The sequence below is a fragment of the Diceros bicornis genome, chromosome 29 (genome assembly GCF_020826845.1).
Source record: "Diceros bicornis minor isolate mBicDic1 chromosome 29, mDicBic1.mat.cur, whole genome shotgun sequence".
Classification (NCBI taxonomy): domain Eukaryota; kingdom Metazoa; phylum Chordata; class Mammalia; order Perissodactyla; family Rhinocerotidae; genus Diceros; species Diceros bicornis.
Genome location: NC_080768.1, coordinates 30,514,807 through 30,658,985, shown reverse-complemented (window position 1 = coordinate 30,658,985; position 144,179 = coordinate 30,514,807). Strand labels below are relative to the sequence as shown.

The 144,179-nt window shown below is 37.9% G+C and overlaps 1 long non-coding RNA gene across 3 annotated transcripts; it reads left to right on the top strand.

The window, feature by feature from the left end:
* Positions 1-50,117: 50,117 nt before the first annotated feature.
* Positions 50,118-134,226, top strand: LOC131394014 (uncharacterized). Of its 3 annotated transcripts, XR_009216035.1 has the most exons (4): positions 50,118-50,238; positions 105,877-105,928; positions 116,215-116,362; positions 133,275-134,226. It is a non-coding gene; the product is annotated as an uncharacterized LOC131394014 (long non-coding RNA). The 3 variants fall into 3 exon arrangements; XR_009216034.1 differs by lacking the exon at positions 133,275-134,226 and having other exon boundaries at positions 116,215-116,755; XR_009216036.1 differs by lacking the exons at positions 116,215-116,362; positions 133,275-134,226 and adding an exon at positions 111,904-112,069.
* Positions 134,227-144,179: the final 9,953 nt, after the last annotated feature.

Genomic DNA, 144,179 nt, shown 5'->3' with positions numbered 1-144,179 from the left:
AGTACAGAGGCAAAAGATGGAGGTGGCTTGAACAAAAGTATGGAAATTGCAGTGGAGAAAAGTGGATAGACGTTTATGGACTTTATTTATCTTATTTATTAATCATGATTTTTTAAATAGACTATTTTTTAGAGCAGTTTTAGGTTTACAGAAAAATTGTGCAGAGTTCCGTATACCCACTCCCCACCTCTTTTCATGTGCACAGTTTCTCCTATTATTAACATCTTGCCATCAGTATGGTACATTTTTTACAACTGATACACCATTTTTGATGAATGATTATCACCTAAAAGTCCATAGTTTGCATTAGGGTTCACTCTTTGTGTTGTACAGTTCTGTGGGTTCTGAGAAATGCATCAAGTCATGCATTTGCCGCTACAGTATCACACAGAATAGTGTCACTGCCCGAAAAATCCCCTCTGCTCCACCTATTCATTTCCTTCCCCTCTCCCTGAAACCCTGGCAACCAGTGATCTCTATATTGTCTTACAGTTTTGCCTTTCCAGAACATAATATAGCTGGAGTCATATAGTACACACAACTTTTTCAGCCGACTTCTTTCACTTAGCAACATGTACTTAAGATTCCCCCATGTCTCTTTGTGGCTTGATAGCTTTTGTTTTTTAATTGCTAAATAATATTGCATTGTATGGACGCAGCACAGTTTAATTATCTATTCACTACTGAAGAACATTGTGGTTTGTTCTATTTCAGCGATTAGACATAGAGCTAATATAAATATATGTGTGTAGGTATTTCTGCGACATAAATTTTCAATTCCTTTGGGTAAATACCAAGGAATGCAATTGCTGGATTGTATGGTTAGAGTATGTTCAGTTTAGCAAGAAGCTAGCAAACTGTCTTCCAAAGTGGTTGTACCATTTTGCATTACCTCCAGCAATGAAGGAGAGTTCTTGTTGCTCCTAATCCTTGTCAGCATTTGGTATATTCAATGTTTTGGATTTTAGCCATTCTAATAGGTGTGTAGTGGGATCTCATTGTATCAATCTGTAATTCCCTAATGACATACGATGTTGAACAGCTTTTCATATGCTTATTTGCCATCTGCACACCTTTTTTGGTGAAGTGTCTGTTCAGATATTTTGCCCATTTTAAAATTGGGTTGTTTCTTATTGTTGGGTTTTAAGAGTTCTTTTTATTTCGGATAGCAGTACTTCATCAGATACGTGTTTTACAAAGATTTTCTCCTGGAGTGGGGATTGTATTTTCATTCTTCTGACACTGTCTTTCCCAGAGCAGAAAATTTTAATTTTAATGAAGTCCAGCTTGTCAATTTTTTTAATGGATCATGCTTTTGGTGCTGTATCTAAAAGTCATCACCATACCCCAAGTCACCTAGATTTTCTCCTATGTTATCTTCTAGGAGTTTCAAAATTCTGTGTTTCACATTTGGGTCATTGATCCACATTGGGTTGATTTTTTGTGGAAGATATACAGTCTCGTCTAGATTAATTTTCCTGCATATGGATGTCTGGTTGTTCCAGCACTATTTGTTAAGAAAACAATCCTTTCTCCACTGAATTGCATTTGCTTGTTTGCCAAAGATCAATTGACTATATTTGTGTGGGCATATTTCTGGGCTCTCTCTTCTATTTCATTGATCTTTTCATCTATTCTTTCACCAAAATCATACTCTCTTGATTACTGGAGCTTTATAGTAAGTTGGGTAATGTCAGTCCTCTGATCTTGTTCTTTTCCTTCAATATTATGTTGGCTAGTCTCAGTCTTTTGCCTTTCCATACAAACTTTAGAGTTTGTTTGTCAATATCTCCAAAATAATTTCCTGGGATTTTGATTGAGATTGTATTGAATCTACGGATCAAGTTGGGAAGAACTGACATCTTAAGAATATGGAATTTTCCTATCCATGAACATGAAATATCTCTTTATTTATTTAGATCTCCTTTGAATTCTTCATCAGAGTTTTATAGTTTTCCTCATATAGATGTTATATATATTTTGTTATATTTATACATAATTATTTTATTTTGGGGGAATGCTAATATAAATGGTATTGTGGTTTTAATTTCAAACTCCAATTTTTCATTACTGTTATATAGAAAAGCAATTGACTTTTGTATATTAACCATTAAGTAGATGGTTTAGCTGTAGTAGATGGTAGCTATAAGGTTTTTGTAGATGTTGTTTATCAAGTCAAGGACACTCCCCTCTATCCATAGTTTGCTGAATGTTTTTTATCATGAATGGGTGTTGGATTTTATCAAATACTTTTTCTCAATCTATTGATACCATCATATAATATGATTTTTCTTCCTTAGCCTGTTGATATGATGGATTACATTTAATTGATTTTCAAATGCTGAATCAGTCTTGCATATCTGGGATAAATCCCACTTGGTCTAGGTGTATAATATTTTTACACAGTGTTGTATTCAATTTGCTAATATTTTCTTGAATATTTTTGCATCTATGTTCATGAGAGATATTGGTCTGTGATTTTCCTTTTTTTGTAATGTCTTTTTCTGGTTTGGCATTAGAGTAATGTTGGCCTCATAAAATGCGTTGGGAGGTATTATCTCTGCTTCTATCTTCTAGAACAAATTGCAAAGAATTGATATTAATTTCTCCTTTAAGTGTTTGGTAGAATTCAACAGTGAAATCATCTGGACCTGGTGCTTTCTGTTTTAGAAGGTTATTAATTATTGATTCAATTTCTCTAATAGATATAGGCCTATTCAGTTTATCTATTTCTCTTTGTGTGAGTTTTAGTAGACTGTATCTTTCAAGGACCTGGTCTGTTTCATCCAGGCTATTTGTGGGAATAGAATTGTACATAATATTCTTTTATTATCCTTTTAAAACCCATGGGCTCGGTAGTGATGGCCCCTCTTCCATTTCTGATAATAGTAATTTGTGTATTCTGCCTTTTATTCTTAGTTAACTTCGTTAGAAGTTTATCAATTTTATTGATCTTTTGAAAGAAATAGCTTTTGGTTTCATTGATTTTCTCTATTAATTTCCCGTTTTCAATTTTGTTGATTTCTGTTCTATTTTTTATTATTTCTTTTATTCTGTTTAATTTGGATTTAATTTGCTCTTCTTTTCCTAGTTTCCCATGGTGCAAGCTTAGATTATTGAGTTTAGATTTGTCTTCTTTTCTAATATATGTATTCAATGCTGTGTATTTCCCTCTAAGCACTGCTTTTGCTGCATTCCACAAATTTAAATGTTTTATTTTCATTTTCAGTTAGTACAAAATATTTAAAAATTTCTCTTGAGACTTTTATTTGACTCATGTATTATTTAAAAGTATGTTGTTTAATTTCCAAATATTGTGGGATTTTCCAGACATCTTTCTGTTATTGAGTTCTAGTTTAACTCCAGTGTTATCTGATAGCATAATTTGTACGATTTCTATTCTATTAAATTTGTTAAGGTGTGTTTTATGGCCCAAGATGTGGTCTACCTTGGTAAATGTTCCATGCATGCTTAAGAAGAATGTGTATTCTGCTATTGTTGGATGAAGTATTCTAAAATGTTCATTAGATTCAGTTGATCGATGGTGCTGTTCGGTTCAACTGTATCCTTATTGATTTTCTGTCTGTTAGATCTGTTAATTACTGGCAGAAAGGGGATAGGTTTTTTTAAAAAAAATATATAGTCCTTTGGATTTTAGCCATTGTAATAAGCATGTAGCAGCATCTCGTTGTTTTAATTTGTTGTTTTATTTTTATCTTGAAACAATCTCAAACTTACAGAAAAGTTCCAAATACAGACAAAGAATTTTTTTCTCTCCTGAACTATTTGAGAATAAGTTGCTTGTCTAACGTTCCACCATCCTTGAACACTTTAGGTGTATTTCCTACAAACAAGGACATTTTCCTACATTAACACAATACAACCATCTGCATCATGCTCCCAGATCCTCTCAGTCAACAGTGCCAAGGGGTACACATATACATAAGCCTATGTGTAAACACATTACATCAATATTTATTTCTTTATATATATATATGCTTACATATATATATAAAGAATATATATTTATTCTTTATATATAAAATTTTATATATACGTATATATTATTTATTGTGTGTGAGGAAGATTAGCCCCGAACTAACATCCATTGCCAATCCTCTTCTTTTTGTTAAGGAAGATTGGCCCTGGGCTAACATCTATGCCCATCTTCCTCTACTTCATATGGGACGCTGCCACAGCATGGCTTGACAAGAGATGTGAAGGTCAGCACCTGGAATCCCAACCCGCGAACCTGAAGCAGAGTGCACGAACTTAACTGTTACGCCACCAGGCCGGCCCCTCTTTATATATTTTTATATATTAAAATGCCTAAATTCACATTTGTACCTCCAATTCTTAATCCAATATGTCAGAGTTCAATCTAGTTTTCTCCCTTTCCATGCTGGTAACTCCTTTCTGTTCTCATCCCACTCTGGCTCTGACACCCTGGGCCACTGCAGCTCCCTGCCCCTCCCATACATTGATGTTGATGCCTACTTTCCTTGGTCCCACCTAATAGCTTTTGTACTGAATATTCAGGAAGGGAAGGAAAGAGAGAAGTAGGAGGAGATGCAGAAAAACAAATGAATAGATTTGGGAGAGATAGAATAAATAGAACTTGATGATTGATCACATGAGGCGGTGAAAGAGGAGCAGGAGTCAAAAATGATGCTCAGCATGATTCAAGCAGAGAATATAGAACAGGTACAAGCTGGGGTTATGTGTGGGCGTGGGGTGGAAATGGAGCTCAAGAGAGAAACTGGGTTTAGAGTATAGATTTGGTATTCATCAGGTTTATATAATATCTGAAGACAAGGAAGTGGATGGAACATACATGTAAATTAAAAGGGAAGAAATCCTAGAGAAGAAATCTGTTGAGCACTCTAATTTAAAAGATGGGCAGAGAGTAGGAGTCAGCTATGACAGGGAAGGAGTAGCTGGTATAGCATCAGGGAAGTCCAGGGAAGGAGGTCAACTGAGTCAAATACCGCCAACAGGTCAAGTAAGATGACAAAAACATACCTCCTGGATTCAGCAACGAGGTGATTAATGACTTTCAGAGTAGTTCATTCAAGCAGATGGGAGTGTTGATGGCAGAGGCAGTTGATTGAAAAGGGAATGTCAATTTAGAAACTGTAGAAAGGAAGCAAATGTTTCAAGAAATGTGTCTATGAAGCAGAAGAGAAAAATAAGAATCTAAGCAGGTGGGGAGCAGATAGTCAAGGTTGATGAGAGAATTATGCAAGCTTAAGTATTGATGGAAGATGTTGAAGACCCAGGGATGAGGGGAAATAAATGTGGTAGGTCTCTGAGGAGGCTAGAGGTCAGCCATTCTCATACTTGAGGAAGAACATATATCACCCGGAAAACTTAAAAGATGTACAATTCTTTGATGCCAAATCTGGAGATTGTAATTCTGAAAGTCTGGACAGAGACTTCTGTACCTTAGGAAGCTCACTACATGATAATGATGCTGGCATTTCACAGATGATACTTTGAGAAATAAGAGAAGGAAAAGAGATTCAGAGCACAATGGTGGGCTTCTCTGGGGACAGAAAAAGAGATATTTTATCCATTATAACAGAAGCAGGTGTAGGCACATGTGGTGTTTGGAGATAGAAAGTTTAGTGGTTCTTAACTGGTAAGTTCTATTTTCTCTATGAAATAGGATGTGAATCTTCCCCTGAGAGTGAGGGATCAAGAAGATTGAATAGAGTGGCAAAGATTGGAAATAGCTACGGTGGAGAATGGGAGACAGTGTGCACTAATAAAATAAAGAAGGATTTCTGAGAAGTTGGAAAACCCAGTTGAAGTTTATAAATCATGAATTTGTAATAACAACCATCTGCATGGTTTTTCAGGTGTCTCTAACTGAGCCCAATATCCTACTGTGAGCACTGAGAAAATGGCCAATTGGCTTGATCTAGGGTTTGCGTTTTTGAGGTATAAGAAAGATAGAAACATAGTGAAGAAAGGAGTTGCATATAGTGCCGAGAAAATTGTTGAGAAGATGGAATCCAAAATAAATGTGAACAGAAGTAAAGACAGGAGGACTCTAGTGAGGCAAAGGGAGATGAGCCGAGGAGCAGAGGTCTCAGCAACGCCCAGCGTGGAGGTGTCGACAGAGCTTAGTGGTCATTGACGGGAATATTTAATTGGAAGATTTCAGAGTTTCAACAGTTCCGGGTGAAGCTAAGCTGTAGGATGTGCTCATAAGAGTGCAATAATAAAGTAGAGCTGAGGTGAAGGTCACTAGAGATGAAACAGGTCAAGAAACATAGTAGCCAGGATCTCCAATAGCTTAAAATCTCTAGCTCACAAGAAATAGGAAGTGCCAAATTACGCATGCATGGGTATTTTCACGCTGACTGTGAATTTAAATCAATGCATTACTTCTACAGAGAAAGAGCCTATTCAGTGTGACCTCTAATTGCAGAATGACTTTGTCACTTCAAGGAACCCAGAGATCCAGAAATCAGATCATTTAGGTTACCTTACTCTGCCTACAGTAAGAGCAGCTTAGATAAAGGTACTAATTACAGTATCATTTTTTCCCTCATTGTGTGTAACTTAAAAATTGCTCTACAACAGTAGTTTTATAAGTATGGGCTTCAGACCACCTGCATAAAAATCACTTGGGGGTGATAGTTAAAATGGATACTCCTGGCGTCAACCATAGACCTACTAATAAAGTTGAGTAGAGTGGGGGCCTGAGTTGGGTCGAGCTAGAATCTGTATTTTAGCTAGATCTTCAAAAGATTCTTATGCACATACTATACATAGACATACACACATGTATGTATATGTGCTTTCTATGTGCAAGGATCATGTAAGTCTATGTTGCTTATGCATGAGATTCATGCACAGACTCTCATTCTCTGATATGTGCCCTCCTTGTGCTTCATTGAAGCACGTTTTCATTCTAGCAGCTCTAGCTCCATTCTTACATAAATGCTAGTGCAGATAATACAGACAGCAATAAAGTTAATTCCTGCTTATTACTCCGAGGGATACAGAATATTCTCCAGGGGGTTTTAAGCAAATATTTCTACAGATCTTACCTCTGGTTGAATTACAAACCTTGATTCCATGACACCTACTCCCAGCAAAGGCATACTCTTTGAACTCTAAAAAATAAATATTACCTTCACTGATTTTTTTTTTTTTAAACAAAAGAGTATATTAGTCAAGGGTGAACTGGTAGAGAAGAATTTCAGGTTTCCAAATGTCAAAAAAAAGGGACAACACTGCAGCTTACTTTAAGAAGAAACCAAATGTTCTAATTAACATTTTCATCTTTGACATTTCCAGGCTGCCTTTATATGTCCCTGGGCTATTACTGTAGTTTAACTTTTAAAAATAAAAATCTAGTATTCACTCTTATCCCTATTTTTATAGTTCAGTTAATCCCACATAGTTCATCTGCTTTTTTTATTTACATTGCTAATGCCACCTATGGAGGCAATCAAGGATACTTACAGCATTTGGTCTACTTAGTTTAATGCTAAACTCATCTGAGATAAAAGTACCAGTTATTCTGCTCCGATAGCAAACTCAATAACATACTTTCCTAGGGGTTAATGTGTTCTCTTATTTCAATTTTCCTTCCTCTTTATTTCCAAAAGGCATCACATTTATTCCTATGCTTCATTTCCTATTCAGCATTTGGATGTAGCCATTGATATCTATCAGGTTCTCAATAACTTATTTGAAAGTTCTCCAGCTCCCTCAGTCTCTGCTATTTTTAAAAGGATTAATAGAAAAACCTGAAAAAATGAAGTTATACCAAGTTCACATTTTGCAGCTGGTTTGACTTCATAGAGCAAGTAGAGGTATCATATTAAAAGAAAAAGGAGGTGGAAGAAATGGTCATTTATCAAACAATACTTTCTGCTGAAATATGTGTGAAATGTCCTATATTTTATGTCATTTAATCTTCACCAAAATTTTTGTAGTTGGGATTATATGTACTGTTTTTATAGATTAAGAAATAGATAGGGCTCCAAGAGATAAAGTAATTTACTTAAGTTTTCCTTTTTCATCAAGTATCACCCAAACCACTTACATTTTCAATATCTATACTTTTCCAGTTCCAAAATCTTAAAAATGTTAAATGTTAAAAATCACAGAACCTATGAAAACAAATCTTCCTTTGACTATAATTCTGTATCACTTGTTTTCTTTACAGCCAACATCTTGAAGGAGCAGTCCATATTCTTTGGTTCTGCTTCTTCACTTCTCCTAGTTCACTCTTAACCTATGGCAATCTGGGGTTCAACTGCACCCCTCTAATAACTAAGCATCTGCATTAGCACAAAACCATAGACTGCTCTGGTCCTCTTCTTGTGTGTAGCATTCAGTGCTGCTCATGCCCTCATTAAAGAGCTTGACTCACTACCAGGGTTGTTATCAAGATTAAAAGAGTTAAGTCAAGAAATTCAGAAGTGTTCATGACACATAAGAAATATATATACAGATAATATATATTTTTAATTTCTGCATATTATTCTGTTTTAACATCTTAAAAAAAAAAACTCTTTCTGGCTGTGGAGACCTGCCCCACTCTGGGTCAGCCAATTCTTAGAGGTACCTGAGGGCCCAGCTAAGAGCATGGCCTTGATATGTAAACTAACCAATCCAGAGCCACACTCCTCTATCTGGCCCCTGCACCCCAGAAAGCAATATTCCTCTGCCTTAATTATCCCAGGGCCTGGTACCAGGAAACTAGAGACCACCCCTATAGCCCAAGCCTGTCGAAATGATTCAAACCAGTGAAACCTAAACTGTTTACCTGGCTTTCTTTGCCTTTCCTGCAGAAACCCCAATAAAGGCCTTGGCTTAAGTGCTCCCCCTCCTGTCTTCTGCCTCCTGATTATTCTGGTGTTTTTCCATATGACACTGAGTGGTGTGCTACATTTCCTGTTTCTAGGACCTGTGAGTATAATAATTTTGTTTTCCTGAGTCTCTTCTCTGTCTTTTCTTGTGGTTGCACTTGACTGATCCTCTCAAAAAGGAATACAAAACAGGTGACATCAACATCATGGCAGAGTGAGCTCTTCCCTTAGACTCTCCCCCCTAAGATACAATGAAAAGGACATTCATAAACCAACAGAGGACATTCACACAACACAATAGACATCTGAGAGACCCATGCAGCCATACATCTGAAGGTGTAGATGCTGGATCCCCTGGGAGGAAGTGGAAGTAAGGGACTCTCCTCTCCCTCCCTGGCAGTGACCTAGAGTGTGGGACCATGTGTGGCTCTGAGAATAGAGGGAGAAGGGCAGCTCTCCATGGAACATCTTTGCTGTCCGAGTTGCCTCCCAGCCATGGGAAAGTTCCCCAAAGAGGAGGCTAAGCAATTGTGGGTGTGTCTTCATCAACCAGCATCCCAGGAGGGCAGATAATGAGGGCAGAGTGAGAACACCCCCAGGATCATGCACATGAAAGCAAGTGCCCCTCCTCTCGCCCAGCACACCAGCTTGGCCAGTTGGCCAGAGCAATGGAACCCCACCAGAGCACATGTGCATACATTTGTAAAGCAGTAGTGGTGAATGGGCAATCGCAGACAGGCCCTGTTGGCGTAGATTCCAAAGGACAGGCACAGACACCAGGGATTGTGGTAGGCTCAGAATACACAGCTCCTGCCTCCTAGTGGTGGCAGGTAGAATCTTTATCCAGATACTACCACTATTCGAAGGCACAAATCTACTCCATCAAATAGTATGAAGAAGTTTATTAATACTCCAGACCAGGAGGAAAATGACAAGCACCCAGAAATCAATCCTGAAGGCACAGAAATTTGCAATCTAAATGACAGAATCCAAAATAGCTATCATAAAAAAACTCAATGAGTTACAAGAAAATTCAGAAACATGGTTCAATGAAATCAGGAATAAAATTAATGAACAGAGAGAATTCTTCACAAAGGAGATTGAAACTATAAAGAAAAATCAATCATAAATGTTGGAGATGAAAAAAACAATGAATGAGATCAAGAAAAATCTGGAGTCCTTGAATAACACAGCTGGTATTATGGACGACAGAATCAGCAATTTGGAGGACAGAAATATAGAAATGCTTCAGATGGAGGAGGAGAAAGAACTAAGACTAAAAAGAAATGAAGAAATTCTCTGAGAAATATCCAACTCAATTAGGAAATGCAACCTAAGGATTATAGCTATTCCAGAGGGAGAAAAGAGCAGAGAGCTTGTCCAAAGAAATAATAGCTGAGATCTTCCCAAACCTGGGGAAGGAGTTGGAATTACAAGTAAAAGGAGCTAACAGAACTCCTAATTACATCAATGCAAACAGACCTTCTCCAAGGCATATGTTAGTAAAACTGGCAAAAGTTAATGACAAAGAAAAAATATTAAGGGCAGCAAGGCGGAAGAAAATAACGTACAAAGGAATCCCTATCAGGCTTTCAGCAGATTTCTCAGCAGAAACCTTACAGGCTAGGAGATAGTGGAATGATATATTCAAAATTCTGGAAGACAAAAACTTTCAGCCAAGAATACTCTATACAGTGAAAATATCCTTCAGATATGATGGAGAATTAAAACTTTCCCACATAAACAAAAGCTGAGGGAGTTCATCGACATAAGACCCCCCCCATAAGAAATGCTCAAGAAGGCCCTCATACCTGGACAAAAAGAGTTTACAAAGCATTGAGCAAAGAGATAAGTAGGCAGACAAAATCATAAAATGGCTCTCTATCCAAACAGGTAAGCACTTAATTATAACATTGAGGATAAAGGGAATGAAAATATAAAAAATAACTATAATCTTGTCATTTTAACCACAAACTCACATCACAAAGTGGAATAAATTGTGATAACAACTTAGAAGGGGTAGTGGAAAGGGATGGAACTTGCTTAGACTAAGGAAATAAGAGACTATCAGAAAATGGACTATCTCATCTACGATATTTTTTATGCAAACCTCATGGTAACCACTAAACAAATAATCGGAACAGAGATACAAATGATAAAGAGAAAATTGAGAAACCCATCATAGAGAACTATCAAACTGAATTGGCAGTCCAAAATACACAGGACAAGCAACAAGGGAAGTATAGAGCAACCAGAAAACAAGTGATAAAATGGCAGCTTTAAGCCCTCATATATCAATAATCACTCCAAATATAAATGGATTGAATTGTCCAATCAAAATACACAGAGTGACTGGATGGATTAAAAAACAAGACCCAACAATATGCTGCCTCCAGGAAACACATCTCAGCTCTAAACATAAAAACAGGCTCAGAGTGAAGGGTTGGAAGACTGTACTCCAAGCTAGTGACAAACAAAAGAAAGCAGATGTTGCCGTACTTATATCAGACAAAGTAGACTTCAAGATAAAAAGGCAATTAAATACAAAGAGGGGCAGTATATAATAATACAAGGGGCATTCCACTAAGAGGACATAACACTTATAAGTATATATGCACCCAATATATATATATATAAGTATATATGCACCAAAGTATATAAAGCAACTGTTAACAAACCTAAAAGGAGGTAGTAACAGCAGCACAACAATAGTAGGGGACCTTAACATCCCACTTACATCAATGGGTAGATCATCCAGACAGAAATGCATATTTCCCTCTTTGTATTTCCCTAAAAGGGAAATTCATAGCAATACAGGCCCACCTTAACAAACAAGAAAAATCCCAAATAAGCAATTTTAAACTACACCTAACAGAATTAGAAAAAGAAGAACAAACAAAGCCCTAAGTCAGCAGAAGGGGGGAAATAATAAAAATTAGAGCAGAAATAAGTGAAATTGAAACCAAAAAAACAGTAGACAGGATCAATGAAACTAAGAGCTGGTTCTTTGAGAAGATAAACAAAATTCACAAACCCTTAGCCAGACTCACCAAGAAAAAAAGAGAGAAGGCTCAAATAAATAAAATCAGAAATGAAAGAGGAGAAATTACAACAGAAAGCACAGAAATGCAAAGGATTATAAAAGAACAATATGAAAAACTATATGCCAACCAATTGGACAATCTAGAAGAAATGGATAAATTCTTACACTCATACAACCTCCCAAAACTGAATCAAGAAGAAATAGAGAATCTGAATAGACCAATCACAAGTAAAGAGATTGAAATAGTAATCAAAAACCTCCCAAAAAATAAAAGTCCAGGGCCAGATGGCTTCTCTGGAGAATTCTACCAAACATTCAAAGAAGATTTACTACCTATTCTTCTCAAACTATTCGAAAAAAATTGAAGAAGACAGAACACTTCCTAACACATTTTCTGAGGCTAACATCACCCTGATCCCAAAGCCAGACAAGGACACACAAAAAAGGAAAATTACAGGCCAATATCACTGAAGATAGATGCAAAAATCTTCAAGAAAATATTGGCAAATCAAATACAGCAATACATTAAAAGGATCATACACCATGATCAAGTGGGATTCATGCCAGGAAGACAGGGATGGTTCAACATCTGCAAATCAATCAACGTGATACCCCACTTTAACAAAACGAGCAATAAAAACCGCATGATCATCTCAATAGATACTGAGAAAGCATTTGACAAGATCTAACTTCCATTTATGATAAAAACTCTCAATAAAATGAGTATAGAGGGAAAGTACCTCAACACAATAAAGGCCATATATGACAAACCCACTGCCAAGATCATACTCAATGGGGAAAAACTGAAAGCCATCCCTTTGAGAACAGGCACAAGACAAGGGTACCCACTTTCATCACTCTTATTCAACATACTACTGGAGGTTTTGGCCAGAGCAATTAAGCAAGAAAATTAAATAAAGTGTATCCAAATAGGCAATGAAGAAGTGAAACTCTTGCTGTTTGCAGATGACATGATTTTATTTATAGAAAACCCTAAAGAATCCATTGGAAAACTATTAGAAATAATCAACAACTACAGCAAAGTTGCAGGGTACAAAATCAACTTGCAAAAATCAGTGGCATTTCTGTACTCTAATAATGAACTAAAGGAAAGAGAACTCAAGAATACAATCCCATTTACAATAGCAACAAAAAGAATAAACTATCTAGGAATAAATTTAACCAAGGAAGTGAAAGACCTATATAATGAAAAATATAAGACATTATTGAAAGAAACCGATGATGACACAAAAAACTGAAAAGATATTCCATGCACACGGATTGGAAGAATAAACATAGTTAAAATGTCCATACTACCTAAAGCTATCTACGGATTCAATGAAATCTCATTCAGAATCCCAATGACATTCTTCACGGAAATAGAACAAAGAATCTTAAAATTCATATGGGGCAACAAAAGACCCTGAATAGCTAAAGCAATCCTGAGAAAAAAGAACAAAACTGGAGGCATCACAATCTCTGACTTCAAAATATACTACAAAGCTATAGTAATTAACACAGCATGGTACTGGTACAAAAACAGACACACAGATCAATGGAACAGAATTGAAAGCCAAGAAATAAAAGTACAAATCTATGAACAGCTAATCTTTGACAAAGGAGCTAAGAACATACAATGGAGAAAAGAAAGTCTCTTCAATAAATGGTGTTGGGAAAACTGGACAGCCACATGCAAAAGAATGAAAATAGACCATTATCTTTTGCCATACACAAAAATTAACTCAAAATGGATTAAAGACTTGAAGGTAAGACGTGAAACCATAAAACTCCTGTAAGAAAATATAGGCAGTACACTCTTCGACATCACTCTTAGAAGGATCTTTTCAAATACCAGGTCTACTCGGATAAGGGAAACAAAAGAAAAAACAAACAAGTGGGACTTCATCAGGCTAAAGAACTTCTGCAAGGCAAAGGAAATCAGGAACAAAATGAAAAGACAGCCCAGCAACTGGGATAAAATATTTGCAAATCATATATCCAACAAGGGTTAATCTCCAAAATATATAAAGAACTCACACAACTCAACAACAAAAAAATAAACAACCCAATCAGAAAATGGGCAGAGGATATGAACAAATATTTTTCCAAAGAAGAGATACAGGTGGCCAATAGGCACATGAAAAGATGTTCAACATCACTAATCACCAGGGAAATGCAAATCAAAACTATGTTAAGATATCACCTTACACCCGTTAGAATGGCTATAATCACTAAGACAAAAAATAACAAATGTTGGGGAGAATGTGGAGAAAAGGGCACTCTCAGACGATTTCTCAGAAAATTAAAAATAGAAATACCATACTACTCAACTATCCCACTACTGGATATTTATACAAAGAACTTGAAATCAACAATTCACAAAGACTTATGCACCCCTATGCTCATTGCATCATTATTCACAATAGCCAAAACATGGAATCAACCCAAGTGCCCATTGACTGTTGAATGAATAAAGAAGATGTGGTATATACATACAATGGAATGCTACTTCGCCATAAAAAAAGACGAAATTGTCCCGTTTGCAACAACCTGGATGGACCTTGAAGGTATTATGTTAAGTGAAATAAGCCAGAGAAAGACAAACACTGTATGATTTCACTTATATGTGGAAGATAAGCTAACACATGGACAAAGAGAACAGATTAGTGGTTACCAGAGGAGAAGGGTGTCAGAGATGGGCATAAGTGGTCAAGGGGCACATTTATATGGTTACTGACAAATAATAATGTGCAACTGAAATTTCACAATATTATAAACTATTATGACCTCAATAAAACAAACAAAAAAAACCAAAAACAAAAACAAAAAAAGGTGAAAAAAAGGGAATGCAAAACAGAAATTTTCATTAAATGTTAGATGTTGTTGATGTGTATGGTGGTAATTATTCCTAGGCTTCTATTAACACAATGTTCAGGGTCTCTATTCACTTTACAAATTACATATTTTTAGTTTCCTTTACTAGTTTTTGTTTTCATTACTGCCCTTAGACTCAGGCAAGAAGGATCTTTGCTCTGGGCTTTACCTTTACATTAAAAAAAGTCAGTTATATTGATATACAATATAGATACATTAACATTTATTGATTATAAGAGTACAATTTGATAAGGTTTGACAGATATATAGAGTCGTGTAACCACCACCATAATCACGATATAGAGCATTTCCATCACGCCCAAAATGTCCTTGTGCCTCTGTGGAATCAATCTTCTACCTCTACTCTTGGTCCTTGGCAACCATTAATCTTCTTTATGTTTGTCTGTTTTAATTGCGTATACATGGAAACTATACACTATTTAGTCTTTTGTGTCTGGCTTCTTTCACTTAGCATAGTGGTTTTGAGATTCATCTTTGTTGTTTCATATCTGTAGTTTGTTCTTTTCTATGGCTTAATAGCATATGGTTATTACCCAAATATTAGGCAATGGACATTTGTCACATTTCCAGTTTTGAGCTATTTTGAATAAAACTGCTATAAACATTTGAATACAAGTCCTTCTGTGGACATTAGTTTTTGTTTCCCTGGTGTATATATCTAAAAGTGGGATATTTGGATCTTAGGGTGAGTGGATGTTTAAGAAACTGCTAAACTGCTTTCCAAAATGGTCATACCATTTTGCATTCCTAAGCAATCTATGAGAGTTCTCATATTTCCACTTTGTTGCCAGCACTTAGCACTCAGTCTTTTTGATTTTAGCCATTCTAGTGGCTATGTAGTGGTAACTCTGTGGTTTTAATTTGCACTTCCCTGATGACTAATGAAGTTGAGCACCCTTTCCTATGCACATTTATCCTTCTTCTTTGATGATGTGTCTGCTCAAATCTTTTGTCCATTTAAAAAATTGGGTTGTTTTCTTTGTTTTATTGATTTGTAAGAGTTCTTAAACATTCTAGATACAAGATTTTCTCCTATATTTTCTTCTAGAAGTTTTGTAGTGCTAGGTCTGACATTTAGATCTGTGATTCATTTCAGTAGGAGTTAAGGATCAATGTTAATTTTTTTTTTTTTGATATAGGGATATCCAGTTGTTCCAGCTGCATCTGGTGAAAAGTCTACCCTTTCTGAAGTAAATTACATTGGTACCTTTGTCAAAAATCACTTGACCAAAAATATGTGGGTTTATTTCTGACCTCTCTTCTATTTCATTGAGATATCTTTTCCTAGTTTTTTTAAGTGGAATCTTAGGTCATTGATTTGACACATATTTTTTCTTACATAAACATTCAAAGCTAAAAATTTTCTCTAGCTGCTGCTTTAGCTGTATCTCATAAATTTTCATACATTGTATTTGCATTTTCATTGAGCTTAACAATTTTCTAATTTCCCTTGGGATTTTTTCTTGACCCATGTGTTATTTAGAGATGTATTATTTAATTTCCATGCTATTTGAGGATTGTCCATTAACAGAAAGTGGTTTTTAGTTTAATTCTGTTATGGTCAGAGAACATACTTTGTATGATTTTAATCCTTTTAAATTTTTTGAGACTTGTTTTGTGACCTAGAATATAGTGTTGTTGTTTTTTTTTTTTCTTTTTGGTGAATGTTCCAGGTTTACTGGAAAAGAATGTGTATTCTGCTGCTATGTGGAATATTTTGTAAATATCAGTTAGGTCAAGTTGGTTGAAATGATTATTCGGGTATTTTATATTCTTGCTTATTTTCTATGTACCTGTCTATCAATTATTGATAAAAGAGTATTGCGGGATGTAATTAGTATTTTGGTGGTGAACATGATGTAATCTATGCAGAAATAGAAGTATAATGATGTACACCTGAAATTTTTACAATGTTATAAACTAATGTTACTGTAATAAACAAAAAGTTAAAAAAAAATAGACTAAAATAAAATGCCCACACTTTCCAAAAAAAAAAAAAAAAGAATATTGCGATCTACTACAACTGTGAATTTATTTCCCTTTTCAGTTCTATTATTGTGGATTTGTTTGTTTCCCCTTTTAGCTCTACGAATTTTCTTTTATGTATTTTGAAGCTCTGTTATTAGGTGCCTAAAGTTTAGGACTGTTATGTCCTACAGCTGAATTAGTGCCTTTATTATTATGAAATGTTTCTCTTTCTTCCTGACAATATTTTTTGTTCTGAAATCTTTGTCTGATATTTACATGGCTGCTCCAGCTTTTTGTAGATTAGTGTTTTCATGATATATCTTTTAATAGTCAATTATATTTCAAAGACATTAAAAATGAAAAAAATATGTTTTACATTTGTCAACATATTTACCATTTGTAACATTCTTCATTCCTTTGTGTAGTTCTAGATTTTCATCTGGTATCATTTTCCTATGCCTGAAGAACTTCTTTTAACATTATTTGTAATTCAAGTCTCCTGCCAGAGGCAGGAGAATAAATCCAACCCCTCTTGCTCCTTTATGGTCAGAGGGAAAATCAAGGCTTTCAGTCCAACTCTTCAGAGAGTCCTGCTCTGGCCCTCCTATGGCTGTGCCCTTCCCTAGAGTGTGAGGATTCAGAGGGGCCAAGGGGATGTACCCACCCAGAACCTACGTTCCTCCTCTACCAAGACCATATTCTAGATCCTTAGGACCCAAGAATTTCCTAATTAAACAGCACAGGCTGGCTTCTAGCCCAGACCTCTTCCCCTGGATCATCCTCTTGGTGGACACAGGGTGGCTATTTGCTGGAGTGGTGTGCACAAAGCTCAAATGTACACACTATGGTATCCACCTGTGTGCTTGAGAGGCTCCTTCTGGTATAGGATGGATCTGGAAGCGGGAAAAGAAGGAAGGCAGGGCATCAGGAGCCAGCTCCTCCCCAAGGCACCACATTCTGATATGGAATTTTGAGTCAAGAATTCCAAATTTAATCTGGCATTTCAGGATGTTATGATAATATATTTCTCAAGGTAGGAGGATGAAGTGTATTTTATTTAACATTGTGTTGGTTTAATTTATAACTTGTAAGTATTAGACATATGAAATGTGGGCCTTTGTTTGTACTCTTGCCCTAGGCCTGGCAAATGTTAGGTATGGGCTGTTTTTTTCTCCTTACTATCCTTTAAATGAATGTATTTCTTGTATTTGCCCTTTATCCTCTTCCCTTGTCACTCTACAGACCTGATGATAATCTCTATTCCCCAAATTTCCACCAGCATAGTTATAGGACAGCACAGGAATACGTTAAGAGGAAGCCCTAGAGAATCAGTGGGGACAAATGGACAGACAAGACTGAAACTGGCTCTCTGGGTGGTGGAGGGGAAGAAGGAATATGTCATTAGGCAATAGTGTATTAAACTAATTACCTGAGATGTTCACGAATAAATCAGAAAGGGCTGACGAGTATAATGGGTGAGGCTATGCTCTAGAACCAGGCTGCCTGGGAGCAAATTCTGCTCCTGCCACTTACTAGCTGTGAGATCTTGGGTAAATTTCCTAATTTATTTGTGCCCCAGTTTCCTCATCCATACCATGGGTATAATAATAGCAATCACCTCATAAGATTATTTTACTACCAATGATTTAATAACTAAAAAAATTGAAAGAATGCCTGGCAAATAGTAAATTCTTGATGCATTTCAGCTAATATATTAATGAGGTACATTTCCAGGGTTCAGGCTCTGTTTTCCATATGTCTCTGTTGCATATTTTAGAGTTGTATAATCTTCACTTGCCAATATTAGGATAATCTGTGGTTCTAATTGCATTTACCCCAAAGCTAGTTAAATGCTCACCAAACCTATTTCCTGTTCCTGGGCACATGGGAAGACTTTATTTCCCAGTTTTCTTTGCTGTTAAGTTGGGGCTATGTGATTGAGCTCTGGAAAAAGAAATGTGTACAGAATTTACTTATGTCACTTTTAGACATGGTCATAAACCCTCTGCATTATACTCCTCTCAACTCCTCCATCCACTGACTGGATTACTCCAGGATTACCTTGAGTTTGTAAAATGACAAAGCCATAAAATAGAAGCACTTGGGTTACTAAGTCACAGCTTGCAGGGGAACCACCCACGAGAACCACCAAACCAGTAATATTTGCATTGGACTTGAATTTTAAAAATATTCTTGTTGCATTAAGCCAATAAGACTTTGGATTGTTTGCTGCAGCAGTTAGCCTATTCCAGTACAGACATTTATATGGTGAAGTGGGGTTCTTTCATAACAAAAGTCTGAAATATATGTTATTGGCTTAGCAGTTGGCTATGGTCAGTAAGGAAACTGAAACTGGCAGCTGGAAAAATGGTAATCTTGTTACGCAGTGGCAAGACATTTGGTAAAACCTTTTCCTGTGAACACTTGGAAGATAGATCATGTGCCTATTGAAATTGAACTCTAGGAGAAGAAATCAGAAACACAACTCTAGTGGTGTGTGGTTTTTATGGGCTGTGTTTGGCCAAGAAAAAGCTCGAGAAAGGAATGGCAAGATTGCAAGCATAAATGAAAGGGAATAGAGAGAGTCTGGAGATTCAGTTTTGCAGAGTTGAAAAGTCACCTGTTTATAGAATCTAAACAGTGAGAAATAGAATTAAAAAAACAAATTTAAGCACTAACAGCCCAGTAAATCTTTTCAGGTGATTCACAAAAAAAGATCAGTTTAAGGACAGGGTGTTCCCCATTCAAAAGTTCTAGCCTCAAGGTAGCTATTATTAAATTGAGAGAGGTTAGGATGGCGGCAAAGAAGCAGAGAGATAAAACATATTTGAGAATTGTGTCCAGGAAATATTTTTAAATGTGGTTTCCGGCACATACAACTGCCGGGAAACAAATTGATCAGAAGTATTAAGTTTTTGAGGAATTTTTATTTCCAAATAAACCACAAACTAAACAAACAAACAAAAAAAACAGTTTTGACCACTTCAGACTTCAAACCACCACTGGAACTCCAAACTTGCATAAGTATGAGGCTGACTTCCAAGGCTCCCAAAGGGCATGCTCCCTCTCCCACATTTTACATGTGGCCAAAGAGAATAATGGAGAAGGTGGGGCACGTGAGGATGGAGCGGGGGCCACAGAGAAGAATGGACAGGGACGTTCTTCTTGGAGAACATAAGAAAAATCTTATCAAACAGCTTTTCCTACCACCATTTCGGGATCCTTCACATTTTCTACCAAAAAGGACTTCAGTATTGCTGTAGACCATTGACTTCCAGGCTTTTACCACTTGTTGCCTTTGCAAATGGCAGTATTTATTACTGTTATTGTGCCTCTGTTCCACCACTGCATATTGGCTGTGTGTAGGTGGTGGTAGTGGAAAGATAACTTACCTTTTAATTTATGGGTTACCAGAACACAAGAAGCCATAACTAGCGCTAATGGAAGGACTGTGCATCATCTGGAGATCCTGAGCTCTGAACTAGATGTAACGATTGGGTGTGACTTTGGGTTGTTCTTCTTAGTGAGAGGATGAGTGTGCTTTGCAAGCAGAAGAAAGAATGAGCTGAGAATTTGGTGGCCAGAAGGAAGTCTATGGCAGAGACTGACTAAATGCTCATCAATCAAATTTCCTCTTCCTGAGCACACAAGAAGAATGCATTTCTCCATTTCCCTTGAAGTTAGATTAAAATCACCCGACCAACATTTGGTCAGTGGTATGTTGTGGAAGTGATGCATGCTATTTCCAGGACTGACCAAAAACCCTTTGTGCAAACCACCATTCTCTCTTCCCTTTATCTGCTGGCTAAAGATTTCAGGGGTATCTTGAAGCCACAAGATGGAAGCCTGGGTTCCTGAGGTGCTGCTTGGAGGAAAGCTGCCCAGGAGAACCACCTGACCAGGAATGTCCACCTTGGAATTTATATCAGCAAGAAAATACTTGATAATGTTCAGTCACTGCAATTTTGGGGGTGAAAAATTAGCAGCAGTTAGCATATCCTGAATAATACACCATACCATATATTATGGAGAGTAATGACAGGGAGTATGTTGGAGAGTAATCACTTAAAATGGCATCTTTGTTGTTAGAGATGGAATGAAGATAGTTTCTCATTCTGACCTCCAGAATAACCTCAAATCCCGAATGGGTTCAAAATACTAAATCAGATGTTTAGAAGGAGGATTAATGCTGGTGGTGTTCTGGGAGTTTATCTTCGTGTTGGAGTCCTCTGGGATTTCAAGAGATATCTGAAGAAGGGTGAAAATGAAAATAAATCAACGAGTTTACCATCCCTAATTCTTACTTTTGAGAAAATAAATACAGTCTAGAGGAGGAAGGGAAGAGTATGATGTATCTGTCAGAATTATTAGGTGCAAGGATATCCCATCTTTTCCCAAGGTTCACAAGAGTTCTTTTTGTGTGAGCCTTACTCTGAAGTTTGTTTATGGAGAATATCATTTAAGGTGAAGTTTGTGTGTGCATGTTTCCTCAGAGTATGTTATTCTCATTGCAGGGATATCTTTGAATTCTGTCTGGAATAGTCCATGGAAATGTTGCAAGAATTGAGAAAGCAGAGGCAACTGTTGAAGAGCCTCATGGGGCAAGTATTTGTTTTAGTACATGTTCTAGAAGTTACTTTCTTCACATCACTGTACAATATTGCTTAAGGGCCCAGAAAATAGTTTGGGGAGTGTGGAGATCATGCAAAATCTTTATATCATACATACAATTATTAACTATTTTAGGGCAAAAAGGTCTTTAGCCATAAATAGATCCTGGAGATAACATTAAAAGAGGTATGCTTAAAGAATCAGTGACTTGAGAATACCTGAATCACGTCAATCTGTTCCAAGAAACCAGATGAATTTTAGATGAGATATTTTTCTGGAAACACCAATAAAAAAAAAGCAAGAATTAATTCCCTGATATAACTGACTTGGGATAAGAAAATAAATTCTTCTCCCATTTTATCTTGAACTCATTGCAATCAGACTTTTATTCCCACCTCTCCACTGAAATGACTCTTATAATGTCACCAATGACCTCATGTTGCTAACCCAAAGGTTACTTTTCAGTTGTCTTATTTGGTCTTTCAGTAGTATTTGACATACTGTTTATTATCCTTTCCTTGGAATAGCTTCTCCGTTTGGATTCCAGGACATCTCACTCATCATTTAATCTCTCTTGTTTTAAGTTTTTACTTTCCTTTGCTGGTCTCTTCTTATCTCCCCGACATCTACATAAATGTTAGTGTTCTCCAGACTTACTTTTCAGATCTTTTTTGTTTTCTATCTACACTCCTACATTTGGTGACCTCATCTACTCTCTTAGTTTTGAATGCCATCCATATGCTCATGATTTCCAAATTTATATCTCCAGACTGTACCTCTTCTCTGAACTCCAGTATCATACACCAAAATGCCTACTGGAATCTTATCATTATTTTTTTAGCAGCCATCTCAAAAATTTACTTCTGATAGTCCCCTGATGAGCCTTCTTCTCATGTGCTCTTTCTAGATCCATAAATTACAAGTCAGTCCTTCCAGTAGCTCAGGCCAAAGGCCTTAGTATATCCTTTAATTCATCTCTCATACCTCCCTTCATATGCAAGAGCAAGTCCTTTGTTTTTACCTTCAACATATATCCAGAATACAACTACATTTCACTGTCCTGGACTTCTGCTTCTAGTTATGATGAAATAGCTTATAGCCAAACAATGCTTCCTCAGAGAACAACTAGGAAACCTGGATAAAACACAGAAGAAAATCAATTTGAAGGCATCAGTAGCTATCAATGCATCCAGGATTTGAGTGGCTGAGATCTCACAGAGAAGAGAATTTACTGGGGCACCCCAAATTTTATGTCATTATTCCTCTTATTTGTTGATTCATAAACTACATGGTAAAAAAGCTAAGAAGCTCACCAGGGGGTGGTAGACAAAAGGCAAAGAAGCTGATTAGAACTTTCCTTGGTCTCATGGGGCAGGGACACATATGTTGGAGTTTATAGATTATAAGGGTTTGATGACCCAAGACTCCAGAGTGAAGAGAAACACAGAAGAGTGAGTTTGATATTCTGCACTGCTTTTTCCCACCAAAGCATTTTTCTTTTCATAAGAGGTCAATGGCTGAGAGGCCACGAAGCTAAGCAGATTATTTTTTTCAGTCTCATAGTGCTAGAGAGACAATATTTAGAGTTCAGAGCCCTTATACCAAGTTTTCAGTTGAAACTCCTGAAGGTCTACATCCTAGGAGTAATAGAGAATCTAAAATAGAAAAGACATTTCAAAGACTGAAATCAAGCCTTGCGTAAGTTCACTTGCTGATCAGATTAAGATGAGCTGTTCCCACTCTTTTGCCCAAAGTTAACATAAATCCTCTCTGGTAGAAGATAACATCCTCCACAATTTCTACATCTTTTCCTGATACAATGTCTTTCAATAAAATGCAGCCAATAATGCGCATTCAATAAAAAATTACTTAGCAAACCAAGAGATCACTAAATTCAAAACACATAATGTAAACAGACTTACAGTTGATCCAGTTATTAGAGTTATCAGATACAGATGCTAAAATAACTATGATTAATATGTTCAAGAATATAGATGACAAAATGAAGAATTTCAGGAAAGAACAGGAATCAACAAAAAAATTAAATAAACACATTATAAAATTGCAAAATACAACAATAGAAGCTTAGGAATGAATAGATGAGTTTAATATCAGATTAGATTTGGCTGAAGAGTGAGTCAATAAACTGGAAGAAAGGTCAGAAGGAAAATATACAGACTAAAGCATAGAGAAAAAGAAACATTGAAAATTCCAAAAAGTGCATAAGCAGTACGTGGGAGAGAACAGTCTGATATAAGTATAAGTAGAGTCACACGTGGGCAGGAGGAAAATAATAGGACAGCAGCAATATTTGAAGGGCTAATTGCTGATAATTTCCCAAAACTAATGGAAGAAATCAAGCCATAGATTCAAGAAGTGCTTTGAACTACAAGCAGTGTAAATACTAGGAAAACCAGGCAGAGGTACATCAGAATAAGGCTGAGGAAACAATGACAAAGAGAAAAACTTTAAGGTAGCTAGAGGAAAAAAAAAAGACACTTGAAAAGAATCAATAGCTCAAAAGAGTCAGCGCAATCAATAGATATCTGAAAAGAACCGGTGCAAATCAGATAAAAAATAAAAAAGGAATGCCATCTTTAAAATGCTAAAAGAAAATTACAGTCTATCACATAATAAACACCCAAGTAAAGATAAAGAAATTGGGAAGGTCAAATCATAATCTGTCCACTGTGTCCTAAAGACAAACAGTGTGGAGATAGTGTGATATGAGATTTTGGTGAATCTCTGACTATTGCGCCAAGTAATGCCAGAGAGAGTTCCAGTCTCCTTCTAAGCATAATTACAAGTGGAGACAGTTATTGAACTCTCCTTGTCTCATCTCAATCTCCTCTCCCATCCTTCAGGAACTGATTACAAAGTCTTCTTTGCCAGACTGCATAGTAGGAGAGAAATGAATGATGTGGAACATTCTCAGCAAAATAAAGATGCAAATGTGAATGAGACAGGTGAGAGGAATCCAGGAACTGTAAGCCTAGCTAGTAGCTAGGTGTCAGAATCCAACAATCCCGGAACTTGGGCCCTAAGTCAGTGGATCTAGAATGGCCACTTATGGGAATTCCTTTGATGGAGGTTGGAGAGGCCAAAGAGTTAAAGAGGAGCCAGATGTGACTGAATTGTGATACATGTGGACAATGATTAATGATTTTACCCAGCTGTTTGGGAGTGCCAGCTGGCACGGAGCGGAGTGCAGCAACCTAGGGAGGATTGTGAAGAACAGATGGGATGTTTGGGAAGAAATTACTTTATTTGAATGTGCTGAGCTTGACTTCTTTTTTTATTGTATTGTGTTTATTGCTAGGATGGAAAGTTTTTTGCTAGAGTAAGGACTCATTAGGGAGACTAGCCCAGAGGAAATTGTTAAGTGAATTTCTGAGGGACAAAAGGGAACTATGCGATGTGCTGGAGCCAGCTTCTACTGACTAGTGAGAGCCAATTGTGCACATCTCTTCCCAATCTCATGTTCAGTGATGTGTTTGGTAGCTTTAAATCTGCCATGGTGGCTGTATTTGCAACACAAAATTTGGCAAATGCTACAAATTAGAGCTCCCCACCCCCTAATCTCTGAGAGCCAGTTGATAAACATTTGCTGGTACACCATTGGAGATATGTCATATGGCAAAATTTTATAGCATGAATTATTAGTACAATCTGAACAGATTAAGACATTAGATCTTTTAAATGCTGATATCTCCCATTGTATAACTCAAGCTCAGACTTTTCTCTAAGACCCAATTCCATTTTTTTCTTCTTTCTGGACCTTTCTCCTGTTTTACAATAAGCGTTTCAAATTTAACTCGTCTAAAACTCATTATCTTCTCTTCCAAACCAGTTTTTTTTTTTTTTTCTGGCGTTCCTTACTGTGTTTCTTGACAACTTGACCAAGGGACCCAAATCAGAAACTTAGATGCCTCTCTGGTTATTACTCTCCAATGATCACTGGGACCTGACAGATCAACCTAATTAGCATATACTATATTCATTTTCTCATTTCCTCTATTAATCCTGTTGTGTTAGTCCAGGCCCTCAGACTCTTTTGCCTCACCCAATTTCCTCAATCACTTAATCGTTAGAATCACATGAATACTAGCTAAAATACAGAATTTGAGGCTCCTTTTCTAGAGATTTGGGCTCAGTCATGAGGACTGGAATCTATATTGTTAACAGGTGATCCAGAATTCAGATGAATCCAATTCTTAGCTAAGGTTGGAAAATACTCAGATACAGAACAAAAATCAAAATTTCCAAGCCTAGAATACAAACTCAACCTTAATCTGTCTTCTGTCTTTTTCCCTAGCTTCATCTCTCGCTACTTTTCAAAACATCTTTTACTTCTTATATTTTTTCTTCAAATATCCATTGTGTTCCAGCTACGTATCAGGTCCTGTCTTAGACGCTGGGAATTACAGTGGTGAAAACCGACAAGTTGTTTCTTCTCACAGAGGTTTGTGTATAAATAAGCCAAACCTCACTGTTTTGGGGCTGCAAAACATACCATTCCTAGGCTTGCCTTTACACTTTTGTTCTTTATGTTCCTTTGGCCTGGGGTGCCTTTTCATTTAGCTACCTTCTCTAATTACCTTCTTTTTTGTGCCATTATTGTCCCTAGTACAATTCTCTATTGTACAACGTTGAGTTCCTTGTCTCTCTCTCGTACTAGACTGCTGGCTCCTTATGGGAAGAGTTTTCAATCTCTAGTGTCTAGACCAATAATTGACATAAAATGTTTCCCAATCATTTATTGAATGAATATTACTCAACTAGTAAGTAGCACAGTAGGGATTTGAATTTAGGAATATCTGACTCCCAAGTCATGTCCTTTTAATTCTACTATGCTCTCTCAATAAAGTCTGGTTCACTTTGCCAAAGGAGCCATTCTTTAATCATTGAAGAAGAATGAAATAATACTTGAAGACAGAACTACTATCTCTCCAAAGGGAGATGTGCTAATTAACCACTTTAGTGGATCAATAACTAGTCCAGGTTAAAAAATTCATGCCAGAGAGTATTTTTTGAGATTTATTAAACTAACAAAAGAAGATGACAAATATTTCCCCTTATCGTGGCCTAGTATAGACATAACTTTATCATGCAGATACATTTATCCTAAGTAGCGAAGGTGAGAAGCTAAGACTAGGTGATGATATTTCCCAATATTAATCTAACCAGTTAGTCTTAAACTCATTTGTAGGTATAAGTCAAGCACTGTACTTGGCACACAAAATTCCCCAGAAGTATTTCAGAAATATTGGATTAGAAGAGAAGGCTGATATAGTTTGGCAAAAAATGTGCATAACTCTCAATCAATTTAAGCATCCACTTTATTGAGGAAATTAATGCAACTCATATGATTTTTATTCTTTAGCATAGAAAATTGGGGCAGCAAAAGCTAATGGATAAAATTTAGAGTGTCTATTCTGTCATCTGATTTGGGAAATGTGTGCTGACTCTGCTAGTTCTATTAAAAATGCTGTCCATAAAATATGCTTGGACTAGTTTGGCACAAGTTATTTTAGAACCGTGAGAAGGACCATTATTAATAAAAACTTCTCTTCCTCTTCTAATTGATTCACGGCATTGCCAACAGAGTGTTCTTCCTATATCATAAATTTGATTTTGCACCCCCTGCTGAAAAACTTGTGATGACTCCACATTTCCTATAAGAAAGTATGTAAATTGCTTAGCTTAACATGTGTTTTGTATAGTCTGGTCACCACCTACCTTTCTATTCACAATTCATTTTCCTCTTCTCTCTATTCAAAATACACATTACATTCTTTAATTACAGGAGATTGCTCACCCATAAATGCCTCTTGATTTCCCACCGCTGTGTCCTTACTAAGCTATTTTATGTGCCTTCATGCCTTTCTTCCTTGTTTCAAGGCAAACTCCTACTATCACTGTTGGTGTTGTTTCCATTCCTAACAGTCCCTCAAGAATTATTCATTGTTTTTTCATGTATGTTCACACATAATTTATACATATATGTATGCATCAAACCCTACACACATGGTCTGACAAGTGCAAGTATAATTAAAGGAACAGAGTAATCAAAGTGGTTCCAGAAAATTTGAGATATATGATTGCCATAATTATGAGATTTATCACTAGTTCCTTGAGTCAAGCATTATATTATATAAATCTATGAAAATTTCCTTGCCCACCATTCATTTATTTATTCAACAAATATTGTTGAGGGCCTACTCTGTCATAGGTGATAGAGACATGGAAGAGAAAAGGAGAAGTTTGTGCTTGCCAAGAACTTATATTCTGTTGAAAGAGACAGTGAAGAAACAAACAACCGACAAAATAATTTCAAATAGTGGTAATTACTATGAAGGAAATAGAAAAGATTAGTATGATAGAGAATGACTTGAGATGTGGGAGTGGGCAACGTCAGATGTGGGGCAATTTCTGTAATGTGTGGATTTTTTATAGAGTTACAAGAAAAAGGCAAACAATACAATAGAAAAATGCAGAGATCTGAATTAAAAAATTCATGGAAAAACAAACTCAACAGTTAACAAACATACGCAAAATACTCTAATTCACATGAAGTAAGAGAAATTCAAATAAAAAAAAATGATGATATATCACTTTACATCCATTAGAATGGCAACACTAAAAAACAGCTATAAACCCATGTCTGGTGGGGACATGGGGACAAGGGTTCTCTTGTACATTGTTTGTGGGATTGCAAATCTTTGAAGCCTTTCTAGAAGGCAATATAGCAACATCTATTGAAACCTAAAATGTACTTCCCCTTTAACTCTAAAATTCCACTCTTAGGACGCTATCTCATAGAAACAATAGTGCTCATTTGGAAGGTCATATGTCAGAAGATGTTTACTGTACCATTGTTTGTAGCAGCCAAGAACTGGAAACTAAGAGAAAGCTTATCAATGTGGCAATGGCTGACTAAATTGCAGTACATCCGTACTGTGGAATATTATGTCACCAACAAATGGAAGTTAGTACAGCCTTCCCGTATGATTTGGAGGGATTTCCAAATTTTGACATCCTTTATGGTAGGTTTCATACTTTTATGAATCCATTGATTGAGAAAATATATGATGACCAACAGACATTCTGGATTCCACTAGGTTTTAAACAAATTCATATTTTATTAATTCCAACATTATCTATAGATATTTGAAATATGGTAACACATAGATTTGTGAGACATACTATTTATTCAGTCTACATGCAACAGTTAGTGTACATACGGATTTATAGTGTGGGAGATCAAAATTGGCCACCCTGAAATATGTCTCTTTACCTTGATTATTTTCTCTGATGGACATTTGACATCTCTCAAACTGCCTAAAGAATTTAAGATAGAAGACCTGTTTCAGGAAGGAGCCACTACCATATGATGGCTGTAGTGTAATGTAAAATAGGTGTTGCAATAGGAAAGGCACCAAGCCCGTCTTATCAAAAATTCTGTCTCTCCCTGGCCACATTCTCTAGGTGGCCCCGAAAAGAGTTTCCAGACAAACATTTACATTTATAAGGGTAATCTTCATTTGTAAAGGTATCTCCCTCTCTGTACTGGGAAGAGGGGAAGATAATCTTATCTCTGGAAACTCTTTTTCAGTTCAGAAGGAAGAGGACTTAAATCTGCATACTCTTGTTTACTGTGCTTTTCTGGTAATCTCCCATAACTGACTCCCCCCACCCCCAACATCCTCCTTTGTCTTTAGCTGAAGATAGTATTTAAGATGAGAACCTCTGCCATTTTGTCGAGAAACTCAGTTTCCCTGGTTTCTCCCATGTGTACATATTATTAAATTTGGTATTATTTTCTCCTGCTAACCTATCTTGTAATTATTTGGCCAGCCGTAAGAACCTTAAGGGAAAGGGCAGAGGGGGATTCTTCTTCTTCCCCAACAATAGAAAATTGACTCTGTGGTTCCTAAAGAGTCAATAGTCCTCATGTTTGAAATGAATGAGCTGGATCATAGAAAGAACACGTCTTATTACGTAAAGAGTTGAGTGGCAGTCAATATCTTAACTCGTCAACACTGTTTGCATTTTAAGACATGACACTTGTTCATCTGATTACATCTTTGGTTTCTTTTCAGGCAGTATAACTAATACTGTGGGTGATGTGAGAGGAGGGAGAGAAAGAGACTCTTCCATGGTACTGTCAATCACAATGCACGTAACAGTCTGTCTGGACTTCCGGAGTACAAAACTGTGCTGATTATATTTATTGTTCTACTTCTCAAGCTACATGTAAAAGCAAATTCAGGGAAACCTTATATATTTTTATAATGAAATATTCAAACATAAAAGGAAAATGGAGGAAAATGTAACAAATACCTATATACCTGATACTGAGAACAAACAATGCTAAAGTTTCCTCTTACCAGACTTTTTAAAAGACAAAATGGTACAGAAACTGTTGAAGTCCTCCTCATATCTCTTCCCAGTCTCAGCTCTATTTCAATTGCTTGGATGGCATTCTAATGAATTCCGGCTGTAGTTTATCTCCCCGTAGTATGTAGGATCCATCACACATTCTCACAGGGACCTGAATAACAAGAGTGAAGCCATAATACTTCAAAGCAATGGTGGATCATTAGGATGCATTTTTCTTAGTCCCTCTTACAGAGAAGAAAGGACTTTCCCTGCTCAAATCAAAGGACAATGGTATGCATTCTCCACTGACTTTGTAATGTAGCACAAAGCAAGTAACTTCTGTGGTATGTAGATAATGCAGAGCTTCCATTAGCATTACACATCTGGGTCTTTTTGTTTTTATGCTCTTGGTAAATAAGGGAAAGAATAAATCAAATACCCTACTCAGACCAGGTCTACATTACGTCAACACAGCCACTTGAAATGCTGAATGTTTATTCAATCGTCTGGCTAGCAAATTATTCAGGTGTCTTTCAAAAACATTTTAACGTGAAAAATTTCAAATATATACAAAAATATAGGTAAATATAATAAACTCTCTTGTGCCATCATCTGACTTCAACATTACAGCCATCAAATCATGACTATAATGGAAAAACTCAGATTTTTCCTACCTGAATGGGAAAAACCCAGTTCTTCCCTACTGTGTTTCTCTCCTGAGTTTCTCCTCTACTGCTTACACAGAACACTTCACTTCCAACACTTCTGGTAACCAAGTATGTGGAGGTTTTTCCCCACACCAAGCAATTCTCTGTGACACCAGCTGGGTGTCTACAAGTTAACTCAGTGCTAACGCTATCTCCCTGGAGACAGTGTCAGATACCACAGGTTAAGGGCTCAGTCCCACAACATTGCTCCCACTTCTTCAGATGTCAGTGGCAAGCCCAAATTATCACCTGTGCTTCTGACAAACTGGCTGTAGATCGGAGGTTTCCATGACCCCCTCTTTGGGTTTGATTAATCTGCTAGAGCAGCTCACAGAACTCAGGGAAATACTCGTATTTACCAGTTTATTAAAGGATGTGATAAAGGATACAGATGAACAGCCAGATAAAGAGATATATAGGGCAAGGTCTGGGAGGGTCCTGAGTGCAGAAACTTCTGTCCCTGTGGAGTTGGGGTGCATCACCCTCCTAATACGGATGTATTTGCCAGTCTGGAAGCTCCTTGAACCACATACTATTGGGATTTTGTGGAAGCTTCTTCAGGTAGGCAAGATTGATTATTAGCTCCATTTCCAGCCCTTCTCCCCTCTCTGGAGGATAGGGGTTGGAGCTGAAAATTCCAAGCTTCTCATCATTGGTCTTTCTGGTGACCAGCCCCTATCCAGGAGCCCACCCAGAGGAGCCTCAATAAAACAAAAGATGCTCCTAGTGCTCTTATCACTTAGGAATTTACAAGAGTTTTAGGAGCCCTGTGCCAGGATCAGGGTCAAAGACAAATAATAGAACAAGAGATGCTCCTAGTAGTCTTATTACTTAGGAAATTACAAGGTTTTTAGGAGCTCTGTGCCAGAAACCAGGGACAGAGACCAATTTATATATTTTCTATTATCTTACAATGGCCAGTCTGGTTTTCTTTCTAACCCTACCACTTCGACCCTACCACTGTGTTAGTATGAAGCAAATATCAAACATTGTGTAATTCCACCCATACATAAAACACTATGAATCTTCAATGGATAAAGATGCTTTTAAAAAACATAATCACAAAATTATCACCCTTCAAATATTACTATTTTCTTAATATTATCAAATATCAAACAGTGTTCAAATTTCTCTGATTCTCTCACATTTTTTTAACAGTCTGTTTGAATCAGGATATAAATAAAGTCTGTACCTTGCAGTTGGTTGATACATCTCTTAAAATCTCTTTCACTCTATGGGTTCACCTCAATCTCTCCCTTTTTCTTTTTTTGTGAGGAACCTTGGCCATGAGCTAACATCCATTGCCAATCTTCCTCAAGATTGGCCCTAAGCTAACATCTATGCCCATCTTCCTCTATTTTGTATACGAGATGCCTCCACAGCATGATTTGATGAGTGGTGCATAAGTCTGCACCCGGGATCTGAACCTGTGAAACCTGGGCCTCCAAAGCAGAGCACATGAACCCAGCCACTATGCCACCAGGCTGGCCCCTCAATCTCTCACTTTTTATGCTTGCTATTTGTTGTTATTTAAGAAATCAGATCTTTTGTCCTGTGAATTTTCCCACTATTGGATATTGTTGATCACATCTCTATAGGTTCCTTTAACGTGTTCTTCAGTCCCCTGTATTTCCTGTAATTTGGAATTGAGATTTAGAGTCTTGATAAGATTCAGGTTCAACTCATTATTTTGTTTCTGGATGAGATTTTGCTGATTTTAAAAGCAGAATTGATGAAATCAGTGTATGTGTAAGTGAAGAGAGTTGAGAGGAGAGGGAAAGGGGAAGTTTATGAAGAAAAAAACCCCTTTTCTTCAAAATTATCGTTTTAGAATTGGGTCTGTAGGGGAAGAACACAATTCCTCTACCCTCTAGGTCCTTCTGGCTGGGCTATGAATTAAATGCACATGAGACAGAATAACAGGAGAAAATCAAACAAAGCTTTACAACATGTATACTTGGGAGAAACCCAAGAAAACTGAGCAACTCGCCAGAATGGCCAAGGTTGCCACCTTAAATACTATCTTCAGCTAAAGACAAAGGAGGATGTTGGGGGTGGGGAAGTCAGTTATGGGAGATTACCAGAAAAAGTACAGTAAACAAGAGTAAGGTTATTATGCAGATTTAAGTCCCTCCCTTCCACATTGATAAGAGTTTCTAGAGATAATGTCATCCCTTTCTTCCTGGTGCAAACAGTAACTTCTCCTTGGTTTTCAGAGCTTTTTCCATGTTTGCAGTTTTTAAAAAACTAACCAGCCGAAAATAATCCTCATGTCAAAGAAACACATCTTGAGGAGGCAGATTCTGATCCCCTACAGGTCTTATCTAACATCTTTCAAGTTGAACAGGTATTTTTATATTTAGGACACCACAGTGAGACATAATCAGGGACACAGTGGCCTCTGTGATGGATGTGAGAATGTGACTGACCTTGGGCCAGTCACAGTTTCTTGTCTTTAAACTCAGGCTCACACTGACAATTCAGTAGCAGAATTTGTGTGCTCATTTGGAAAGAAATGATGAATATAGAAGAGTATAAATCTGAATGTCATAGTGTTCAAGGTTTTATAGCCTCATCTAATGTAGGGGTAAATCAAGGATAGTCCTTTCCATCTGTGGTAGGATATTGGAATGAGACACCAATATGATAAAATCATGCAAAAAAGAACGAAATACAAATACACATGTGAAGTATTTAACAAAGGAAATTTCACATACCAGTTCTTCAACAGTTGAATCTCCTTCATTTCATTTGGGAATACAAAACAATGATGGACGATTTTTGAAGGAGAACAACTGTCAATAATAATATGCTGTAAAGCACATCTCTCACCTGGAAAAGGAGACTTGCAGGCAGCCATCCAGGGAGCTCAGGTGTGAATCCCCTCCCCTCTAATGGCTGAAAGGCTGAAAGGATTAGATCTAACTTCCAACTTAGGAAGTATAGAGGACAAGAGACAAGTGACAGAATTTCTCAGTGGTAGAACCTGGAGGAAGTTGTTACTTTGTGAAGGACTACTTCTTCCCAGAATTTGTCCAAACACCTAGAGGGACACCTACAGGGAGAGAAGTCCTCTGCGCCAAGAAGCCTGAGGTGAATGTGGGATTCTTAGGTGCAGCAGAAAACGTTTCAAATCAAGAGCTAGAACAAAAATGGATTTATACAGGTCAAGAAAGGAGCTATAAAGAGAGATTGCCAGAAAAGCAAACTTTTATGGAATTCAGGAAATAGTTTACTAGAGAAATAATTAGCATTAGGCACCTGTTATGCCCAGAGGTCACACCTGAATATCACCTGGAGAGCAGGTATGACGGGGGTTATTCATCTCTGAAGCTGAAAATGTTAAAGGAAGAATATCTTCAGTGTTCTCCTCATAGCATCCCCATTGTTATCATCCTTTACATTTTTGATGCTTTACAGTTTCTATGTATGCAAACACACACACATTCATTTCTCATCATTATCCTGGCAATAGACTAGAAAGAGTAGACATTGTTTTCTCCACTTTGATAAAAATGAGACTCAGAGGGATTAATTGCTACCCAAGGGCACATGGCTTTGAAATGGTAAAGCTGGAAACAGGAAACAGGTCTTCTCACTTCTGGTCTGATATTCCTTCTTCTGGATTTTGCCATTTCACTTGGTTTGGTTATTTAATTACAAAATCCTCACTCCATTTAGTGTTCTGATGTCTCTTGAGCACTACTTTCATAGAGGGTTACACTGAAGAAATGTTAGAAGTTAAAAAATCTGATTCAGACTGTGGCTCAGGGATTGCTGCCAAATTTTTGCAAAGTGCTTTTCAATAATTCATAATTCCTTAAACATGGAAACCCACTGCTTAAATATAGCATGAGAAAATGTGCTCCAGTGCTTAGTTAAGCCAAAAGTTGTATATTTAAATACATTAAATTTCTTCTTCTCCTCATACAAATACATCCAATGTCACCCATTTGTACAAAACACTTTAAAATAACCCTATTGAAATACGCAGGTACTTGATATGCCATTCTGTGGGTTTGTACTATTGGTGTTGCTTTAGAGTTTTGCAATTTCAGCACTTGGAGATTTATTTTCCTTTAGTCTGACAAGACTATAACAAGTGTGCTGTTGTCAAACCTCTGCCTAAGATGTCTTAGAGCCTCTGCCTTAGAGCCAAAGGAGAAAGTTAATGGTGGGCTCCAAAGAAAGATCAATGAGAAAGAGTCCATGGAACTGGAAGACCAGCTTTTCCCAGTCTACGGGGAACTTGAGTTTCCAAGTTGAGCTCCAAATCTGCAGAGAAGATGTAACACTCTTGGTCAGCTTGGGCAGGGATTTGTATAGGGGGTATGGAAGTGTTAATAGATTTGGTCTCTTTTGTCAAGGAGGGACTATCCTGGGAAGGTGTCTTTGGAGGAAGACCAAAGACTTGTCGTTGTTCCAAGTTTCTGATGAAGCAAAAGCTCACTGAATCTGAAACTGAGCTGGCCTCCCATCCTGCCTTAGAGCCTCTATGGCTTGATTTATGTTTGACAACCCAGCCCTGCACTGGTCTGGATTCCTGATCTCTATCTCAATCCCTGTTCATGATAAATCTCAAGACTACCTTCTCTGGGCCAGCCCCGTGGCTTAGTGGTTAAGTGCGTGTGCTCCGCTACTGGTGGCCTGGGTTCGGATCCTGGGTGCACCGACGCACCGCTCCTCCGGCCATGCTGAGGCCGCGTCCCACATACAGCAACCAGCAGGATGTGCAACTATGACATACAACTATCTACTGGGGCTTTGGGGGCAAAAAGGAGGAGGATTGGCAATAGATGTTAGCTCAGAGCCGGTCTTCCTCAGCAAAAAGAGGAGGATTAGCACGAATGTTAGCTCAGGGCTGATCTTCCTCACACACACAAAAAAAGACTACCTTCTCTGCTCGTCCTGCAGGGACAGGGTGACTGGCCACATTTCTACTCCCTAGAAGTAACCGTTCTTGCCCTATCTACATCTCTCCCACATGCTCCATTTCATTCTCAGGTCTTAGTTTAAGTGGTACTTCTGCAGAGCGTATTTTCTTGACCACTCAATCTAAACTAGCTGCCCCTCTTATTATCTCACAGATACCTGTTTTTTTCCTTCATTGTATTTGTCGCAGTTTGCATTTATTGATTTGTTTGTTGTTTTACTTGATTTCTGTCTCATTCTCCCCCCACTAAGCTGTAAACTCCATTAAAGCAGGGGTCAGGCTTACCTTATCCACTGCTGTATCCCTATTATTTAATACAATGCATGGCCTATGGTAGGTTCTCAGTACATATTTGTTGAATGAATGATTGAATGAATTAATTCTTGAATTGGGTCCCATCTAATTCTAGTTTTTTTGCCAATCTTCTATTGAATCCCATCTAACAAAACTTAAGGCAAAGTGTAGTAACTACTCATTTGAATTTATGTATGCTGGGTGTAAGGACATGGCTAATGGTGAATTCTCAATAAATATTGAGTGAATGAACAAGTAAACTAAATTTGAGCTGATTGAAATAGCAGAGTTTTATTCTATACACACAATCTGTTTTATTAAAGTAGTTAAATTTAACAACAGTAACCAGGTAGGCAGGTCATTATTTTTATGAACACACATTAGTTTTATTTGTCAGAAAACCAGTACAACTTGAAAATGGCTGAGGAAGTCTTGGAAGCATTTGAACCTGGAATAATCTCTCTGTTACTCTCCTTTACACCACGTAGCCACCTTATTTAAGCAGATAATTTTTTAGAGGCATTTCTAATAATGCAACTTTTCCCTATAAATTAGTTATAAATTATAGATTGGAATTAAAATATCTTCCTGCCTTGTCTTTAACCTTTGTATTTGCACAGCATCAAAGGATGCATAGTCTGAACATAATGTCTCCCTCTTCTGATACAGGAGATGTATTTACCTCACATGAGCTGAGCTGCTTAAAGGGAAGGATTTTATTTGATTTTCTAGATTTCTCAATGGGAAATGCTTATGTCATTTCGTTTGTGTCCTTGATCTAAGGGTTTCAAATTTATTAATTTATAAATGGCACAGGAGAAAGAGAGTTCCCAATACTGCATGCAAAATCTCCGTGAGTAATAATGACACAACTTCATTTATTCAACAAGGATTTATTAAGCTGGGAAACATTGTAGGTAGGCAAAGATATTAAAAAAATAAATAAGACAACAGTCTCCTGTTCAAGAAGGAAACTTTTAGTCTACAGCCGGTCCCCGACTTCCAATGGTTTTACATAATCATTTTTCGACTTTACAATGGTCTGTAAGCAATACACGTTCGGTAGAAACTGTACTTTAAATTTTGAATTTTGATCTTTTCCTGGGCTAGCGATATGCAATATGATGCTCTCTCCATGCTGAGCAGTGGCAGCAAGCCCAGCTCCCATCAGCTCTGTGTTCACAAGGGTGAACAACCGATACACTTAAAACCATTCTGCATCTATTCAACCATTCTGTTTTTCACTTTCAGTACAGTGTTCAGTAAATTACATGACATATTCAACACTTTATTATAAAATAGACTTTATGTTAGATTATGTTGTGTAACTGTAGGCTAATGTAAGTGTTCTGAGCATGTTTAAGGTAGGCTGAGCTAAGCCGTGATGTTCGGTAGATTAGGTATATTAAGTGCATTTTTGATGTATGATATTTTCAATTTATGATGGGTTTATCGGATTGTAACACCATCGTAAGTCAAGGAGGATTTGTAGTAAGAAAGACAGGCATGTAAACAATTAGGATACAACATGATGGGTCTCAGGGTAAACAAACAAACATGAGATGTGTTGGGAAGTGAGAGGAAGGAGGGACTAACTGTCTGGCGGTGTCTTCTGCTGGCATACTTGCACATGCTCTCGTGACAGCTGTATACAAAAGCAGCACACATAAATGCACTCCATCTTTGGAAATTCTCCAGGTCACATTGCTTTTGTCCACTCTGCTACACCTCACACTGGGCTTACTTTTTTCCAGATAGACTTGGCATTGATTCAGGAACAAGCACCTTGAATTGACCCCCAAACATAGACTTTGCTTTCTAGCCTTGACCTTCATGTCCCCTCCAGGTCACAACACTCTGCTTCACAGCTTCGTACACTAAATGGATAAGACAGTGGTCCTCAACCTTGGTTGCACAGTAGAATTACCTAGGGAGTTTTAAAACGTACTGATGCTTGGGTCCCTGGCGAGATTCCATTTCAATTGTTCTGAGTTGCAGGTTGAATGTTGGAATTCTTTACAGCAACCTAGTGATTCTAATATGTAGCTAAGATAGAAAATTACTTGGATGAGGGATGCCCTATCTCTGTGCTTGGCCACACCCTACATGGGTTCACTCTTCCTGTCACTCCCAAATCTGCCTCTCCTCTGGGAAACTGGACAAAATTTTGTAGATAGTCAGATTCCCACCCATCCTCAGCTTTTGATGTAAGTATACAAGCAATGCCACAGAAACCTCCTTCTCTTCTGTCAACACAAGGCACAGGTGATAGACATGAGTGCAGGGTCAAAATCTCTCAAATCCATAGCTATGACTGCTCATCCAAGAGATTGTTTTGCCTTCATTGACTACCCAGACCACTGGTCTCCATTAGTGGCACTAGTTTGGCTTTAGAGGGAATCATTTGAGGTTTTGCATGTCTGCACCCAATCAGTCAGGTTTATCAACACTGCAGATCAACCGCCTGGCAGTAGATTAACTTGAGGAAATCACAGGTGTTGGGAAAGTGAGAGGAGCCATTAGTGTGAGACATGGATTGAGCTGGAGGGCTGTGTCTTTTACATGCACTATTACTCATTGAGCTCTGGTTTGAACCGAAATGTCCTTCAGTTAACAATGATGGTTGTTCCTCAATCATGGACATTTTGATCCTTCCCCACTTTACTTAATGGGCGGAATTCTCCTGAGTTAATCCTGTGAGAGCAATGTTAGGTGATTCAACTTGTTTATATAGAGACAGATTCTCCAAAACCCCTCTACATTTTAGGTTAACATCATTGAAATCTAATCTTTCTAATTTACTAGCTTAAATTCATTTTTGCAAAGAACCTCTGTTTATCACCAAAACTCCACTGGCCACCTACTTCAACACCATAAGTTTTGCCTGTTACTGTTTACTGCATAAACACCCCCAGGGCAGCCCCACCCCTCCTGTTCACAGCAGCAACAGCCTCCTTCCAGCTAGTTCCCTATACCTGCTTGTATCTCTCATGCCACAGAAGTTAGCCAATACTGAGAAGAGGATTGTGGTCCAAGTATCTCTGGGGGAAACTCTAGAGTTCCAAAGATTGCTATAGGATTATGTTATCCTAATCGAGATCCTGGACGAAGGACATACAAAGGGCACATACCATTTTCTTTTCTAACTCAAGCACACTGTTCATAGTGAAAACCGAAGAACCATTTCCAGGGGCTCTTCAAGCTCTTACCTCGTGGTATTTACTATTTGCTCACTCTGATATTCCGCCTCTTGGGTTTACAGGTTTTTTATACCACTCACTTCTGCTCTGTTTCTTGGTTCCTCCTACCTGCCTGCTCCTCTGTAGTGATCACCTCGTTTTCTATTTATTTTGGTTTTACCTTTGGATTTACCTGTCAGACATGACCTCCTATCCTCTACCTCACCTATGGTGACAATGGTAAGAGGAAATCTGTCTCAGGGATTCTGGCCCTTATGTGACCTTCCAGACAGCTCTGTCTCCTGTCAGACGGAGTCTGACAGGGTAGGGGAATTGGGGAAGCGGGTAGGGTCTTAGGAAGGGTCTGCTGGAGGAAATAATGCTGAGAAAACAAAGAAGAATGTCATTCTAGACAGAAAGAACAGTAGGCACAAAAGCAAGAAAATGGGAAATAAATGAGATATTTGGGAATCTCAAGTTGTTTATTTATTTGGGGCTGAATGTAAAGAGAATATGATAGGGTTCTAAGACATGAAGTCAGAAAGGTAGGCAGGACCACAGCACCCATAAATGCATAACTACAATATCAGGCTTTACGTAATGAAGTGTCGTGTGTGTAGTGGGAATGCTCAATGCTCTAGAAGTTTCTAGAGGTTGCTTATGACTGAAACGATTAGGAAAAACACATAATGTAACTGATATTTGAACTGGGCCTTAATTTAAGAATACCCAAGGTTATCATATCAGAGATTGAAGGAAAAGGATGGAAGGAGAAGAATTTGCATTCATGGGTGAAAAGTGACCAATATTGGGCACAACTGGGCATTTCAGATAGGACATGCCTTTTCATATGTTAGCACATTTTTTGGCCTGAAACCAAAACAGTCTAAGTCTCATACTTTCTTTAACCTCCATAGTGCATCATCTTTATCTCTTTGACAGAAACTACCATTTTATTCTTTGCACTCCTTATTGACGTAAATGCATTATCTACTTTGGGCCTTAAATTCTTTAAGGGCAGGGAATTTGTTTCACTCACCTTTGTATTTCCCAACAAAGGCAGGCATGACCATAGCATGCACACAGTAGGGGCCCAATAGCTGGCTGTTGAATGTATAAATAAAGACTGAAGGTCTTCTTTATTTATTTTGTTGTTTAGACAGCCCCTTTTCAACTCCATGCAAATAGTGACTTTTGGTTGGAGGGAAAAGTGTTGGATCAGGAGACAGGAGATCCACGTCCCAATCCCAGGCTGGCCACTAACTCAGTGTGAGACATCAAGTGTAAATTTCCTCATCATAGAATTAGGTCAATGATCTAACTTGTTTTTCCCAACACTTTGCCATCAGGAACTAATTTTGAGTCATTTGTTCACCAATTTTTTATTTTTGTTTATAAAATAGTAACTATTTATTTTTGCGTTACCTACCAAACAGAGTGTCTGATTAAAGTGGGGTCACTGGTGCTAAGTGGATATACAGGTTCTGCTAAGACCATTGGGGGCAATCTAATGGCATATAAATATAAAATCTCCACTCTGCATTTTGAAACATTGAAAATAGCTGATAGGAATCTAAAAGTCTGAGGACCATAATTTGGGAAGCCTGAGCTAGATGGTCCCTCCTGACTCTAGTCACGAATTTTTTGCAGTGATTCCCCCCATCTTGAATAAGGAGGAATGTGTACCACAGAATGATTTCAGAATACTCGTTTCCTCTAAAATTATTGTAAGGCATATATTCAAGCACCATAAAATGAATCTGAAATAAACATAATCTGCTGTTAAGCATTTTGACAAACTAGGCACTACTGTTCAAAGTAATTACAGACTTTTCCGAATGGTCAGAAAGCCAAGGGTAAGAATCATTTTTCACAGCAGTTGTCCGAACTGTGTAAAGCCTGTCGAGGAAGATTGGATACAAGAGACATTTTTTTCAAGTTTCTTTTTTTGCTCTCTAAATGTTAAACAGGAAAGTCAGACTCATGATTGCTCTAGCTGGTTTAGGATTCCTTCTCAGTACTTTCCTCAGCTCTAGCCTTCTTTTTCACGTCAGTCACTGCCCTCTATGTTTGAATAACCCCTGAGAGGAAGTCAAATGTGCTTTTCTTTGCAGTACAAATTTCCACTTCTGTAGGAAAACGAGTAGAACAAATTGGGTTATGACTAAGAATGACATTAAGGTGTCAGTGGAATAAGTTCTTATTTAGTTTTATTAGCTACCTTAGAAAGTGCAAACTTTGACAGCCATATACATTCTCCTGGGCAGCACCGAATCTCTCTTGTGTTGTGCTTTTAGCCTTGACAAGGAAGCTCTGCCAATTTGTCTCAAAACAAGTGATGGATATAATACTTATCCTCAGAGATAGTAGCAGCAAGATAACGATAACCTACATTTATACAGGGCGTTTACCTATTTTATACTATTTAATCTTAGTAGCAATCTTGCAAGACAAATTGGCATTATTTCTTCTAAATGAGGAACATGAAGCTCATAGGGGTTGATTGTCTTGTTTAAGGTCATTCAGTGAGTCAATAGAGAAGCCAGGATTTGAATCCCTATCTCTCTGTCACCTTTACCCGGGATTTTCCTATCCAAGATATTGCTTTAAGCTCTGTGATCATTTACTCCAGTGAGGATCCCCTGCACAGTACACGGATTAGATACCCAGTATACACAATGCTCTGCATGAGCATTGAACAGAAAAGAACAAAAAGATGTGGTACTGCCTGAAAAGTGTCATCATTTTTGGGGGAGGCTGATGACGGGACAAATAAAATGATGAACTCAGTTTTTAAAGAGGCAATAAATAATATTAGCAAAGGCAGAAATGAGGCAAAATCATTGAATGGGTAGTGTTTATTTAGCAAATACAAATGACTCATATGAAAATTATTCAAGCTTAATAGCTTAGAAATGCAAATATAGAAAAAGGAGAGAAAATTAACCCCATCAAAATGGCAAAGATTCTTAAAAAGTGATAAGATGTAGTTTTGTTAAGAATGAAGAGAAATGAACCTCTCATAATTGCTTATGGGTTTATAAATTGGTACGACTGCCACAAGGGCAACTTGGCATATTTATAGAAAACCATAGAAGTATGCATTATCAGCTAACGTCTGTCTTCCTGTGCTAGGTACTATGCTAGGTGGTAGGAATATGACAGTAAGCAAGATATTGTCCCTGCCTTGCTGGCAGGGGAGACAACTAAATAAGCAATTACAATAATGTGATCACTGATGAAGAGTATATAATAGATATTCCCATTTTTGCAATAATAGTATATGTACATGTGTGTGTGTAGAATATTAAATATACTAAAAGAATATATACTATATATACCAAGTTTAATGGTGTTTGTCTCATATTTGTATTGTAGAATTATGAGATATTTATTTTCTTTTTAAAGCTTTTCTATATTTTTCAAATGCTCTTATAACTAATATGAATTACTAGAATAATAGTACTAGATCACGAATTCCTGTCTTTTTTACTAGCAATGAAAATCAGTCAGTTCATGAGTCATTAAGAACCAGCCCTTGTGGCATATTAAAATCTAGAGTTTCATGCCTGGCATACCTTAGGCAAGCATCTGTGTACCCATCTGAGGCCCAAATGATCTCTTTCTCACTCAATTCTGCTTTCCTTTACTGCATTTGTGTGTCTGGGCTGCTGGGTATTTGGACCCAATTATCATTATCAGATTCCAATACAATTCATCACTGGGACAGGAGTTCAACCTTGAACCTAAGCTTTATTGGCTAATGCTCTTGCCCTCCCTCTTATCTCTGCCCAAGAATGGAACTTGGTCCCCAGGACCCCAAACTGCTGGCTGAATATTCCCAGGTACATCTCTATGAATACCTGAGAAACTCTCCAGGGCTTAGGATCTAGATGTTTTTTAAAGCATCCTGTCGTCATGTCCTTTCACCTCCCGTGTTAGAGTCAAGTGAGTTCTTGTTTCTAGGCTTGGAGATTAGAGTTTTAGGTACCAGCCTCCCCTCCAGGGAAAGCAGCTTACTCACTGAATTAGCTCTTTAATTCCATCACCCAAAACTCTGGGTCATCCCTTCTCTTCTACTGGCTAGTTGGGAGACCCCAGAATGCCTTGCAGAGCATGGTTTACCACAGACTCCCATTCCAACTTCTTTCTTAGACTCCACCTGTCCTCTCTTTAGCCATGAGTTTTTCCTCAGCAACACCTCAAGCTTCTTATTAAAACCTTCTGATTTTGTACGCAGGCTGCACAGAAACTTAATATGTTTGACAATTGGCAAACATTTTTTTCCCAAAAGTGAAATTAAATAATCACAAAGTTGTGTGGCTCTAAATATTCTTTTTAGGAAGTGATGGAATATCCTCATTTAGGCCATTAAATAAAAAGTAATCAAAGTATCTTGCAAGTCAAAATTTATGTGTTGCCTGATAGTTCTATAATTTAAATAATGATTTATTTCTCTTTGGAATCCACTAACAATAACAGAACTCAATTTTAGAAGAATTTGAAGAAGCAAACCCCTATGGCAAATATTCTTGGGAAATTTTAAAATAAAAGACAAAATGTATCTAGATATTACTATAACATTAAATGAATTTGAAAATTGACTTATGTATTATTTAATTATGTTCTCAATATAGAAACACATTTGTCTTTAATATCAAAATTCTCCTTAGTTTCACAATGGGATGCTATCATTAGTCTCAGAAGGACAAGACAAACAGTGGCATAATATTAATTATTTGACAGTGCACGGCAGTAATGGTTTATCACCATTTTGGTGACTTTCACGTATTTGCGTAAAGTAATTAAGGCCAGAACTCTTCAAGATATTTATTTTAGAAAGATCAATGACAAAATATTGATTGTTGAATACTCCAGTATTAGAGGATTTGCACAAGCGAGGTTATATTTATATTAGGGATCAATGGTTGACTGAAAGCATGCATGATTCTCGTGAAACTCAGTGGGACTTGAACTTCTATATTTGCATTTCCATGCTATTAAGCCTGAATAATTTTCATATAGGCCATTTATATTTGCAAAACAAACACTATTTCTTCAATGATTTTACCTCAATTCTACCATTACAAATATTATTTATTGCCCCTTTAAGTCTTAGCCTCTTAGTTAAGCTGTTTCATCATCTTCTTTTTCTCCTTCACATTTTTTTTTTAAATTTTTTGTTTATTGCAATAACATTGGTTTATAACATTGTAAAAATTTCAGGTGTACATCATTATACTTCTGTTTCTGCATAGATTACATCATGTTCACCACCAAAATACTAATTACAACCCATCACCACACACATGTACCGAATTATCCCTTTCACCCTCCTCCCTCCCCCCTTCCCCTCTGGTAACCACCAATCCAATCTCTGTCTCTATGTGTTTGTTTATTGTTGTTATTATCTACTACTTAATGAAGGAAATCATACGGTATTAGACCTTCTCTTTCTGACTTATTTCACTTTGCATAATACCCTCAATGTCCATCCACGTTGTCACAAATGGCTGGATTTCATCGTTTCATATGGCTGAGTAGTATTCCATTGTATATATACCACAGCTTCTTTATCCATTCGTCCCTTGATGGGCACTTAGGTTGCTTCCAAGTCTTGGCTATTGTGAATAACACTGCAATGAACACAGGGGTGCATGTACCTTTACAAATTGGTGTTTTCAAGGTCTTTGGATAAATACCCAACAGTGGAATAGCTGGATCATATGGTAGTTTTATCCTTGATTTTTTGAGGAATCTCCATACTGTTTTCCATAGTGGCTGCACCAGTTTGCACTCCCACCAGCAGTGTATGAGAGTTCCCTTCTCTGCACATCCTCTCCAACACATGTTGCTTCCTGTCTGGTTAATTATAGCCATTCTGACGGGCGTGAGGTGATATCTCATTGTAGTTTTGATTTGCATTTCCCTGATAGTTAGTGATTTTGAACATCTTTTCATGTGCCTCTTGGCCATCTGTATATCTTCTTTGGAGAAATGTCTGTTCAGGTCCTTTGCCCATTTTTTAATTGGGTTGGTAGTTTTTTTGTTGTTGAGATGCATGAGTTCTTTATATATTTTGGAGATTAAGCCCTTATCAGATGTATGGTTTGCAAATATCTTCTCCCAATTGTTAGGTTGTCTTTTCGTTTTGTTGACGGTTTCCTTTGCTGTGCAGAAGCTTTTTAGTTTGATGTAGTCCCATTTGTTTATTTTTTCTATTGTTTCTCTTGCCTGGTCAGACATGGTGCTTCAAAATATGTTGCTAAGACCAATGTCTAAGAGCGTACTGCCTATGTTTTCTTCTAGAAGTTTCATAGTTTCAGGTCTTACATTCAAGTCTTTAATCCATTTGGAGTTAATTTTTGTGTATGGTGTAAGGTAAGGGTCTACTTTCACTTTTTTGCATGTGGCTATCCAGTTTTCCCAACACCATTTGTTGAAGAGACTTTCTTTTCTCCATTGTATGTTCTTGGCTCCTTTGTCAAAGATTAGCTGCCCATAGATGTGTGGGTTTATTTCTGGGCTTTCAATTCTATTCCATTGATCTGTGTGTGTGTTTTTGTGCCAGTATCATGCTGTTTTGGTTACTATAGCTTTGTAGTATATTTTGAAATCAGGGAGTGTGATACCTCCAGCTTTGTTCTTTTTTCTCAGGATTCCTTTAGCTATGCGGGGTCTTTTGTTGTTCCATATAAATTTTAGGATTCTTTGTTCTATTTCTGTGAAAAATGTTGTTGGAACTTTGATAGGGATTGCATTAAATCTATAGATGGCTTTAGGAAGTATGGACATCTTAACTATGTTAATTCTTCCAATCCAAGAGCACGGAATATCTTTCCATTTCTTTGTGTCTTCTTCAATTTCTTTCAGAAATGTGTTATAGTTTTCGGTGTACAGATGTTTCACCTCTTGGTTAAGTTTATTCCTAGATATTTTATTCTTTTTGTTGCAATTGTAAATGGGATGGTATTCTTAATTTCTCTTTCTGATACTTCATTGTTAGTGTACAGAAATGCAACTGATTTTTGTATGTTGATTTTGTATCCTGCCACTTTACCATATTCGTTTATTACTTCTAAAAGTTTTCTGGTGGGTTCTTTAGGGTTTTCTATATATAAAATCATGTCATCTGCAAATAGTGACAGTTTCACTTCTTCCTTTTCAATTTGGATCCCTTTTATTTCTTTCTCTTGCCTGATTGCTCTGGCTAGGACTTCCAGTACTATGTTAAATATGAGTGGTGAGAGTGGGCATCCTTGTCTGGTTCCTGTTCTTAGAGGGATAGCTTTCAGTTTTTCACCATTGAGGATGATATTCGCTGTGGGTTTGTCATATATGGTCTTTTTTATGTTGAGGTACTTTCCTTCTATACCCATTTTATTCAGAGTTTTTATCATAAATGGATGCTGTATCTTGTCAAATGCTTTCTCTGCATCTATTGAGATGATCATGTGATTTGTATTCTTCATTTTATTAATGTGGTGTATTACATTGATTGATTTGCGAATGTTAAACCATCCCTGCATCCCTGGAATAAATCCCACTTGATCATGGTGTATAATCTTTTTAACGTATTGTTGTAGGCGATTTGCTAGTATTTTGTTGAGGATTTTTGCATCGATGTTCATCAGTGATATTGGCCTGTAATTTTCTTTTTTTGTGTTGTCCTTGTCTGGTTTTAGTATCAGGGTAATGTCGGCTTCGTAGAATGAGTTAGGGAGCTTCCCCCCCCTCCTCTATTTTTCGGAAGAGTTTGAGAAGGATCGGTATTAAGTCTTCTTTGAATGTTTGGTAGAATTCACCAGGGAAGCCGTCTGGTCCTGGACTTTTATTTTTGGGGAGGTTTGTCATTACTGTTTCGATCTCCTTACTGGTGATTGGTCTATTCAAATTCTCTACTTCTTCTTGATCCAGTTTTGGAAGGTTGTATGATTCTAAGAATTTATCCATTTCTTCCAGATTGTCGAATTGGTTGGCATATAGCTTTTCATAGTATTCTCTTATAATCTTTTGCATTTCTGAGGTGTCTGTTGTAACCTCTCCTCTTTCATTTCTGATTTTACTTATTTGTGCCTTCTCTCTTTTTTTCTTGGTGAGTCTAGCTAAAGGTTTGTCAATTTTGTTGATCTTTTCAAAGAACCAGCTCTTGGTTTTATTAATTTTTTCTATTGTTTTTTTGGTCTCTATTTCATTTATTTCTGCTCTAATTTTTATTATTTCCCTTCTTCTACTGATTTTGGGCTTTGTTTGTTCTTCTTTTTCCAGTTCCTTTAGGTGCATTGTTAGATTGTTTATTTGAGATTTTTCTTGTTTGTTGAGATAGGCCTGTATCACTATAAACTTCCCTCTTAGAACCGCTTTTGCTGTATCCCATAAATTCTGGCATGTCGTATTTTCATTTGTCTACAGGTATTTTTGGATTTCTTCTTTGATTTCTTCGTTAACCCAGTCGTTGTTCAGTAGCGTTTTGTTTAATCTCCATGTATTTGTGGCTTTTCTGATTTTCTTCCTATAGTTGATTTCTAGTTTCATACCGTTGTGGTCAGAAAAGATGCTTGGTATTATTTCAATCTTCTTAAATTTATAGAGATTTGTTTTGTGGCCTAATATGTGATCAATCCTGGAGAATGTTCCATGTGCATTTGAAAAGAACGTGTATTCTTCGGTTTTTGGATGGAATGCTCTGTATATATCTACTAGGTCCATCTGTTCTAGTGTGTCGTTTAAGGCCATTGTTTCCTTATTGATCTTCTGTTTGGATGATCTATCCATTGGTGTAAGTGGAGTGTTCAAGTCCCCTACTATTATTGTGTTACTGTCTATTTCTGTTTTTATGTCTGTTAATAATTGCTTTATATATTTAGGTGCACCTACATTGGGTGCATAGATATTTACAAGTGTTATATCCTCTTGTTGGATTGTTCCCTTGATCATTATGTAATGCCCTTCTTTGTCTCTTTTTACAGTTTTTGTTTTAAAGTCTATTTTGTCTGATATGAGTACTGCTACCCCAGCTTTCTTTTCATTGCCATTTGCGTGGAGTATCTTTTTCCATCCCTTCACTTTCAGTTTGTGAGTGTCTTTAGGTCTGAAGTGTGTCTCTTGTATGCAGCACATATATGGGTCCTGTTTTTTTATCCAGTCAGCCACCCTATGCCTTTTAATTGGAGCATTTAGTCCACCGACATTTAAAGTAGCTATTGATAAGTATGTACTTACTGCCATTTTTTAACTTTTTTTTTTTTCTCAATGTTTTGGTAGTCCTTCTCTGTTCCTTTCTTCTTCTATACAGAATTGATGGTCACTTTAGTTTGACCTCTGTCTGAAAGCTTTACTCTTTCACTCCCCTCCTCCCTCCTTTTATGTTTTTGATGTCATATCTAACCTCTTTTTTGTGCATTTGTATCCATTACGTTCTTATCATGGAAATAGATAATTTTTCCTATTTTTGGTCTTCTCTTTTCCCCTTAAATCAGTCCCTTTAACATTTCTTGTAGCACTGGTTTCTTGGTGACAAACTCCTTTAATTTTTGCTTGTCTGGGAAAATTTTGATCTCTCCTTCCATTTTGAATGATAACCTTGCTGGGTAGAGTATTCTTGGCTGTAAGTTTTTTCCTTTTAGCACTTTAAATATATCATGCCATTCTCTTCTAGCCTGTAAGGTTTCTGCTGAGAAGTCAGCTGATAGCCTTATGGGGTTTCCTTTGTATGTAACCTGACATTCTCTTGCGGCTTTTAGGATTCTCTCTTTATCTTTAATTCTGGACATTTTGATTATGATGTGTCTTGGTGTGGGCCTCTTTGGGTTTATCTTGTTTGGGGCTCTCTGTGATTCCTGTATCTGGATGTCTGTTTCCTTCCTTAGGCTAGGGAAGTTTTCATCTATTATTTCTTGAGATAGATTCTCTGCCCCTTTGTCTCACTCTACTCCTTCCGGGACACCTATAACATGGATGTTAGTGTGCTTGATGTTGTCCCAGAGGTCCCTTAGACTGTCCTCACTCTTTTTAATTCTTTTCTCTTTTACCTGTTCACCTTGGGTAATTTCTTCTAGTCTTTTGTCCAGCTCACAGATCTGTTCTTCTGTATCCTCTACTCTGCTTTTGAGTCCCTCTAATGAATTTTTCATTTCCAGTATTGTATTCTTCATTTCTGATTGGTTCTTTTTTATATCTTCCATTTCCTTGTTGACATTCTCACTGAGTTCATCTATTCTTCTCCCCAGATCAGTGAGCATCCTTAACACTCTTAGTTTGAACTCTCTGTCGGGTAGGTTGCTCATTTCTGTTTCACTTAGTTTCTTTTCTGGGGTTTTGTCCTGTTCCCTTACTTGGAATGTATTCTTTTGCCTCCTCATTTTGCCTCTTTCCCTGTGCTTGTGTCTACGTATTAGGTAGGTCAGCTACGTCTCCTGCTCTTGGATAGATGACCTTATGTAAGTGATGCCTTAGGAGGCTTCCAGTGTGCTTCCCTCAGTTCTCAATGCTCCAGGGGTGACTCCTATGTGGGCTACGTGTGTCCTTCTGTTGTGGCCTGTTTTCTCTCCCTGTAGGCACCCAGGGAGGCCGAGTTATGCTCCTGGCCAGCTGTTGTAATGCTCAGCTGCTTGTAGTTGTTGTGGGCCCTTCAGTCTCTTTATCAGGTGTGGGGAGCCCCAGCACAGTTGGCTGCAAGTTCTAATACCACATTTGTGTTGCAGTCTTTCTTTTAAGTGAGTAGGCCCCCAGCGTGGCAGGTTGTTAGGCTCAGGGCCTTACAATTGCTGTAAGCCTCTAGCCTATTAGGTCTCTTGTCAGCTCTCTGAGGATTGCAGCTGGGTGGGGCTGGCCTCAGGCACAGGAGCACCCAATTGTTTCAGGCTTTGGAAGGTGGGGCAAACCCCCTATGTGGGTCTTTGAGAAGCACAAGTCTTGTGCAGCTGACAAGCCCTGCCGCCCACAGGTCCACACACACAGTCAACACAGTCCTGCCCCGTGTTCGCACCCCGACCTCCCCAAGCTGACCCAGTCTCTCCATGGCGGGAGCCCCACACACTCCGCCACTGCCCCACACTCTCCACCCGCTCCTTGTGCACACCCTGCCCCGCTAAAGCCGGCTCAGTTGCCAGGCTGCAGAGAATCCAGTCACCAATCTATGCAGGCCCACAAGTTGCCTGAGGGCTTGTTGTTGGGTGGGTCCGGTTTCTAGGGTGGGCTGCCTGCCCTGGCTGAGCTGGATTAAATCGGTGCTCTAGCGGGTGGAGCCGACCCTGGGCTAGCAGGCCCCAGGGAGAACTCCAATGGCATCTGTGTCAGCACCCCCACACCAGGCCACAACAATGGCCGCCGCCAATGTCCCAGTCCCTGGAGAGGTCTCACCTCTCACCGAGATGCACTCAGGGCCTATCAGGTGAGTCTCTTTTCACCCCAGCACTGTGCACCTTTCTTTCTGGTGATTTTAGGATGCTTTCTCAAACGGGTGAGTTTGCACGCGGGCCCTTTAAGAGCCGGTTTTAGTTTCTTTGTGAACCGGGTTTTCTGGGGGTGCTCCCCAATGTTTTAGCAGCAGGCAAAGTCAGATATTATGCCGCTGGTCTCGATTTTGCTGGGTCCACAAAATGCCCACAGCGGGGGGTGGGGTGGGGGGGCGCTCCCGGCTCAGGGCCCCGCGTCTCCAGGGAGGCTGCGTACCTGTGAGCTGCTCCCGGCGGCCGTGAAGCTGGCGGCTTGTGAAGGCGGTGTTTTTCTCTCCAGAAGGGAGTCTCTGCCTCTTCCACCTCAGTTAGGATTGTCCGTTGTTGCAGGAGTTCCTCTCATCCAGTTTTCAGTTCTGTCTCAGGGGTGATTTTTCCACGAGTAGTTGTAAATTGGCTGTGTCCACGGGAGGAGGTGAGTTCAGAGTCTGCCTACGCCGCCATCTTGACTCCTCTCCCTCTCCTTCACATTTTAATTTCTGGCCATCTCATTTCTTACCATTTCCTGAACATACCTGTTACCAATTATCCACTCAGCAAAAGAAAAAATGTTGAACTAAGTCTGACTTTCTGTGCTGGAGATCTGCAAATTCTATTTGTGTTTACCTAAGGGTGAGAAAATCACTTTCCTATTCAGCATCTCTGACACGCATTCATATACACACAAACCCAAAGATATTAGCTTCCTTCCCTCTAAGAATCAACTGCCTTCTCAAATATATTTGGGAAAGAAAAGAGATTTGTGCCACATCCAACCCTGAGTCATCCCTGTTGAGAGAGCCTGTGCTGTAGCCTGGGTTCCTGGCATCACTGGGTACCCTGAGCTCCAGGACCACCCTCTCAGTAGGGTTAAGAATTTGGCTCAGTTGGCCTTAGCAGGAGAATGATGTGAGAAAGGCCATGCTTCCATTTATTATTTGTAGATCTTTGTCATTCTTTTCAATGACCCGGTCTCGGAACCTCCATACTGTGTTTGGGGAATCACCCGCCTCTTGAGGCAGAGCCTGCTTTTCACTATGAAAGTATGCTATTTAATCATGTTTCCCTCATTCTTTCAGCTAGGGCTATAGCACATGCCTACGCACCATCCATCAGATACACAGACTGAGTCAGAAGCTGCTTCTGTGAAGAAGTAGGACTACTCAGAAGCTCTTCCGGGGATCTGTAGAGGTAGTTACAGATCTGTGGAGGCAGCTCCCAGGACAACCATGGCAGTGGTAGGTGTCCAGTGTCTGTGGTGCCCGTGTTGGAAGCTACAGTGTCGTGCACAGTGACAGCCACAGTGATGTCTTGGCCAGTTCTGTGGCATTATTTGGGCTTTATGCCTGGTTGCATGGCCCCAGAGCCTGGTTGTCTATAAGTAACTCAACATCCTTTATGTTAACTTTTAAATTTTGGTATGACATAAAATGACAGAAAATTTGCAAGAATATACAAGAAATTCCTATATACTTTTGGTTTAGGGTTTTTTTTTATCTTTCTTTAAAATTTTTTTTGGACATAGTTTCAGACTTACATAGAAGTTGCAAAGGCAGAAAGTAGAGTTTCTGTGTAGGCTTCACCCAACGTCTCCCATTGATAACAGCTTAGAAAACCATAGTATAATTTTTAAAACCAGGACACTGATACAAACTATTAGCTAAAGTACAGACCTTATTTGGATTTTACCAGTTCTTGTACGCACTTTTGTTATGTATAGTTCTACAAAATTTTATCTCTTGTATAGATTTGTGCAACCACCACCATAATCAGGTATGAAATTTCTATCGCCACAAAGAAACTCCCTTGTGCTCCCACTTTGCAGTCACACTTTCCTCTGAACCTAATCCTTGGCAACTGTTGATCCATTCTCCATCACAATTTTGTTATTTCGAGAATGTTATGTGAATGGAATCATGCAGTATGTAATCATACACATCTCCTAAATACAAACAAGAATTCTTAGAAACAGTGCAGCCTAACTCCATAAAAAGTTAAGAGAAACATTTTCAAAACACACTGTCTTCTGTATAGAATCCCCTATCCATTGTCTTCACTTTGGAAACAATGCTTTATATTATCATGCAAAAGAATCTCTGGTGCCCATCTAGTGTTTGCAGATGATGGCAAGATATGGGGCTTCAGAGTTTTGTTTCATTGATCTGCCAGACACAGACCCGTATAGACCTGTTGCCACCCTTAAGTAGCTAAATACCCAAAAGAGGCTTTGAAACGGACTCTATTTTTTTGTTGTTGTTGTTACTTTGACCCATATTAAATTCTTTGACATGACATCCTTCTCATTAATTCCCATTGACTAATATGTGGGAAAAAAGGTGGTGTCGAGATTTATTACCTTCCTGTCAATGGCAAACCTCAAAGGGTGACTGTATGTTTATGTGTGTTCCTTTAGTTGCATCCATAAAACACAACGAGCACTTTGGTAGTGATATTAGTTTACAACACAATGTACCACCACTCTCTTCATGTTGGTACCAGTACATGTCCTCTTTGGTAAGGGAATGCTGTCATCGTAGCTGACTCAATTTAGTAGAAACAGCAATTTCATATTATTCTCCTTGGGCTGACCCAGACCCACTCATCCACTACTAGAGTGTTGACTAGGGTTTGTGTGCTGGCAAGTGGTAATTTTTTCTTTACCTCATCTAGCCCTTTGGTATCTGTTGGCTTATGCCTGGTATTCAGGGTAGTGTCTAAGTGCTGGAGGTTGCAAACTCAATGCAGGTAGAGAATTCAGAAAGAGGAGAGATATATGAAAGATGCTTTATTATTTATCCACGTATGAGTACTGAAATGATTTTTATTTTTCAAAACAAATACTAGTTATACTAATTATATGGTGATTTTATTACATATGGGATTATCAATGTATGAGACTAATTCTCTATAAGCAAGTACAGAACTTTTCTTTTTTTTGCTTGAGGATGATTCGCCCTGAGCTAACATCCATTGCCAACGCTCCTCTTTTTTTTTTGGCTTTAGGAAAATTAGCCCTGGGCTAACATCTGTGCCAATCTTCCTCTATTTTGTATGTGGGACTTTGGCACATCACGACTGGTGAGTAGGGTAGGTCAGCTCCCGTGATTGGAATCGCAAACCCAGGCAGCGGCAGCAGAGAGCACGGAACTTTAACCACTCGGCCATGGGACCAGGCCCAAGCAAGTACAGAACTTTTATATGAGTACAGTAGTCGCTCGCATCTGCAGGAGATTGGTTCCAAGACCCCTACCTCCCAAACCAAAATCCACGGATGCTCAAGTCCCTTGTATAAAACAGCATAGAATTTGCATATAACCTATGCACATCCTCTCATATGCTTTAAATCATCTCTAGATTACGTATAATACCTAATACAGTGTAAATTCTATGTAAATAGTTGTCATACTATATTGTTTAGAGTTAGGGAATTTTTTTCCAAATGTTTCCCATCCGCATTTGGTTGAATCTGCGGATGCAGAACCAGCAGATAAGGAGGGCTGACTGTATGCTTAAAAAATGCTCCAGAGAAAAACTATCTAGAAATGATGAGATGGGTTAGAGCTTGCCAGAGTTTTGTTGTGAGCAACTTTGTAATAGACATTTTTAATGAAGATGGGTGTTTTTCCTCCCAGAGAGGCATATCAGACTTACTCGGATGAATTTTTGAAAATATACAACAGTTTTACTTACAAAGATTTTGGTGGTCCCACCTGTATGGGTTGAGAGTCATCTTTGCAAAGATTCTTTCTTACCATAGGGAGTGTGCTGTCCTTGGTTGGGCTAAAGCTGAAACAGGATTAAGAATCACTAGGCTAGAGCTTTAACAATCTCAGTCGATAAGATTCAGATAAAACTGGGGGTGAGGTCATGCAGTATAGATAGATAAACTTGAAACTGACTGGTAAGGTCCTTTTGTCAGTTGCCTGTGATATCTGAGGAAAAATGCAGAGGCCATAAGAAATTAAACTTTTTGTGCTTAGGTAGGAGTCAGAACAATAGTTTCGGTACAAATTAGTGCTGAGGGGCCCAGGAAGATGAGACTCACTCTTCAGGGTGAGAAAGGAAGCCAGGATCTGTGAAACTGTTCCAGTTTTTTCTCTTTACTTGGAATATCAGAAACCTCTACCTTGAACGTGGCTATCTTTATTCCTTTGTTCCTGTCTAGAATAATTTCTTTTTTTTTTTTTCTTAGTATTGAAGGATTCTCTTGTCTCTGCTAAATAAAAGTATTTTTGTCCATGTTTAGGCAATTGGTGAATTCATGGAAGCTGGCAATCAAATAAGAATTCTAGAACAGTGCTGTCCAACAGAACTTTCTCTGACAATGGAAATGTTCTAAATCTGTGCTGTCCAAAATGGTGGCCAGTAACCACTGGCTAACTGAGCATTTGAAATGTGGTTAGTGTGACTGAGGAACTAAATTCTAAATTTTATTTAATTTTAATTTAAATGAATACAGGTATCTAGTGGCCACACTATGAAACAGCACAGCTCAGGAGGGAAAATAAACTCAGGTGAGAGACTCAGGGCTTACTTAAATTGTAATTCCTCTCACCTAGACATCTTTCTAGAGCTCTTCCCTTCTAAAACCTTAAGCATTTTCTAATTTGTTTCATTGAGGGAGACCATTCCTTTATAGGCTCTCTCTCTCAATTATTTTGCTCAAAGTTTTAGAATTTAAATGTACAAGGCTCCTTTACAGGGTGTTGTTTCTTTCAGGCATGGCTATTCATTCCCTTCTTGCCCTGACCACACTGCATCCTTCCCCACATTCATGAGACACAGGGGCAAGCAATTAGAAAATATGTAAGGAGAGTTGTATGTATAGACACAGAACATCCTCAACTTGCAACAGGCTAACTTACAAAGGTTCATTTGTGAATTAGGGTTTTGAAACTTAGGATAGGTTTTCCCATTAACTCGGGGTACTGGGGGCAATCTACTAAACTCATTTAACCCAAAATGTAAGTGAAGTTATATTTGCTATACAAAATAATTAAAAACAATAAAGTTGCAATTTTAATATAAAAATAAAAATAAAAATAAAATAAATGTGACAGTTTTCATTTCTCTGTAGGATGAGAAACTAAATGAATAGAGAGGACACAAGATGTGCATAGTTTCCTTGAGAGTGGAAGGAAAAAAAAGGGGGTGAGTGAAGAAGATACTAGATGAGAGAGTTTAGCAAACCACCTCTGAAGCAGGACCCTCACCACTGCTCAGCCAGGAGTAAGAGCGGGTACTGGGCAACTGCCCAGTGATAAATATTGAACATTTCTAAGTTGACTGCTCAAAACTGGTTGGGAGGGGGTGGTGGGGGTGACAGTGTATGTTCGGTAGCTTTTTATTTTTTTTTTTAAGCAAGATTTTCAAAAAAAAAACCTGAATTACATAGAACTTAATTTCTTCTCAATAAACTCTAGGAATTAGTCTTATCAGGCAGGCTTGGCAGGTCCATCCTCCCCATGGGTTTGGGAAGAAGAGAAAAGTATGTGAGGAATGTCTTGGTTGTAATCGTATCTCCAGCCTGCAGCACAAGGTCTGATAGAGCAATTGTTGGTTACGTGATTGCAATAATAGTGGCTGAGTGAAGGCTATGGCTCTTGTGCAGAGCTGTTTGTCCAGGAAGGAAATGAAGCAATGGTCTGTGACCTGTGGACACTTGTTTGCACACTTCAAGGGGGTTGAGTATTACTAGTATTTTGCCACTAGAAACCAAATGTCGATAGAATTTCCTTAGGCTTTTCTGTGGAGATGAAGGTAGTCTAGATTTGTGTCTCTGAAGTTAATTACAGTTGAAGTTTATAGAAGCTTTTACCTGTATGGAATTCTCTCACTTCACTGAATGTCTTTGGATTATTAGTACGCTCTCCTTTCTATACTCTGGTCTAATCTACACATTTCACAGATGAAAGATTCTAAGAGGCCTGCCATCAAAGTGACACCTACAATTTATCCCTCTTGGGCCCTCGTGAGAGAGACCTGGAAAAATGCAGCATTCAGTCGACCGTGGGGATAGGCTGCTATTTTTCATGGTCTAACCGTAGTTCTAGTTAGCCCCTGACTGCTTCCTGGGATGCTACTATCATTTTCAGATAGAAAAATGATAGCTTAAATGAAAACTTAGAAGCACATTGTTTTGCCTTAAACCAATTTGTCTAACACCAATTTATCTAAAATTTAACCTCCTTTGAGAATTTCTATCTCCATGCAGGCATCCTCCTCCCCAACCCCTACTTTTGAGATTTTATATTTTCAAAACATTTTCATCAACTATACTGGGCTGACTTCTGCTTTTGGACAACATGGAGTAACAGGTACCAGATTTATCTTCTTGACTAAAACAACTTAAAAAAAAAAAAGGACAAAATATATGAAACAATAGTATTCAGACATTGGACATCAGGTAGCACAAGGCAGTGGTCCCCAAGAGAGGGCAAACCCATACGCTGACCCTCTGATTGCCCCAGCTGACTTCCTAGAGAGAGTTTTAGGCCACTGTGTGGGAAGAGGAAGCCCAAGTGAACAGATTATAGTCAATTCCTAGACACTGTGTAATCACATTTGTAAATTTTCCAGCTGGACTTTTGTACTAGAGATATTTCCATGAGGGTTTATGTTTCGGCCATGCCCACATCCTTCTTCTGGGGAAAGTAGCCCTCTCCCAGTCTTTCTGCCTAAAGTTGCCATGGCACAGTGTGTGTGATGATCAATCAGTGAACCTATCCCTCATCCTCTGGTTTTGACTGATTAGGCCAGGGATCAGTGTTCATGCTGAGGTGGAAAATAAAGGCATTGCTTGGCAAGAACTTTGCCCAAAAATCTTGCCCCATATTGGATAGTAACTAATTGAGCAGTTCAGATCTTCTCTCTTTAAAAGCATAAATGCCAATAAAAATGGATGGCCTGTAGAACCCAGGTTGTGTCTTAAAAAATTGAGCTATTATTTTGGTTTTACATGAGGCCTGATATCCCAATCTTAAATATATCACAGTCCAGAGTGACTTCATAGTTGCTGAGATGATTTTTCTATTTTCTCGCACAATAAATCCCTATCACCAAAAGTAATACCTTTGTGTTTTTTCTTACAAACTAAAATAGCTTCTTTATTCTTATTAATAATAATAGCTGTGGTTGAGTGCTTACTGAGAACTAACCCCACATACTATAGCATCTGCCCAATGGTCTTGTAGGAAAACATATTTTTATTATTACAATTTTACAGATTATGCCCCAAGGTCAAATGGTTAGTATTTATGAGAGGTGGGATTCAAATCCAAGTTCAACTTCGTCTGACTATTAGTTTATGCTCCTTTTCTTCCTCTGGTTACCTGCTACTGATCAATATTTCTTCCACCTAAGTTAATTAGAACACCTGACAAAAAGATGAAACTCAGGGTATATATTGGACTCAAAACCTGTTTCCAATGCTTCTTATTCTTGGATAATTATTACTAGAATTGGATCTGTTTTCCTTGGGTGAGTTGTCAGTTAACTGCTATTAAAATTCCAATTAGAATGTGTGTGAATAACCATTTTTCCAAGCAATTAAATGAGAGATTACCTTCTTTTTGAGAAAATGTTAGCTGCCAGCAAACATGCTCTTAGGTAATAGATTTTAAATTAAACTCATTGTAAGTAGTATTTTACTGCTATGTAGGAGAATTGAATTCTTATCAGAAAGATTAATATTTATAATCAAAGAAACACACATACAATTCTCACCTTCAGGTAAAAGTATCTTAGATAGAATTGTATGTTAAGGAAAGAGAATCCGTTGCAATCTATTTATAAAGTATGATTTGAAAAGGTGATTTTCAAAAAATTCAATCAGAAAACTTCAATGTAGAAAATATAATTTGTTTTAGGAATTATCAGCACTATTCAGTTTAGCAGACTTATGTCTTTTGGATCTATTAATTAGGTAAATATCTGGCTTGGTTTAGAATATAAGGAAAGCTGGAAGACGAGCTATTGGATGACTCAACAGAAGTGGCTTGAATTCATTGGTATCTTTGGCAAAAGAATAATAATTGCTGTCAGTTTTCCAAAGACTTATGGAGATTAGGCAATGAAATACCTTAAAAATTCTTAAACCTTGTCGTATTATAGCATCCATAAAATTTCACACAGTATCTCATATTATACTTTTTTTAAGATTAAAAGAAAAAAAAACCTATATGTTAGGTCTTGAGCATATTGGGGCTATTGAGCAGAGAATGTCTTAGAGTAGTCATTGTTAAAAAAAACTAAAAAACTAGGAGCTGGCCCGGTGGCATAGTGGTTAAGTTTGCACACTCCGCTTCGGCAGCCTGGGGTTCACGGCTTCAGATCGCAGGCACAGATCTACGCGTTGCTTATCAAGCCATGCTGTGGCGGCATCCCACATTTAAAGTAGAGGAAGATGGACACAGATGTTAGCCCAGGGCTCAGACTCCCAGTTCTGTCTCCTCAACTTGGGGAAACTCATACTTGACCCAGACTTACTTAAAACATTTCAGCAAAATAGTCAGTAAATTCTTTTTTGCTTAAACCAGATTGCATAAAGATTTTGTCACTTGCATTGAAAGAGTCCCACTTGTTTGTTGAGCTTCATGGAGCTACTTATAACAGGTTTTGACTTATATAGTAAGAATTCCAGAAAGCACAGAATGCCTCTGTAGGGATCCATTACAATAAATTATAGTTAGGAGGCTTTTTATCTGCCTAATTCAAGAATAAATTTAGACTACCAGAGGGATGAATAGACTAAATATCTTGATGGAATCCTCCACAAATATTGTTTCTCTCAAACTATTAAATATTATGCAAATATTTTATTTACTTAATCTTATTATGAATACTATACATGCTAAGTACAAAACACATACATGTGCATGTTCATATACACAGCACCATCACTTAAAAATTATAAATTAAAAAATAAAGATTATCCAAAATAACACATCCCAGCTATAGTATGGGTTATAACAATACCCATCTCTATTTCACAAGAAAATTCTTAATTTGGCAGATGTCCATAAACATTAGGTATACAAGGCAAGTTCTGGATTTTATTCTTTTCTTTCTTCACTTTATTGTTCTTCATAAGACTTAAATTTTTAATATGGTTAAGCCTCCATTATTTTCCTTCTAGTTGGTCTTTTTTGTGCGTCTTATCTGTTAAACCTTTTCCTACCCCAACATCATAACTATATTCTCATATATATTATTCTAAAATTTTTAAAATTTGCTTTTCACATTTAGGAGTTGAACCTACTTGGAACTGATCTTTGTATATGATGTGACGTAGAAATCTACTATAATTTTTTATACAGATAATCAGTTTTTTCAGCTGTTTATTAAGCAGTCTGTTTTTCTCCATAGATTTGTATTTCCCACCTCTGTCATATATACCTGGGTTTGTTTCTGGGCTCTCTGTTCTAATCCGTTAGTCACTTTGTCTATACTTGCCTCATGGTGTTCATTACCAAATATTGAAAGTAGTCATATCTGATAGGACAAGTCTCCCTATGACGTTCTTCATCAAAATTAACTTGACTATTCTTGGTCCTTTGCTCTTTCATATGAATTTTAGTTGCCTTATCTAGTTTTCCACACAAAAAAATCTGTTGGAGCTTTGGTTCAAATTTAACTCAGCTTGTAGATTAATTTGAAGGAGAATTGACATTTTTTTGACACAAAATCATCCAGTTTGTGAAAATTGCATTACTATTCATTTATTTGGATCTTGTTTTAGATGTTTTAATATTGTGTTGTAATTTTCTTCATAGACATTATTAGACTTATTCATACATTTTTTTTGCTTCTTTTTTTTGTTGAAGAAGATTTGCCCTGAGCTAATATCCATTGCCAATCTGCCTCTTTTGGTTTGCTGAAGATTCCCCCTGAGCTAACATCTGTTCCAATTTTCCTCTATTCTGTATGTGGGTCACCACCATAGCATGGCCACTGGCAAGGGGTGTAAGTCCACACCCGGGAACCAAACCTGGGCCACGAAAGTGGAGGATGTTGAACTTAACCACTAGGCCAGAGGGTTGGGCCCAGTATTCTTACATTTTTTGTTGTTATTTTGTTGGTATATCTCTCTATCACCCATCTATCTATTTATTTTTACTGAAGTAAAACATTACATTGTAATGCTGCTCCTGAAGGATGAAGGGGAAGAAATGGTGGCTGGATTTGACAGTTAGGAAGACACTGGTATCACTTGAAAGACTACATATTGGCTTTGGAGTCAGATATATCTGCATATGAATTCCAACATCACTTGTTATTAAGCTATGTGAGTTGAAGTACTCCTCTGAGTCTAATGATAAAGTCTTCACCAAGGGATTATTGTGTGGGTTACATGAGTTAAAATATGTAAAGCATGTAATATTTCCCATATAGTAAGCTGTGTCTATGAAGAAAAGAGGAAGATACGGTGGCAGATTAAAAGAATATTAGAACAGAAGTTAGGGTTTTTAGTAGACCATTAAAGAGTTACGTCTGCCGCTAAGGAAAGAGGAAAAGTCTAGTAAATAAATAGATCCAGAAGATATTTAAAATAGGGCTGATAGAATAAGAGTGATTAAAGCAGAGTGGATAGTCTCAAGAGCAGACAATGTGACAGAGCAGAAAATGGGATAGAAGGAGAAAACACTTGGATCAAATGGGAAAACACAATATTTTGGAGCCATTTAGTATAGTGTTGAGTCGCTTACATTTGTCCACATCCCCTACACATATATTTGATTTATATCATATTATGATATTTTGTTTCAAAATGGTGTCATCAAAAAAAAATTAACATGTCCTTAGTAATGAATGAATGGTGTTATAAATTTTATAGTATACCAAAAACTATTAAACTGAAAAGCAAATGTTTAAGGTTAGGATTAAGCTATCTGGAATATTCAATGAATCAGAATAGCTTATTGCCTGGTAATAGAATGTAAAGGAACCTATATTATAGGTTAGTGGTATTTTTATTTGGGTTGTTAAGGCTCCTCCAAAGAGTAACTGGGACTGAATGGACAAAAGCTTGGAAAGATTATGAAGCTAAAAAGGAGAGGGGTAAAGCAAAAGAAATAAATCCCTAATCCTTGTTCAGGAAATGTTTAGTCTTATTGTGTCTAATAAGTCAGGGAAGCACAATCAAAATGTACAGATTCCAAAAGCATCATCCTCTCTGTAACTCAGTCTTATTTTTTCCCCTGTTTTCTTTCTAAACAACAGTTCTTTGCATTTCTGATTTTAACCAGGCCAAGCCTTCTTTGCAACTCTATGCATTTTAAGTCACATTTATATGAGGGGATGACTATAGGTTAAAAAAAGAAGAGAAGGAATGAAGATGGGAAGTAAGAAAGGAGATAAGAAACAAATAAGGAAGGGAGGAAAGAAAAATGCTAGAAGAGAAATAAGGAAGGAAGGACCAATTGAAAACAATAGTGGAAGGATGCTGCAGCAAAATAAATGGACATTGCCAGTTCCCAAAGTTTGATATGTCCTTTAAAAACTTTTCTTTTTGTTAAAATAAGTGCACATGCTGCTCTCTTATAGATTCACAATGCACATTAGCACATTAAGGACTCTGAGAAAAAGTCAGTTTTGTTTAACTTGACATTTCCCAAATGTCTGTGCTCATGGTTCCTTGTGTAACAACGATTAATAGCCATAGTAATTTAATTCCCATAGCACACACTTTAGGAAAAACTGGAGATCAAAATTTCATTTGCACATATTATTGAATTTTATTTTTTTCCTCTTAAGCAAATCTTCTCTCTCTTTTTTTTTTCCAGCTTTATTGAGATAAATTGACATATAATATTGTGTAAGTTGAAGGTGTACAACATGTTGATTTGATGCACTTGTATATTGCAAAATGATTACCACCATAGCATTAACTAACACCTCCATCACATTACACAATTACCATTTCTTTTTTGTGTTGAGAACATTTAAGATCTACTCTCTGGGTAACTTTCAAGTATACAATACAGTATTACTAACTATAATCACCATGCTCTATATTAGCTCCTCAGAACTTATTCATCTTATAACTGGAAGTTTATATCTTCTGACAATTTTTCTTATCTTTGGCTGGCTTATTATGCTGTATCAATTATGATGCATGCCATTACATAATGCCCAATATCCACTATTCCAGAAAAAATTGTCCATTAGGTAGGTATATCATATGCTCTCTAAGCCATAATATTTCCATCTTTGAATATATGGTTTGAGTAACAGAAGAAATGAGATGGGCTGAGAGGCCCATAGGCCTCTATTTTAGAAAGATAGGTGTGGTAGGCAGAATAATGGCTTCCAAAGACGTTCATGCCCTAATCCTTAGAATTTGTGAATATGTTACCTTATATGACAAAAGGGACTTTGCAGATTTGATTAAGTGAAGGATCTTGAGATGAAGAAATTATTTTGGATTATCCAGGTGGGCCCAACCTAATCTCTTGGGTCCTTAAAAGTAGAAAACACTTCCCTGGTGCAGACAACCGGAGAGACAGTAGCATGAGAAGGACTCAGCCCACCATTGTTAACTTAGATGGGAGAAGGAGACCATGAGCCAAGGAATGCCGGCAGCCTCTAGAAACTGGAAAAGGCTTCTAGAAAGGAACACAGCGGGCTGGCCCCATGGCTTAGCGGTTAAGTGCGCACGCTCCACTGCTGGCGGCCCAGGTTTGGATCCCGGGCGCACACCAACACACCGCTTCTCCAGCCATGCTGAGGCCGCGTCCCACATACAGCAACTAGAAGGATATGCAACTGTGACATACAACTATCTACTGGGGCTTTGGGGGGAAAATAAATAAATTAATTAAAAAAAAAAAAAAAAGAAAGGAACACAGCCCTGTTCATATCTCAGTTTTAACCCAGTAAAACCTGTCTCACACTTATGACCTACAGAAATGTAAGATAGCATATTTGTAATGGTTAAGTCACCAGTTTGGGGAAATTTATGATGGTAGCAATACAAAGCTAATACTATATATAAACATACAAGAAAGTTGGATGGGAAATGTTTGTATTGAACAATCTCTTCTAGAAAAAAATTATTTAAAAAACTTGCATTCTGGCACTGTAGTAGGCAGAATTCTGTGATACCTCCAAGATCCTGGTGTACACACACTTTTTCCAGTTACTCAATCAAACACTACTCGGGTGCTGCTGCAAAAGGATTTTGCAAATGTAATTAAGGTCCCATATCTGTTGACCTTAAAGTAGGAGAGCATCCCCTATTGGCCTGATGTAATCAGAGACATAAGAAGGATGGGGCTCTTTTTAGCAAAAGAGATTCAAAAAACAAGAGAAATTTGACACAGGAAGATTCTTCATTGCTGGCTTTGAAGATAAAGGGGTCCATTGCTTATTGCAAGATTGTGGGCAGTCTCTAAGAGCTGAGAGTGGCACCCAGCTGACAGCCAGCAAGGAAATAAGGACTTCAGTCCTACAACCACAAGGAACTGAACTCTGCGAACAACCTGAATAACCTTGAAGAGGACCCATAGCTCCGGATGAGAACACAGTCGGCCAACATTTTGATTTCAGCCATGTAAAATCCTGAGCAGAAAGCCTAGCCATGCTGTGTCTAGACTCTGACCTTCAGAACTGTGGCTTAATAAATGGGTCTTGTTTTAAGCCACTAAATGTGTGGTAATCTGTTACCTAGCAATAGAAAACTAATATAGGCACATCGTGATGTAACTTTTAAAAGTTATATGAAACTCTATTTCAGTCAATTCTAGCATTTACATAGGACCTGAGAGAAGGCATTTTTCATAAGATTATATACCTTTGAGGGTAATTAGTCATCTATGTATGTGCCACAGAGCCTATCCTTACACACGTAGACTTGAATTGACATCTTGATTTAAATTAAAAAGAATCCCAAATCCCATATCATGTCAGAGACCTATTTAGGGGATGTTCAACTTTAAACACTCCCATTCTTATGATGTTCATTTTCTATTTGCATTTGTTAAACAAGGCTAGTTTATATATTTAAAAGATGAAATATGTTCCTATCAAAAGATTAATACTAATCATATCCCTCAAGTATGAGAACAGACTTCAGGGTTCTGCGTTGGGAGGAATTGCATGGAGGACACCAGATCTGTCCCCAGTGCACAGTTAGTGGTACTGCTCCAGCCAGCTTGCCAATGTTACTAAAAGTGACCGAGATTTGGTGAGGAAATGCCCACAGAGCATTGTATCTGAGCCAGGTATCCACAGGTCCTAAAAACCCAAATACTTACCTACTTTTGTGTCTTGATTGATTCTCTTGGCTTACATGCTGGAAATTGAACACTACTAAGACAAAGGACTCAGAAGAAGAGGGAATAAGCAGACAATACTGAGGAATAAAAGAACAGTGCTAATGCTGAAGTCAGGATCCATGTCTAAGAATTAAAGTCTACTCCATAGTGGAAAGAACATGGTCCTCGGTCTGCTCATTTGTGAAATCCGAGTTGGTAAGAGAACCCGGTGTGATCCCATTTAACACAGACGAGCAAAATTTCTCCTTGGTGGACCTTAACCTGGATTCCAGGTTGAAGATAAACAGGGATTGCAAAGGGATATTTATGGCGGAAGCAATAGTCTTTCACAACTTTATCCTAATCAGAAGCAAAACACATGTAGAATAATATATGTTGTGTCAACATTAAATTTAAACTGTAGTATTAACATAAGAACATATTTGGTTGGATAAGAAGACTTAAAATACAGTTGTCTTTTTATCATACATTAATTTAAAACAATTTGTATCGAACAAAATGAAGAACTCTTACAACTAAGAGAGTTTTACAGAAAAGAGAGCCCCTGCCTGTACAAATGTGTCTGCTATGGCAACAGTAATTTTAAATCTGTAAGGAACTAATATTAGGTGACAGGTCTTCTAGATCAACTCTGCAAATGCAAGATGTTATTTGATTTAGATATGAGATTTTTGTCACTTAATCATGTAATTCGGTGAGATGTCTATTCTAACCTGAACTTCTTTTTAGAAAACTTGATCACAAGTAGGGATATTGGCAAGAGATAATGATTTGTTAAACTTGCAAGACGATTGCTTTAGAGATTAACATTGCATATACAACATCATTTGTTTAGAGATCTGATTTTTTGGCAAGTTTATTTTGAATTTAAAAAGATGAGGGAAAATCTTTTTTGTATGCTTACAACGGCCCATACTGTCTAATTTTTTTTTTAGGAGTGTGTTTTAAAAAGCATTACCACTATCAAAAAGAAAAAGTTACTAGTTATCCAGAATTTGTTCAGTGTAAAGTTTGGACCTATTGTAATCTTCTGAGTCAAAAGTGAGCGCCCCTGTATCTTAATGGAGAAAAAAGCATTTCCCAATTTGAGACACTGTTACTAAAATGATTCTTAGAGAATAAAATGGAAGGATTCTTTTATATAGATGGACAGTAATTTATTTAGAAAAAGTAAAAACACTGAATAATATACCCCCCACATTTAACCTTAAAAGTCCAATGAAGTCTGAAGGCTGCATTGGCTATGAGTGTAGGGGGGACTGGAGGGATGCCCAATATCAGGATAGGTCTCATTGCCAACGTCCTCACTGGAGTTGTGAGTTTAGCAGGCAGAATATATATGGCAGTAATAATACTAAGCTATGTTTAGAATAATTTGGAATCCTCCAATTCAACGAATTTTTGAGTGAACAAATCAGATTTGGATGTTATTAGTTACACTACTAATTGAATCTTCGGCATGCCCCAATTTTCACTGATGTTATCAATTGGTTTCAGTGCTGTCACTTTGTGCCTATGCAATAGTGTGGTGTTTGAGCAACATCAGGTAGTAGGTTTGTGGAGTAATCAGACAGCCATACCAGAAGCACCAGACTGTGCTCCCAGTATTTCCCTTGGGTTTAACTTTAATTTTTATGAGTTAGTTTACCCCTACCAAAGTGTCAAATCTCTACTAATCTGGCATGGGGAATAACCTGTGTGTTATTAAAACATGCAAGAGCTTAGACAAAGAGGAAGGAAAGGGCTACACGCTCAGTTGTTGAATTAGTTATAAAACAAATAAATTCCTGGGAATTTAATGAATACACGTTCTGTGGGCCTCACATTTGGTAATAATGAGGTGGAAAATATGAAATAGCAGTCAACAGTATTGCGACACAGAAACCAGAACTAGAAGAGTTTATTTTGGAGAGGGGCTGTTTTCTAATCTTAGGTTCTTGTTTAGACTTATGACCATTAGTTGGCATGTGAAGACTATTTAAACTTGGAAATTGTTTATTTTTACAATTGTTGTCTGGGATTTTTTTAAATTTATTCCCAGTGGTTTTAGAATGTTAGTAAAAAGGCTGACTGGTAGCTGTGCAGGATTTTAGTTCCATGGTCGATTAAGGCTTCACAGAAATATAAAAAATTGAATCCAAGTAAAAGGAGACAGTCTGAGTCCTGCCATTCTTGATAATTCTGAGTATTCAAATTCCATCTAATATTCACAGGAATATTTTTCCACAATGGACATACCCATGAGCAAAGATTTTTTAAAGGGATAATCAGGATCCTCTGAGATAATCACCCATGGTTCAGGAAAATTTACTGGCCTATAGGATTGACAAAGGTCTCTTCTAAGGGTCTTGGAATTTGTCCCTTCTGACACTGCTAATTTGACCAGATTGTGTTTCGACCAGTCCCTGGCTGGGCCTCATACAGCCCTGTTTTCATAGTTAACCATCAGCATTGGGCTCTTCCCAATTAAAATTAGACTAATTTCATTTCCAGCACCTTGGCAACCTGCCTCTTGAGTCTACCATCTGTCACTTCTGCTGCTTGAACAGATAAACCCCCAAATCTCAGGCTTAACCCAATAGAACTTTATTTCTTGCCAATGTCATCCTAAACAGGTGCTCTAAATGACAGGCAGCATCTCCCAGGCAGTGATGCCAGGACTCAGGCTTCATGGATCTGCAACCTGTGGTTTCAAGTTGGCTATCCTCCCTGAAAGGGGTAAGAGAATGAAGGATTCATGGGGGAGGATTTTATGGCCAAGCCTGGAAGTGGTACACCTCCCCTCACTCGTATACTGTTAGCCCCAACTCAGTCACATGGCCAAGTCTAATTACAAAGGAGGCTGGAAAATAGGGTCTGTCTTTGAGGCCAAGAAGAAGAAGAATAGGTTAGATGAATAGCTAGCTAGTTTTTGCCACACATATAATTATCCAACTATTTCAATAGTATTTAAAATTTTTATTACTTTTACCTTTGTTGCATTACTTCTATTTCACATATGTGAATTTCTTAAATGATCCCAATTTGTGTCTAAAATATCCTTATTAAAATTTTGGTGTATATTTTTTAAGATATATATATATATACACACACGTACATGTATTCTCTCTATGTATATACATGTTCTTATACACATATATACACATACATATATACACATATGTATATATGCATATAAAACATAGCTGTGTGTATGTGTGTATATAATTCAAGGTCACATAGTTAGGGCCAGATTCAGAACTTAAGACTAGGATATATAATTTTGAGTCCACTAAATGGTTTGATTTTATTTTACTCTCAGATTTATAGAGAAGAAAACAAAAGGTCCATGAGTCAACACTTTTGATCATTATCATTTCTACTTTAAATTCTAGTAGTGGATAGCAAATATCTAGAAAAATATCTTAAGTTTAGAGCCACAAGGGCATCAGATATTGGGATCTTTTTGTATTACCATTGCCATTTCTTCCAATTTTTTTTCTGTATTAATTATTTCTTTATCAGATTGACTTAGAGATTTATTATAATCATTCTGGCAATTGAGTTAGAAAGATACATAGGTAGGTAGGTAGATAGATAGATAGATAGATAGATAGATAGATAGATAGATAGATATGGTGGAAAGCTGAATTTTCTAAAAATTACAAAAGTACGAAGACCAAACTCACATCATTTACCTCCTTTTCCCCATATCTAATGAAAGATATCCAATGGGAGGACAGTAGGAAAAAACTCAATAGTACCTGTCAGTACAAAAATTGATCTGGAGCTTGTATCAGAAATCTGCAAAACGACGAAAGGAGAGAGCTGATTGAGGTGGGTATGACAAGCTTTCACCATAATGATGACACCACTATCTCTATGCCAGTTCCCAGGGTGGACAGCTGCTTCTCATTATTGCTGCCAAGTAGGAGTCTAGTAGAGAGTAGATAATCCAAATGTGCTGTTCATAAAAAAACAAAAATTCAAGTAAACTTAGAGAGGAATTCGCTATTCAGTGAAAAACACTAAAAAGGCAGAACCACCTGGTGTAGACAAAACTACCATAAAAAGGACTGTCAACACTACAAATAGCAAGAAGAACAGATAGTCTTCCCAGGGTAGAATGAGGGGAGATGTTTTATTGTGGCCTGATAAGGTAGTAATATGGAAGGCTTGTTTCCAGGCAGCTGCTGCCCATTAGATCAAGGTGGTGAGAGACTCCTCTGAGAACCCTTCAGACAAAGTTACGTGAAAGTATGCACACACCAGAAACTCTATTGAAGATATTAGATTGATCATGCTCCAAGTTCTATTGTTTTCTGGGCAAAGGGAAAAAGGCCAGGCTTGGATTGTCCATATGTCTTAAACACTTAATGAAAAATTATATTACATTAATTCCTTTATATCCTTTGTTACTTGTCCAAGAGACTAAATATGATTCAGAGTCTTTACAGGCCTCCGCTAATTGAAGTAGACACATCTTCGCTTTCTTTTTCTCTTTCAATTTCCTAATTTTATTTTTTGAATTTCAACTTTAAGCTTATTGAAGATAGAACCAACATTTATTATTTACTGTCTGCCAGACCTGTCTAAATGCTTCATCTCTTACAATCCTCATTACAACCCTGTAAAGGAAATAACTGTAAAAATCACATTTCACAAATGAGGAAACTACCTCGCTTAGGGATACAGTAAATGGCAGAACCAAAAACTTATTGTATTTCTCAGTGCAAAGTTTGTGCTGTTTGCCCTAGAAGAGATGTACGCATCCTTGACATTGGGTTTGAGCTTGACTGACATTCTGCTCTTCCTCTTACAGTTAACTTGACGGCTTCTTCAACTTTCTTTCATTTTATGCTCTTTGAGGCAACACTGGAGCCCTGGTCCCTGTATTTCTTGGGTAAAATCAGTTTCTCCAATGGTAAAATGATGGGATTGGACTAGATGAGCTCACAGATGTCTACCAGCTTTGACAATTCTCTAGCCCAAGGACCAGGACGTGCTATCCTCTCAGCCACACTCCTCACTGGGATAGCTGTGAAGAATCTATGAGTTGGGCCAGCCCGGTGGCTTAGTGGTTAAGTGCGCGCGCTCTGCTACTGGCGGCCCAGGTTCGGATCTCAGGCGCGCACAGACACACCGCTTCTCCGGCCATGCTGAGACCGCATCCCACATACAGCAACTAGAAGGATGTGCAACTATGACATACAACTATCTACAGGGGCTTTGGGGGAAAAAAAAGGAGGAAGATTGGCAATAGATGTTAGCTCAGAGCTGGTCTTCTTCAGCAAAAAGAGGAGGATTAGCATGGATGTTAGCTCAGGGCTGATCTTCCTCACAAAAAAAAAAAAAAAAAGAATCTATGAGCATTTCCCATTGCCAGGTAATGGCTCCCTTTGCTTTTTCCCTCATTGTAGGTAATTCTTTTTTAAAAGGAAAAGTGGGGAAACTTCCCTGTTTGGCATACACACTCAGGAAGCTGTGTGTAATGGTGCATATCAATTTCTCATACATCAAGATGAATTCAAGTCCAACCATCAGTCAATTCACCCATTTGCAATCATCAGAAAGGTACTTAAGTCACACTAGGAAGACTCATCCATTTTTCCAGAAAAAAGAAAGTGTTTCCCTCCTTTCTAGACTGGCAGCTGACTAAAAGTGCTTACTCAAAACACTGTTACTGAAAAGAGTGATACCTAACCATTACTGGAGACCTGGCTCCATATGTAAATTTACACTCCTTTTTATGTCTACTGACTCAGTAGGTGTATTTGTGATACTTGTCTCATCACAGGAACAAATCATAGGTAAGCATGGTAATTTCACTTACTCACTTCATGGAAGCAATTCACAAAAACAAAACAAGAACAGACTTCTTTCTCAGTTGTGCTTGTGAACTTGCTTGGCAGATGAGGTACATCTTCTCTTTAGTATAAAATCCCTCTAAACCTCATGTGAAGTGATCTATTTGTTCAGTCATTTACTCAATATAGTTAAGTATCTATTTAACGCATTTAAGGGCAAGTTACTCCTCTGATGATACACTTCCTTATCTGTAAAGTGGCCAAAAGTAGTACGCCCTTAGAGAGTTTTTACAGAAGTAATTAAGAAAATGCATGAAAGTTCCTCCCTTCTCTGTATAAAGTACCTGTCAGTCATTGTGCAGGATGAAAAAAGATGACTTTATAAATAAATGGATCAGGTCCTCAAAAAGTTGCCGTCTAGTAAGAGAAATAAAGTACATTCATAAATCACCCAAAGTTGAAAAAGAAAGTGGCATGCACGTCAGCGAAATACAGGTGAAATGCCAGGGGGGGTTGGAGAAGAGAGAATACTTCTAGGATTATAAGACACAATGTTTTGCATGAGGCATTTGAACTCAGCTTTTAAGGATGAAGAGGATTTGAACAGACAAAAATGGGGGAGAGAGAACATCATTACTTCCTAAGGCGCAACAAGAGCACAGAACTGAACAATAGATGTGGGAGTAACTAATGGTTTGGTTTGGCTGGAGTACACGATATGTGAAGAGGAGAATGGGAAATAAGTTTGGAAATGTAGGTGTGATTAGATTGAAGATAGGTTTGAATGCCAGTCTAAGGAGTGCTTTTCTTCTGGATACCAGGGTTTAGGGTGATATTAATAAGAATAGAAAGGCTAGGAGGTGGAGCAGATGTGTAATGGAAGAGGATAGAAAGGTCAATGAGGAATATGTTGGATTTGAGATGTAGCAAGGGCCTTCTTGTTGGGTTACTAGGGAGGACTGAGAACTGGTGACACTGGAGGAAAGGTAACATAACACAGTTTAGTTCCCTTGGCTGTACATTATATCAAGCAACTTCCAATATATTCAATTGAATAGAACAGCCTCATAAGATTTTTGTAACCACACAGCCCCAGCAATTTCATAGCTTATCTCAATCCTTAGCCACCTAAGGAGGTAAAGGTGACATAAGAAGTGAAAGTGGATGGGAAATTCAAGATAAAATTTTAAATGAATTTATTTAAGCTATTGATAGAGAGCAGCAAGCAGTGCAATACTGCATACATTTTGGGTTCAATTTATAGTGTGTTAACGATAGTATCGGGTGAAAGAAAATTTAATGAGCCTTCAAAACAATTAAGTGAAATAAGTTATTGATAAGAACAAATAATAGAGCAAATAATACACGTTAACTGCATCAGTGCAAAGAGTAATCGCAAGATAAAAAATTACTGATGTGTGAAAGGCAGTAAAATCCAAAGGAAAAATTAGGGGCTAACAAGTTGCTAGTTTTTAGATGTTATATGGTAAGTTGCCGTTTACATCAAAGAATTTTCTGACTTGAGGATCAAAAGGAAATTTCTCGCAGCAAGAATTATTGAAATAGAAAATTCAAGGAAAGCAGTGAAAAGCCCATTACCATGTCAGTAAACCTTATCTCTAGTTTATTTTCTGCAGTTTGATTTTGTTGTTGGAGACTGGTCACAAAGATTTGGAGCCAGAAAGATAAGAGAAGTTGATAGACAGAAAGAGTAACTTGAAACAGTATATGATGTGGCTAACGTGGCAGAGTAATATCTTAACACCCTATAACTGAAAATATCAAATAAAAGACTCTCTTCTATAAGCCTCAGGAAAATAACTCTGTGCAGTAATGCATGGAGAATATTATTGGAAGTACGCAATTTCTTCATAGGCTTTGGGCACATTTACTAACATAATACAAGGCAGAAATCTCTGCCATGATTTCTTATAATTTTGTGTGTAACAACAGAAGGACTTCCTGTAACATATGAAGTCTTAGGCAATACACTTACAGTGAGCTCTCCAGAAGGTCAGAAAATGAAGTCAACCTAGCTCGTTTTCTCACTGTTTGGAGTCTGAAGTCAGGAGAACTGGCTTTCTGTTGAGCCTATGAGTAAACAGTGGGAGCTGGGGCTAATCTGCCAAGACTTTGAAATCCAGGTTTAAAACTTTTGACTATATTCTTCTGAGATAAATGGATAATTATGTGAGTATTTTTTAGGGGGAAGTTGATGAGCAGTAAGATGACCATATCTGTATTTTATGAAGAGTTATCTGGCAGGTATAAAATAAGCTGGACTAAGGAGGAATTTGAGCCAGGAAGAAAAGAAGTTCTTGTAAAGCCTGGTCTAGAGGGTGTCAGAGAGGATGGTCCAAGAAGTATTTTTGAAGTAGAATCATAGGGTTGGGGAAAAAAGAAGGAAAAATCTAGAATGGATGATGTCATTGAAAGAAAAAAAACAGAAGAAGCAGATTTTCAAAGAAATAAGTGCTCAACAAATATATTTTCCATTGAAATTCCTTTATGGATAGTTTTTGACTGAATTTGAGGTGGAAAAGAAGAGAAAGTTAATTTAGGGTGCCATCCAAAATTTTTTTGTTGGTTAACTAAGAGGCCGATGTTGGCTCAAAAGGCTCCAGGATTGGGAAGGATATTTGAACTGGAGTTCACAGAGCAGGCCTAGTAGAAGTGGCTGAGTGGGTAAGGTGGGAGGATATAAAGATATGGGCAAAAATGGGAATTCCAGAAGAATTTACATAGCAACATGCTTGGCTCCCTGCGAGATCTGCAACCTTTACAGTTAGGATGTCTTAACTCCCACATATGGCTTCATTCATGCCCAAGCTGAGACCAATCCAGCTCTGAAGCAGGGAACAACTACTTAAAAAATAATTTACAGCATCAAATCGGCCTCGCCACTCATCCTACTCTGACCAAGAAACTAGCGTCCTTTCTTGTCCTCTTTGCCTAACGTACTGACTTAGCTACTTGACTTGTGCTCAGCACCGCTCAGGAATTGAGTCCTTTTTACCCTTTTTTTTTTTAATCACCCCATCAAATTCTAAAATACTAGCTTATGTAAAGAGTGAACATCTTTTTTGAGAAACAGCTGTGGGCCATGCGCTGTGCCAGTGCTTTCTGTGTAGTAGCTCACTTACCTTCACAAAAGTCTAAGAAGTAGGTGTCATTTTCCCGGCTTTACAAATGAAAATTTATGTTTTGAACTCAGGTCTGTCTGATTCTCATAGCCCATGTCCTAATCCCTACACAGGTATCGGAACTCTTTTAGCCAGATTTCTCAGTTTTTCTCTGGCCATCAAACTTCCATGGTACAAGAGGAAACACAAGTACAGCTAAGACGTAAATCAGAGTCATAGTTGTTTGAACAGCATTGAGTGCCTTTGCCTTCTCACTGATGAGTGACACGATGAGGAGGAATGGTTTGACTGACATTTTTTCTATAGATGAACTAAGAGACACCTTTCTTGTGTCTTTAGGTTTAGGAGATGGTACTAAAATACTGGGTGTTGACTCTATCTTATTTGATTTGGAATAATAAAAGAAAGGGAAGGAGATGGACTTAGGCTTTTTCTGTGGCTTTGTCCCCTGAAGTGTGATAGTGCCGATGTTTCTATCAGTTTTACGAATAGTATGCAGCTATGAAACCATATGCCTTATTTAAGTAATTACAAATCATTGTCTATTATTTAAAGCCAACCAAACAGCATAATAGCTTTAAGTTCAATAATGTTAAATATTGTATAGAAATATATTGGAGACATAGTTCAGTTGATGACAATTGCATATGTTATTGATGCCCTAAATTATTTTTAATAAAGAAAATTGTATTATCACAAAAAATAGTCCTTTTTATTTTTAAGATCTTTCAGGGCTTTGCCTCCTGCTCCTGAAGCCCAGTAGCCACAGGGGGACCTGGCTAGGCATAGATATCCCTGTCACCATCTTCCTGCCCGTTTGCTTACACACCCTACTACCTGTTGATCACTACTCGAGTTAGCTCTGGGATAAGTTGCTATAATAAAGAGACCCCAAAATATGGAGGCTCAAACAAGATAGACCTTTATTTCTCTCTAAAGGTCCAGTAACAGTCCAGAGGGGAGTGGTCCAGGTTGGCAGGACAACTCTGCTCTACGCACCCATTCAGGGACCTACGCCTGTTCCATTTATATTGATTAATTAATTAACACCTTCTGAGTTGTTGCTCTTGATTGTAGAGTTGAAGCATAGTCACTGCCAAGTTGACATTCCAGCCAAGGTGAAGGAGAAAGAGCAGAAGTGGGAGACAAGCAATTCCCTTTGAAGCAAGTGATATAGAGTTTGCACATACAATTTTCATTCACATTCCCCCAGAAAAAAATGGAATTAGTCATATTACTGCAACTAGCCACAAGGGAGGCTATGAAAAGTATAGTTGAGCCGGGCCATTCCTCGCTAAAATTCTATTACTATAGAAGGGGAAACAGACTTTGGAGGATAATTAGCAGTCAGCCACACTCACTCTGACATTGAGTTAGTTTGAGCCCATACAGCTCATTCTTTAATTAATTAAGCATTAACTAAGAACAGTATTCATTTTTAAAAAACCACCATTATAGGAATGTCATCCTACAAACAGATATCTATTAAAATGAGCAAATTCCCTTCTCTCTTTGGACTGGTACATATTTATTTGGAGCTACTAAAGTTTATAGTTCCTGACCTGAAGTTTCCAGCATAGTGAGTTTCTATAGTGATTATTGGTAACATTGAACCCTCAGCACAGGAGTGGTAACTTCATGACATACAGGCCACTATTCCTCTCTCTTTGCTCATGGCAGACATTGCTTATGCATGACCACACTCTTTTCCATGGAGCATGCATGTAGCTCCAGGATGTTTTTTTTTTCTCTTTTCGCTGAGGAAGATTCACCCTGAGCTAACATCTGTTGCCAATCTTCCTCTTTTTTTTTGTATGTGAGCCACTACCACAACATGGCCACAGACAGACGAGTGGTGTAGGTCCGCGCCCAGGAGCCGAACCTGGGCCGCCGAAGTGGAGCGCACTGAACTTAACCACTAGGCCACTGGGGCTGGCCCATTAGGATCATTTTTTAACACAGCACTCTAGGTAGTCACCGCTAGTGAATTGGAGTTGGCATGGGAGAAACAATTTGCCATCTCCAAGTGGGTGGAGACTATTTCGTTTTCAGAAATCATTATTGATTTGTTGTTACATACTTAAGACCTCCCATTAATAGTTACAGACCACTGTTTGTTTTTTCCCTTTTGCATTGCAGACATTCCTTTGGCAAACAATGGGGGAAACATTTCTTTAAGTAAGAGATATTCTGAGTTTTCCAGAATCTCCTTGGCCAACTCAATCTCTGGATATGACTAACTAGGGAAGATTGGGACACTGTTGTCAGACAACACCCTCAGTGGGCTTGTTTTCCAGAGTTTTACCAGCAATAATTCAGCAATGTTAAGAACTCTTTATGCAGACGGCTCTACAAACACATACAGCCAACAGAAATGGTTGGGTTTTTATCAAAAAGGAGAGATCTCACAGGCATTAGAGTTTGCAAAGCCTCTGGGTTCCCGCAAGAATTCTCCCTAAAATTGACTGGAAGTCCTCAGCTAAAGTAAGCAATGTGCATCATATATCAAATTGGCCCCTTGAGATTCTGGACAGGTGGGAAAAGAAGGGGAAAAACCCACAAAAAACTAAACGAACAAAAGAAAACCCTGAGATACTCAACATACTAGCTTGCTGTGACTACATTACCAGCAATGAGTTTCTAGCCTCTAAGAATTTTTCAGAAAAGGGAATGAGATCCATTTCTGAAGCAAAGATGCTTTCATTTTTATAGTGGAAGATAACATTGTTTTCCAACTCTCATTCCAAAAAAAGTAAAGCTCTTCCCCTAAAATTTGTCAGACTTTCTTTTCCAATTTAGCCAATGGATATTACCAATCACCAGAGATTATTTCATTATGTTGGCAACCATGTCAAAAAGAGAAGATTTCTATTGTTTTTAAAATGACCATATAAAATGTATAAATTATGATTGTCTATGATTATAACATCACCTAGGGACTAACTTGATAATGATTTTTTTAATCTCTAGAGCAGCTTACTTGAACATAAGGAGCTCTATGTGAGAGAAAAGTTAGTTAGGAGGTGAGCAGGAGTAGGAGTGATTTTCAAGATCCTCTAGGGTAGGTACCTTCCAATTTTTTAGTCTCTACTATATGTAAAAATAGTTGAAAGAAAAATTTAGTGTAAACTGTCACCTCCTTGCTTGCCCATGTCATGTATTTAACTGAAAAAACAAAGTGTAGAAAGGACATTAGCAGAAAATCTCTATATCCATGTATATGTATTTTAATCAATATTCTGGAATATTCTTAGCAAATAATTCTTCAAATATAGCATGCTACCATTCCTTCCTTTCTTTGCTTCTGCAATTTTTATTAAACATTTGATATTTAGGCTTCTCAATCCATCTTCCATGTCTCAACTTCTCCTCAATATTTTTTTCTTTGACTTTCTAGACTGTGTTCTGGGTAAGCTTCTCAGTACTATTTTCCAAATTCACTAATTAGCTATTTTACAGAATCCAAGTTAGAATTTAGCTCATCTATTGGAATTTTAAAATTTTGATGATTAATATGTTTGATGTTCAAGTTATCTAATTGATTCTTGAAATCAATTGATCAACATGATTTTGTTTCATTTCTGCTTATGTTTTTTCAAAACTTGATGTTCTTTTCAAGATGGCAGGTACACCTTTATTTCCTTAAACAGATTAATGTACTTGTTTTAAAGTTTTTATCAAGCTATCCAATAAAATGAGTTTTATATTGAGTATCTTGAGTATTGATTGTAATGGCTTCCTTAGCATTCAAATTCTTCAAGTGTTTTGTACTACTGATTTGTAGGCTTCTCTCTCTCTCTCTCTCTCTCTCTCTCTCTGTCACACACACACACACACACAATCTCTTTAGAATCCAAAATGAGTAAAACAAAGAAGATGCAGGGGAGTGACCAATTCAGGAAGAAGAAGTTTCTTTTGCAAGAACTGACAGCTTGGTAGCAATGTTAGAAGTCTCTCACTACTGATGGTTTTGAGACGTATGTGAAACTAATCTTCTATCTGCATCTTTTATGGCATTTATCATGTAGTATGTATTAAATAAATATTTATTGAGCTAATTTCTTAACAACTGTGCTAAAGAAAATTGCAGAACCACTCAAAATCATACCTACTTAAGGAAACTAAAGCCCTATACAACGCTGTAGTGGCTTCCAGAAGCGTTGAAAAGTTTTACCATTTTCAGAGGAAAAAAAAATTAAGGAAGGTTACTGAAACTATTAACCCAGGTCTGAAACTTCCATATACTATCTAAAAAAGTAATCGAGTACAGCAAATATAGTCAGGACGTGCTCATTATCATCAAGTCTGGGAATGCAAGCCTCACAGAGAAAAGGTTGGCAGCAAGAGAAAAAATGAGCAAAAAAGAAGAGTTTAGGAGATGCTAAAGGTTTTAACATGAAGAGGAGTTTACAAAAGACAAGCTATGTTAATTGAAGGTATAGAAGCTCTAATGAAAAATGAGAGTGACTGAATATCCACATAATATTTTAGCCAATGGTCCAGAGAGATTCAGGAAAGGAGGAAACATCATAATAAGAACTATAACACATTATATTTGTACAGAAAATTGCTTTTATGAAGCACTTCTACAGCCTTTCTCTTATTTAGAATTAAGATAAGGTTCATAGGGTGTCATGACCACACTGTGAAGTAGAATAGTTATTATTTAGGTTCAGGGATAGTAACATACATTGAGCAGCTTCTTTATGCTAAGAAATTTCACCTGTTTATACAATTTAATTGAAGTCAGATTGCTTGGGTTCAAATCTCAGCTCTTCTCCTTATAAACTAGGAGGCCTTGGGAAGGTTACCTAACGTCACTATGTCTCAGCTTACTCAAATATGTGATGGATCTAATAAGAGTTTTTATTGAAAGGGTTGCCGTGAAGCCAAAATGAATTAAGACATTTAAAGTACTTAAGACAGAGCCTGGCACATAGCGAGGGCCTTTTAAATATTTTGTATAATAATAATGATGATGATGATCATTATTTTCTTTCCTGATGAAGACACTGAGGTTCTGAGAAGTCACCTGCTTGATCAAGGTCCTGTAATTATGTGAAAAACTCAAAGCTAGAGTATCACTCCAAGTCCCATGCTCTTGTAAAGCACATTGCGTATTGCTTGCTTCAGTCATTATTTGTGGAGATGTTGAGACATTAGAATATTCATGATTGAATTCATCTCATCAATATCCTACTTCTCTTGTTATAGCGAATGGTCATAAATGGGCGTGTAAGTCAATCCAAGCTAAAGATAACCAAGGAGAAATTTGCTGGGATTTGGCAGGGGGAAATTTTATTTTCTGTTGGAACTACCAATAGAGGCACTTACACTTCTCTTGGATGGGACCCCATGAGGATGTGAGGGCTGGAACTGCTGCAGCCATTTTGCTATTATTAGGGGAGCATGAAAGACAGAGAGGAGAGAGAGAGAGAATTAGTCTTTGGTGATGTTAACTGCTTGTTGGGTGAGCCCACGAATTGAGTCTTGGCTGAAGCCAGTCCTCCTTCTGGACTTTTCAGTCATACAGCCCTGTTTTCTTTCTTTTTTTTTTTTTTTGGTGAGTAAGATTTACTCTGAGCTAACATCTGTTGCCAATCTTCCTCTTTTTTTTTTGGCTTGAGGAAGATTAGCCCTGAGCTAACATCTGTGCCAATCTTCCTCTATTTGGTATGTGGGTCACTGCCCAATATAACTTGACGAGTGGTGTAGGTCCATGCCCAGGATCTGAACTCAAGAACCCAGGCTGCTGAAGTAGAGAATGCCAGACTTAACCACTACACCATGGGGCCAGCCTCTCTCTTTTTTTTTTTTTAACAAGTATGTGTTACATATTTTTGTTGCTTGTAACACAAAAAGTCCTGATATTAATGTTCAATAAATATTTGTTTTGAAAAAGAATTTTGCAATTTATTTTACATAAAATAGGTTAATAACCCTAATATATAAAAAGCTTTTTAAAAAACAGTTTAGAAAAACCAAGAACCTGACAGAAAAACAAGCAGACCATGAATAGACAGTTCACAGAAAAAACAAACAAACAAACAAACATGCAAATGGCTCTTAGCCAAATTTAAAAAATGCTTAAACTTGCTCATATTCAAAGATATACACATTAAAACTACATTGAGATGTAATATCTCACCCATTAGACTGACTAAAATCCAAATGTTTACCAACGCATTTGGGGAGGCTCTGGGTACATAGGCACTTTACTACATTTCTGCTGGGAATGCAAATTGTTACAATATCCATAGAGAGTACTTTGTCAATATCTAGCAAATTTACAATTGAATTTTCCTTTGTCTGAGCAGTCTAGCCCAAAGATACATTGGCAAAATACAAAAAAGACTGTATGGACCAGGCTATTTATTGCCCTGGTAGAATATAACAATAATATACTATTCAACAGAATACTACACAGCAGAGAAAAGGGATGAGGGACATATATCTTAACACATCCAGTGCATTAAATGAAAAAAGCAAGGAAGCGAGAGGTGTATATATTCGGCAAGCAATTGTCTAAGAAGGAAGTTATATAAATATATATGACTATTTGCTTATATTTTAAAAAATATTTTTAAAATCTTACACTTTTCAAAAAATGGTTACCCATAAGGAGAAGGAGTAAGTATGGTGGGGGCAGATACTGAAGCTAGACTTCTCTGAATATACCTTTGATTGGGGATCCATTAAATGTTTTACATAACAATAAATCAAAATTGAATAAAAAAGCAAATCCTAAAAATCCAAAGTAAAATAAAACTAGCTGATCTTAATTGTATATTCAGTTGATGGCATAACGACATATAATAGCTTTCAAGTGACTTAAAAGCACAGTAATTTGACTGTACATCCCTAGAGACAGAAAACACACTGTATGAACAAAAACAAAGCACAAAAACTGCTTCCCCCCAAAACAGCAATCATATTGTTAGGGGTAGTGTTGGCATTATTCTCTGAGACTTTTGTGGGTGTGATATGGGGTAAAGCTAATGAGTATTTAAGTTAGTGAACCAAGATTTTCCACACAGGAGAAAATAAATATGGATGTAATCCAGAATTTGGTGCACTAAAAAGATCTGGAAATAGTGATCAACTAGTAGCAATGACCCCCTTGTGCCCAGATAGTGGTCTCTAAATGTCATTTTCCTCTAAAATAATACTCGAACTCTATGAGAAAATTCAGATTTCAGGTCTGAGGTCATAAATACACAATATGAACCTGGAATAGCCTGCCATACTAGAAAGCAAGAAAATTATCAAAGACTATAAGTATCGTGTAAAAGTGACTTAGGAGCCAACTTGGATAGGTCCTCATTGCCCCAAAACGGGACAGTTTGACTATCAATAAGAATAATAATCACAATGAATTAAAACACATCAAATTAAATGAGTTCATATAATACTCAAAAAATAAAAAAATAAAGCCCTCATTGGCCGCCTTTGCAGTATGCTGGAAATCCAATTTATAATTCTGAAACTAGTAAATAAAGAAATAGAACCAAGCATTTTTGCTCTTTTTCCTATTCAGAATGTATTTCAAATAGTAAAGTAGTCTTACAGAAACATTGTACTTAATTCTGATCAAATGTCTAGATCTATCAATTTACATAAAACGCGAGAAGAAGGCTGTTTTACAGAGATGGAACTGGCAGATTATTTGGTCAACAAAATATTGCAAGGAAAGAAAGAGAGATGGAGGGGCAATTAATAGATTAAAAGAGACTTAGACATTTCAATTACTTGAAACTTATAGATCTTATTTGAATCCTGAGTCAAACACTTAAAAATAATAATGTATAAGATAATTATATGTGTGAAAATTAAGTGAATATTTAAGAATATTAAGGAAAGCTTAAGTTTTTAGTCTGTAATAATGGCATTATGTTCATGATTATTTTTTTTAAAAAAGAGATACTATCTTTTAGAGATAGATAAAAGAATACTTGAAGATGGACTAATAGGATGTCTGAGATTTGCTTCAAAATAATGTGTGCCTGGGGTGGGTGGGTGCCAGGTGGAGAGACAGATGAGACAAGATTGGCTTAGATGTTGTTGCAGCTTGGCGACAATGACACGCGGGTTCATTACACTATTCTCTCCACTTTGGTATATGTTCATAATTTCCATAACAGAAAGTTAAAGAAATGCTATTGACTCAAAGTAAACTGATATAATCATAACTCTTGTAAATTGATGTCTCCATATGTGTAAAATAAAGTACTACTACAACAAATTGTTTAATTGAAAAGCACTTAAGAAATTGAATATAGGCACATAAACAGCTCACTCTGCACTAAACACAGATTGAAAGTCCTTCTTTTCGATTCTATTGTGAACTTCTTGAAGATGAAAACATCTTGTTAATTTTTGTATTCCTAGCATCTCTCGTGATGCCTGACACATGGTTGGCCTTTGATATTTTTTAGCTCAACAATTAGCCTTTTGTCTAGGAGGCAGGCTGACTGTGTTCAAATTCCTACTTTGCCACTAAAGTTATGACCTCAAGCAGGTCATTTCCTCACAAGGAAGAGATTTTAGTGATAAGTACAAAACAATGTTACATGAGGATTGGTGAGGTAATGGAAGTAAAACACTGGAGTATAGTGTTTAGGAAATAGTAGGTGCTCAATAAATAGGGTTCCTAATTATTTGTTAGATCTTCATCAACTTCTTTTCTCCATAATAAAATACATCAATGCAGCATGCCATCATCTTTTCTTTGTAGCAATGTTGACACAATTTCACTTATTGTGTCTTTGATGATCACCTGAGTACATGTTTCTGTCTTAGATATTGTTCTTGTCATCAAAGTGTCCAAAATCTAGTAGCATTAAAGTAAGAAATTAAGAGTTCCACTTGTGTAAAAATGGAGTAAATGTACTTTTCCCTATTCCTCTCACTAAGTACAACTAAAATCCTTGAACGTTATACATAAACAAGTATAAGAAGACTGACAGGTGGAGAGAAGAGGCATATTGGCTAGGGACCTCAGGATCCAAGGAAGAATATAGCAGTGAGTTCCCTGGGTTTTCTTTTTGCTTCATGTATCCTGGCCTGAAGAAGCCAAAATGCCAACAAACTTGGACAAATAAAAGCAGCAAGAAAAGCCTGCTCTCTCTAGCCAAAGTCCAAGCAAAGGGGCAGCCTAGCAAGACAGAAAACATGCAGACAACTCTACTTGACTCTAACATCATCCCACCCCCATCAGCCAAGGCTGAATAAGGAGCCTAGACTACTCCCTTGCCTGACTGCTGTAAGCCAACCCTCACCCTGACCCCTACCAGGGTGGTGTCGGAGATGACCAAGTGGGGAGCTGAGACTTTTACTACCATCAGTAGTAACAAGGACTCTCCCTGCCATGATGTCAGTGGAGGCCACATGGGGAGTATTAACTAGGCACTCCTATCCCTCCCAGAGTGAGAAATCTAAACTTTCACCCCTACCCAGCAATAACAAGTTGCCTCTCCCCAACTGCAATGTCAATGGAGGCCAAGTGGAAAACCTGGACTTCAACCCCCTTTGGGCACTAATGAAGTGGCATCCACCTTTTCTTGCTGGTGTGGTTTCAGGAGAGGCTTGCTAAAACAGAAGATTTAAATAAGAACCACTGTATTACAACATAATGTCCAAATGTCTAAGATTCAAACAAAAAATACTCATCTTACAAAGCACCACAAAAATCTCAACTTGAATGAGGAAAGACAATCAACAGATGCCAACACCAAGATAAAACAGATGTTATAATTATCTGACAAGGATTCTAAGGCAGCCATGATAAAAATGCTTTAATGAGCATTTATGAACATGCTTGGGAAAAAAAAATCTCAGCACAGAAGTTGAAGATATAAAGGATAACCAATTGGAAATGTAATAACTGAAATAAAAAACTCAAGTGATGGGCTCAAAAACAAAATGGAGTGGACAGAGGAATGAATCAGCAAAGTTGAATACAGAAATTACCAAGTCTGAATGACAGAGAGAAAATAGGCTGGGGGAAAAAAAAAATGAACACAGCCTCAGGGACCTGCGGGACTATAACAAAATATCTAACATTCATGTCCCAGAAAGAGAGGAGAAAGAGAGTGGGCCTGAAAAAATAAATGATGGCTGAAAATTTCCCAAATTGGACAAAAGACATAAACCTACAGATTCAAGAAGCTGAGAGAACCCCATACAGAGAAATCCACACCAGAACACATCATAATCAAACTTCTGAAAACTAAAGACAATGAAAATTCTTGAAAGCAGCCAGAGAGAAATGACACCTTACCTAAAGGAGAAAAACAATTCGAATGACAGACGATTTCTTATCAGAAACATGGAGGCCAGAAGGAAACAGCACAGTTTTCAATTGCTGAAAGAAAAGAACCGTCAACCCAGACTTCTATAGCTGGTGAAAACAGCCTTGAGGAATAAAGGGGAAATCAAGACATTCTCAGGTAAAGAAAAACTAAAAGAATTTGTTGCCAGCACATCTACCCTCAAATAACCACTTAAAGAAGTTCTGCAAACAGAAAGGAAATGAAAAAAGAAGAAACCTTGAAACATCAGGAAGGAAGAAAGAACAACAGAAAGAGTAAAATCATGCATAAATACAACAGGCTTTCCTTCTCTTTACTTTTCCAAATTACATTTGATGGTTGAAACAAAAAATTTAACAATTTCCAATTTGGTTCTCAGTGTATGTAGAGGAAATTATTTAGACAATTATATTATAAATGGGAGAGGATAAGGGGATGTAAAGAGAGGTAAGGTTTCTACACTTCATTTAAACTGGCAAAATGTTGACAGCTGTAGACTATGGTAAGGTGTTTATATAATGTAATACCTAGAGCAGTCATTAAAAAGGCTATACAAAGGGATATACTTAAAAACACTAGTGTTAATCAAAATGGAACTCAAAAAATGTTCAAGTAACCCACATGAATGCAGGAAAAAAATAAATGAAAACTGAAACAAAACCCAGATAAAACAAATGGAAAATAAAAAACAAAATGACAAACACAATCCTTAATATACCAATAATATTTCAAAGGCATTATGTTGAGTGACAAAAAGGCTATCTCAAAAAATCACATACTGTATAATTCCATTTATATAACATTTTCAAAATGAAAACTTATAGTGATCGACAAGAAATTAGCGGTTGCTGGGGGTTGAGGATCATGGGAGTGGGTGTGACTACAAATGGGTAGCATGAGGGAGATCATTGTGGTGATGGAATAGTTATGTAACTTAGCTGCATGGTGGTTACATGAGTCTACAGATGTGATAAAATAGCGTAGAACTATAAACGTACATTGTACCAATGTCAATTTCCTGTGTTGATATTACACTATAGTTATATAAGATATAACCAGTGGGGGAAACTGGATGAAGGGTACAGGAGATTCCTCTGTACTATCTTTGCAAATTATTGTGAATGTATAATTATATCAAATTAAAAAATAAGTTATTAAAAAACAATGCTTTGAAAGTTATAAAGTAAATATGAACCCAGTACTGTGGTAATGAGGAGATGTAAAGACCGAATTTAATGTAAATCAAGGAAAACTTGACAGAGGAGGCAACATTTGCACTGAAACTTGAAGGATGAATGTTTGTCAGGCAAAGCACAAGGCTGACCAGGACATTTCAGGCTTGTGGTGTTATATGTGTAAAAAAGAGGAAAATGGGAGGGAAGAGCACATTTGGAGAATGGCAAGTGGTTCATTATGAACAATATCTGTGGTACCATGGGAGAGCGGGTCTAATGAATGAACATCACCATCTCTATGGACGTTCAATAGACACAGGTTTATTTGCCCATGTATACGCTGATTTATGTCCTTTCCTCCCAAATACAAATTGTATCACTATGATTTCATGATAAAATATTGAGAAGCAGGAAACATTTTATCTTTCTTTATGCCTCATGCCGCTGACCTTCAATTATCTTTCTTTATCATGCATGTGTGCTCAAGATTATAGTAGAAGAAAGAGGATAGAAGAGTCCAGGTAGATATTCAGAAGAAGTGGATTTTAAACATTTATTAAATAATGGGTGAAGACATCATTTGAAAAAAATACAAGAACCAAAAAGCATTGATCCTGTGGGATGGAAAATATCTAGAGTGATTTCAGGGACTGAATGTACACAACATGCAGGATCATGGGCTTTGTTCGAGCCTCCTTGCAGGGAGACAATGTGCTGTGGTAATTCCCCAGACATGGAGTATGTGACATCAGAAAATCAACACTAATCCCAAGTTTTTCTTCTAGTTCCAGGTTATATTCAAATGATAGGAAGGCTTGACCTGCATCTGTAGGAAAAAGAATGAGGCTATTGTTTGCCAGCATGGGTCAAATATTTCATGAATTCATTCCTCCATTCATTTATCATATATTTATTAAGCATTCATTGTATGTCAGGCATTCTTTTAAACACAGGGGCTTTTCAAAGCTTAAAAGCAATGAAAGAAATTTGCCACATAAGAGTTTCAGAATTTTTGCATATTAAAAAAATTGAAATACAATTACGATATTCAACAAACTGGGAAAAATATTTGCCAAAAATAAGAAAGACAAATGATTAATATACTTAAAATACCAAGAGCTCATATAATTTTGCAATTGAAAAATTGGTATAAAACTAAAATCAATAATTTGGAGAAGAAATATAAATGGTTAATAAATATATGAAGTGATGTTCATTCTCACCATTAATCAAATACAAATTTAAACAAAATATCTTCTTTTCACTATTAAAGGAAATAAAATATACACTATTGCCAAGGGTGAACAAATATATAGACAAATAAGTTCATATTTTGGAAAGTCTTTTCTCAATATGAGTTGAGAGTCTAAAATGTTTAATAACTTTGTTCTACAGATGACACCCTAAGAATTTCTCATGAGGAAATAATAAAAAGATAGGCAAACAATTTTGTATATGGATGTTATTTAAGTATTAGAAGAAAACATTTTAAAATAATCTAAATTCTAATGAGGCAGTGACAAAATAAATAACAATATATTCACAAATTGGACTATTATATAGAACTGAAAATAACATTTTAAAGAATGACATGGTAAAATGCTTAAACTAAAAAAATGAAATTAAAAAGTCAGGATACATATGTGTATGAATCTTTTGTAAAATAATCTATTGTATATTTTTATTTTACTGTTTGTAATTTTCTTATTTTTAAATTATTTACAATAAACATATTTTACTTTTGTAATTGGTAAACCAGTTGTAATTCTAATATAATTATATAGCAGTTCATTCAGGAATAATATATCAAAATTAATTTTTCTAACAATATATTTCAGTAACTGAATACAATGTGTTTCTTCATAGAAACTTATTAATTCATAACTATTATGTGTTTGTTTATTATCTGTCTTCCCTAGTAGAATGTCAGCTCTGACCTCTGTATCTGTAGTACAGCTCTATATAACAGAACTTTCTACCCTGAAGGAAATTTTCTCTATCTTATCCAGTATTGTAGCTGCTAGCCACATGTAGTGATTGAGTACTTGAAATATGGCCACTGCAACTGAAGAATTGAATTTTTTATTTTATTTAATTTTACGTAATTTAAATGTAACTTTATATGGCGACACACTATATTGGACAGTGTAATTGTGGAGCCCAGGATAGTGCCACACCAATAGTAAGTGCTAAATAAACATTTGTGTAGTGTTTGGATAGGTAGGTGAAATTATTTGATGATTCGGCATCATTTGATGACATTGGGATAAAACAGAGATAGAATTTGGTATTATCCAACATTAAACATGAGGGCCGGCAGTGGTGGCCTGGTGGTTAAGTTCAGTGTACTCTGCTTCGGTGGCTTGGGCACAGACCTACACCACTCCTCAGCAGCCATGCTGTGGTGGTGGCTCACATATGAAACAGAGGAAGATTGGCCACGGATGTTAGCTCAGGGTGAATCTTCCTCAGGGAAAAAAAAAAAAAAGAAAGACCAGTTTGGAAGTTGTTGGCCCTAATACCAAAATGAAATGGGAAATGGTGGCTCTAATGATACCACTAAACTCTTATTAATGTGCTTAATTCTCTATAAATATGAAGTCATTTAATTCTCCCAATCACCAGAAGTAAGTAATATCATTTCCTCTCCTTTTACACGTAAGGAAACTGAGGCACAGAGAGGCAAGATAACTTACTCAAGGACACTCAGCTAGTGGAGCCAGGTTCAAACCCAGGTCGTCTGCGTTCATCTGTGCTCTGAGCCTCTATGATATAATGCCTAGATGAGTAGATGCCCTTTCTAATGATGGGTGATGTTGGATGTTAAAGCTACAGGTCGAACTATACAGTTATAGGAGCAGAAAACTTTTCCCTTCTTCCTTTCTAGGTTCTTTGGCTGGTCTAATAATAAAATTGACATAAGACAGATTAATAGGAGAAAAACAAATTTCATATGTATGGGAGTCCCAAAGACATGAGACCCAAAAACGTTCAGGCAATTGAGGCTTATATGCCATTCTGAGCTAAAGAGAAGGGGATGGAGGTCTGGGGCTTCAAAGGGGAGGAAAACAATTCACAGGAAAATGTTTACCAAACATTTGCCATGCCATACAGATAAGTTTTTCTGATAAAGTTATCTTTGGTTTTAGCTCTTTCCTGGTACAGGCCCTCCATCTAAATTCTTTTAGGCAGTCAAGGGGGAGGTAGACAGGTCTTCTGAGTCTGTTGGGCCTTGGCTGTCTTCAGCTCAAAATAATCCACATGCCAAAGTGGCATATTTTGGGGTAATGTGTTCTACTCCCCCTCACAGGGGACTGATATGAATTTAAATGGACTTTCTAACTTGGGCCTCCTGTTATCAGAGCACATGAACATAATGCGTCTTTGCTTTGTTTTCAATACATACACATGAACTCTTGAAATTCATCCAACAAACAGGTACTGCATGAAACTAAGTGCCAGATATTGTGGAGGTTCTGGAGCTACAAATATAGAGAAGCTATATTACCTTCCCTCCAGGAGTTCAGACACCAGCAAAAATACATAAAAAGAGATTACAAAATGTGATAAGTGGAAAAATGAAAATATAAAAATAGCATTCTGGGATCCCAGAGGAGAGAGTGAGTGTGTGTGAGTGTGTGTGTGTGTACATTTGGAAAGAGTTAATACTGAGGGGTGGGGGTGCCTAGCTGCACTCCACTTTCTGCTCTGCAATTCCCCCTGGCCCTCATTTATGCTGTAAGATATCTAGGGATCATGGTCATAGCTCAAAGATTTGGGTTTGACCCACATCTGCCATTTATTATTTGGTGACTTTGGGGCAAGTTGCATCTAGGTTTACATAATGGGTTCAAACATCCCTACCCTGCAGATCTCGTGGGTTTTTCTATAAAAGTCAAAATGAGATCTTGCCTGTTACAGTCCAATACAAAATGTAAAGCACTACACCGGTGTCAGGAATTTCTCTGATTTGCTAATCTGTACCATCTAAAGGGGGTAGGAAAGTAAGCTTTTATCCTAAAAACCTTGGACAACTAAATGGCAGATCCATGCATAAATAATGAATGGAGTAGCCTCCCTGGAATGTGTCTAAACTTCAGGGAAATATCTGATCTAGCATCTCAAAGGATCTCATTTGCAAAATGTACTGTCAGTGACTGTGTTGGCACTAGTGGTGTTGCCTTAACAGAAGTGTGGTTGGAAGATGGAAGATAAGGGATGGCAAATTGAGTACGCAAGTGGTGTCTGGGAGGGCACCGCGGGTAAGAGTGTTAGATCTACATTTGACATTAGTGGATCACAAGAGAGAGAAAAGCAGAGAGTCCAGGCATACTTGAAAAAGAATAGAAATCTGTGAGGTATGACTTGAAGCTCATCACTTTGGTATAAAAAATATCACATTTGTCGTCGAGGGCATTATGCTAAGTGAAATAAGTCAGACACGGAAAGACAAAAGCCTCTTATATGTGGAATCTAAAAAAATAAATAAAAACAAAACCAAGTTCATAGATACAGAGAACATATTGGTGGTTGGTGGATCTGGGGGGTTGGGGAGGAGAAATGAGTTAAGTGTTTTTGTGTTTTGTTTTTTTTTTACTTTAACTAAATGCAATTATTCTTTATTTTTAAAAAATCACATTTGTGAAACACCTTACAACTTTCAAATGTACTCTCAAAAAGACTTTCCCTTTATCCTAAAAAAGAAAAGAATAAATGAAAAGCTAGCACTAGACAACTCGTGTTAGGCACTATCACCTCCATTTTATAAGTAAAGAAACAAAAGACCTAGGGAGGTTAAATGATTTGCTCAAGCCCTCACAATAAATTCAATAAATAAGAAAGGATTTCTGACCTGAAATCCAGTTATCTCCAGCAGACCACAGAAAATAGCTGTATTTAAAAGGAAATGAAGTTGGCCAAGTTGGCTAATGACTGATTTCACTGAAAATAAAGCGAAATTGCAGTTTAACAGAAGGAGAGCGAAGCCTGGACAAGCTGTGTTCCCAATACTGTGGACCAGCTAAACCTATATATGACTGTTTTAATTGGGATTAATATTCAGAATTTACTCAAGACTTTCAGTGACTTAAGCAGGAAAATAAACAGAGTAGAGCTTTACCTCATCAACCTTCAACCAGATTCATGGATTTGGGGCAAGGAGATTATTGCTTTTCCTTTCCGAAGGCAAATTCACTTTCCTGGAGCAGCTGTCTGCAGTAGCCGGAGGCTGTCTTCTTTGCCAGCCGTCCTCTGAGAATATGGCTTAAAACAAAAGTTCCTCAGGCAGCCCTAGGGAACCTGGCATCTCTTGAAATCCTCTTATCAAAGATATCTTTTGCCTAAAGCTCTATCTTATAAAATGCAAGGGAAGATAGTGGTAATTATCGAAGTGATTCAAGCAAGAGAAGTGAAATTGGCCTTCACTACCTAACTTTTCAGGCAAAAGTTTCTTAGAGCAGTGCTTCTGAATTTTTAGTGTGCAGAGAATCACCTAGGGATTGTGTTAAACTGCAGATTCTAATTTAGTAGGTTTGGGGCGGGGGGTGGAGATTCTGCTTTTCTTTTCTTTTTTTTAAACTTTATTTATTTATTTTCCCCCCAAAGCCCCAGTAGATAGTTGTATGTCATAGTTGCACATCCTTCTAGCTGCTGTATGTGGGACGCGGCCTCAGCATGGCCGGAGAAGCCATGCGTCGGTGCACGCCCAGGATCCGAACCTGGGCCGGCAGCAGCAGAGGGCGCGCACTCAACCACTAAGCCACGGGGCCGCCCCAGATTCTGCTTTTCTAACAAGCTCCTAGGTAATGCTGACACTGGTCTGTGGACCACACGTTGAGTAGTGAGGTTTTAGAACATCTGCTTACTCACAGATTTTGCCCCAATTCTCCACTTGCTATCTTTGGAGCAGAGGGTCTTTAGATTTAGGGTGCACTAGACTCACTTGAGGAACTTGAAAAAATGCAAAGTTTGATTTGGTGGACCTGGGCTGGGTCCAGGAATCGGCTTCTCTAACAAGCACCTCAGCAGTTCCCAGGGGCCATTCTCTAAGCACAGTGGTGACCCAAGGTACTCAGAAATGCTCAACCGGGTCAGTACGCAGCCTTTGGAACCATTACATCTTAGCTGTTGAGAGGATTCTTTGACTGGGGAACAATATAAAATTCAGCTAAAGAAGTGCAGCCTATAAATTCAGCAAAATAAGATAAGGTTAATAGGGGGAGGTGGCTTACATGGGCTTCTGCACTGCTGGGCAGAGAAAATGATCCTCAAATTCCCTCTGATTATATCCCTTGTAATTTCATTCTGTAGGGGAGCAAAATTTGCCAGCCCAAAATGTATCTCTTTGGCATGAGGACTATTTTAGGCTGATTATTTTTAAGAAATAGAAGACCTAGGAAGTTTTTCTTTTTACCTCCCCCTTAACTGCCTAAAGAATTTAGATAGAGGGCCTATTCCAGGAAGAAGAGCTATTACCAGAGATAACTACAAAGATATGTGCTAGGTGTGGTAAACTGAGGGAAGCTCGGCAAGGCCTGTTTGTTCTTGTTCCTCTCTGTGTCCTTTTGTCTCTACATGGCATGGCAAACCTTTGTTTACCAAACATTTGCTCTTCCCATCACCTTGTGAATTTTCTTCCTCTCCTTTAAAGTTCCAGACTCCTAACCCCTTCCCTCTAGCTTTGAGTAGCATATAAGCCTCAATTGCCTGACTGTCTTTGGGCCTCATATTCTTATGGAGCCCCTGTATGTATGAAATTAAATTTGATTTTATCCTGTTAATCTGTCCCATGTCAATTTAATTCTTAGACCATCCAGAAGAACCTAGAAGGGTAGAGGAAAAATTTTTTCCTCCTCAACAATTCTAAAGGACCTGAGAAGTGACAGAAGTAGGAGAAAGCTGAAGGTGACAATACTGGCACCTGAAACCCCAAGAAAAGGGCATTTAGAACAGCCACTGGAGGGCCAAACACTCCGGTAAGAAGTAAGAGGAGACATGTAGCCCTACCACCAAAATTGAGTCATATTTTTTGTTTTTGGAAACCGTTTCTATGGAAACTCGCTAGAAAGGTTTCTCAATTTCTACAGGCAGAGATCATTTTGAGACATGTGTGTTTTTTGTTTTTGCTATAAAGCAGCAATATAAAAGTGAATAAAATTGACCCATGGTGCAAGCAGATTTATGTTCTTCTATGATCTCCTGCTCATTTTGCTTAGATGACCCCTTGGGGAAGAGAGAGATGACATTGTTTCAGATGCCTATTCTGAACTACAAGAGGACAGAAAATGATGGAGAAAAACAAGGTGGAGCTGAAAGGGCCATGAACTAGAACCCAAAAGATTAGTTGCATTCCTGGCTCAACCACTAAGTGGCTGGGAACTGATAACTTCACTGGGCCTTCGTGTCCTTCATCACATGTAAGAATGGCGTTAAACTAGATTAGAAATAAAGTCCTATCTAGCTTGGGAATTTTGTGTTTTCATGACTGCAGCAAATGTTTTCTTCTCTCTAGTGCTATGATGAACTGAGAACAGCTGGGGAGAACTGTAAAAACTCACTAGAGAATTCATTACATAGTGCGTGTATATGATTGCTGTGTGTATAGATAATTATCTACTGTTCTAATTTCACTATGGCAAAGTTCCATGTGTGAAACACCTTATACTTGAGAATTTTGCCTTTTGTTTTGTGTTTTTTCTGATCTAGTCATTGCCGTAGACCACAGTCTTGATTCCCTAAACCACTGAAATCTCAGGTCTAAAATAAATTGATGAAGCATGGCTTTTTTTACAATGATCTTTTAATCCATTGTAGACTTTTTAGTTTGTTTGTTTGGAATATTCAGGTAATTTGGGTTTTTTTTCAAACTTCTATTAGCAGAATGATAATTACTGATATCTTCCAATTCTGGTGATTGGAAGTTAGACTACAGAGTAGATTTGGACCCCTTTGATACATACGTATTTATCTATGTATATATATAAAGATTAAACCTTGCCTCCTTTGTAAAGAATGCCTTGATTCCCTTAAATTATAACTAATTGTTCCATCCTCTTTGATCCTGCAAATCATCACTCTTTTCTCTATTATCCTTTAGTGTATTTCTAGCTGTAAGTGAGCAATCTTACATAATATATGATCTAAGTCGATACCAAACGTTGAAACAATTGGGTCTACTATTTCAAAATCATAAATTAAAATATGTACTAAAACCACATAGAGAACTTGGTACGGATCTCTCTGCTGGGCTAAATAAGTTTCATAGGAAAATGAGTGTCTGAGTCTGAAAAATCTGGGATTCCTGGGGAAGGAGCTGGGTAAGTGGAAAAGAGGAATATTTTCCATGCTGCAGCCCTGGGTAGCCTGCAGGGATGTAGAAGTCTAGTTCCGGCTCTAACATTCTCAACTTTGCAAACTGAAGGGAGCTTATTAAGCTCGCTGATTTCCAGTTTCCTCAACTATCAAATAGAGATAATAATACCAAGCTCCTAGGGTGGGTAAGATATTTAAATGACACATGCATATAAAATTCAACAGAGCCTCGATCGAGGTACTTAGTCAATACGTGCTAACAATAATGAAAGTGATACTGGAGGGAAGCACCAGCTGAGAGTGAGTGGGGTTGATCTACTGGTGGATGGGACAAGCTATGGAGATAAATTCCAGGGCCAAATTCAGGCAAGAGTGAAGCCTAACTTGGGAATGAAGGGTCATAGGGCATTTTCTGAAGTTAACTGTTTTTAAATACTTTCAATCCATCATTCTTTTGCTGCTTCATTTGTCTTAAAGCAATGAGACTTAGGAGCTGCTGCCTGATTATTATGCTTTATGACACACACTCAACAGACGAGATGAAACTCAATAAAAGGAAATAAAATAATTTGTAGTATTTTTTTCTCCAAGGAATAAACTACTTATTTTGAGACATACAATTATTAAAATTATAATTGGCTATTGGCAGGTAGAAAATTGGAAGCAAAGACATGAATTATAAAAAGAATGGAAACTGGATGATTTTTATTTTTCTGAGTAGTTTGTGCTACTTGGCCTTCAGAGAAACAAATCAATACCTATTATTTAGAGCTTCCCTCTAGCTTCCAGTGCTTTAGGAGTCTTTTTTCTATCAGTGATCCCGTAATTTCATCAATATGGTATCATTAGCACTCCAGAGTTAGCAATTAACCTTTATCCAACTGGCTCAGTTAGTGTCAGGAAAAAACTGTCAGTCACATGGAGTATGCTCAGATTTCAGTGGTATAGCTAGTTCTATTTAAGACACATGAAACAGCTGTTGAAGTTATAGTTAGGGCTAGAGTAAGTATTGATTTGAAAGAACCAATTTCCTGTTTTTAAGGCAATCCGAGGAACCAAGGGGATATCCATATCAGTCATTTTTAATCTTGGTAAGAAGTAAAGTGCTCCTGGATAGGGGCACCATAACATTCTGGTTTCTTGCAGAGCTCATTAGCAATAGCTCTATTTTAGATATCAAAACACGCTTTAGTATTCCACCAGTTACACTGCTATATTTGTAGGGTGCTTTCACAGAGTTACTTCAAATGATCCTCACAACAATGCTGGGAGACAGTGATAATTACGTCCTTTACTCCGATTGGAAGGAAAAGCTCAGAGTTTACCTGTCCTTCCTCCCACAGCTATTAGTAACGCAAAGCTCCCATCGTTTTTACTCATTTTCATGAATACTTTTGAGCAAAAACATATGCCTGAATCTTTGCCCCAGATCTACCAGTAAATTTCCACATGCCCTTGAAAGTTGCCTAACTGATCCTCAGTGTCCTCAACTATAAAATCAGCTGTAATAATGGAATTGATTCAATGGACTCTAAGTTCATTTCTAGATCTGAGGTCCAGGCATCTCCAACTTAACTTTGTATCTCAGCAAGAGTACTTTAGTATTAATTATTGATGAAATTGCATCGTAATGTCCTAGTCATTGTCCTATAGTATACTTTGTAAGAATAATGATGTTTTTAGTAATATGAGCATCCTACGCGTCATTTGTCTTTTAAATATTTGCAAAGAGTGTTTTGGTGACTCCTTTTCTTTAAAATAGTGTCCAAGATCTACAGATTATACTCATAATCATATTAACCATTAATTTTCCCCCAAGATCTAAAAATTTGCTTTTGACATGTATTATAAGTAACTGGAATCATTTAAATAGTCAAAACAAAATAATTAAGAGATGGATGGAGTAGAGATTCATCCATGTTTGCATTAATGTGAATTGGCTGGCATATAAAATGTCAGTAGTGAAGGAGAAGAAGATTCCAGAGATAGGTTTACAAATAATCTATGTATTAGATGAAAACATTCCAAGCAGAGGAAGAAATGCCCATTTTAATTTGTCATGGACTAAATTAAATATACAAAGAAGCATATGCTTTTGTTAAGAAGATTAACTTTTTGTTTAATTTATAGGGACGGCTGGTCTCAAAGATTAAAACTGAATACAATCCAGTAGAGAAACAAGTGATTTTTTTAATCCAGAAAAACATTTGCAAAGAGAAAAAAGAGAAGAAAATATAGGAATAAATTAAAAACCCCAAAGAATGTTCCTTGAGTTGTTTAGCTCTTGAAGAAGACTGCTATAGACCTTGCTCCTTCATCCCACTAGAATTGAACTCTAAAGGAAGTTAAATTCTCCTCAATTGCATGTTTTACTTTCAGTCACAATGTCCGAAAAGGGCTTGAAGGGAACGGAGGAGGTCTGGAACACACCATTGCTGTGATTGCGGCACTTTTTTTTAAATTTTATTTTTATTTATTTATTTATTTTTGTGAGGAAGATCAGCCCTGAGCTAACATCCGTGCTAACCCACCTCTTTTTGCTGAGGAAGACCAGCTCTGAGCTAACATCTATTGCCAATCCTCCTCCTTTTTCTTCCCCCAAAGCCCCAGTAGATAGTTGTACGTCATAGTTGCACACCCTTCTAGTTGCTGTATGTGGGATGTGGCCTCAGCATGGCCAGAGAAGCGGTGTGTCAGTACACACCCGGGATCCGAACCGGGGCCGCCAGTAGCTGAGCGTGCACACTTAACCGCTAAGCCACGGGGCTGGCCCTGGGACACTTTTTTTAAACAAAGGGAAAACTCCAGATGAGAACTTTCCTTGAGTTATTTTTTTTAATTTCATATCACTTTTATTGCAGGTTTTAATAATGATACATACATGTAGACTAATAATGCCATTTTTTTTTCTACAATTGATGTGCCAACATAATTTTTCTTTGTCTTTCACATCAAGTATTGAATTATATTACTATAGTCATCAGAGTTATTATTATTAGGAGGAGTTAAAGTCCTCCTAAAAGCAAATGCAAGCAAGTGGCATAATTCTAACAATAAATGTAGAGAAAAAAATAACTATCATAAAATTTAAGAAATGTAATGGTCCAGTATATACGCATATATACATCATACACATACGCTTTGTATGTGTATGTATATGCAGTTCTTCTTTTAATAAAAATCCATCATTGACCTTAATACACATCACACTTAAAAGTAGAAGCACTGTGGTTGCATTGGGAGCAAAGAGCCTAGAACCCCTTCTTCTCTCATTCCCAGTGGAGGTCACTGAGAAACCACCACAGTTTGAAAACCAATGATGTAGTCTATGTCCTTTCTTCTTTATACACGAGGAAACTGAAGCTCAAATATATTAAAATAGTTGTCCCAGTGACAGTCACTTACTCATCCATCTGGGTCTGGGATGCCACCCCATGCCCAGTGACAAGAGGATGGCAAACTTTTTCTCTCTAAACATCCAGAGCCTGCCATCTGGTCACAGCTGTGCTACTGATTTGGGTCTGTGACCTTGAACAAGTCAGTTGGCTTTTTTGAATTGCTGCTTTCTTGTCCTAAAATAGGAAAGATGATAGGAAATATTAAAGCAGGCAAAGGAAGGGCAGATCTTCTACAGCACCCTTTTATTTCTACAAAAATGACTCCAAATGAAATCCTCCAGAAATCACCAAAGCCTTCAACTACGGAAAATCAAATGGAACAAAAGCACAGGAACTTCACAGAAAATAAACACTAAGAGAGACCCACTGTTTCTTTGGGCATCTACACTGGTATATTCCTTAAAAGCAGAATGGAACATTTATGGTAGAATAATGTGAGTTTTACTGCTGTAGTCCTTTTCAAAGTTTTCCGTAGAAGTACCTCTAACAGCAGAGAAGTTGAGAAGTATTAGGTCTCCTCCCTCTACCACAAATCTAGTATATAATTTGATGTGGCTAGTGGCAAAGGCAAAAATCAATGGGAGTCTCATATTTTACATAAAAATGTATAATCTTTAGCATTTCACTTTTTTATTTTGCTTTTCTTTTTGTATTTAAAATTATGAATTGATTTTAATAGAAAATAATGTGTATGCACTGAGTTATTCTGCTGTTTTATAGCAGGACTTTGGGGAGAGGAAGGAGGAGGAATAAAGACACAGATCATTCTAAAATATCTTTTAATTCTATTATTAAATATATACATGGAGAACAGAGGATGTTGCAAACATTTTCTCTGTGGCTTACCTTTCAGTCCATGCTAATTTCACCTAAGATGAACATAGATGAATCTTTCTTCTCTGTTCTCCTTTGAACCAATTGATTACTATATGCTGATGGGTATTCACAAATATTTTCTGAGGAATTTATCTTTTTATAAGAGAATATCCTTGCCACAAACTTTTTATCATGACCTATCTAGCTAAATAAGTATCTAGAGAAATACAGGTTAGATGCATATTAACATATAAATTTGACTTTGCAAAGTATTATGTGTTTTTATAAAAGTGTTGTCCATTGCTATTAATAAATATAAAAATATACACATATATAAGTACATGTATAAAAGCATATGCAATAATTACATATTAAGAGAAAAACTTTTACTCAAAGAAATATATTTCTACCTGGTTGAATCAGAGAGTAAAAGGAAAAAGAATGGGGTGGCGGGTTGAAGTGTGCTGAAGGCGGGTCCTGCTTGTTCTCAAGAGCAAGCTGTGCACATATCTTTACAGCATCTCTTCCAAACTCCTCGTTCCATGACATTATGTTGGTAGTTTGAATCAGCCTAGGGGGGAGCATTTGCACCATAGGAATCAGCAAACATCACAGATTAGAATTTATTTTCCCAATATTGGAGAGCTGGTTGTTAAACATTAGTCATCACACCACTGTCTAAGACCCTGAAAAACCTAAAAAGGGCTATTACAAAGCCTCATGTCAAGACCTCCTAATTTATATCATGTATAGACAGACTTACTCCACTTTTTCTTGCCTTCTGGTTCCTTGGGTTTATCCATTTAGATGTATTTGCAACAAATTTAATAGCCAAAAAGCTGCCTAAAAATTCTATTGTACTATATTAAACATTAGACTATTCTAAGAAAACTTTAGACATATTACGCAGGGTGAAGAGAAAATAAATACTTGAATAAAAGTGAGAATTGGGTTGGAGTGACATCAGCATCAGTGGCAAAGCAGGAAGCCCTGGACCCTCTTCCCCCCACAAACATAGTGATTCAGCAACAATTCATGGACAAATTCCCTTAGTGAGAAATCAGCAAATGTAAATTGTGATAACAATAACATAAATTGTATGTGCAGGGGGAGGAGTTAAAGTGTAGAGTTTTTGTACGTGATTGAACTTAAGGTGCTATCAGCTTTAAATAGACTGTTATAACTATAAGATATTTTATGTGCACCACACATACACACACACACACACACACAGTACCTACATAGAAGTTACATGAAAGAAAAAGAGAAAAGGCTAACAGAAAACAACTGAAAAAAATGGCAATTATGTATTTTTCCCTATTAATAATTACTTTAAATGTAAATGGGTTGAACTCCTCAATGAAAAGCAAAGAATGGCTGAATTGGTGAAAAACCAAGACCTAACTATATGTTGCCTACAAGAAACTCACTTTAGATTTAAGGGCACACATAGGCTGAAAGCGAAGGGATGGAAGTAGATATTCCACGCAAATGGTAACCAAACAAGATTAGGGGTGGCTAGACCTAGTAGATTTTAAGTCAAAAACTGTCACAAGAAACAAAGAAGAACATTATATAATGATAAAAGGGTCGATCCTTAAACATATAAACACTCAATATAGGAGCACCTAAATATATAAAGCAAACACTGACAGAACTGAAGGGAGAAATAGACAACAATACAATGGTAGGAAGAGACTTCAATACTCCACTTTCAATAAGAGATAGAACATCTAGGCAGAAGATCAATATGGAAACAGAGGACTTGAATAATACTATAGACCAAATGAACCTATTAAACATATACAAGACATTCCACCCAGTACCAGCAGAGTACACATTCTTCTCAATTACACACAGAACTTTCTCCAGGATAGATCGCATGTTAAGTCACAAAACAAGTCTTAACAAATTTAAGAAGATTGAAATCATATCAACTGTGTTTTCTGACCATAATAGTATGAAACTAGAAATTAGAAACAGAAGGAAAACTCAAAAATTCACAAATATGTGGAAATACAACAATGAACTCTTAAACAACCATTGCTTCAAAGAAGAAATCTAGAAAGAAAAAAGAAAATGCCTTGAGACAAACAAAAATGAAGACACAACATACCAAAACTTATAGGACGCAGCAAAAGCAGTAATAAGAAAGACGTTTATAGCAATAAATGCCTACATTAAAACAGAAGAATGATCTCAAATAAATAACCTAACTTTACATCTCAAGGAACTAGAAAAAGAAGAACAAACCAAGCACAAAGTCAGCAAAAGAAGGAAATAATAAAGATAAAAAGCAGAAATAAATGAAATAGAAAAACAATAGGAAAAATCAATGAAATTAAGAGATGGTTTTTTGAAAAGAGAAACAAAATTGACAAACCCTTAGCTAGACCAAGAAAAAAAGAGAAAGATTCAAGTAAATAAAATCAGAATAAAAGAAGAGACATTACAACTGATGACACAGAAATAAAAAGGATAAGAAACTACAATGAACAATTACATGCCAACAACCTGGATCACCTAGAAGAAATGGATAAATTCCTAGGAACATATGAGCTACCAAGACTATATCATGAAGAAACAGAGAGTCTGAACAGACTTATAACTAGTATGGAGACTGAATCAGTAATCAAAAACCTTCCAACAAAGAAAAGCCCAGGATCAGATGGCTTCTACCAAACATTTAAAGAACTAACACCAATCTTTCTCAAACTCTTCCAAAAAGTTGAAGAGGAGGGAACACTTCCAAATCTATTTTATAATGCCAACATCTCCCTGATGCCAAAACCAGACAAAGACATCACAAGAAAAGAAAACTACAGGCCAATATCCCTGATGAATATAAATGCAAAAATCCTCAACAAAATACTAGCAAACTAAATCCAACAGCACATTAAAAGGATCATACACCATGACCAGGTGTGATTTGTCCCTGAGATTCAAGGAAGGTTCAACTCATGAAAGTCAATTAATATGATATAACACATTAACAGAATAAAGGATAAAAATCACAAGATCATTTCAATCTATTTTTCCAGTTTAAACTCTAGCTAGTTTCTAAAATAAAACCTCCACTATAACCATTGACATTTACTCTCTCAAACACGACTTTGGCATTTGGACCCCTGGAACTTTCTTAGCCAACCACATTCTTTTAATAATAAAATCTGCTTCCCCCACATCCAAATCCTACTTAACCTTCAAGGCTCAATCCAAATTCTATATCCTTCTAAAACTCTCTCTAACCTCTGCAGATCTAACTATCATGATTGACACACTCTTGTCTTCTCAATGTAAGGGCTAGCTATATATTTGATACTATCTAAATACTACTTTGAATTGATATCTTCTATATTCTGTTTTGGGTTTTTAATTTCCTTTCCAGTTTTATTATAAAATAATTTTATATTAAAACTTATACAAATATAATTTATATTTTATATTAAAATTTATATAATCATTTAAAAATAAGTTAAAAATGCAGACATGTATTAAGTATTCCTAAAATTCTTTGCTTTTGAGGACTTGTAATCACAATTACTTGCATGATTTCTCCTTTTGCATATATATTTTTCTGCTAGAATAGGGAGTCTGAGAAGTATATAAATAACACAAATATATTTTCATTAAAATGCAAAATAATAAAAATTAGCAGTGTTGAGCACTTATCATATGATGGACATTTAAAAAAGAGCTTTTTAAGTACTTATTTGATTTTCATACAACTCCATGAGGTAGCTAATATAATTATCTACATTTATTTGAAGAAACTAGCCTACAAAGTTAAATAACTTGCCCAGACTGTCTCCACAGATGGAGCTCTTAACCTCTATATTACATTATTTCTCATCAACATAGAATAATATGAAATAAAAATATAGTAGTCTATGTAAATGTTGCCTGCACAGTTATATGAGACAGCTCTGCCCCTGTTAACTTTTGGTCATTTATCTTTCCAGAGATTTATTCATTGGCATATTCATTTACATGCATAAGTACCAGGTGAGAGTCTCACTCCATGAAGTATTTCATGGAGTGAGCTTTATATTTCTATAACTGAACTTCATTGGTCTTTTTTTTTATGGCAGAAATATAATCTTCTGTAAATCCACATCTCCTTGATACATTTTCTTGGGTTGTGTCTAGGTTCCACAGGGGATCCCAGGTACTACATACAGGGAGCTGTCAGGGCCTTCATCCTCTGAGATTCTCATGGCTCCACCTGATCCATATGTATAAGGATCACTTACTCACAGCCAGGGCTTTCCAGATCTGGGTCTCTCTTACCTATTCCTGCATCCCTCAGAAGCAGATTTAGAATCATTCTACCATTCCTGAACATCTCTTGGGCTGCAGTAAGAAAGGAAGTGGGGCTGCCTAAGGCCCTTCACCACTCAAGCATTTCTACTCAAGTGCTCCTGCACCGTCTTGAGCAGAGGGAACTCTGTGGCCTTGACTTAGGAGCCCTACTTGGGAAGGTCCATAGAGAGCAGCCCATGGCCACTCTTCCCTTGAATTCCTCAAATATTGCTAGAGTTTCTATCATCTCCATTCTCCTCTTCCCTTCATCTCTGATATGGTGAGAGGCTCTGTCTTAACTGATACGTAACCTGTTTACCTCATTTCTTTGACATTTATTCTCCTACTTCACAGAAAAATTTGCTCTGACTGATCATATGTTCTATCAAAAAGCCAAGATTTTACTCTTTTGAAGTCTGTGCTCTGTCATATCACTCCTCTGTTGTAGCAATGAAGACAAATTCCCCAGTTGCCTGGGTGGAAAGAAGTACCATGTGGTGCAGAAACAATGGGGAAAATAGCTTAATATCTCAAAATAGCATCTCACCATTCACATGTAGGTGCATATTCAAATATATTATTTATAGCAGTCAAATTATTAGATGGGGTTGCCTCTACCTCTAACCCTTGGGGTGAGTTTTAATTTGGCTTAGCCTATTAGGATTCTCCATTTCTTCCACTAAGTGACTGGACCTATAGCCTAAGATGGTCTAAATAGGGTGATGATCAAAAATTTTATTCATCATTGTAGGGAGAGACACTTGCCCCCAGATGTAAATGAGGAAGCTGGTAACCCTGGTTTCTGCTTGCAGCCATTTTGTGAAGAGTAGGGATGCCAGACTGAACAGAAAGCTGATACTTGGAGAAGGGTAACAGAGGGAAACAATATTAGCGTCTTGATTGTACCTTGGCTGAAGCCTGAACTACCTTTGGACTTTTCATTGATTATGTCAAAAGTTATCCTTATTATTTAATTCAATTTAAATAGGTTTTCTAATAATTAAATTTGAAAATATCCTAATAGATACAGATGTCTACAAATGAAATTGATGGATGTAGGTCATGCTATTTAAAATTTTGGTAGATTGTGTCAAACTGTCCTCAGAAACACTTTGTCAATGTACATTACTTCCAATTAAGTATTCTAAACTACATGTTTCTTTGCATTTTTATCAACAATAAATAGTATCAATCTTTTTCATCTTTGACAATCTGGTAGGTGAAATACAAAGTAATAGAGTAACTCATCTTTACTCTTTTATTTTCTATAACAGACTTAACGTTCCTTAGGAGAAATCTAACTTAAATTTGTCAATTAATGGTATATCAGTATCCTTTGGTTTAAGACAATGTAATTTCAGGCAATTATCTGACCAATTCAAATTTTACCTCTCTATCCGGACTATTTCTTCTCTTTCCTTCTTCTCTGACACAAGATAGCATCTGATAAATAAATATGGTAGAAACGAGCTTACCTGACTTCATGGTAGTGGAGAGGAGGTCTTTAGATCGTTGCATTATCATCTAAATCCTCATTGGTCTCTGCTTAGGACTGCCTGTTCTGACCCCTGGACTGGGTTTGAAGATGAAGTCTGAAACACGCATGCATATAGTGTTTTCATGATTTTGTCATGGCTTGTTCTTCCTCCTAGGTGATTCAGTCCCACATCAGCTTTGTTTGGCACTTGATATTCCCAAAGTCTTCTGAAATCCCCAACAGATCTCCATTCTAGGTTGTCTGCCTTGCAACCCAGAAGTGTTGTGATACTCTCTTCTGACCACAACAACTCCAAACCACACCATCAGGATTCCCAACCTGCATCATCAGTGACCTTTCACAACCATGTCAGCACATCCAGAGACTTCTTGGTCTCATGGGATCAGAGGGTAAATCAAGTGTTGTAACTCCGGTTCTCTCTCTCTCTGTGTAACTACCTGAATTTTGATATGACCAAGCAATATTGCCATGAGGCTACCTTGTGAGAAAATCCTCCTCATCACAGTTGACCCACTCCTATCATCACCACACCTAGATTTCTAAATCAACTGTGGAGCACAAAAGCTCTTGTGCTTTTATTTTACTTTTCAACTGAACTAACATCATGACTTCTGGGTTTTGAGCTGGCTAAGGAAGCCATAACACACTTCTCTGAGGCTTGTTTTCCCTCTCTCTAATCTAGTCCATCCTTGCCACATGGGAATGGCAAAGATGGGCATTTGCCTCCATTTCTCTTTTTATCTGACTGATACTTTCTTTACATGATAAATCAACTCCTTTCTGCGTTGGCATTTGCCTGACCACTACCCTTTCTGAGATCATGAGATACCAGGGAAGAAACGAAGTGATCTAAAAGTATTCTCTCTCCTAGAGTGAGATGACAATTTTTCATGGGTTTATTGACTGACTTCCTTCTAGGAATTACCTGTTCACAGTCCTTTCTTATGTTTGGGAGGTTGTTTTGTTTCTTCTTAATTGTAATTGTTCTACGTGGATTTATTTTCATTTATTTATTCAACAAATTTCATTTATTTATTCAACTCATTAAACCTATTATTTTCCAAAACATATGCTTGGTAAAGAAAAACAGAGTTCATGTTCTTATGGAACTTTATATTCTCATAGAAGAGGAGAAATTAACTGAAAAATTAATGGAATACTCACACTAATTAATGTTTTATTCATAAGTAAGATACATGTTCTGAATAATGAGAATAATAATTGGGAGACAGTAATGAAGATATATAAGAAAGACGGGGATATAAAGGAAGGCTTCTCTGAAGAAATTATATTTGAACTAAATTGTTGCAAAATATTATTCTCAGTCTCTTCTTGGTCAAATTTTTATGGCATTTCATTTCCAAATTATATATAGTCAAATAACATCCCCACATTTGCATTAGCAAATCCAAAATATAAAAACAAACAACAACATATAGTTACTTCAACAGATGCTAGAAAAGCGTTTGATAAAATTCAACTCCCATTCATATAAGACTTAAACATTTCTCATTTGGTTTATTCCTACATATTTTCAATTCATTTGCTTTGCTTATTTTATTTGCTTTTTGTGTGTTTTTAGAGTTTTTCTTTTCCTATGGTATATGGGATTGTTTTTTCTACTACATTTTGTAATTGTATAGGAAAGTTATTGCTTTCTGTATATTTATCTTGTATTTGGCACTGCTTCATAACTATTTTATGAGCTCTGACTTTTTTTTTTTGGTAATTCTTTTGGATTTTCTTGGTAAACAATCAAAGAATCTATTATATCTTTATCTTGTCATATTGCATTGCCTCAGGCTTCAAGTACATTGATGAATTAATAGTTATAATAGCAGAAATACTAGCTTTATTACTGAATGTAACTGGAAAGAATCATAATGTTTCACCATTTTGTGTGAGAACTGTGATAGGATTCTTTTTTTTTTTTTTGGGGGGGGATTTTTTTTTTAGGATTCTTGTATATAATCTTTATCAAGCTATGGCAGCATCCTTTTACTGCCTATTGAGACTTCTAATGTTAACAATGGGAGTTGAATTTTATGAATTGTTTTTTAAGCATCTGTTGAGATATTTTTTCCTTTTATGTCTGCTAAAGTAGTGAATCATGTTAATAGATAAACATATATTCAATCATTTGCATTTCTGAGAAAAGGTCTCCTTTGTCATGAAGTATTTCCGTTTTAATATACTGCTGGCTTATTGAAAGTCATTGAGATTTTGAAAACTTATGATTGAGTTTGAGCTTTTTGTATGTATCTGACTTTGACCAAGTCACTTAGTTTTCATTAACTTTAATTTCCTCAGGTGTAATATGAGTTCATTCCACCCTATTCACAAAGTAACTGTTAGGATTAGATGAAATTGTAAAATTTTTATATGGTAAAAATAAATGTTATATACATATAATTTATTACTTATGGTGTTCAAGAGAACTGAGTGATTAGTTTTCCCAGTGATTCCCAAATAACTGGAATTATTGTATTCCAGATGGTAGGCATGAGCTTCCTAGTATATCATTAATGAGAATGAACTAGTGCAGTGAATAACCACTTTGTGCAACTCTCCTTTTTTCTAGTGGCATTGGCTCCATCCATTGAACAGATGAGGAGCCCAAGACACATAAGATGGTAAGTTAATTTCCTCTAAGACTGCATCAATGTTAGAAATGCTGTCGTGGCTTTGTCTGAGGGTTCATTGATACTAACTAATAATTCTTGGTTAGTAACTCGGGCTACTGCTTCAAGAGTAAAGACTGTATTTTAATGGGTAGAAAGAAAACGGCTCGTGGGAAGATATTTTGTGGATTGTCCACTAGATGGCATTACAAGCTTATCAGAATTGTTTTAACTTGGCATTTATTCACCAGTTAAATACTAATTACTTAAAGAAAGATATTAGTAAACGGAAGTTAGTGATAGCAGCACTATCTTTGAAAAAGTTGTTTGTCTCCTTTGTTTGAATATCAGCTAACAGTAGCAACAACATAAAGCTATCTAGGGACAATGTTGTTCAGCCCTCACTTGAGAGCAATCATCTTTATAAGGAAAACAATTAAGCCATAGCAAATGGAGGGGATATACTCTCAGAACAACAAAAAGTCAGTGAGAAATTCTATCAAAATAACTAAACATATTTTTATTCTCAATTGAATTGCCTAACCTCTTTGTGAGATAAGTGAATTCCAAAAGAGCTTAGATAGGTATATCAATGACAGATTTAAACATGGCTTTGAAAGAAAGCTGGGTAGGTTGACAATGCCGAAATAATTTTAGGTTTAACTAAGAGAGGGCTACTTATTCTGTCATCTCCTTGGGGTTACTTTTGGCAATGGAACACTTAGATGGATGGATTTTAGATAGTAATATTAACAAATATTGTAATGATTATTAATTCTTATTAATTTTTGTGACAGGAAGTAACTGAACTTAAAGCAAGGACTTTTTTGTTGGGTACACTGAAAGTAGTGTTCACTCACCTTAAACAAACACTGGCTTTTCTGTTTTATTCTATTGTTTTTCCTATATTCTCATTTGTCTCCTCCACACATCCCCACCTCCTCCAGTACAGCTTTACTCACTCTTATAGTATTAAAGAATGATGCACTTTTACATTTCTTTAATCTCTTGAGAAAGAAAGAACACTCCCAAGTAGGCAGCTCACACTCTTCAGACTAAAATACAGTGGTCTACAGGTGCCATTTGGAATCATGGGTGGAAATACTCTCTCCAATAGACATACTTACATCAGGTATAAGCACAGCTCATGTCTGGTCCTGAGTCATACTTTGAATGTTTTTATTATCACATGCTTGAGACGATTGCCTAATAGATATCAAAGGGATCACTTTACAACTGTGAAATAGTAGACTTTTTATTTTATGATTTTCATGTATGGACATTCCTGATAAGGAAGAGACTAATTTCCAATGGCCAGGGAGTCTTAGGAAAGAAGAAAAAGAGGAAGAAGAAATAACTGGAAGACATAGTATATAGTAATCCCATTATCTAGAGCCAAGATCTGTTTAAAAAGTTCGTATATGTCAGGGATCCTAAGAAAATATGTTTCTCTCTATAGTTTTCCTGTGTCAAACTTTTGGCTTCAAACTTTATTTCACAGTTTGGGGGAATTCTATCTTCTCAGTTAATCAGTAAATGGTCAACATTTAAGACATGCCACTCTTTTGAAATCAATCAAAGTTCAAATAGAACATTCTTAGTCAGGTTGCCCTGTTTTCAAGTGTTGAATCATGCTGACTAAGGGGCAATGGTGCAGGGAGGTAGGAGAGAGGATTTATGCCCTCACACAAGTCATGTGAATAACAATAGCTCCATTCTAGGACTGGAGAGCTCTCTAGGTCCCTGAGTCAGAATTCCTAACCAATGAAAGAGAGAGAAGCTTGAACTGCCCCTTTTAATTCAGTGGGAGAAAAATGTTTGGAATGTTATTTGCGTAACTATGAACTCAACTTGGTACAACATGCCCAGGCAGGTGAGACAGAATCCACCATCCTGTAGAAGGTAGAAGTCTTAAGGGTGTACTTTTAACATTTCAATTACAGAAATTCTTATAATGGGATAATATTCTCAGCTACACAAGGTGAAACTACAAGGTAATGTGATTCATTTAAAAATCAACAAGCATAAAAGAATGTATGCAATCAAGTAAATGTTAACTCTTCTCAGAAATGATAAATCTTGTCTTTTGAGAATAGATTTGAATTTTGGAAATAACTAAAATGTATGTAGCTTGGAGGTAGTGCAGAGGAGAATGAGTTAAAAAGCTGAATAATTGGAAATGTTGAAGCTGTAATGCTCAAACTTTTTTTCAAATAGGAGCTTCTTTTGCTTTTCACAAAGACTTTCCCTACCTGTGGTAAGAGCAGTTTCAGATAAAGAGTTGTTATTTGTGATATGGTAAAGTGTGCTTCTCTACCAAATTGGACATTCCATGAGAAATTGGACATTCCATGAGAAAGAATGCCTAGTCATTGGACTTGGATAGTCAACTTGATAGACCTTTAAAAGACTCAGTACATCATAATGAATGTACTGGTTGAGGATGCCTGGATCTAAAGATCTGAGATTTTGAGTCACACTCCACTATAAGGAATTCCAAAGATCATCTGAATTTATCCTATTTATTTTGGAATTTCTTTTTGTTTTTTAAATAAAGTTTAATGCTCTAGGAATATGTTTTGGGATTTCTTTTTATTAAAGTGAAATTTGCCTTATTATTTGCATTAAGGATAATTGGATTTGGCTTATAGGAAACATGAGAAAACAAGACTTATAAGCAAACTATGCCAGATTAAGATCTTCTACAGAGAATGAACTTAATCCGATCTCTATCTTCTCTAGTGAGAAAATCACATGATTTGGACTAACACTGCAAAATGAGAGAATTGAATTAGGTAAAAAAAGAAAAGTTTCTAGACAAAACTCTGAGCTTTCTGCCCTGAAGATCTATAAGTTGGAAATGTGATATATAGCAGCCTATCCAGAGAACTTTAAATTCAATGCTGCCCATTTTCTCCATGATCTTGTTTATAAATTTTAAGCAAAACTCATTGCTGGGGACTTGGCAGTCTTGAACAAAATATTAGCAAAGGATACTTGAGGAGAAATAAAGAAAAGCCTTCCTTATTCATACTTGCAAATTACAGCAAGTCATGATGTAGCTTTGAGCTATGGGTCACCTATATGAGCTATCTGTAACAAGCTATATATATATATAAATGTACACATGACATATATATGTACATGTGACATATACATGCATATACGTATATCACCTATATGAAAGAATATGTGGAAAATTTTCTTTTCAAGAAAGTGTTTCTATGGATTTGGACAAGATTTTCTTGCTCTATAATTCTATCTTTCTCTTCTTATTCAAAATACTCTTCTGTGTAAGAAAGTGACTAAAGTATGCTTAAAAGAAATTAGACCATTTATATCATAAGCCTCCCTCTTTCCACCAAGTCAAACAATATTAGTCTCCTATTTCATCCTAAAACAAAGAGCCCTCAGGAGCAGGAGGGAAGAGGCAACTGGAAAGAGGTATACCAAAAAAATTCTTAAAATGTAGAATCCAATTCCTCTTTTGCCTTTGAGCAGTTCTGTGCTTTTGGACAGGCTCTTCATGTTTCCTGGGCTTGTAATTGTGGGCCCTCCAGGACCAGTTCAACCGACCCCATCTTATCAACACAGTAATTAAGAGTGTTTTTTCAGGAACTGAGACCCCTTGTCCAGTTCAGGCTGGTTGAGACCACCAACCCCTCAACTGGGCCTCTGCGAATGCTCAATAAGTGATATTTTTTACATCAAGGAACTAAAATCTCCACCCTCAGACCATGGTAATGCTGCCATTTGGTGAACATGCGTCCTAAGAAGAGCCAAGAAGCTTGACTACGCTTGCGCAGATCATCAATTACTTCTCTTCTCCTTACCTGCAATCATCTATCTCCCCAGTTCAGACTGCCCTTCCCTTCTTCCCATAAATTGTGCCCCAAGCCCTGGATCAGGGAGACAGATCTGAAAGCACATGCTCTTGTCTCCTTGCAGATCAGTCTCACAAAATAAAGCTACATTTCTTTTCCCAACAGCTGATGCCGTAATAATTGGCTCTTTTCATGTGCATCAGGTAGGAGAACCCCATTTGTGCGGTAACAGTCTGTAGAATGTGGAGTTGAAGCAGAGAGTTTCTAAAGGCAATGGGTTTCTACCCAGTCTGTACATTAGAATTACCTAGAGTCTTTGAAGGAGATAAGTTTTTTGAATTAGGGAACGGTGTTTTAGCCCCAGAGCTTGCCTCAGGACAGGATACATAGTAGGGTTGCCAAATGTAGCAAATAAAAACACAGGATGTTCAGTTAAATTTGCATTTCAGATAAATGATGAATAAATTTTTAGTATAAGTATGTCACAAATATTTATCTGACAACTCTACACACACCAGGAAGTCAAAGTTTGTTTGTAGAATGTAGAATGAATGTACGTCATCAAGTCTCTTCTGGTGGGAATTTTAGATAAAGAATGTGAAGTGGTAAGGGGTATGTGTTTCAGTAGTTTTTCAGTCATACTGCATGGGAAGTCTCTTACTTCCTCTTTTTTCAAGCTTTATCAGCCTTGATTGGAGTACTTTTTCACCCTCTGACAAGAACTATTATGCCAATTGGAATGCTTTAGGCTGTAAGTAAAGTATACCTCAATTAAAAGAGCTCAAACAATAAGGAAATCTATGGATTTACTTGACAAGAAGTCTGGAGCTAAGATCAGGTCATCAAGGACCCAAGTGTTCCCGTCATCTTTCCACTGGGACATCCTGGCTGTGTTGGCTTGCATCTTTGGGTTTGCCCCTATGGTTGTAAAGCGGCTGGTGCATCTCTGTATATCATGTCTTCACACAACCACATTCAGAGAAAAGAAGGAAGAGCAGTTTTGTATCGTACATGTCTTTTCAATTGGAGGGAAAATCTTTCCTAGGGATTTCTACCCCCAGAAGAGCTCCTCTTCAAAATCACTGTCCAGAATTGGGTCATATGCCCATGCATTAGCCCAAAGGGAGGCTGGAATGCAAATTTCAAGTGTTTTCACTCTTCTTGGTGGAAAGCAGGTTCTGTAAGCAAAGAAGGAAGTGGTTGGAAATAAATGTGGAGGCAACTGAGTGTCATCCCTAACCGTCACATCTAGGATAATCCTTTCCTTTTGAATGACATCAACACATGGATGGATTCTTCACTGTAGACCAGTCTGGAGGAATGGGGGATACTTCACAATTTTAGGAGGCAGATTTTTTGAAGGCCTTTGTGTGTTAAACCTTGACCCAAAACAAAGAGACATCTATGTTGGTCCCAACATAGCCCTTCAAACATGTTATCATTCAGCCAGAATGATTAGAACTTTAAAAATACGCAATTACATCCTTTTCTTCCCAGAAAAAAAGAGAAAAATCTGAAGAATCCTTTTTCTTTTCCCCTCATTCACCTCACTTTTTCATGCCAAGTAGATAGCACAAAATCCCATTGAGTATATGCGCAAAAGTCTTAGAAGAGCTGACAGAATCCTCATTTTACAGAGGGGCTTTTTTTCTGTTGGAATCCATCTAAATGTACTTTCATTCTTAAGGACACCATTAGAAGGAAGGTAATACAGATAATTTTCTTTTGATGGTCACTACAGCCCAAGATTCTCAAAGTGCTCTGCACACTCTTTTTAACCTCTCGTCCCTTTGATCAGGTGACGCAGAGCAATGTGTTTCAGTGCGGGGAATACTTAACTGGCCTCAAGACCTACAAAAGAGCTTTGGCCCCGATTTTAAGACAACGTTATATGCTTTTGTTCACCATGTAAATGGGGTGTGTAATGGGGGTAAATTCTTTCACAGTGCCCCTAAAGCACAGACATTAAACTGTATTTTCCCAAAGCTTATATAAAATTCCAACTGGCATACAAAATACATTTAAAATGCTACATGAGGAGAAGAGAGAAGAGAAAGAAAACTAGCATTTAATGAATAGCTTGGTATTTCAGACACAATGCTAAATGTCTGACATCTTTAAATTGATGTAATCTTGAAAACAACTTTTTGAGTTATTTTACAGGTTATTGATTCATCCAAGGTCATATAATCTAATGAACAGAATAAAAATTATTGCCAAAGACTACTCCTGCAAAGAAAGATATGTGGAGTTTTTACAAATACACACTTGATAAGGTAGTTTTTTCTTAGTCTTTATCTTTGCTGGTCTATTAAATTAGAATTTCTGCTTAGGGTTGAATTTCAGAACAGGCTTTAAACCCAAAACAGCACTCATGATCCTGAGCAGGATATCCAATCAGAGATATTTTCTTGAGAAAGATTTGCACATTTTCTCTTTCCCACTAACAAGGGTAGTCACATTCTCTGGAATTTATGCCATTACACATTCCAAGCATAGCAAATCAATCATTAATTATTCTCAGGAAGAGTGTTCAAAGTTCTCTTCCTTCTTTGGGAGATACGATAGAACAGTGAAAAACAACAACAAAAAAATCCCGGGTACCTAGTAGTTAAGCAGTATCTGGTCCAACATCCCAGTTGTGACAGATCCTCTAACTCCACACTGCTTCATCAATTCCTGTGAGTAAAGAAGGGGGAGACTATAGATTTTGGTACTGAGGGAGCAAGTAGCTATTGAACTTTCCTGACCTAAGTAAATAATTGGAATTGCCCTAAGTAAATTTGAATTGTAACTAAGTAAAATTGAATTATAGTCTTTAGATCTTGAGCTTCATGCTAGTGCCTCAAAAAGGCTCTGAGGTATGCATAGAAGTTGGTAGTGACTATTTGAGAAAAGTGTTGGACTTTGGAGGAAGACTGCTTGAGAACTCTCTAAAGAAAATTAAGCAACGAACTCCCGTTTTGTCTCTGGAAAAAATAAAAGAAGAAAAAATTTAAAGGTGAAAAATTAGTCCTGTAAAAAAACACTGCCCGAAGACTCTCTTACTAGGTGTGTGGGTTTTCTTCTTTCTGATTCTCAGTAACTTGGACTATGTGCTTAATTTGTTACTTTACAGTACAAAATTCATTTATTCAATAGTCGTTTGTTCAATAATAATTTATTCAACAACTCTTTGCTGAATACCATCTATGTGTCAGACATTGACATAGGGGCAGAAATGGAACTGTAAATTGGGATATAAGATACAAAATGTCACTGTGAAAAAGAGTCAGGTACCAAAATTCAAGAAAAAATATGGGAACAAATTCTAAGACATTTCTTTTTTAGAGTGATCCGTGAATCCCAGGTCATCCTTCTACTGTCCCACCCACTTATTTTGTAAACTGAATAGTTAAGCCCAAGGCCTTTGAAAATTCTGCTCACTTCAGAAAAATTTGTCTACGTTTTTTTGCACATTTAACAATGTGCAAAGAACCTATGAGAAATGTGTTTTTGAATATAACTAATAAGAACAGGGAGTATTAAAAGGTGTGAGTTGGTCCTTTAAAATGGTTTAAGTCAAAGATTACAGGCTGGGGTATGGATTTCAATTTTGCTACCCTAAAGAGATGGCTTCAGATTACGGTATTTTAAAAATTTAGTTCACTCTCAGAACTCTCATATAATATTAGCTTTCCCTTAGAGAAATGTCTTCTGGAATCTAACTTGAGCCAAAGGAAAACTTCTGCTGACAATTCCCTAGCTGGGGGAACCATTCTTTGCCACTCCCAGTGTTCCCATCTTGACCCCTCTCGTGTCTATTACTGATTTGTTTCTGAACTCAGAGAAGGTCAGAGCATGATCAATTCTTACTCTAAAAGCCCAGCATCGCCTAGAATTGCAGACCAGGCAGCCTAGCATAGACCTGCCCATACTTACCATCAGTGTCAGGGCTAACTGGGACAAGAGAAATCTGTCTCTGATCTGGGACATCATTGAAAATGTGTAAAAACTAAGTGCGTACCATGGTTTATTAAGGGGTCGCCTTAGCTTACACAACTACAAGGAGAGGTTCTCTAATGGCTCATGAAACCAGGAAGGAGGCTGACCCTAAAAGTGCTAAGTGTATGCATTAAAACTGAACACTACATTGCCCCAATATTCAGAAAACTGATAAAAAAGATACTCAGTTTTAACCCCAGTGTCGGTCACCTGAGGACACACAGTCTCAAATAGTATAGGCCTCATTCTGAATTTTTTTAAATGAACTTTTAGCCGATCAGCTGGTAAACAGGCTTCCTTGACACCCTTTATAGAATCCCTTCAGTCTGTTCAACAGAAACATACTAAAAGATCCTTTGTGAAGGGATTTTAAACATTTAGCCCAATGTATTTCAACTGCAGTGTCATACCCCATGAATACATTCAAATACCTCGTCGTCTTTTTTTGTGTGTGTGTGAGGAAGATCAGCCCTGAGCTAACATCCATGCCAATTCTCTTCTTTTTGCTGAGGAAGACTGGCCCTGAGCTAACATCTATTGCCAATCCTCCTCCTTGTTTTCCCTTTTTCTCCCCAAAGCCCCAGTAGATAGTTGTATGTCATAGTTGCACATCCTTCTAGTGGCTGTATGTCGGATGCCACCCCAGCATGGCAGGACAAGTGGTGCGTGGGTGCACGCCTGGGATCCGAACCAGGACTGCCAGTAGTGGAGTGTGTGCACTTAACCGCTAAACCATGGGGCCAGCCCCTCTCATTGTCTTTTCAAAGATTCCCTTTGATCTTTCATTTCTCCGCTAGTCTAACTTCTTATCACTAATTTCTTCGGTGGGTGTAAGGATCATTCTCGTTGCTCCTACAATATTGTACAAATCTGTAACACTCATAAAATGAAAACTATAGTGCTGCACTTGCTACTATAACAAAGACTTTTGACTTGTCATAAGAGACTAATTTAGTCTCTCTCTAATTTAAAACAAGACACCTAATACCTTCTAAGGATTCTAGAAAAGAGGCATTGCCATTTTCACTCATTCTCCCTGAACAGCCTTTGAGTTTTAAGTCTTGCGTCTTAATGAGTGAGCTTTTTTTTTTAGTTTAAATAAATTGAAAAAAAAAATAGCACGTGGGGAGGAAAGTTAACTTTGATGAGAACAACCATTTAAGGTTAACATCTCTCTTATTTTCCCACTTGGGGACCTGAGTATTTTTTGCAGTCCTGGAAGCAAGTTCAGGTTAAATAATGTAGAGATTTGCAATTTTCTCTTCTGGAAAATGAAGTTAAAAGATGGAAAAAACTGGAACAATTTGCGTATTTGAGGAGAAAGAAAAAATCATAATTTAACAATAAAATTAGTATTAGCTGTCATGATTGGATCTGACAATTGAAACTAAGAATGTGTGGTGAAAAAAAAAATGTCTTGCATCTGTTTTCTCCATGTTTTCTTAACCAAATTGTATCCTACTAAGTCTGGGAACCAACTATCCTAGGTTAAGATTTTGTTTTGTGTTTTTCTCCTTTCCTTTCCAATGTATTTCTCTGATTGTTCCTTATTCATTTCCCATACCGTCTAATACCCATATAACGCAAAGAGCTCACCATGTTTCCTAATGGATTCGTGTGTGTACATATGGTTTATATCTTGAAACAGTTTTTAATTTCATATAGCTGTGCTGTCAGCTGCTGGTTTCTACTGCTTCTAGAAACCTTGCCAGACCATCTGCAGACCCTCTAATTATACTTTCTGACCAGAGGGCAACTGGCAGGAATTAAATATGTTATGATCGTATTCAACAAAATTTCAGGATTCCAATGCTCTAGCTCGGAAGCAAGTCCAGCTGGACTTCAGTGGGAGACAGAGATTAACAAGGCCCCGGCTTCAACTGCAGTGAGGCTTCTCTGAGTCAGCAAATACTGTTGACTCTTAAGAGTAGCAGAACTCAGACCCTGTACAAATATCAATCATTAGCTCGTCAGAATAATAGGACGGGGTATGAGAACGATAACAGAAAGCTTTTCTAGATGTTGGACGTACCTTCTTGGGATCAGGAGGAATTATTGTGACTGGCTTTGGGTCACAGCGAGCTACAGGATCAGGCTAACTAATTGCAGCTTTAAGATTCGCCACCAGAAGAAAATACTAGACTGAAGGAAATGAGCTAGGTTAGCTGACCCTCCATGTGCAGGTGACCTGGATGTGAGAGTGTGGAGGACAGCTGCGAAGACTTGTAGACCGGTGTTGATTCAGCTGATCTGAAAATGGTTGTCCACTTCCTCCTCAATAGTCCACCCCCAAGTGGCATGATTTACATATGACCACAGAGTAACAGTTACACTCACAATTCTTCATGCCCGCGCTTCCATGCATTTAGTTTTCACGTATAACTACATCACTTGCCTCTCTATATAGCCCCCATATAAAGGGATGTTTGGGGGGAAAGGATGCATATACACCATACACACATGTTGTTGCTGTTGTTTTTGTTGTTGCAGGAGAGCCTGAAGATTTTGCACTAATTGAAAGAGACCTTCAGGCCTTTGTTTTGCGAGTAGAATGGCAGATGGCGTGGAATGCAGGGATATGTATGAGAAGAAAGAAAGAAAAATTGACATGGAATGGATCTCTCATCATATGAGACTGGTGAGGGAACTGATGTTATTTAGAAAATTTTAGTTCAGATTCCAGAGATTAGTAGTTATATGTAGAGAGGTAGTTATATATAGAAACATAGTATTGGGCTAGCCTTCCTTTGTTTGTTTTAAAATCAATCTTAATGAGATATTATTTATGTACAATATACTGCACTCATTTAAAGTGCACAACTCAATGCATACACCTGTGAAACTGCTGCCACAATCAACATAGAGAATATTTTTCTATCACTCTCCAAAATTTCTTCTTGGTTCTTTTCCGTCCATCTCTCCCTCTACCGTTTGCCCCAGTCAACACTGAGCTGTTTTTTTGTCACAGCTTTTTTGCATTTTCTAGACTTTTATGTAAATGGAATCATACTCTTATGTCTGGCATCTTATACTCAACATAATGATTTTGACATTCATTCAGTTTGTTCTGTATGTTAGTAGTTTGTTTCTCTTTGTTGAATAATATTCCATTGCATGGATGCAACACTTTTTGTTTATCCATTACCTGTTGGTGAACATCTGGATTGTTTCAATTTTTGATTATTGTGCATAAAACTGCTATGGATTATTGCCAATTTTGGGTTATTGTACATAAAACTGCTGTACATATTTGTGTACAAGTCTTTGTGTGGACATATGTTTTCGCTTCTTTTGTGTAAATACTTGGGAGTGGAATGTCTAGGTCATATGTTTAACTTTTTAAGAAATTAACCAACACTTTTTTCAGGATGATTGAACCATATTGCATGACCACCAGGGAGGTATGAGAGTTCCAGTTGCTCAACATCCTCGTCGACATCTTTTTAATTATAGTCACTCTAATGTATGCATGGTGGTATCTCACTGTAATTTTAATTTCCACTTTCCTGATGACTAATATGGTTTACCTCTTTCATCTTATTTGTATATTGTCATTAGTGAAGTGTCTGTTCAAATCTTTTACCCATTTTTTACTGGATTGTTTGTCTTATTACTATTGAGTTATAAGAGTTCTTTACATAGTCTGGATACAAGTCCTTTGTTGAATACATGCTTTGCAAACATTTTTCACATTCTTTTGGTGATCTTTTAATTTTCTTAACAATGTCTTTCAAAGAGCAAAAATTTTTATTTTGGTAAGTCTAATTTATTGATGTTTTCTTTTATAGCTCATGGTTTTTGCTTCGTTTAAGAAATCTTTTTAAAACACAAGGGCAATAGAATTTCTTCATTGCTTTCTTTTAGAAATTTTATAGTATTAGGCTTTACATTTAGGTCTGTGATCATTTTGAGTTAATTTTTATGTATAGTTTGAGTTGACATTCTTTTTTTTTTTTCCTATGGCTATCCAATTGTTCCAGCACCGTTAGCCATGTACGTGTGGATCTATTTCTGGAATCTATTCTGTTTTGTTGTTTCTTATGTCTATCTTTATATTAATACCATGTTAATAATATATTATATAATGATATATTACTATATAATTAATATATTTTTATGTTAATAATATACTATGTTAATACTACACTATCTTGATTTTTGTAGATAGTGTAAGTTCCTCTTACACTATCAAGTTCCATCTTCTTCTTCTTTTTCAAAATTGTTGTGGCTATTTTAGAGCCATGAAATTTCCATAGGAAATTTAGAATAAGCTTGTCAATTTCAGTGACAATGTCTGCTGACATTTGCTGAATTTTGAGTAGGATTGCTTTGGATGCATAGATAAATTTGAGTGGAATTGACATCTTAACAATTGAATCTTTCATGAACCTATGAATTCCAATGTACTATGAATTGGGATCTTCCAATAAACTTATGAACATGGTTTATTTCTCCATTTATGTGATTCTTCCTTAATTTCTTTCAGCAATGTTCTGTAGTTTTAATGAGGAATTCTCACGCGTCTTTTGTTAAATATATTCCTAAGTATTTTTTGTTTTTAGGTACTCTTGCAAGTATAATTTTTAAAATTTAATTTGCTAATTGTTTACTGCTAGCGTATAAAAATACAATTAATATTTGGGTATTAACTTTGTATTCTCCAACCTTGCTAAATTTACATATTAATTCTAGTAGTTGTCGTGTAGATTCCTTTGAATTTTCAACATAAATATTTATGCCATCTGCAAGTAGATCCAATTTTCTTCTTTCTTTCTGCCTTCATTTGCTTTCAATTTATTTTTATTTTTAAATTTTTTTTCTTATTCTCATGTTATCGTTTTTTTCTCCTGTTGCTCACTGGAGATAACCCAACAGTATGTTAAAACCCTGTCCTGGTGAAATTTAGTGGAGATTTCAAACTGTTGATCATTGAAGGGCAGGAAAATAGCTGGTGGATTAGGGGGAAAAAAAAGATACTGTGAAGGTGTATAGTTAGCTAGAGGCATGGCTGCAGTTTTAGCCTTGCTCTGCTGTTGCTGTTACTGATGAGGTCAGTCACATCAAGGTCCTTTTGAGCTGGTTGGAAGGAAGGACAAAATGTGTTAGAGCTGTGAATGGAACTGTATCAGCTGTGGCTAGAAAACACCGTGGACTTTAGAACTACCGGTGATTTTCAAGTGAGTCGGCCCATATCAGCCATAGACAAACATGCCAATCAGTACCAGTTCTCCCTCCTCTGCATGTCCACTGCAACCTGGAGAAGCAGTCTCAGGCTCCCTGTCTCAGTTTCTGGACCCTTCTTTCTTCTCCAACAGTATCATCCTCACTTCCCAGAGAACCCTTCCTTCTTCCCCTAACAGAAGCTCTCGGGAAAGATCTGAACCTCCTTCTGTGATTAAATTCTGCCCCATCCCCACACCTCGCCCATTGTTATGTTTTAACAAGATGTGTCTGAAGAGGTCTTAAGTCTCAAAAAAATGAAAGCACAAACACAACAACAATACCTGTAAAGGAAAGGAAATAGCATTTATTGAACATCTACTGCATGAAACCCTAGGATCCTTATTTAATCATAATAATATCCAAAATAGGATTTATATCATCACTATAGATGAAAGGACTGGGGATGAAGGGGTTAAGCTTTTTGTTCAAGGCCATATAAAGATTGGAGAATGAATTTGAACCTCAGTCTGGGTTTAAAGTATAAGCTTTTTCCATTGCACTCTTCTGACGCTTCAATATTACTGAAGACTTTCATTGTATAATATGTTTGCTGATTATCACTGACTCTATAATACTAGATTGTGTATTTCTTGTTTGCAGGAGTGCATTCACCATTATGTTCCCAACCCCCAGTGTAGGGCATGGCAAATAGTAGGTACTCAATGCCAGCTTGTTGAATTGATTTAAAACTCAACAGAACCATGTTTCTATTTGCTTTATTTATTCATTCATTAAACAAATACTTTTTTGTAGTTAGGCACATAGATCTAGAGTGGGAGTCAGATAAGTAAATAACCAATTAACTCTACATAGTAATACAAACTATGATAGAGGGATGAATAAAACATTGAGGAAACACAAAAAAAGAATTACCCAGACTAGCCTTGGGATGTCAGCAAAGGCTCCCTGAAAGAGGCATATTTTGACACTTATTGTCAAGAATGATGCAACGTGAGAGAAGGAAGATATTTCAGACAGAGGGGGCAGTCATGCGCAAGATTGGAAGTGAGAGAGAGCATGACACATTCAAGAAAATGTAAATTTGTTTGGGACATTGCATGTGAGACACAGAATAATGAAACATGAGGGCAGAGAATGAAACAGGTGCCAACTATGAGAAGACTATTATGTTCTGTTAAGGCTTTACCCCAAGGAAGCCACCAAAGGTATATAACCAGCAGATGGCAGGATCAGATTTTTTACTTAGAAAGACATTCTGACCTCTTTGTGGAAAGTGATTGAATTGGGACAGGACACCATTTGGCAAATAATTGCTGAATTCTAGGTGAAAGGTGACTGTGGTCTAAAGTAAGGTGAAGAGTTTGGGATTGGGAAAGTGGGTAGATTTGAGAGACAATAAAAGTAAAATTAATAGAATTTGGAGACATTAATTTTGGGAATAATGGAGGAAGAATTGATGAGGATAATTCTTGGGTTTTGGGTTTGGGAAAATGATGGACAGTAGTGTCATTTAATGAGCTCTTGAACTCAGGTGAGGTATTCGTCTGCAGAAGAATATTTCCAATGAATATCATCCCAAACAATGTACTAAAACCTTAAATTCACCATAATTACTGCGCTAAATTATTAGCTTCCCTCTCCCTCCAACTAATTTGCCAGATTTCTTTATAACATCATCATTTTCTGAGTCATTAAGGCTATAAACCCCATGTTCATCATTGGTTCCTCCTCTCCTCGGCCCTCTCTCCACTTTCAATTAGTCATCAAGGCCTGTTAATCATTCTGTCTCTTGAGCCTGCCCTGTCCTTCCATTCCCACTGTCGTAACCCTAGTCTTAGCCCTTATCACTTCATGCCTGAACTGTTTCCTAGCTAGAATAGTTTCCTAACTTGTCTCCATACCTCCAGTTGCTTTGCAATGCAATCCAACTGGCACTCCACGGCCAGAATAATTTTCTTTAAACTCTGCTTTTATCACGTCTCCCAGCTCAAGCACGTTTAGCGCACTCTTCTCCAGACAGATGAGTTATTCACCATCTTCCCAGCATGCCTTATGCATTTCTACCTAGAGAACCTTTGCTTGTAATGTGGCTTTCTTCTAACATTTTCTTCTACCTCCCTAAAGTCTTCATCCTCCTGGGTTCAGTTCCCGTCCCAACCTCCGTGAGATTTCTGTGATCATCCATAGCAATTTCTCTGCCCCCTGAATTCCTCTGGAACATAATACCAATTTTGTTTGCTTTCTTTTTTTCTTTTTTTTTTTTTGTGAGGAAGATCAGCCCTGAGCTAACATCCATGCTAATCCTCCTCTTTTTGCTGAGGAAGACCGGCTCTGAGCTAACATCTACTGCCAATCCTCCTCCTTTCTTTTTTTTTTCCCCCCAAAGCCCCAGTAGATAGTTGTATGTCATAGTTGTACATTCTTCTAGTCGCTGTATGTGGGACGTGGCCTCAGCATGGCCGGAGAAGCGGTGCGTCGGTGCATGCCCAGGATCGGAACCGGGCCGCCAGTAGCAGAGCGCGCTCACTTAACGGCTAAGCCATGGGGCCAGCCCTGTTTACTTTTTTGTGTTCTTCTCTGTATAAGTCTTGTCTCCCTGTCTGAGTAGTAGGCTTCTTAAAACTGAGACAATGGGCCTCTTCTCCAGCCTGTGCCGCACATGAGGTAGAAAGAACCAGATTCTGATCAGCGCACAACAGCTGTTATTTCTTGCAGCCACTTGTGTTTGCGGTTGAAGACAGGTTGTGCCAGTTTGATGAGTTATTTGCCCACTACTGCTGGGATACCCTTGTTGGTCTAGGTCCCAGCAGTGACTTGTGTTAGGTACCAAGATCACAGCTCTTTCTGATTCACATTCCCACACCCAACCATTGTTCCTCAAGCGTACTGCTGGCTCTGAATGACTAGATCTGGAGTGTCTTCTACATCAGCCACTCATGATGCAGAAATCAGCTCTCCTATAAGAACCTCAGAAAAGCCCTTGTTTTCAGCCTTTGTCACCAGCTCAGCTACTTCCTATCCTCTTGGTTGGCTCCACTTTAGGAGGCATTTAGTCCTATCTGTAAATTAGTACATTTCCTCTCCAGAAACCACATTTCCATACCAAGCTTCATTTAAACTCTATTTATTTCTGGTAACAGTAAGCTTCCTTATTATTTTCCTCTCTTCCCAGCAAGGAATACCTATTTACCCTATATTTACACAGCTAATAGAATGAGCATATGTGATGGGGGAGGGACAGTGAATCACACAAGTGACGCTATGCAGAGCAAAAGTGATTTACCCTAATGTAATTTATGGTCACAACCTTATATAAAAGAGAGACATTTCATTTTTAGGTGTCTGTGCCTCAAATTACTTTCTGTTTGCCTCCTCCTCAACCCCAAATCCATTCTCCACTCTTTTCTGTCCTGCTCTGTGCCTAAGGGGGCTGCATTCTACAGACAGCAACACCAGGGCACCCTTGCCCAGGGTTTCCCATGAGTTTGGGCTAAAGGATGGCACCTAGAGAAGAATGCAGATTGGGAAGAGAGAGAGGCCAAGCATTCATCTCTATTCTCTTCCTGTCTCACAGCAGCTCAGCAGTGGCTCAATCATCTATGGTAAACGGACTTGTGTCCTCTTCCATTGCTCTGTCTCTCCAGGCTCCAGTGATGCCACTCTCTCCCTATGTCATTTCAGGCTCATGAGTAGTGACAGGTTTCAGTGTTGCTCATCCCCTAGCACTTCAACATCCCTTGATGGTTCTCTTAACCCTGTTTCCCCATTAAACTCTCTTTGTTAAACTCTTTTTAATGCACCATCTGTCTGCCTCATGGACCTTAATGGAGACAATGCCCTCTTGAGGAGCACCCAGATTAATCTTTGCCTTTATAGGGATGGATCTGGGTACATTTGTGTCTCCCATGGCACCAAGCATGATGACTGACCACTACAAAATCACTTGTTGTCCTAGATTGAGAAAGCTATTAATGAGGCAGACTCGGTTTTTCTGTGTGAATCCAAGGTTCCTGTTGACAAACCATACTACCAGGAGGGACTTCTGTTAGCACTGGTATTCTGATTATTGCAGGTGGGCTTGACCTTTCAGCCTGCTGGGTTCCAACTTATGGAGAAAGACTGGGACGACATTATCTTAATCACTGACAGGGGTGGCACATTGAATAGATTCAACAACCTGTCTAAAACCCAGTGCAATATCTCCGCCATCTTCCAACTCTAAATTCTAAGACACTGCAACTGATATCATTCTTTATGAATCTAGCTAGTTTGCCACTGTCCTAGAGGATGGTCCAATAGGAGTTATTCCAAGAGGACTGATGCTTCAACACCGCTACCTTCAGGGTAATTGGGAAATGAATTGTCTGCAGTTATCTTTCCATTTAGCAAGGGCAATGCTCACTCTCAGAAGTGGAAGAGCCACTGTCATCTCCCATCATCAAGAGAAACTAACCAGGTGCCTTTAGTCGAGTTTGCTGCTTTGCTGCTTCCTGGAGGCCTCCGAGATTCTTGTTTTAATTATCTTTTCTCCATATCTCATGTTCGTGAAAGAAATTTCCAACATATTTCCAAGTTATTTTAGCTGGGTATTTTCCCTGCCAATCTTAAAATCAGTGTCCCTACTCTTTGCTTCTTAATGCTTTTTTCCAATGGAAAAAAGGAGAGAAAGTATCTCAGGCTCTTTTTCCTAGGATGTAGTGTAACTGTCTCTCGGGGAAGGATTTTTTTCATTCAAACATACTTGCAGGGTCCAGAAGGGCCAGTACACGCAAATTTGAAACAAACGTTTCCAAAGCAGGAGTCCAGTACCAGCCCTGTCACACATGCCTAAAACAAATTATCCAATGGGAGCAGTACATAAATCACTCAACAGAGAGTGCCAAAAAACTCCCTTGCATTCCTTCCAGAATCTAAAACCCAAACGTTAGAGCTCCAAGCGCTTACCTAAAAATTCTGAAGGGAAAATGAACTGTGAATAACGATGGAGAAAGTGTAAGCAATTCATCCACCTGATGGGACCACCTGCTAATCAACATTCACACAGTATTTTGTATCCAGCTATGAATCAAAATTGTTAAGCTAAGTTTATGGCTTAAAAAGCCAAAGACTGCTGTCATCATCATCACTATTATTTACCAGTGATGGAGCCAGAACCTGCCGAAGTTGCTATGCTTCTTAAAGGATCTTGATCTACATGGGTTGTGTCTGATTTGGGGGTGGAGCCTGGGCCAGTTCCAGGCGCTAAGGTTAACGAGTAGTGCAGTGAATCACAGTCATAGAAAAGAAGTGCCTTGGGGAGGTGGTGGCAAGTGTTTTAGTTTCTTAACCCACTGCACGCCCACAGAAGAGAGAACACTACTTGTGCTAGAAATGTCTAAGAAAAGGTACTACCACCTTTTTAGTAAATGTGCTCTTGTACAAGACACAGTGTTTTGTGCAAAACTTTTATAAAAAGGATTTATTGAGGTAGACAGGAAATAAACAATTCTTACAGCTAAATGTCTGCCCTCCCAGGTGTAGGAAGTAAGTGGCGCTAAACATGAGGTGCTCCAAAAATTGGAAAAAGAGAAACAGGTTCAGCGATAAAACCAATGTCCTGAAATAGATTGAGGTACACAGTCTTGAACTGAACTACAAGACTTGGTTCAACATATTTATGTATTAGTTTGCTAGGACTGCTGTAACAAAACACCACAAACTGGGTGGCTTATAACAACAGAAATTATTGTCTCACAGTTCTGGAGGCCGAAGTAGGAAATCAAGATGACAGCAGGGCCATTCTCTCTCTGAAATGTGCAGGGGAATCCTTCCTTAGATCTTCCTAGCTTCTGGCACCTGCCAACAGTCTTTGATCTGCATTGGCTTGTAACTGCATCACTCTCATCTCTGCCTTCCTTGTCACCTGGCATTCTCCCCGTGTGTCTCTTTCTTCACATGGCTGTCTTATAAGGACGCTGGTTATATTGGATTAGGGGCCCACCTTACTCCAGTAGGACCTTGCCTTAACTAATTATATCTGCAACAAGTCTATTTTGAAATAAGGTCATATTCTGAGGTACTGGCATTAGGACTTCAATGTATCTTTTTTGAGGGAGGACACAATTCAAAACATAACAATTTACATATTGAAATATGGCAGGCGTAAGATTTAAAAAGTAGGAGCTTTCTTCTCCTCTGTTTCTTTTCTTTTTCTTTTCTCCCCCTCTCTCTCCCTCGCTCCCCACCACCTTTCTTTCCTTTTTTTCTTACTTTTTTTTCTTGCTTGCCTAGCCATGAAATCTTTGTGAGGAATAAGAACATAACTATCTTTGTGAGGACAGAAGCTAAGCTGATGTGCGCAAGAAAAGGGATGGCAATATCGAGAGAAATAAAATTCAAAATGAGAAAGGCAGTCATTTGTGTGATTGGGAAACCTCTGAAGATGGAAGCTAGCATAAGGTGGAATTGTGAAGAAGGGGAAAGAATATTTTGAAGTATAACGTTGGTGAGATACCTAATTTCAGAAATTCCTTGTGTTGCCAAGAGTAGCCACCCTTTGCCACCGTTTGAGAGCTCCTCGTGTCCATATCTATATTACACTTCTTGGCTTTGGATTCATGTCTGTATTTCATTCAGATGTGTCACTGTGTTGAGGTGTGCTCTATGGAGGGAAGAAATATGACAAATTTCATCCATGCTATATAAAGTATTGATCCAATGGGGAATCTTCAGCAACAGAGTCACAATACCAAAAGACAGAGAGAAGCAAATATTGGCAGTGTCCATTCAAACACAGCCCAAAGGAAAAAGAAACTTGTCCTGTGGATTTTAATTTTGTGGCTTCCCTGGCATGGTGCTCTTTGTAATAGAAAACTATATCTTATGCTTTCTTAGCTGAGAATTACTCCTTAATATCACCCAAGGACGCCCACCTATTCTGCTCCCGTGCTCACTAAGCAAATTTCTCACTCTAGCTTACTTTAGTCCTTCACAGAGAGAATGTATCGTATTGACAAAAATATTCACGTCCAGGACTTGGTAAACTCTTTCTGTAAAGGGCAATATTGCAAATACTTTAGGCTTTGTGGGCCATAGCGTCTCTGTTGTGACTACGCAGCCCTGCTGCTGTGGCCAGAAAGCCAATATGAAATGAAGTACGAAAACCAATGGCCCTGCCTGTGCTCCAATGCAACTTTATTTACAAAAACAGGTGTCAGGCAGAGCTGGCCCACAAGCCATAGTGTGGTGACCTTGTCCTAGACCATGGGACAATAAAAAAAGATTTTTTTGCATTTTTAATAAAAATTTGAATTTCTCTTTTATATATAAATCTGGTTAGTTTGGTTAACGTGCACTGCCTTTGAGAAGTAGTTTCACTTTCGATGTGCTGACAATTTCAAGACTCTGAGTGTGTAAGACTGAGGGTCAGATCTTTGGGGACAGTTAATTCATAAGTGCATTGTTACCTCACAAAGCATCATGGCAACAGCGTGCTGGTTTATCCCCAAAGAAGGAAGGATCTCATGATAGAATTTCATATCAAGGTTTTTCTGTTTTTGTTTCCTCCTCTACTGAGTGGCGCCTCAAATGTCACTGAGACTAACTAGTTTTGCAAAGAAGAACGTGAGATTTAGAAATGTGAACTGACTTGTTAAAACTGGAAGTGAGGATGAGCATCCAGGCTTCTCAACCTTAGGTTTGGTTTCCCAACATTTGATCTTTGCTGCTAAAAATGACCACAAAAGCTTGTGACCTGGGACTTTAGTCCCGAGGCAGCAGGTCTATAGTGTTGACAATGATGATGAGTAAGCAGATGGCTTGATACAAAGCAGCCAAGAGCACTCAGGCTCTTAGGACTCTTCATACTTTGTATAATGTCTCTTAAAAATATTTAATGGCGTTAAACATGTATTATCCATGTATTTTTCTAAAACCGTCTTGAACCTGTTTGTATTTTGGCTTTACTCTACTAATTCAGGTAACGAATTCCATATGTTTACTTCTCTTCTAGACAAGAAGCCCTTCCTATTTATTTAGAGCCTGTTTTTATTAAAACTGATGGTGACATAACTGAGAGATGCCCATGGTTGATTGTACCAGAAAGCTCTTAAAGTAAGAGAGCATTCCAAGGGCATCCTTTGCAAAAATAGTCTTTGGATACCTTACACAGCACATTCCTCCAAAGTAACACAGTTGCACAGTGATTTCCAACAGTTTTAGCCTTGAAACTTTGCTGAAAAACACTTGCATGGGATCTTAGATAAAATTGGTAGTAGATGCACTGGTCTACCAGTAGACCATTTAATTATTCCCCACAGACATGAACATCATATCACACATTATCTTTTTTGTTTTTTCATTTGTTTCCCCCCACTAGAATGTAAACTCCGTGAAGGAAAAGACTTTGTCTATTTATCCCCAGCCACTAAAATCATCCCTGATGCATAATAGGCATCCAATAAATATTGTTGAATAAATGAAGCAATGTGTGAGGACCTGAAGCCGAGCCTGAGCCTGAGGCTTCTTCTGTGATTCCCCTTCTCTCATCTGGTGCCAAACTTGAGGATCCTTCCTGGAGCCCTTTCTGCTCTCTGGGGTGGATTTCGATTGGTATAAAGCTTTGGTATAAAGCTTATACATGCTTTATCTTATTAGGGCCTCTCAAGAACCCTGTGAGGTTGGTAGGGTACATATTATTGTTCTCAATTTGCAGGTGAGAAAACAGACTCAGAGAAGATATTGGACTTGCTCACAGTCACATTGGTGGAAAACAGTAAAGCCATAGACCTGAGACAGCTCCAAATGCACTCACCAGAATTTCAAATTATTTTGACCACAACTTATAGGAAGAAGTGAATTTTAGATTATGATCCAGAATATACACATACACTTAAAGCAAATCTTTTACAAAAGAATGCCCCTCTAATGTAATATATTCTGATATTTTTATTCTACTGAATTTTTAAAAGTTCTAATTGCAACCGCAGACTGAAAACAGCGGTCTACTATCCATATTTTCTTGCACAATTGCCCCTTGCATCTCATCTTTTATCTCCATTCTGAAATGAAACAATAATTGCCTTCTCCTCTTGTAGGGATTCCTGGTCTTTACTTGAAGTCAGCCAGTGTGGAGAGCAGGACGGTTCCTCCACGCTCGAGTCAGAGAACACAAAACAGCCAGGACACTGTCTGAGAGGAAATTGAATGCTTTAAGGAGGCAGAGGGGGAGAGAAAATCAAGTCTGAAAGCAGGGACATTTTGGGCAGGAAACAGTTAAGAGACCACTAGATGCATCTAGCTGCCAAGACCACCACAACGTTTGTACAAAGATTAGACAGAGAACAGATGTGAAGTAACTAGAGTCCTTCAGAGTAAGATAGCAACGACATAAATTAACCTTGTCTAATGCCTGACAAAGGGACCGTGCGTTTTTTGAAGTCTTCAGAGTGAAGCCATTTTTTACGGACTCTCCAAGGTTATATACCTTGATCCAACAGAACAAGTTTAATTAGAGCCAGTTGTTTACAGGGAAGGGAAGTGAGCCCAGTGGGGGCTATAAGGGTGACTGCATAGAAAATAAACGAATTAGCCTGCACAACAGCTGAGATTTCCTTGAGTTCTCCTCAGCTGATAAGATTCCCTTCACCCCTCGAGATTACTTTTCTCTATTTTCCTGAAACTGGAGAAACAAAGAGGTGAAAACATTCCAGACTCCTGATCCTCCAGTTTGGCAGGATTTGGGTCACAGTCTCCTTCGAAGCTGCCTTTCCTGGTGGTGAGGCTACGGGGCTTATACCACACCCTGCTGCTGGCAGACGGGCCACAGTGGCCACTCACCCATGTGGCAATTCTACAGGACCAACCTGTAGGACGCAGGCTGGCCTTATCAGTGGATATGTAACCTGAGGCTCTGAGGAGGGCCTGGAGCTACAGTTCCCAAAAGATAAATTCTCTACTCAGGGGAGGCCCAGCTTGGGTAGGATTTGAGCCAGAGATGGCTTTGTTAGGGCTGTGTCCCAGAAGAAGATATGGGATTCGGCACACAACTGATGGGGGCCTGTGGACCCAAGGCCTCCGAGAAGTCCTGATCAAATGTCTATAAGAATCGGAGAAGGGGCAGGAGCTGTGCCTAGTGGGCAGCAGAGAGGATGCTAGAGTCTGGATCAGGTTCCCCTAAACATCTGTGGAATGCCTGGTCACCTGAGAAAGGAAGTAGGAGATTTAGCAAGGTTGGGGGCTGTGAAATAGAGGGGAAATAAGAGCTGCTCTGACTGAGGGCCCTGGGCTTGCACAAGTCCCTGGCTGAATGTGCTGGCTTCCAGTGGTTGGGAACTGGCTAAGGCAGACCTGGGTCCCAGAACCACGGGTTACCTTGCGTTGGGGCAGCTCTCTCCCACAGCCCCTCTCAAATGGGCTCTCCAGCCCTTCGTGGAGAGACACAAATGAGTCCAGGGCAGCCAAGGGCTGACCAGGAACCAGTGGAGCAGATCCGAGAGAGAGAACAGCTGAGGGTGTCTCCTCAGGTAGGAGAGCTGTTTCCTCTTTTTGTTCCCAGGGCCGAGTTTGTACGTGAGTGGTGGAACCAGTGTTCTGGCTGTGGACTCTGAAGACCACTGAAACAAGTCCCCACCCTAAAACGTCCGTTCCAAACTGCCTGAAACGCCACCTGAAATTTGAGTTAAACTGTGCTATTGAAAAAAAAAATTAGTCCCCAGGGAGATTTGAGAGAATTTCAATCATTCACATCTTACTATTCACTTTGCTCATTTTCGTCTAACATCAGGCTGAGGTCCTTCTAGTTGAAGGGATGGAAGACTTTTGGGGTAAGGTTGACAGTTTTGAAGTAAGGGCCATTTCTGAGAAAGGTAATCTAGAGTAAAGTCGGCTCTGAGGTCTTTGGCGAGTGTGTGTTTGTGGGGGATAGGTGGTCAAGAAGCGGATTTGAGGAAAGAAGGGATCTAGGAGAAGCCAATGAAAGGGATGAGGAAGTGCCAACAGAGCCATATTTTGCTGACCTGGAAATTGTCCCTAAGGCTTACTTTGTCCATCTGTTCCTCCAGCTCCTAAATCCACGCCCTGTGAGGCTTGAGTTTTCTTTTGCATGAGATACTCTTGCCCACGGCAGGAGTAGAACCCCTTCTGCTTCCAGCCCAATTCCAGGTGAGAGGCTCTCTAGAAGTCCTGAGAGACTTTACAGTGAGCGCTTCTGTGCAGGGACCACATCTGATTCCTGTTTGCATCACGCCCACCCAGCTTAGGAACATAGAAAGCACATCACAATGTTTGCCCGAAGACTGGTTCACCCGTGGGTGGTGTGTGTGGTCCAGGGACTTGGTTCCTGCTGTCTTTTTTCCTGCAGTGCTCTCCTTTCCCTACCATCAATAGGTGCCCTCCTAGTCTTCCCTCAAGACTCAGCTCAAATGCCATGTCCTTTTTATAGCCTTTTCTTTCTGCCTCCCTGTGATTTCTCCTGTGTAAGCACTTAACAATACATGGGTCACACTGTGTTATCATTTCTGATTTCTTTCTTAATTTTACCCACTTGACTTTGACCTTCTTGAGGTCATTTGTATCTTATTTCTAGCATATCACACAGTACTCAGCACCCAGCAGGCTCTTAGTAACCTTTTGGTGAACTGATTGGACCTTATATAAAATTACTTTCAAGGGACCTCACCAACATGCCCAGTGGTTTTGCAGCCTATGTGTGGCCAGACAAGTGCCCAGCAGAGAGAAAAACAACACCTGGGTTGGAATATGACTGGTCTGTCTACTCATTTCAGTTTGCCACCAAAGCAACACCCCCAGCTTACCAAGTCAAGTTCCCTTGATTTTCCTTCTAAACACTTTCTGAACTTGGCATCTGAAAAGGCAGGTTATTAATTCGGCGTATGAAGAGCTGACATGGATTTCTGGGCCTGCTGAGTAGTGAAGGATTTTCAAGAAATAAAGAGTCCATACAATGATTGCAAATGGAATCCATAAAATAAGAGCCCATCTGGTTGTCTATGATGAAGCTGTGCAGCTGGGAGGCAGATGTGCTGAGTTTGCCTTTCCAGTGGCACAGAGAAGATTGACAGAGGACTGAATGCATGGGGCATTTTGACTTCACATCTGATATTCTGCCTTTGGATAAATCCAGACTCTCACTGCTGAACCTCTCCAAAGGGGCTACTTGTTCTCAAGAGCTGAGGCAGTTGGTGGGACAATTTCTGCAAAAGAGAAAGACTCATTTTAAAGGTAGGGTCAGAATATGGGTCCCAGCTTTACTTAGACATGTGAGTGCAGAGTGCGGAGTTCGAAGTCCTTTGCTGGGGCCAGTCTTTATCCTTAGTTTCGGGGGGACTACCAGTGTTTTTTTCCCACAGGACTTGAAACTTGCCCACCTACCTTCCTCCATTCCTCTTTTCCTCCCTTCATCCCTTCCTTCCTCCCTTCCTTCCTTCATCCCTTTCTCCTTTCCGTCCTTCGTTCCTTTCTCTCTCTTCCTTTTTGCCTCCCTCCCTCCATCACCCTCTCTACCCCCCTCACTCTTTCATTCATTTTTTATCACAAACATTTTCAAATATACATAAATTAGTGAGAATACTATAATAAAACCCCCATGTTCCTGTCACTCAGATTCAATAATTATCACTATTTTGTTCGGCTCCTCGTATGACCTTCAGATCACAGCCTTGATGATCTCTGAGGTCCCTTCTATCTGTAATAGGGTAGGAGTCTTTCTTCTGCTCACTTGTTCCTGCACTAACTGTTGTTTCTCCATTATAAACAAGTATATCAGGGGGTAAAGGGTGAGTTGTGTATGTGTGAGGGGTGCTTCCATCCCCTCAATTTTTATCAATGCTCTGAGGCCACTCAAATAAAGATACAACCTAGGTAAAGTAATGCTCTTGCTATGCAAATGTAGCTTCAAGACAAGCTCCTAGCTGCTTCTTCCAGCTGGATGGTTGCTCCTAAGTCAGGTCTGTTTAGAAATTCTTGTGTTGCCACCAATAGTGGGCAATGTTAATGTCCAGCTTCTGGAAACCAGACATCACAGTTACTTCAGCTTCAAGAGCTGATCTCTTTTCTTCATTTTTCATTCTCGTAAGACGTCTTTTTAATTGTCTTGGTGCACAAAAGTGCTACCTAATCTTTTTTGACTCTTTCCTTTTCTTTTCCTTTCCTTTCCTCCCTCTCTCTTCCTTCTGTTTTCTTCTGGTCAAAGCAGCTATTACTGAACATTTACAATTTTTAAAGGTAGACTAAGCAATTAAAGTTCTCTAATGTATTGGTAGTATTCAAAAAATGACTTTATATTTAGCCTTTGATCTTTCCAGCCATCTGCATAGTTAAAATGCCTCTGCCTAAGCCACCCGGCATTTTTTATATCATCTTGATAGCTCATAGTTTTTGTAAATAATGTCGGTGTTCCTTAGGGAACTGAGCTACAAGAGAGGTGGGTGGGAGGTATATGCCACTTAAGTATTTTTCCATTTGTAACTTTGACTAGTCCCTGGAAAACTTTACATTAAGATATCACTGCGTGTGGCTCTTATATCTGTTAAATGTTTTACCGTCACTCATTAACTCTTTCTCAGATTGAAAACCGAGTCATGGAAGAAAAGAATGGCTTGACTAGCACTGCAACTTAGTAACTATCAAATTTAAGATCAAGGTCAGAGACAAAAGGCAGGATACAATATATGTGATATATGTATATAGGAATGTAAGTCAAATTCTATGTCACAGAAGGAACTAATACATGAGGTAGAGAAAGTCCCTCCATTAACTAAAGTGAATGTTTTTAATTTCAAAATTACTGGCTGGAGTTCCGAGTTTCACTTTTAATATGTTAATGAGTAAACTAAGATGTGTTTACATTTCTATAACATGTGTTCTACTTTGTCTCAGCTATGGACTTACAGAACTTTAGAGAAGTGATGTAACCTCTCTGGAACCTCGTTCTCATGTGTAAGCAAAAAAAAAGAGGACTAAAATATTTCCATCATTCTGTTTGCTTGACATGCGATACTTTAAAATCAAGACATTAGGCTGAGTTAATTTTGTCAGGTGCTGAGAGCTCCTAACAAGGGCATATGCATTAAAATCAAGTAATTAAGTTGCCTGGGAGCTAGAAGTGTAAACATAATCATAAATAAGAGATATGCTTATTTACCTTTTCTGCTGTGGCTATTAGCTTAACCTGCAGGTTTTAGTATGTATGCAACACACGCATGGATTTTGGATGTGTACATAGTGAGAATTTGGCCTGCTGTACATAATAAAGCAAAAGTACTTGATATTCAGCTCTAGAAAACATTGGAAGATTTTTTCCTTCTCAAATTAGCGTTACTCGGGGGAGGTGTATGACGTGCCAATTAATATGTATGCTTTTTCGACAGTTCTGCCTGGTTTTTTTGATTCAGAGCTTCGAGGCAAAATGTCAAGTCATCTGCAGCCAGTCACTTTCCGTAATTTTCCTGTTTATTCCACTGAGTGCTATAAAGTATGTTCTCAAGGCAGGTCCTACCAGTGTGCCATATGGCAGCCTCCTGTATCAGCCCTGTCACCAAGCCCTCCAGGAAACGAGGCACTGTATTGTTCTCAGGACACAAACAGCCCCACAGTTAGACAGAAACCCTTGCTTCTTTCCAAATTGCTGACTGCCAGACATCAAAGAATTTCACCAAAAAGTTAATAGTGAGGAGAATTGGGGATATTATTGAACCTCATGTTAGGAACACAGGCCATCATTCATTAATTTATTTCACGAGATTAACTGAGCCCTAACTTTGTGCCAGGAACTGTTCTAGGTGAAGGCAATATAAAAGTAAAAAAAAAAAAAAAAACACAAACATTACAAAAAAAAAAATAAAGAAGTAAAGAAATTATCAAGATACTTTTGATAGAGGTAAGCAAAGAACTGAAGTTAGGTGATGTGGTGAGAGGCTGATGGGACACTTTAGAGAGTAGGCTGGGAATGACCAATCTGAGGAAGTCGTATTAAAGCTGAGGACTGAAGTCAGGAAAGAACCAGACATGTAAAGATCAGGAAGCAGAGAATTCAAGCACAGGGGAGGGAAGTCAAGATGGCGGCGTAGGCAGACTCTGAACTCACCTCTTCCCGTGGACACAGCCAATTTACAACTACTCGTGGAAAAATCACCCCTGAGACAGAACTGAAAACTGGATGAGAGGAACTCCTGCAACAACGGACAATCCTAACTGAGGTAGAAGAGGCAGAGACTCCCTTATGGAGAGGAAAACGCCGCCTTCACCAGCCGCCAGCTTCACGGCCGCCGGGAGCAGCGCACAGGTACGCAGCCTCCCAGGAGGCGCGGGGTCCTGAGCCGGGGAGCGCCCCACTGTGGGCATTTTGTGGACCCAGCACAATCGACACCAGCGGCATAATATCTGACTTTGCTGCTACTGAAGCATTGGGGAGCACCCCCAGAAAACCCGGTTCACAAAGAAACTAAAACTGGCTCTTAAAGGGCCCGCGCGCAAACTCACCCGCTTCAGAAAGCATCCTAAAATCAACAGAAAGAAAGGTGCACAGTGCTGTGGTGAAAAGAGACTCAGCTAATAGGCCTGAGTGCATCTCGGTGAGAGGTGAGACCTCTCCAGGGACTGGGACATTGGCGGCGGCCACTGTTGTGGCCTGGTGTGGGTGTGCTGACACAGATGCCATTGGAGTTCTCCCTGGGGCCTGCTAGCCCAGGGTCTGCCCCACCCGCTAGAGCACCGATTTAATCCAGCTCAGCCAGGGCAGGCAGCCCACCCTAGAGACTGGCCCCACCCAACAACAAGCCCTCAGGCAACGTGTGGGCCTGCATAGACTGGTGACTGGATTCTCTGCAGCCTGGCAACTGAGCCGACTTTAGCGGGGCAGGGTGTGCACAAGGAGCGGGTGGAGAGTGTGGGGCAGTGGCGGAGTGTGTGGGGCTCCCGCCATAGAGAGACTGGGTCCGCTTGGGGAGGTCAGGGTGCACACACGGGGCAGGACTGTGTTGACTGTGTGTGTGGACCTGTGGGTGGCAGGGCTTGTCAGCTGCACAAGACTTGTGCTTCTCAAAGACCCACATAGGGGGTTTGCCCCACCTTCCAAAGCCTGAAACAATTGGGTGCTCCTGTGCCTGAGGCCAGCCCCATCCAGCTGCAATCCTCAGAGAGCTGACAAGAGACCTAATAGGCTAGAGGCTTACAGCAATTGTAAGGCCCTGAGCCTAACAACCTGCCATGCTGGGGGCCTACTCACTTAAAAGAAAGACTGCAACACAAATGTGGTATTAGAACTTGGAGCCAACTGTGCTGGGGCTCCCCACACCTGATAAAGAGACTGAAGGGCCCACAACAACTACAAGCAGCTGAGCATTACAACAGCTGGCCAGGAGCATAACTCGGCCTCCCTGGGTGCCTACAGGGAGAGAAAACAGGCCACAACAGAAGGACACACGTAGCCCACATAGGAGTCACCCCTGGAACACTGAGAACTGAGGGAAGCACACTGGAAGCCTCCTAAGGCATCACTTACATAAGGTCACCTATCCAAGAGCAGGAGATGTAGCTGACCTACCTAATACATAGACACAAGCACAGGGAAAGAGGCAAAATGAGGAGGCAAAGGAATACATTTCAAGTAAGGGAACAGCACAAAACCCCAGAAAAGGAACTAAGTGAAACAGAAATGAGCAACCTACCTGACAGAGAGTTCAAACTAAGAGTGTTAAGGATGCTCACTGATCTGGGGAGAAGAATAGATGAACTCAGTGAGAATGTCAACAAGGAAATGGAAGATATAAAAAAGAACCAATCAGAAATGAAGAATACAATACTGGAAATGAAAAATTCATTAGAGGGACTCAAAAGCAGAGTAGAGGATACAGAAGAACAGATCTGTGAGCTGGACAAAAGACTAGAAGAAATTACCCAAGGTGAACAGGTAAAAGAGAAAAGAATTAAAAAGAGTGAGGACAGTCTAAGGGACCTCTGGGACAACATCAAGCGCACTAACATCCGTGTTATAGGTGTCCCGGAAGGAGAAGAGCGAGACAAGGGGGCAGAGAATCTATCTCAAGAAATAATAGATGAAAACTTCCCTAACCTAAGGAAGGAAACAGACATCCAGGTACAGGAATCACAGAGAGCCCCAAACAAGATAAACCCAAAGAGGCCCACACCAAGACACATCATAATCAAAATGTCCAGAATTAAAGATAAAGAGAGAATCCTAAAAGCCGCAAGAGAATGTCAAGTTACATACAAAGGAAACCCCATAAGGCTATCAGCTGACTTCTCAGCAGAAACCTTACAGGCTAGAAGAGAATGGCATGATATATTTAAAGTGCTAAAAGGAAAAAACTTACAGCCAAGAATACTCTACCCAGCAAGGTTATCATTCAAAATGGAAGGAGAGATCAAAATTTTCCCAGACAAGGAAAAATTAAAGGAGTTTGTCACCAAGAAACCAGTGCTACAAGAAATGTTAAAGGGACTGATTTAAGTGGAAAAGAGAAGACCACAAATAGGAAAAATTATCTATTTCCATGATAAGAACATAATGGATACAAATACACAAAAAGAGGTTAGATATGATATCAAAAACATAAAAGGAGGGAGGAGGGGAGTTAAAGAGTACAGCTTTCAGACAGAGGTCAAACTAAAGTGACCATCAATTCTGTATAAAAGAAGAAAGGAACAGAGAAGGAATACTAAAACACTGAGAAAAAAAAAAAGTTAAAAAATGGCAGTAAGTACATACTTATCAATAGCTACTTTAAACATCAATGGACTAAATGCTCCAATTAAAAGGCATAGGGTGGCTGACTGGATAAAAAAACAGGACCCATATATATGGTGCATACAAGAGACACATTTCGGACCTAAAGACACTCACAAACTGAAAGTGAAGGGATGGTAAAAGATACTCCATGCAAATGGCAATGAAAAGAAAGCTGGGGTAGCAATACTCATATCAGACAAAATAGACTTTAAAACAAAAACTGTAAAAAGAGACAAAGAAGGGCATTACATAATGATCAAGGGAACAATCCAACAAGAGGATATAACACTTGTAAATATCTACGCACCCAATGTAGGTGCACCTAAATATATAAAGCAATTATTAACAGACATAAAAACAGAAATAGACAGTAACACAATAATAGTAGGGGACTTGAACACTCCACTTACACCAATGGATAGATCATCCAAACAGAAGATCAATAAGGAAGCAATGGCCTTAAACGACACACTAGAACAGATGGGCCTAGTAGATATATACAGAGCATTCCATCCAAAAACCGAAGAATACACGTTCTTTTCAAATGCACATGGAACATTCTCCAGGATTGATCACATATTAGGCCACAAAACAAGTCTCCATAAATTTAAGAAGATTGAAATAATACCAAGCATCTTTTCTGACCACAACGGTATGAAACTAGAAATCAACTATAGGAAGAAAATCAGAAAAGCCGCAAATACGTGGAGATTAAACAAAATGCTACTGAACAACGACTGGGTTAATGAAGAAATCAAAGAAGAAATCAAAAAATACCTGCAGACAAATGAAAATACCACATGCCAGAATTTATGGGATACAGCAAAAGCGGTTCTAAGAGGGAAGTTTATAGTGATACAGGCCTATCTCAAAAAACAAGAAAAATCTCAAATAAACAATCTAACAATGCACCTAAAAGAAGTGGAAAAAGAAGAACAAACAAAGCCAAAAATCAGTAGAAGAAGGGAAATAATAAAAATTAGAGCAGAAATAAATGAAATAGAGACCAAAAAAACAATAGAAAAAATTAATAAAACCAAGAGCTGGTTCTTTGAAAAGATCAACAAAATTGACAAACCTTTAGCTAGACTCACCAAGAAAAAAAGAGAGAAGGCACAAATAAGTAAAATCAGAAACGAAAGAGGAGAGGTTACAACAGACACTTCAGAAATACAAAAGATTATAAGAGAATACTATGAAAAGCCATATGCCAACCAATTCGACCATCTGGAAGAAATGGATAAATTTTTAGAATCATACAACCTTCCAAAACTGGATCAAGAAGAAGTAGAGAATTTGAATAGACCAATCACCAGTAAGGAGATCGAAACAGTAATCACAAACCTCCCCAAAAATAAAAGTCCAGGACCAGACGGCTTCCCTGGTGAATTCTACCAAACATTCAAAGAAGACTTAATATCTATCCTTCTCCAGGATTGATCACATATTAGGCCACAAAACAAGTCTCCATAAATTTAAGAAGATTGAAATAATACCAAGCATCTTTTCTGACCACAACGGTATGAAACTAGAAATCAACTATAGGAAGAAAATCAGAAAAGCCACAAATACGTGGAGATTAAACAAAATGCTACTGAACAACGACTGGGTTAATGAAGAAATCAAAGAAGAAATCAAAAAATACCTGCAGACAAATGAAAATGAAAATACGACATGCCAGAATTTATGGGATACAGAAAAAGCGGTTCTAAGAGGGAAGTTTATAGTGATACAGGCCTATCTCAACAAACAAGAAAAATTTCAAATAAACAATCTAACAATGCACCTAAAGGAACTGGAAAAAGAAGAATAAACAAAGCCCAAAATCAGTAAACGAAGGGAAATAATAAAAATCAGAGCAGAAATAAATGAAATAGAGACCAAAAAAACAGTAGAAAAATTAATAAAACCAAGAGCTGGTTTTTTGAAAAGATCAACAAAATTGACAAACCTTTAGCTAGACTCACCAAGAAAAAAAGAGAGAAGGCACAAATAAGTAAAATCAGAAATGAAAGAGGAGAGGTTAAAACAGACACCTCAGAAATACAAAAGATTATAAGAGAATACTATGAAAAGCTATATGCCAACCAATTCGACAATCTGGAAGAAATGGATAAATTCTTAGAATCATACAACCTTCCAAAACTGGATCAAGAAGAAGTAGAGAATTTGAATAGACCAATCACCAGTAAGGAGATCGAAACAGTAATCACAAACCTCCCCAAAAATAAAAGTCCCGGAACAGACGGCTTCCCCGGTGAATTCTACCAAACATTCAAAGAAGACTTAATACCGATCCTTCTCAAACTCTTCCAAAAAATAGAGGGGGGGGGGGAAGCTCCCTAACTCATTCTATGAAGCCGACATTACCCTGATACCAAAACCAGACAAGGACAACACAAAAAAAGAAAATTACAGGCCAATATCACTGATGAACATCGATGCAAAAATCCTCAACAAAATACTAGCAAATCGCATACAACAATACGTTAAAAAGATTATACACCATGATCAAGTGGGATTTATTCCAGGGATGCAGGGATGGTTTAACATTCGCAAATCAATCAACGTGATACACCACATTAATAAAATGAAGAATAAAAATCACATGATCATCTCAATAGATGCAGAGAAAGCATTTGACAAGATACAGCATCCATTTATGATAAAAACTCTGAATAAAATGGGTATAGAAGGAAAGTACCTCAACATAATAAAGACCGTATATGACAAACCCACAGCTAATATTATCCTCAATGGTGAAAAACTGAAAGCTATCCCTCTAAGAACAGGAACCAGACAAGGATGCCCACTGTCACCACTCCTATTTAACATAGTACTGGAAGCCCTAGCCAGAGCAATCAGGCAAGAGAAAGAAATAAAAGGGATCCAAATTGGAAAGGAAGAAGTGAAACTGTCACTATTTGCAGATGACATGATTTTATATATAGAAAACCCTAAGGAATCCACCAGAAAACTTTTAGAAGTAATAAACAAATATGGTAAAGTTGCAGGATACAAAATCAACATACAAAAATCAGTTGCATTTCTATACACCAACAACCAAGTAGCAGATAGAGAAATTAAGAATACAATCCCACTTATAATTGCAACAAAAAGAATAAAATACCTAGGAATAAACTTAACCAAAGAGGTGAAAGATCTGTACACCGAAAACTATAAAACATTTCTGAAAGAAATTGAATAAGACACAAAGAAATGGAAAGATATTCTGTGCACTTGGATTGGAAGAATTAACATAGTTAAGATGTCCATACTTCCTAAAGCCATCTATAGATTCAATGCAATCCCTATCAAAGTTCCAACAACATTTTTCACAGAAATAGAACAAAGAATCCTAAAATTTATATGGAACAACAAAAGACCCCGAATAGTTAAAGGAATCCTGAAAAAAAAGAACAAAGCTGGAGGTATCACATTCCCTGATTTCAAAATATACTACAAAGCTATAGTAACCAAAACAGCATGGTACTGGCACAAAAACAGACACACAGATCAATGGAATAGAATTGAAAGCCCAGAAATAAACCCACACATCTATGGACAGCTAATCTTTGACAAAGGAGCCAAGAACATACAATGGGGAAAAGAAAGTCTCTTCAACAAATGGTGTTGGGAAAACTGGATAGCCATATGCAAAAAACTGAAAGTAGACCCTTACCTTACACCATACACAAAAATTAACTCCAAATGGATTAAAGACTTGAATGTAAGACCTGAATCTATGAAACTTCTAGAAGAAAACATAGGCAGTACGCTCATAGACATTGGTCTTAGCAACCTACTTTCAGCACCATGTCTGACCGGGCAAGAGAAACAATAGAAAAAATAAACAAATGGGACTACATCAAACTAAAAAGCTTCTGCACAGCAAAGGAAACCGTCAACAAAACGAAAAGACAACCTAACAATTGGGAGAAGATATTTGCAAACCATACTTCTGATAAGGGCTTAATCTCCAAAATATATAAAGAACTCATGCATCTCAACAACAAAAAAACTACCAACCCAATTAAAAAATGGGCAAAGGACCTGAACAGACATTTCTCCAAAGAAGATATACAGATGGCCAAGAGGCACATGAAAAGATGTTCAAAATCACTAACTATCAGGGAAATGCAAATCAAAACTACAATGAGATATCATCTCACCCCCGTCAGAATGGCTATAATTAACAAGACAGGAAACAACATGTGTGGGAGAGGATGTGGAGAGAAGGGAACTCTCATACACTGCTGGTGGAAGTGCAAACTGGTGCAATCACTATGGAAAACAGTATGGAGATTTCTCAAAAAATCAAGGATAGAACTACCATATGATCCAGCTATTCCATTGTTGGGTATTTATCCAAAGACCTTGAAAACACCAATTTGTAAAGGTACATGCACCCCTGTGTTCATTGCAGCATTATTCACAATAGCCAAGACTTGGAAGCAACCTAAGTGCCCATCAAGGGACGAATGGATAAAGAAGCTGTGGTATATATACACAATGGAATACTACTACTCAGCCATAAGAAACGATGAAATCCAGCCATTTGTGACAACATGGATGGACATTGAGGGTATAATGCAAAGTGAAATAAGTCAGAGGGAGAAGGTCAAATACCGTATGATTTCCTTCATTAAGTAGTAGATAATAACAACAATAAACAAACACATAGAGACAGAGATTGGATTGGTGGTTACCAGAGGGGAAGGGGGGAGGGAGGAGGGTGAAAGGGATAATTCGGTACATGTGTGTGGTGATGGGTTGTAATTAGCATTTTGGTGGTGAACATGATGTAATCTATGCAGAAATAGAAGTACAATGATGTACAACTGAAATTTTTATAATGTTATAAACCAATGTTACTGCAATAAACAAAAAATTAAAAAAACAAAAACAAAAAACCCTCTCAAGAAGAGGGAATTTATAGCTTAGGTTGAATTTTTCAGGGTGTTATCTATTCAGATAGCCAACCACAGTCCCTAGTTCATAGTACACAGTAGGCACTCAACGCAGCCCCATCCTCCATCCCTCCCTTCTTTCCTCCCTTCCCTGCTCTCAAGAATTAACAATCTATTGATAAGAAGAAGAAAACAGCTACCAATGAGTATGAGAACAAATGACATGTACTGGGCTATTTGTACGTTGAACCTCACATCTGATTGTGAAAGACAAGGCTTAGTCTCTTCCTTATCTTGTGCCAGGCATCAGGGGTCGGGCGGGAGGCACTGGATGGGCTTTCCTCGCGCCGTGTAATTCACATCAGGGAAGCAGTAGCTCCTCCCCATCAACAGGCTGGCTTGGGTCTCAGGCCAAGAGTCAAAGGTGGGATCTCGGATGATCAAGCTACCAGCTTGTTCATCATTAATAGCCCATGCTGCTGTATCCTTGGGAACTTAATTTTGGATTAACAATTTGGAAAGATGAAAGACATCCACTGCCACCAACTAGAGACTGTTCTTATAAAACCCTTTCCTTCTCAGTATAGTATTATGCAATTTAAATTGGGTTTAATCAACATATAATTACTTTAAAACATCCACGTGTATGAAAAAATTACCAGTGACTGTAATTTTTTATGTCATCATTATAAATTATTCTATATCCAGAAAAAAAAAAAAAGAATTCAAGCACAGGGCATGGCAAGCGCAAAGGTCCTAAAGCAAGAAGATGCCTGATGTGTTTGAGGAACAGAAGGAAGGCAGTGTGCTCAGGAAGCGTGCATGAGAGGAAGTATGTAAGTCAGAAGGCAGATCACGGAGGGCTTCATAAAGCCAAAGTGAGAAGTTTGGATTTTGTTCTCAGAGTAATAACAAATAATTGGATGATATGATTTGAATGATTGTTTATGCTTATGGCTCGCTGTGGAGTGGCAAATGGACCATTGAGAGGAAAGTGGAAGCAAGAAGACACACTAAGCTAATGCAATAAGCAAGCCAGGTGAGTGAAAAGGGTGATCTTTGGAAGTAAATTCAAGTAGGTGTTGCTGATGGATAAAATGTGGGGGTGAAGAGAAAGAGAGGAATCAAGGGTAACTTCCAGATCTGGGGCTTGGGCAGTTGATGAAGCAAGCAAGCAAACAAAAAGCCAATTTGTGGTGGGATGGGAATTGTTGTGGAGTGGATTGGTTTTTAGACAACCAAGTAGAGATATAAAAGACATGTCTGGATATATAGATCTGGAGTCCAGAGGAAAGTCCAAAGATGTATATCCGAGGTCATTGCCATATGGATTTATTTCAAGCCATGGGTCAAGATGATGACACCTAAGGTGAGTGCATAGAAAAATAAGGTCCAAGATGAAATCCCGGGGCATTCCAACATTTAGAGATCCACCAATGGAGGAGGACACAGTAAAGATTCAGAAACTTCGATAGGAGGAAAGTCAGGGGCCGGTGATCTCGCCAAAGACTAGAGAAGAAATAGTATGTTTTCAAGAAAGAGGTAATTGGACATTCAGGACTTTCCATTGGAGATGCCAAATTCCTCCTAAACCTCCTTCTTCTCTCACTGCTTATTTCCCCATTAGCCAATCTTAAGCTTGCACCCCAAATAGAAGGCAGGTTTCTATTGCTCTCTAGCTTGTGACCCAGACCATATCACTAGTTTTTATTTCTCCATTCTAGAGATGACAGTTCATTTCCTCCAGGCTTAGGCAAGGCTGCTCTTGCCTTGTATCTTTCCCCCAACACAGGGGCACCTTCCTTGCAGCAAGCACTCCCACCCAGCTAGTCCTTATGTCATAGGAAGGACCTCAGAGTTGAGAGGGACAGCTCAAGGGAGGTCCCAAAGGAAGAGGAGGAGAGTGAAGATAAGCAAGGGAAGAGTGGGCATACTCAGGAATAACACTCTGTTTTGGGACTACACTTTTTTCCAGAAATCTATTTGAAGACCAGAACCCACAAATAAAATTCTCTTTCTGCTATTTCTTAGAGATAGGCATTGAAATAACTCTAAGAAGAATAAAAAGAAACTCACCATTTCCTTGGGGAAAATGAAAGTGTTCAAAGCAAATTGATTCTGCAATCCATAAGTAAGCATGAGAGGAATCAACATAATGTCTGAAGGCTAATGGACTCTTATGCCTCACAGAAGCTACAGGAACCCATTTTATAATCTACCTCTACTAGTTTGCTGCATAATATATTACCCCAAAATTTAGTGGCTTAATACAATGAGTGTTTATTATCTCACAGTTTCTGTGTCAAAAATTCAGGAGTGACTTAGCTGGGTGATTTTGGATCGGGGTTTCTAATGAGCTGGCTGACAAGGTGTCAGCCAGGATTGCAGTCATCTGAAGGTTTGATTGGGGCTGGAGGAGCCACTTCCAAGCTGGCTGCCTCACATGGCTGTTGGCAGGAGGTCTACGTTCCTTACCATGGGGAGTCTTTCCATAGGGCTGCTTGAAAATCCTCACAACATGGCACTGATTTTCCCCAAAGTGGGTAACCCAAGAGAGAACCAAAAGGAGGAGGTCACAATGCCTTTTATGACCTAATCTTGGCAGTCTAAAACCA